Genomic DNA, 144179 nt, shown 5'->3' with positions numbered 1-144179 from the left:
CAGGGAGTATATAAATAAATGTTAGCACTCCAATATGTGGTGTTGGTTGTTCTTCGTTGTTCAGCGGGGTTGGTTGTAGTTGCTAGTAGTCATGTTCAAAGAAGAAACGAAAGGAAAGAAATTAGATTCAGGGACTTCTTTCTCCCCCTCACCTCCCCCTTTCTCTCCTCTATTCTTCTCTTTCTTCTATCTAGTAATAGGAGGTGAAACTGGATGGGGGATAAAGGATAGGAAAGAGAATAACCCACAAAGTAGCAAAGACCTACTTCAACCAAATATCTAGAAAACAACTCAAATCCCTTCCCTCAGAACTTTCCTCAGAAACAGAAGCTCATGGGCCTTTCTGAGTCATTCAACAAGGCAAGAGCCACCCGGGCACCCACAGAGCCCCTCAGGCACCGCAGAGCCCCCTGGGCACCCACAGAGACAGTGCGCAGGCAGGCTGCAAATAGGTTTTTATGATTATAGATGTCAAATGAAGATATGCTCAGAAATATAAGTAAAATTGATTCAGCAGGGCTTTGTACCACACCTGAGATTTATGCAAAATAAATCAAACACCCAAAAACTGAATCATGCAATACACAGTATCAACTGAATAAAATATGCATTTACTCTTGTGGATGCAGAATAAATTACATATACACATGTGCATGTGTGTGTACAGAAATAGTAAAGATTACTGCAAAACTGGATTAAATAAACAATTGAAGAAGATGGTAGATAAAAATCCAGCTTCTCTTCATAATTAAGCACTCAGTGGACTACGGACAAAAGGCTGACATCCTCAAGTTCATAGACAGAGCCCATGGAGACAACACAGTTGTAATTGTGAAGGCTAACAACTTTCTTTGATCATCAGTAAAATCAGTGCCAGCCGTTTGTTTTTATTGTACACTGTAGTAGTGGTTCTAGAAAGAGCCACCAGCCACAAATAAATATGTACATGAGTTAAATGCATAAACAAATAGCATTGTCTTAGTTTAGGTCTTATTGCCGTGAAGAGATGCCATGACCACGGCAACTCTTATGAAAGGAAGCATGTAATTGGGGCTGGCTTACAGTTCAGAGGTATAGTCCATTATTGTCATGGCGGGAAACATGGTGGCATGCAGGCAGACATGATGCTAGAGAAGAGAAGCTGGGGAGAATTCTATATCTTGATCCAAAGGCAGCAGAACACATTTGGCATAGCTTGAGTACCCCAACATGCCACACCCACTCCAGTGGAGTCTGTGTGACAAGTTCAAAAGCTTGGCCACAGTCCTGAGGCAAAAAGTTTCATGGAAACTGGTCTCCTGGAGGCCTTGGAATCCCGTAACAGATGTGTTTTAGATTTGTCCCTGTGATAGTCTGTGGAGGGTCTTGTGTGCTTTCCTTCAGTATTGTTTTATTATAGATGCCCCCAAGGAATGATTTGACTTATTCAGACAAAATGCCTACAGTGTTGAAAGAGAGATAGAAAAAGAAATCAGGCATTGCAGCTTACTGGATAAGAGTAGAAATCTCAGGGCAAGTTCTACAAAGTAAACTTAGAATTCTCATTACAGTCAGATATGGCAGACTACATTACATATTAGAAGAAAATTGGTGAGTTCCTCTGATAAATGGAGGTTCCCTATGGATACTTAAAATGATAGCCGAGTCACTCACATATGCAGGAATTTACAATGGTCTAGGAAGGAGGTGGATTGTGGTTTAAGGAGGAACTACAGTATTGCATTATTCATGAAAAGATTAGCAAGAGCGGAACCCCCTGGTACAAGTTTTCACAAGGCTCAGAGGAATAGCATAGTTAGGCGCTTACCAAGGGACCCCTGGTGGTGGGTTATACAATAAACTAGAATTGTGACTAGCATGAAAAATCCTCACCTGGCTCCTAGAATAGCTGACTTTAGATAGAACCACTTTTATCTCAGCTGTAACCACTGCCTGGTTCCTGCCAGTCTTTATACATGCACTTCTCTGTTTTGTGTCATTATGCATCAGACCTTGTACCTTGTACCTTGGCTGATGTATCACCTAATTTCCTTGTTTTCTTCTGTAAGTCTGATGCTTGCTTTGAGAAATTACATTCAGATCCAACACTCTCTTGTGTTTGTGTCTGTTTGTCACTCGCTGACTCCTTGCCCATCTGAGTACTGGGACCCTGATTTCTCCCCTGGGTTGAGGGACCAACTGAGTCCAGCTTGTGGCACCAACAGTGACACTCTTCCTCCAACAAGGCCATGTCTCCTAGTAGGTGCCACTCCCTGTGGGCCAAGCATTCAAACTCATAAGTGAATACCTATTCAAGCCATCACGGGCATCTAGTTGAGAAAAGAAGAATACCCAGTCTGTTTAAAGGTGCCAATCCCAATGATAGTACGGGAATCTATCCAAGGACAAGGCTAAAGACTTCCTGGCTGTTTGCTAACAGAATCTGGGAAGATGGTTGATTCATTGCAATTTCTGTTTCTAGTTGATTTTAATTCTGTAAACTTGTTTGCTGTGAGCTCTTAACAAACATGTACTTGGTAAATCTTGCTGACTTGCTGGCCAGATGTCCTCTTATTTGGTCCTTGACAATAGAGCCTTGCCTTTTCTCTTCCTGCCCTCTCTAGATGCATGCCTGTTAGCCTTTGGCTTGCACCAGCAGGATGTAATAAGGTTTTTAGCACCATCGAAATTCTGATTTAGAGGACACTTCACAAAAGGATGTGCAGAGTCCACTCTCTAGGTCCCAGTGAAGAGGATTTGACATGCTGTGTTCTTCTACCCTGGAGTCGTGCCTGGCTAGAGCTGTTGTTGTCACTGGTGTCTTCTGGGGGCTGGACAGGGAGCCTGGGCTGATGTAATACCAACCCTATTCTTTGATAGGAGTTAGCACACATTCTCTGTGGAGGAAAGCTCTGAATTGATTCCCTAGCTACTCAGGAAAGGAGGATGGGATTCATTAGTGATGTCAGCTGTGGCTGGTGTCTGAGGAAGGGGCAGGGTCCAGTCTCCCTGTTGGCTCCAGTAGTCCTTGCTCCCTACTTTACATGTGCCAACCTCCAGGATGCCCATGTCTGCCTGTGGGGCATATTCTCTGTCTTGCCTGGCTTCTCCATGGTTTTATGCAGATGCCTGTCTTCATTCATCCAAGCCTACAGAAGCACCCAGGATGCCTATCCATTCTTATAGCCGAGGGCTCTGGCAGCATAGCTATTGCTGTGGAATCTTCTCCCTCTGCATTTCCTCGAGTCCTAGTTTTTAGAAGGGGAGGGAGGTGGCACACATGCAGTTGTCTTGGGACCAATGAAGGCAAGTTCAGACTGGACCCTGCCCCTTCCTCAGACACCAGCCACAGCTGACATCACTAATGAATCCTATCCTCCTTTTCTGAGTAGCTAGGGAATCAATTCAGAGCTTTTCTCCTGTTAGCACACATTTTCTCAGAGAATGTGTGCTAACTCCTATCAAAGAATAGGGTTGGTATTGCAGTATAACCTGCCGCCATCTCTATGCCAGAGTGAAAGTTGTCACCAGACTTTTGTCCACAGATTTCTTGAGTTGTCACACTCTGAGTACTGGGTCAGGGTCTCAGTCTTCTGAAAGAATTTCCGGAGGTGAGTCGAGTTTGTTTGTGCCCTGTGAAAGTCCTCTTCTGTGCCCGTTTCTCTCCTGCTTTCTTCTTGCTCCACCCCAGTCCCCTTCCAGCACACTTCATGCCCGAGCCTTACTGTGTCACACAGATTCTCAAGCTAGATCTGTGGCAGCAGATAGAAATGAGTTGGCTCTGAGTGTCTCGCTGAAGCCTTCCATTACAGCCACCAGTCACCGTCTGTGGAGTGGGAGCCTCCTGTCAACTCTCTGCTTCCTCAGCGTCCAGCCCAGCTTCTTACAAATAGTATGCAATCAATAAACTCTCCCAAAGGGATAAGCTAAACTTTTCTAGAAACAAACTGGAATAAGAAGCTACAGTACAGAAGCCATTACAAAACTCAAAAGTCAGATTTCTAGAAATAAAACTTAAGTTTACTACATGGTCAGGAGAACTTTTTTCCCAGGCACTTGACACCAGTACACTTGAGAGCTCAGACCTGGGAATCCTGGTGTGACCACTTGAGTGGAGGAAAGTCCCTTACTCATCTCACCTCTAGAACTAACAGCTAACACGCCCTGGATGGCTGCCTTGAGGGCTTTGAGGTCACAAGTCCACATCCTTATTCACACAGGACTTAAGCCAAATCTTTTAAACCTCTGATAATGAGACGTAGGTCATATATCATATTAACTATTTTGGAAAGAACACAATTCTCCAGGAGTCATTTGCAGGTTTATCTCCTCTAAAGCAGAGAGAGGGGAACAGCCAAGCAGAAACCAAGCTTGGGTACCTCAGGTTGATCCCAGGCTGCCCAGCAGAGGGCGCTCTGCTACCACTGCCGACTTTAACTTAGTGTAGGACTGTTTCCTAGTCTCTAGGTTTTGTTTGTTTTGGTTGGGTTTGACTTGTTTTGGTTTTTGTTTTTTCTCAGCTCAGGATAGTCCATTCCTCGCAGTTACTTTTCAAATAGAAAATTGGAACACCGCTTTCGACAGACACGGACTTTTGTCTGTTTCAGGTTCCCTCTCTGTCCACCCCAATTCTGATGGCTCAAATGCAGTGCACACTGGGTGGAAGGCTAAGTGTGGGCACCAGGGAGCAAATGGAATTCCCAGGCAAGAGGGAAGGGGACGGAGCTTAGGAAACCTCACCTTGAGGGTGCCTCGGTCTCGGAGTTGGGGAGGCCACTTCCTAGTGATCAGAGGCCAGTTTCTGTCGCAAGGAGCTTACAGTTTAAGGCTGATGATCCCATCTGGGAGTAAATGGGGATACTGGGCTCTTTCCAGGCTGGCCATCTTTCACCCCAGCAAGACAGACAAGGTCTCCTCTCCACAAAAGGGAGGTGGCAAGCGCAGCAGTTCCTGGCTCACTGCCTCTCTGATTTGTAGTGGGGACAAAGTCAGGAGTGTCCAGAAGAATGAAGCCTGGGCATAGAGTTCTATTCATCCTGACTCTGACCTCTAAGATTCTGGTCCTTCTTGTATTCACAAAGGTAGAACTACCAGGACCCAAGTCACCCAAAGTGCCTTCAGGCTGTTTATTGCCAGCATGATCTTGTGAGTCTAAGGCTCTCAACATCTTGTGCTGTCTCTGCATCCGTTAGTCCAAGTCAGCAGTGTTGCTGTCGGTGGAACTGTCACATGAATGAGTTCCAGCAAGTAGGAGAACTCAGTGTCTCCAGCTGGGTGAGATAGAGGTGAGGCATAGTGAACTGCTCTGTGAAGCCTCTCTGAGTCTTACTATTTCATAATGGATGCTTGGAGAATTCGTTTTTCTTTCTTTTTTGTTTCTTTTATTTTTGTTTTGTTTGTGTTTTTGTTTTCATTTTTGTTGTGTTTTTTGTTTTTGTTTTGAGATTGAGGATGGGGGTTGGGGGCAGTCATTTTACATGGTAGCCCAGGCTGGCCTAGAACTTACTATATAGTCCAGGCTGGCCTTGAACACATAGCAACCCTTCTGCTTCCGGAGTGCTAGGACTGCAGGCATGGGCCATGATGCCTAGCTGCAAACATATATATTTACCTGACTAGAGAGATCACTGAACAGATTAAAGAGTCCAGAATGGACCCGGGTCCCTATGGAGAGTCAGAATGTAGTGGAAGTGACATTTCAAATGATGAAGCAGTGACCTCCAAGAAACAGCACTGGGCTGTTAAACGGCTCACAGCACACGCAGCAACACCCCAGCCAGTGGGAGAACTGGAGGTGTGCAGATACTAGGGGAAAACTGCACCCAGCACTTCTACAAGAGCCACATTCCATTGTGAGCCCAAATCCAGACATCAGGAAAGGAAAGGCTGATAAGGTTAGACTCACAAAGCCAGAACTGTGCACCATCTGAACTGTGGCCGGTTTCAAGATAAGTTGGTGAAACATGGTTGCGATGTGTGTCAGAGACAGAGCTGATTTCATTCGTGTTTCAATAATTCCTAAATGTGGAGTGGGTGACACTAACTGTCCTGTGTGTGTGTGCGTGCATGCCGTGTGTGTGTGAGTGTGAGCGCGCACGTGTGTGTTTGTAAGAAATGAGGGAGGACAAAAATAAAAACATAGGGATCTGAATCATCTACTGGGCTTCAGAAGGAGGCAGCCGAGCCAGCCAGGAGTCCTTCTCTAGAAGGTGGGAACTAGGGTAGAGCTCTGGTATAACCACACAGGCCTGGTCACACTGTGGACTCGGCAACTGGGCTCTGCATAAAATTTCCTTCACATGGGCTACCAACCCTTGTCCAGAAAGGGGTCCCAGGGAAACAGCTAGGGAAAGTCCAGAAAGGCCTAGTGCAGTAAAACTGTCAGGATGATTCCCAAGCCAAGCTCCCCCCACCCTGTGTTAACACTTCACAAAACTGTCCAGCAGAGAGCGCTCTGCAGAGCAAAGTGAGCAGGCAAGAGTCTAAGCACAAAAGACTCCACCCAGAAATGCACAGAGCTGATAAGTACTTCCCAGCAAAGTGGCAAGTTACAAAAATACACACACACACACACACACACACACACACACACACACACACACACACACACAAATCACTAGGTGTCCCATGGACCAGTGATAAACACACTGAAATAATCCCATTCACAAATTAAAATAGGATAAAGTGTCTGGGCACACAGCTAGCCAGGGGAATGAAAGGAGTCTACACTGAACTGGAGAGAGAAGTTGAGGGAGCCACATGGGAAGGCCTGGCATGCACTTGAATGGAAGGAACGGATCTTGCTGGCAGGGACCATCCTGCCAAATGCAGCCTACGGATCCAGTGCAATCCCAATCGAGTTTCCAGCTCCTTTCTTCACAGACATAGGGGGAAAAAACCTAAAATTGTATAAGGAAGCACAAAAGATCAAGGCAACCAAAGCAACCTGAACACAAAGAAGGCTGTGGAGGGTATTGCTATTCCTGAGCTTAGCTATGCTACAGAGCTATAGTGATAAAAGCGCCTTGGTGCTGGCTGACACAAAATAAAAACAGACATGTAGATCATGGGGATAGAGCTGAGGTCACGGATGTAAGCCCATGCTACTACAGCCCTGACTGTTGAAACGTATTTTATTTGTTATGTGTGTGAGTGTCTCGCCTGCATGTCTGTGTGTACACCACATGTATGCAGTGGCCATAGAGGACAGAAGAGGACATCAGATCCTCTGAACCGGGAGTCACAGATGTATCATTGTGAACTACCATGTGGCATTTGCAAATCGGACCTGGGACCCCTACAAGAGCAGTCAGTGCTCTTAACTACGAAGCTGCCTCCCCAGCCACTGCCACTTTGACAAAGAGAACCAGGGTCCTTCTTAACCAAAGAGAAGAAAAACAGGAAACAGATTAAAGAATGGGAACACACACAGTTTGATAGGAAAAATGGAGGTGAAAAGACCTAAAACCCACTAGGAACATAGACAAAGGCCTGGACAGACAGACCCTCAAAGCACACACTAGGCACAGAAGAGCAGAAACTCTGCTCCATTTGTGGAAGAAAAAAAAAAGGTAAAAAGGTAAAACTGAAATATGACATTTTCTCCACATTTCTTCAAAAGGGTGTCTGTTTAAGCTGGGTGTGTGTGACACAGGAAAAGGAAAGGCAGAAGGATCCTGGGCACTAGTTCGTCCTCAGCTCCTTAGTGAGTTCAAGGCCAGGCAGGACTATGTGAGCCCATACCTTGATCAAACCAGAAAGGAAAGTAGGAAGGTGCTTTTCCTGTGTGTAGGAGCCAGGGAAGGGGCTCCAAGATACACTCCAAGTTCCCCACAACCATGTGACGAATCAGATTCTCTCTGTCCTTAACTTCCACCCCGGTTTTCATTTGAAAACATTTTAAAAGTTGCCTTGACACTTTCCAGGTAAAATCCTGGAATGTGAGAATCAACAACACCCTCCTGTCATTGCTGCAACCACAAACACTCCCAGAATGGGCTCCCAGAGCGCTGGAGGTTGGAGGGATGGAAGGACTTATGGAAAACATGCAGTTCCATGGACCATGCGACCCAGTTTAATTCCTTAGCAAAGCTGTTACTGTGAGTTTATGGACAGAGGAATAAAGGATACTTAGAGAGATACAGACAGGGGAAGCCAACTAGTGCTCCAAGTGTCCTCTGTCCTGTGCTCCAGCACATGCTGCCCCTAGCCTGTGACTTAGAGCTTTTAGTAGGAAGATCACAATGGGTTGTTCTCAATAGGAGCTTGACAGGACAGGAGAGATAAGTAGGGGGTAGATGAAACTAGTGTCCACCTGCAAGCAGGAGGTTGGATGGTGCCTCTAGCTCAAACCTCAAACCTTCAACCTTCTTGTGAGCTCCCTTGGGCTTTCCCATTAAATACCCGGAGCATTCTATGAAATTGTCTGAAGCATCCTTTTCTGTGGGTTGCCCTGGAGGATAGGGATTCACTGTGTGACTTAGATGATGAGGAAGGGCAACCAGCCCTGCTTACCTTTTGCATAGTCTTGTGGGATTTCCTGGAGGCACTTTAATCAAGAGGCACGGGGCTTTCCTCTTCTGCTTTTGTTTGCTTTCTGATGCTAGAACAAAATACTGGAGGCGGGCACATTATCACAAAAAAGAGGTTTACTTCAGGGTACAGTTTGAGATGCTGTCTGTAAACTCATAACAGCTTTGCTTGGGAATTGGGTGGCTCTGGGATGGGTCTGGCCCCTAAGCTGGGAATGGCAGAGTACGGTGGGTTTATATCATGAGCATGCAGATGTGAGAGGCCAGGATAGGAGAGGCTGCAGAGCTGGAGTCTGGTAATGGGTTTTACTAGCAGCCTCAGACCATTACTTCCTGCTCCTGGGAAATACAAAAGGCACCACAAGGTGGCACTCATCACAAAGTCTCTGACCAGGCAGAGCTCGGCCATGGAAAAACTGATGACTAATTCTGGATTTGCAAAAACAAGGCAGACAAAGGCGGTTAGACTCACCCTAAAATTTGTAGTTTGATTGGTATAATTCTTAGTTCAGCTGAGACTGAAGAGTTGGCGTCTTTGAAAGTGACCTTCAGACAAGGAGTGTGTTCAGCCACAGAGATGCATATACATTCACATATATGTACTCGCACGCATGCTATCAACTAACACATGTGCACACACACATGCACACTTACATATACACCCACATGCACACACACACATGTGTATGCACACACATGCATGAGTACACACACACACACACACACACACACTGCCTTACATGACCCCAGCTCTTCCTCAGGGCGCTAGAAGAGGGTGAGAGTCAGGTTGTGGCACCTCAGGTCGTCCTGTGACAGTGTTATAGTCCTCAAACCACAGGGACATGGAGGAGTTTGGTTTCAGGCAAGAGTTACCCCCTTTCTAGACACCCACTGCGTATGTGTATGCTGCTGGCCACCATCCCATCCATGGTCCCTGACTGTCCCACCAAGACAGGTAACAAGGATTCAGACAATAAGAATCACAGTGACTTGCCAGGGCCCAGTGTGTGCCACCTTTGCCCCCTGTGTGTATTTCTAGAATTTCCCCACCCTGAGCGCCTCTGGCACAGCGAGAGTCTATGTCTGAGCTACTTGGCTCTACAATGCATGGAGAGGAGAGGATCTACTCTGAAGACCTGGGCCCATCTCACACTATCAACATCCTGGTCTCTCACCTCAGTGGGCAAAGCAGGACAGTACAGGGAGACCCCGCCTTACCCATGATTCCTCCTTTCACCACAGGACTTCAATGACACCAACGTAGGACCTGAGGGGCAGGTAGTCTTGGGTAGGACAGAGTACGAAGGGCCTGAGACACCATGCATCACCTTGCACAGGTCAGAGCCAGCAGGACCTACAGCACTGTGAAGAGGCCCAGCTCTGAGCATGGCCACTGCTCTTGTTCCATCACTGTCTGAACTGTCTGTCCTCTGTGTCCCCACTGCTGTGGGATTGGGACCACATTCTAGTGCATGACACAGAACTGGCCTCAAAATTGAGACTTCATTTCACTGTCTAATTGTCCCCGAGTTAGAAAGAAAGAGAACTAAATTGTTCGTGTTTCTACATGTTTTGTGTATTAGTGGTGAATGGCGATATCGGGACAAATGCCTGCAGGAGATTGCCACTGCCCTAACAGCATTGTAGTTAGGGATTTCCCCAGTCTTAGGTAGAAATTGAACTCTCTATGCAATAGTGGTTCAGGTAAAGAGCAGGTGACCTGAACGTGAGTAATTTGCTCTGTCTGACTCATTATCAGCTTGCCCCACAGCACACAGTGTGAAGCACCACACTAGCTCTTTTTCCATGAGAGTGTTGTTGTTGTTGGAGGTGGTGGTTGTTGTTACTGTTGTTTTAACTACCCCTGGTCCCTGGTCTGTGCCATAAGTGCCATAAGTGCAACTTAGTGGGCTGGGGACATCTGCATTCTGACCTCTTCACGTGTCCTGTGTCCCTCAGTTCCCTCTCTTCTCCTTGGCACCTTGGCCACGATGCTCGCTCTCCCAAACACAGAGTGTAGTCAGCAAACGGATCCCTGTGCATCAGCTGCAGGAGCAGCCATGCGGGTGAGGAAAGGCAGTGGTCTGTGGCTGTCACAGCATCTGAAGTGGAGTGGAGCCACTGGGCTGCAGAGAGAAACAGTGCAGGCTGTGGGAGATTGTTCTGGAACCACCCTGCATGGCCGGACCAGTGTAACAGCCTGCTTTGTCTGTAAGAAGACTGCCTTTCTTTTAGCAATGCACACTGGAGCTGCTGGGCCTGACCTTTAGACCAGCTTGGTATGATAACCGAGCTCTTGGCCCACCAGGGCTCACCAGCCCCTAGCCTTCACTCTGGACTTCTTTGTTTAATAAGACTCCAATGTCTCTTTGTTTCTGAACTTCTAAGAGACCTCCTTGGCCTCTGTCTGTCCTCCATGACAGTTCCAGCTTTGCAATTAGTCCCAGATAGAAATCTTTCGGTTGGTTAGTCATCTCTGTTTCTTGACCTTGACAATTCACATCCGGGCAGCCTAGGGATTGTGGTACATCAAACACAGTGATAACTCAAAGCACCCAGAAATCACGAGAGCCAGAAATTGGGTGAGACCCTACTCTGTGAAACAGATTGGCAAAAGGAAGTCCTCAGGGGAACAGGAAGCAGGGGTTTGTCCTGGGTCTTCCTAGGAAGTAGATGCCAAGATGCTCAAATATGTAATAATGACATTTTAAAATATGTCGCTGAGGGACAAGGCAGACCAAGTTGGTGAGCATGAAAGGGGCCTCCTGCTGAGGCAAATATGAGTCTGGAGAATTGAGGGAGATAAGTGTGGTGGAAGGCCCGGCCCAAGCTTGGAATAAGAGTAGGGTCTCACCCAATTTCTGGGGAGAATTTTCAAATTGGGGAAATTAAGGGGAATCTGCAGGTGACTGGGCTCCTCACTCACTGGGTAGAGCAGCGTGAGAGTGAGGAGTCCCCTGGATAGATGCAGATGTTAAACAGCTCACAAGCTACTGCTCAGGGAAAACACAGCTCTGCTGTCTTGGATAAAGGCAACCATGAGGGAAAGGGGAAACATGGGGAGAACTGAGAAGGAATTCTTGTAGTCAGGGATTCTGCTCACATCTAGAGGAAAATGTATTTAATATGAAGCCTGCTTCCAACCCAGGCGATGGAGAGGCAACTTTGAATGGGTCTGGAAATGAGTGTTATGTATTTATGAAACAAGGCCCAGAGACCCTGGATGGCAGGAAAGGCTGCTCTGAACAGCAAACGGCAAGCTTGTCTCTGCAGGCAGAGAAAAGAGTGAGTGCAGGCCCAGCTACCAGTGCATTGTGCCCTGTGTAGAGAGCGACCTTCAGTTTTGGTTCTTGTATTCAAGTCAGCTATTCTTGTTCTGGTAGTGGTGCTGCCGCTGCTGACTATCAAGCCTGGGGCCTCACGCTCAGTGTAGGCAAGCCCTTTACCTTTACTCACGCTGTCTTAGGTACAGTTTCTATTGCTGTGGAGAGACACCATGACCACGGCAACTCTTGTAAAGGGAAATATTGAATTAGGGCTGGCTTACAGTTCTGAGGTTTAGTCCATTGTCATCATGGCAGGGAGCATGGCAGCAGGCAGGCAGGCAGACATGGTGCTGGAGAAGGAGCTGAGAGTTCTACATCTGGATTGGCAGGCAGCAGGAAGAGAGAGTGGCACTGGGCCTGGCTTGAGCTTCTGAAGCCTCAAAGCCCACCCCCCCAGTGACACACTTCCACCATCAAGGCCACACGTCCTAATAGTGCTACTGCCTATGAGCCTATGGGGACCATTTTCATTGAAACCATCACACACTCCCTACTTTAAAATAGATAATTGTAGATTCCCACCTTTAAAACCCTCTCCACACATCTGGGGGTGGTTTGGTTGTCCTGCTGACCCCTGCTTGCCATCAACAGGGAACAGGCCGGTTCACTGATCCATGGTAAGGTGTGTTGAGGTGCAGCTCCTGCTGTGTCAGGGTACCGGAGGGAGCCCCGTCCCTAGGCAGAGTTCTAGTGCCTCTCTGCTCTTCTCATGGCTCATCTTGGGGGAGAGTAATTAACTTCTATTCTTTTATGTCAAAGTCAAGCAACCTCCCTCCAGCCAAAGCTTGGGGCAATCCTGTTCTGCTGGCCAGATCTCTCACAACACTTGCCCTCTGCCGGCTGCCAGGCTGGGAAGCAAGTTAGTGTGCTCACTCTGCTAAGTTCTACTCCAAAGCCCTAGGCAGGCACTTGGACACCTAGCCATCACCACTAACTAAGCAGTGTCCACGGACCCATAATCCTGAGCATTAAGTAGATCTGCAGGAATGTGACCAGAGTGAATAAATTCTTCGCCTACCCTTGGATTCCAGAAGGTTCTATAAACAAAGGCCTTCATCTGCTAACTGCTCATCGGGGATATAATACAATCTCCTGCCAGTTGTCTGGATTTTAAAAAAAAAATGGATTATTTCATCTCTAAGGTTTGTGGGTCCTTTCTCTTCTGACAGTAGGAGGGGGTCTTGGCAGAAGCAAGCATTGGTTGGCCACATTAGCTCCGTCCCCTTCCATTCCAGCCTTGCTCCTGGCTCCTGTAATAAGAACCAGTCCTTTCCCTGTGTGACTTTGCTGCTTAAATGGATAGCTTCACACGGCTTCATTAGTGTCCAGCCTCATACTGACAGTCACTTGTGAGCTTTGCATAGGCCAGCTGCTTCCATTATTTCTAGAAAGGTGAAAGTGGACATTGGCAGGGGACTGAGTTCCACACACAGCCGTGAGAATCACGTGGCATAAGCCATACGAGGAACACGCTGGGCCAGATTCGTTCCTATACATTACCTAATTACCTAATAATTACCTAATTACCTAATATTGTTGGGCAGATAGCTTTTGGGTCGGATGGGAGAAGGGACTTCAATTAAACTCCTGTTTGAGGATGCAAAGTTGCAGATTATTAACGAATGCTCTCGGCTGTGTCCCCTGGAATGCTCGGACTCACAGCATGTCCCTACACATATGTTCGCAGGCTGGAAGATCTCACACCACTGAGACGTGGTTTCCACCCAGCCCCAGCCAGACAGTCATGGGGACCTCTTCTGACCCTGGCTTCCTCCTCTTCTCTCTGGCTCCCACATACCATACAGAATGGCTCATCTATCAACCCCCTGCTCCTCAGGTTCTGTTCTGCCTGGATCAACCGACCCCACCCTGAGCAGGAATAAAATAAGGTCTGAGAAACCTCAAGGACAAAGGGTCTCTAAGCCAAGTGAGCAGTATAGGCCTCGGGAAATTCAACAGTGAAATGTCTATGGGTCTATCCTGTGTTTAAAGACTGTATCTTACTGTCATATCCCAAATTTTCATTACACCATGGAGGCAGTATTAATGAAGTCTGACTAATATAATCTGCACTTTGATCTAAGTATTTGAAACTTTTTATAATACACTTACAGTCTATTTTCAAACATATTAAAAAGTTCACAGAAAATACTCGCTCTGTAGTTGAATGTTATACTTGAAAGTTTACATTTCTGTTTTGTAGTAACTGAACTGAGTTGAGTGTCTGGTTTTTGGTTTTCCTGCTTCTAGGGTTGGAACCACCGCCTCAAGGATGCTAGACAAGAATGCTATCACTGAGTCCTGGGTACCCATTTTAATTCAGAATTAATGACAATGAAATGTGAAAATTGATTGGTCCCTTGCAGTAGCTATGGGCTCCAGCAGTCACAGAGGCCAGAGGTGTCGCAAGCCTGGCTGCAGAGTAGATGCACGCACATCTCGTTTCCAAAGACTGTCACAGCAACAGCTCAGCAGCTCCTGCCTGGTGTCCATGTGAGAAGGAAGCCTTGGGGCTTCCTTTGGCAGCATCGTTGGCTCTAGGGCTATGTGACCAAGAGCGGTTAGACTTAAAAGTGTAAAAATCTGAGCATTCTACTGCAAGTGGACCCCAAACTTTTACCTGAAAAAGCACCAATTTGCAACACTCCAGGTGCTAGCCCACCTGTGGTGCTTTCAAGAAGAAATGTCTCCGTTTGAGGAAGGGGTAGCTTTGCTGGAAGAAGTGCGTCACTGGGGGCGGGCTTTGGGGTTTTACAGCCTCAGGTCACTTCCTGTTCTTTCAGTTTCCGGTGTGTGGATGAAAACATGGTGATCCAGCTTCCGGTTCCTGCCTCTAGCCTGTGCCTTCCTCACCATGGTGTCCTTTCCCTCTGTCACGGTAAACTAGAATAAAGCTTTTTTTCCATTAATCTGCTTTTGGTCACAGGGTATTATCATATCAGAAAAGTAATTGATACACTGGCTATTGTTAATTCAACATTCAAATCATTTAACTGAGCCTTTGAAATAGCTATTTTTAACCGTTGATTCTATGGGAGAGTTGTGGAACCTCAGTGCTCATGTCTAAAAGTGATTGTGGTTTATCTTTAACTTCCATACAAAACTCATGCTCGCCAGAAAAACTTTCTCATAGCTTAGATGTCTGAGGCCCCTGGCACCCAAATCCTGGGTTTTGATGGTAAAGAGAGGGAACTCAAATACTTGAATGCTCCCTTACAAGGGAGACACAGATGTATTCAGGTTGAATTCATGGAGTGGGCCATTTCCAAGCTTTCAGATAGAGGAGAGCGGAAAGAGAAGGGGAGAGGAGAAAAAAGAAAGAAAGAGGAGAGATGAAGGAAAGAAGAGAGAGAGAGGAAAAATGAATGAGAGAGAAAAGAAAGAGCGAAGAACACTCACAAAAGCTCTGTTATGCCCAAGGTGAGCCCAGCCTGCAGCAATCCAGTATCCAGTTATACACAATCCAGTCTCTGCAATCTCCTACAAGAAAGGCATCCACCCCTCCACTGGGCCACTCTCCCGAAAGCCCTGGGATTCTGGATAGCAGCATTGTCCCTCAGTCCCTCCTATTTGATTTTCCTTTTCCTATTCCACAGCCGGGTTGGGAGAGACACCAATCAAAGCTCTCTCCTTCAAAAGCCATGCCTTGTATTTTTAGTTCTGATTAGATTTTGAGACCAAGCAAGTTACTGCCTTTAATTAATTCCAGACTTCAATTAGGCCCGTGACGCATTATCAGGAATTCTTGAGTGAAAACCCACAGGCTCAGCTCCTTCTCTGGCTCTCTTTGCTGACATCAGTGGGGTCTCTTTGCCCTTGATCTTTTCTAGAAGCATTCCAAGGTTCATACATTAACTCCTTAGCTACTTTGCCCCCTCACTTTCATTTTTTTTTCAGATTTTCCTTTCCTTCATATTCATGACACTTGGGGTCAAGGGAAGCGGTATTAGAATTTACAGTCATGTGTTGCCGTAGCTTTCCTCTTTGTGTTCAGCCCCAGCTGCTGAGTTCTTGCTACTGATTCGCATTCCTAAACCACCCCCGCCCCGTGATGGTTATATAAGTACATTTAAATGGTTAAATTTTACCTTTAATTATGTGTGTCTATGTGTAGGTATATGCACTTGTGTTGTAGATGCCCTCAGGGGCCAGAAAAGGATGTCAGATTCCCTGGAGCTGAAGTTACAGAAGGTTGTGAGGTGACTTATGTGGGTATTGGGAACAGAACAGAAAAGCAGTATACACTCTTAGCTGCTGAGCCATCTCTCTAGCCCTACAAATACATTTTTGTATAAGGATGTACTAAATAACATGAGGCATAGGTATACAAAACTGACTCCCTATGTGTCCAAGATTCGAATGTAACTGAATGTTTGTTCTCCAGACTGGCCTCTTCCAGAACAATAGAACTTGACACTCGAGTCATTCACAACTTCACACTTGCTCATGAGGTTGTGGTCTAGCCCTGCTTTGTCCCAACAAGACCATTGAGTAAGAGCCATGACATGTTAACTGAGCTGAATCTCTTTTTATAACTTCAAATCCTCCTGAGAGTCTGAGCTATTCATTCCCGTTATCCTCAAACATGAAAAGCATACGTGCACATACACACATGAGCACTTGTACACATGCATACATGCATACACACACGTACACACATGTAAGTATGTGTGTGTGCATACATAGGTTCATCTTCCCAGATGTACAACAATGGGCAGTAGCTTGCACATGCTAGTTAGTCTGAATCCACGGTTTCCAAAACATCATTTTAAAAATCACTTTGTGGGTATAATTTTTAAAATCTGCCTACATTTTAAGATGTGTCCCCAGTGGCCACCGAAATGATTTGCCTCCTCAGAATGATATTGTCTTGATAGTCCCTTCCTGCAGCATCTTCTTTTCCCCAAGAAAGCACTTTCGGTGAGCTGTTTAATTATGCAAATATGAGCAGAGGATGATGAGCCGGCCGTGAGCCCCAAGGCAAAGTCAGATCTGCCTTCTTTACCTAGGAAACTGCTAATAACCTAAATGACAGGGGGTTAAATTAGGAAATAATTGGGAAATGTGGAAAATTGGTATTATTGGGGGTTCTTTTAGCCAACCCTTGGCTCTAAGTATTGCTCATGGATAAGTCAGTACAAAGGAAGTTCAAGGGCCCTGGTTGAGACTCCCTGGTCTGTTCCCCTAAACTTCTCTTCCCAGACATATTCCCATCTCCCATCCATTGAGGTTTTTCTCTGTGTTGTTTTCATACCTTTGTCTATACTACTGATATACTGGATACCTTTGCATGTTTTCCAACTGTGCATGTGGTTTGAGACAGAATTTGATCTGCCTCAGATCTGATAATACTCCATTTGGTGTTAAGTTTCAAAATCCTCATCACTGTGTGCAAGCTTGGTTATCCATCTAGTTTATTAGCACAGTGATGCATGGCTATATCAAAAACACTTGCTCTTTCAGAAAACAACCCAAACAGATAGAATATCTTAGTGCTTTCCAAGATACCAAGCATTAACTCTCAAAGCAGTGATCCTTCTGAGACAGCCAAGAAACAACAAGGAGACCTCCTCTGGCTTACTCTTCTTTTCTTCAGAGAATTTCCGTGCTGCAAAATGCAGCGGGCACAGCAGAGCTTGGATTCAGAACAAGTAAAGCACTGTGGTTGGAGCCTGACATCTTAAGATAGACCCATTCTCAAATGGCAGACATCTGCATCTGAAGTCATCTGGCTGTGAACTGAGTGCTGATGAGGAAGATCTGCACAGGGTCGAATCTGGACCTGTGTACAGAGACAGCCTTGCGTGTTGATCTTGATACTTATTGCCACACACATTTAAGGAGCTCTTCAATCAGGGAAAGACGCCCTTAAGTACTACTGTGATGGGACTGGGAGCCCACCTAGGGCTGACAAGAGTAATGCTCTTCCCCCAGCTAGATTGTCACGCTGCACAGCCTGCAGGACATTGATCAGAGGTCACCGAACAACCTCAGCACAATCCTTAGAGTATAATAAACATCAGTCTGAGTAGTCAGGGTTCCAACAACAAGAAAAAACCCAACAAACTAAAAACAACAACAAACCAACCAACAAACAAGAATATTGAAAATATGTAGCCAGGCTTTGATCGATATGACAAATACCCAGGAGAACAATGTAAAAGGGGGGAATGTTCTTTTGGCTTATGATTCCAGTCCATAGTCAGCTGACTTCATTGAGAGGAGAGTCAGTCCACTGAGATGGCTCAGTGGTTAAGGGCACTTACTTTCACAGAGGACTCAGAGTTCAGTTCCTAGTGCCTGGTACAAGTGGCTCATGACCACCTGTAACTCCAGCACCAGGGTACCAGAAGCCCTCCCCCAGCCTTTGCAAGCACTGCATTCATGTGTGTACATTCTCTCTCTCTCTCTCTCTCTCTCTCTCTCTCTCTCTCTCTCTCTCTCTCACACACACACACACACAACTAAAAGCAAAATGCTTTGAAGCATTACAAAGCGCCTGGTGATGCTACGTGTTTGTATGTTACTGACCAAAGTGTATGTTTATCTGTAAAAAAAAAAATCTTTTTCTCTGTGCTGTCTATTCTGCAACTGTCCTTTGAGACAGCCATGTGCAGTATACTAACATCTTTTGTTATATACAAAGTGATGCACTTGTTTGTTTTTTTCCCTTTGAGACAGCCATGTGCAGTATACTAACATCTTTTGTTATATACAAAGTGATGCAGTTGTTTGTTTTTTTCTGAGTTTGGCAGTGGTTGGCAGACTTGAAGACAGAAAGGAGGATCAGGTATCTACAGGCAAGGCTATGAGGTCTTTTTGCAGGTGAATTCAAGTCCTTTGTATGAGGATAAGGCTCAACTCTTTGCTATTGCCCTCGTGTAATGTTTTCGTTGTTTTGTTTGTTTGCTTGCTTTAATGGAGCTAGACTCTTTGGCAGTCAATCTTTCCATGGTCCCAACTATGCAGGTGTTCCTTTCCTGGGCAAGCTGCAGAATTTTCAAGTCCCCTTCATTCTGCTTTTTGTTCATACTTCTTACTGTAAATTTGGCTAAAAACAACTAGTAACAACCACATAGTACTCTGAATGCGAGGTTATGTTGCAACTTTACCCTCAAGGTTAACACAGCCACTACTTTTAACTGCAGCCTCTGGTGTTGCCTTAGGGCCCAGAAAACTGACAGAAAAGTTATTCATTAGAGCATCTCTGGAGAAGCCTCCAGGAGTCCTCATCCCCACCAGAAATCTCACAGGTACAGTCTTTCTTTGTAAAGATTAACTTCAGTGGGTAGGGGACTTCAGAGGGCATAGGGAACTGAAGCACTGGGTGTGGATTTAGCAAGAGTTAAGGCAGCCAGGACATGAACAGGAAATCGGCTCCCACCCTGTAACAACAGCAGCAACAGCAGCAGCAGCGACAACAAAACAAACATGTTTTTAAGTTGTCAGGATGTCTGCATTTACTTTCCAGATGTTGATATCCACAGCATCTTTTCAATTGAGAGTCTGAAGGTCTCTTTCTTTCCCATCTCTCTCCCTCCCCTCCTGCTCTGACCCAAGTGTGATTGCACGCCTGTCAGTGAGCTGATCACAGAGGCTTTCTAAACTTCCCCAAGACATCTTGGTAAAGGTAACTTTGTAACTTTTCAAATAACATTTTAAGTCTTCAGCTTTTGTTGGCGTTTTATCTCCTAACAGATAGGTGAGCACTTCAGGCAGTGTCATGCGGAGCAGTCAACATGAACAAGGCAGGGGCAGGCCACATGAGCAGAGCTGTCCTAGCTTTGGTCATAGTCACAGGCCCCAGTCCTTTCCTGTACATGTAGCTGAATATCAGGAACATTTGCAAGACAATTTCGTATAAACCAAACACCACCTGTCTCCATGGCGGTCTTCCTACAGGACATGAAACCCTAGGGCTTGCTGTCATTCTTGCTGGGCACGGGGTGACTGAGCATCCTCCACCCACTGGCCCCGCCTTCTGGTAATGCCTGGAACTTCTTGCCTGGGAGATTGGTTGACTTGAGTGTGATTCTTAATGGAGAGTCTTCTACAAAGGGTGGAATATTCTAGAGAATTATCTTGTTATCAAAGTTATGATGAAGGTCTACACTTAGCTTACCTGCATGTCTTTTTGTAAAAGCCTCCCTGATTTCTTTCGAGGAGCTTTCTTTACCCATTCCATGATTCTTTTGTGGAATCCTAGAACCACACCTCCTCCTCCCCACAAACAGCCCCTCTCAGGCTCCACCTGCTTGTTTGCCTCAGAAGATTTTTTTTTAGAGATCTCATTATGGATTTCACAAACCAGTACAGAGATTTTTAGCATGGGCCAGTGTGCTCGCTTTTGTTCAGGTGACAAAATGCATGAGGAAAACAACTTCAAGGCAGAAAGGTTTGCTTTGCCCCCTGAACTCTGAGGTTTCAGTCTTTGGTTGGTCCCATTGCTGTGGGCTGGAGGGAAGTCAGAACATCATAGGGTGGGAGGTGGGGGTGGGGGAGCACATGAAGTGGAACAAAGCTGCTCACTGCAAGACAGGACTGAGAGAAGAAGGTGGGGAGGGAGGAAGAATGTTTATCTGTGGAGATGATATTCCCTTCAAAAGCACACCACAGCTTAGTTCATCCGTATAGGACCCATCTGTGAATAGCCCATTCACTCGTAAAATCAACAGTAGATTAATTCATTGGCGAACAGCACTACTTGCTAGTGACCAACAGAATGGCCTTTTGGGAGGACTTGTCATACCAAACCATAGCAGGCAATGCCCCTAGTCATTAACTTTAGAGGCAAACTTTAGCAACATAGGTATCATTTGACATCTTTGAACATGTATTGTTTTACACAGAACAAATGACCAGAGAAATGAAACAATGTTTTTTTTTGTTTTTTTTTTGTTTTTTTTTTTTTGTTTTTTTTTTTTGTTTTTTTTTTTTTTTGTCTTTTGTTTCTGTTTTTGTCTTTTTCTGATTGAACCTTTAAATACACTGACCTTTCAGGAAACTCTGAAGTGTGTCGGACTAAACAGAACAGAGAGAAAATGAAGCCCAGCTCACTTATGTTGTTATGACTTGGGTAGGTGGTGAGGACCACACCTGCTCAGTGTGGTAGTGTGGTAGTTAACCAAAGGGTTAAGATTTATGTATATGAGTACACAGTCACCCTCTTCAGACACACCAGAAGAGAGTATCAGATCCCCGTTACAGATGGTTGTGAGCCACCATGTGGCTGCTGGGAATTGAACTCAGAACCTCTGGTGAGCAGTCAGTGATCTTAACTGCTGAGCCATCTCTCCAGCCCCTGCTTGCCGTGTTTGAATGCTCCTCTTTGTGCTTTTAAGACTTTTACATGGAGCTGGCAGCCACAGGATTTCCTGGTCAGTATGAATATTTTCCTCAACTCATTGCCTCTTCACCCTATGCATCCCTTTAACTCTGTGCAGACCTGGTGAATGTGGGCAGGGCAGAGACGAAGCTGAGAATGAGGACTGGTCAGCCATGAGGTCCCATCCCTACCTGGACTCTCTTTTTTCCTTTAATGTGAGTTCAGTGATTGAAAGAATGAGTGAGACAGATCGCGGTGACAGCTTGCAGGAAGGAGATGCCCTTCCCAGAGTTCTCCAGGCTTGTGCTGTGAGCTTTCTGTATATGAACTGCACAGGCTATGTATGCTTTCTTGCTTGGGTTCTCACAATCAAGATTCCAATAATGAGTGTTGAAGGGCAGGGGGTGACGGAAAGGAAGAAAGAAAGACTGTCTAAACATCATACTGTCAAATTTCTTTGGAGAAGCATACTGAGTCAAAAATCTTTTTGATTGTTTCTCTTTAAAAAGCCAGTTGCTAGCATAGGGCTTAAAGCTTTTCCCGTCAAAGCTGATTGTCTTTCATGTCCTGTGAAGGCACACCAGGGAAAGGAAAGTGACTGTTGGGTATCTTGAGACTTTGTCATAGTGTAGACACCAAATCTCAGCACGCAGGGTGAGGCCAGGCTTCTGCCCACAGCCAGGTATATGTCACTCCCTTCCCTTTTGAGAAAGGACTCGCTCGCTGGTATTGTCTTCACTCCTGCATCACATCCTTAGCATCACAGATCCCTCTTTAGTGTAAGAAAGTGTCCTTTCTTAGTTCTGCTGCTAACAGGGAAGAATGGAGGATGCCCAGATTTGCAAACTGAAGCAGGTAAGTGTCACGAAGTCCCTTTGGGTGTGTTGCGGTGCTGTCTTGGCAAAGACTGTGTTTTCTGCATTTTGTACGAGAAAGGGAAGTTAAAAGGCAAGTGACAAATGTCAAAGCCATCAGGTCATCAGACTGTAACCCAGCTGTGTACATGTATGAGAATGGGAACATCCCCATGGCGTTCTGAGGTACAATGGTGAGAAGAAATATTTAAGTCACTGTTATCTGATTCACCACACAGAGCTGGGAGATAAAAGGAGAGGGTGGCATTGGTGTGCACTCACTGGGGCATCTCTAGCCACATCTGCGGTGCCACTGAGGGTTGCTGCTGGGAAGCACTGAGTCTCCATGGAAACAGGCTAGCTGCAGGTTCATGACTGAGACAGCCCAGGGGTCAGAGCTTGCTGAGCATTAGTGTACTCTCTTAAACCAGTGTAGGGTACACACTAGCTCCACACAGACAATGGCACAAGCTGGCTCCTTCATTAGTAAAGGCAATATTTAAAAGAAATGCAATTGTATTGCAGGTGACTATAGGGCACGATTAGATGAATGGTTAACTTGTAAAGAGAGACTATTGATCAGAGAATGAGCGCCTCTGTCTGGGATCCCCTGCCCGTGCCTCTAGACAGCCTTTAAGCATGAACATCAGCATGGGGTGTGTGTGTGTGTATTATTCAAAGGGTTTGACATCTGTCCCTTTGTCACCTCATTTTCTTGTCAACCAAGGCCACATCTCTGGGTTGTGTTCTCCCTGCCCTCCCCACCTAGGTTGTGACTACACATGTGCTTTGAGAATGAGTTTGTGTAGCCTGGGAGTCCTCAAACAGGCAGGACTCAATCAATAGGACATTCACTTCCAATCTGGAGTAGGGGCTACAGATGTTCCTGCATCCTGCGGCTCCTTGAAGATCAAGAAGAAGGACACTGAAAGTTATCACACCAGCTTGCTAGTGACTGCATGTGATGAAGGATCTCAGGGATGTGGTGGGACCCTCAGACTGCAGGGGTGGGTTCTTGCTTGGAACTGAGAGCTAAGCACTACCCTACTCCCGAAGGGAAGTGCTTGATCAGTTAGGGTCTGAAAATTTAAAAATGTCTGCATGCAGACATGGAGAACATGGATGGGGGGGTATTATTTCTAGTATATATATGAGAAAGCAGACGCTTAAAGAAAAGCAGGTTTGTGTTCAGTAGTGAAGTCGCCATCAAAGCCAGGTCCGTGGGCTGCAAAGTCCTGAGGGCTTGGCCACCACGTTATCTCATTTTGATAGCTTTCTTGTTGCTGTGAAAAATATTTGATCAGAAGCCACGTGTGGGATGAGCTGTCTATTTTGACTCGTGTTCTTGTTGGTGTTGTCTGGTGCTAGAGAGATGGCGCAATAGTTAGGGCCACATGCTGCTCTTTCAGAGAACCCAAGTTCCATTCCTAGCTCAACCACCTGTTGTAACTCCAGTGCCAGGGGACCTGATTCCCTTTTCTGGCCTCCAAGAGCACCCCATCCTTGGAGTGTACCAAGGAGATGCACACTCACACAGAAATAAAATTTTAAAAGGAGATGTAGTCTATTGCATGGCAGGGTTTGTGGCAACAGGACTCACATCTTGAGGGCTTAGGAAGCACCAAAGCCAGGGCTGTGGGCTGCAGGGTTTCTGTGCTTAGCTGTCATTCCACGGGGGGCTTTGGCCCCTCACCTTCTCCATACCTTCTGCTATGCCATCAGCTACAGAGTGGCAGTTTCGAGAGGTCCTTGTGTACACCGGTCCTGCCGGCTCCTTGGCTTTAGATTTTCTGGGGCCCAGACCTTTAGGAAATAAGTCTTTGAATTGTATGAACTATCCGGTCTCAGGGTGTTTTTGTTCTAATGGTACCAACACACTAAGATAGTGACCTTATTTAGAAATAGGATCTTTGCAGATGTCCTCAAGTTAAGATGAAGTCATAATAGAGAAAGATGTGTCCTTGCCCAGGGAAACAGGTGATGCTGTGGGAAGGGAAGACTGTGGACACAGAGGAGACCACTATGTGAAGACAGGCAGAGTGTCCCCTGAGGCCAATTCAGGATGAGGAAGGGTGTGTTAATTAGCTTAACAAGTTACTTTTTTGGTGATTCTATATCCATCCATGCAAATCCTCCATGAATATTTTGCATTTTTTCCTGTTTGGATGATCATTTTTCACAGTTAGCACACACACCCTTGGATTACCTGGGAAAGCACTTGGCTGTGTTTCCGGGCTTATATCTATGCCTCACACTTTGTCAGTGCCCTGTGACCTGGAAAAATAGTCTGATGTCACCTGTCACGATGGCAGGACCCTTGTCTGTCCTTGGCTCAAAGTGAACTGTTTAACCAGCCATGAGGAGATGTCTCTTTAGCTGTAGTTATTTATAAAATGCCATTGCAGGCTAGAAGTCCTTGCTGGGCCACTCAGTGATTAAAGATTAATTTCAAAGAGTCGAGAAGACTCAACATTTTTACTCACTTTCCTGAAAACAGAGGCCTATCTCATGTTAACTCAAGGTCAAATGAAATGATCATTTGTTCAGATGATACAACTTCTAAGGAACCCAGCATAAAGGAACTTCCAGTGCCTCAGGGCTGGGGGGCAAGAGGACCAAGTGGCTCAGCTGTCAGCCTAGGCCTCCCTCTCCAAAGAAAGCGTCTGCTGGCTCCCAACCTCACAGACATCACATATAACCAATTGCAGGAGTCGGTTAGCAGGAAATGTAGCAGGAGATAGGTCCAAGATACATTCTCGCTAAATGGCATACTTTTATTTTTCGTTATTGCATTTGGAACACATTTTAAATATGGTTCGCCTGTCATCATAATGGATTGGCAGTTAAAAATAACTTGGGGAATTCGTAAAAAACAGCAACAAAAAAAAGGGGGCAAATAATGACACTGGTAAAAACAGCAACGCAGACAACAGTCCATCAAGTTCATGAGGAAATGTATTTGGGTCAATGTCAAGTAACGAACAGCCGCCAACACGCTCTCTATGTCTAAAGTCAGAACTAGCAATTTCATTTTGGGAAAATAATGCCATCTGTCATATCCAACAGATACTGGCCTGGATTGCATTCATTTTAAGGTCAGAAAGAAAATTTGTATTACCATCATAAATGCACAGCCTTCATGAGGAAGTGGGGTTTAGAGCTAGTTTTGTGCAAGTTTGTATCTAAGTAACTTTGAGATGAAAGAATTAGCCAGATGTAGGAATTTAGAGGATTATCTTCTTTAAAGTAAAAAAAAAAAAAAAAAAAAAAGAGTCAAGTAAGTTGAAAGAGCAGAACCCTCATGGTGTTCCAAAGCTGAAAAATAACATTTTTCATGAGGTTCTATGATTCCAAAGGAAGTAGGTGTCCATCGCAACAACAACAACAAACTTGTAACTCTTAACCACAGAATTTAATGTTATTTTTTTTAAAGATGGTGTCTAAGAATTTCATTGCCGTGAATAGACATCATGACTCTTATAAAAGAAAGTATTTAATTGGTGCTGGCTCACAATTCAGAGGTTTAGTTCATTATCATCATGGTGGAAAGCATGGTGTGCAGGCAGACTGGTGCAGGAGAGGAGCTGAGAGTCCTACAACTGGATCAGCAGGCAGCAGGAAGAGGGAGTGACACTGGGCCTGGCTTGAGTTCCAAAGGCCACCTTCTGTAACACACCCATTCCCACAAGGCCACAACTCCTAACTGTGCCACTCCCCTATGGGCCTGTGGGGCTATTCTTATTCAAATGACCCCAGAGGGGCTTTCTATAAGTGTTTAATTTAATAAGTCCAAAATAATATGAAGCTTTAAACCTCTCTTAGGATGTAACAAGATGGTCAGGTCACCTTCAGAGAGCAGAACATGACAGGTAAGTCACTTAATCTAAGTGACTCCTATCGGGAAGTTAGGGTCTGGTGTTGAGTATAAAAGTGTTACGTGGCAAGACTTTATCCATACTCTGGCTGTTCTTCCTGCCTGAGAAATGCTGGAGTTTTCCGAGTGGCTCCACTGGGCCCCACTGAGACCCCATCCTCTAATCTGGGTGCTCCAGACCAGACCCACAGCAGCAGGGATGGGCCTGCAGGACCAGAGCCAAAGGGGGCCTCCCTCAGTACCTGGAAAGAGCTACGGTGACTTCAAAAGATTGACCTTTGTGGCTGTGTCTGGATAAGATACTACCCACGTCCATAAGAACAAGGGCTCTAAAGCAGAAGTGGGTGGGGAACGAAGAGAACTTTGTATGGATAAGGTTCTAGTTGGAGCACTTTCTCCTGAGGTCCCAGGTGGAAAGTCTGGCCAGGAAGGGCAGCCTCAGGGATCTGAGGTAGGAGTGCTGGGTTGAGCACAGCTATCTGCTCCACAAACATGAAGCGTCACCAGGCCTGCATGCTCTGTGCAAACTTGCCATTAGTTCTTGTCCCAGTTACTTTTCTATGGCTGTGGAGAGGCACCATAACCCAAGCAACTCGTAAAAGAAAGTGCTTAGTTGGAGTCTTGTGTACACTTTCCAAGAGTGAGTCCATGGCCATCATGGTAGTAGGCAAGCAGGCATATTACTGGAGTAGTAACTAAGAGTTTAGGTTTGAACCCCAAGCATAAGGTGAGGTGGGGAGGAACTAACTAGGAATAGGACCTTGAAACCTCAGACACACTGACACACCTCCTCCAACAAGGCCACACCTCCTAATCCTTCCCAAACAGTTCTATCAAGTAAATTAGCCTATGAGGGCTGTCCTCATTCAAACCACCACAGTTTAGTAAACTGGGTCAGAAGGCCTAGGCCGGAGAGGTCATGGGCTCAAAAAGGAACCTGATACCATGATTTCCCTAGATGGAAAATACCATCTAAATATATATGTCTTTACTCATAGATAAGTGCACCTCTCAGGCTGGTTCAGAGGCAGCTTTTCATAGAAGATGTTGGCAAATGCAGACTCATCTGGTTGAGAATAGTGATTCTAAGTGCCCAGTCCTAACTGGATTTCTATGTCACTCTCCCTCAAGGCCTAGGCAATGTCAGGAAGAGGAGCAGAAGGAATACAAGAGCAAGAGAGGAGGGAATGCCATGAAATTCTGCCATCTGGATATGACACGAACATTCCAACCATGAGCACAAAGCGGCAATGGATATCTGCCTAAGATTGGGTCCTCCAACTTCCTGTAGGTACCACGAGGCCTCACCCTTTCCGGTGAGCTATTGACTATTGCCTATTGATGGTTGCTCTTCGTTGGGGTATCTCTCTCTTCAATGATGGGGACTGGCTGGGAAGCAAAAGAGGGAGAGGAGGTGGGCAAGGAAGGGTGTGTGTGATCACACTGTATGAGACTGTTGATAACAAAGAAACAAAGCTCTAATACCGACACAGCAGCCTCAGAAAGTCTTTGTTCTTTCTCCATTCTGTTGAAACCTCTTAAGCTATGATGACCATGTATCAGTTTCTCATATTATTTTTAAATGTATCTTGAAATTAATTTGGCACACGGGTGCATAAAATTGGTACACAATGAGACATCACACCAAGTTCTGATTGTGTGTGTTTCGCATCATGTCTAAGCTAAGGTAAAGATTACCTATCTGAGGAAATTTCTTATCCATTAATGAAAAAAGGCTCATTGTTTTCATAAAGTTTCCTCAACATAACCCCCCCCCCAAGAGAGACATGCCTACAAAACTTCCACATAACACTGCTCCCTTTGACACACTATTGTTCTCCATCTGTGTGCTCCAAAACCTGTTTGATTCTTCCTCTCTCACCAAAATAGAGGGAGAAGCACGTAGAACCACAACCATACAGATGGCGGCAGTAGGTGTCCTAGCGCAGGGCTTCCCTTGGGTAGACTTAAAAGGAAGTGCTTTGGGAGCCTAGAGTGAGTAACTTTTCACCTGGCCAAACATGCTGGCTTCAAAGCTCAGCTAAGCTGTCAATCACCAATTGCCTAACCTGTGTCACAGCCCTGCTGAATCGGAATCACACCAGAGTCTGAGCCCTGGGTAGAGGGCATCTCTGCTGGGTTCTTTGATGCCAGGGAAGGTATGTACCTGGAGTCCCTTACATGGTGTTTGGTGATTGCTGTGGACTGAAAGAGAGACTCCCAAAGATATGATGAGAGTGGGAGTGGAAATATCACCTCAGCCCCACCCTGAGGCCACAGAACAAGCCATAGAGGAAGGATATCATTCCTGCAGGCCAGCCATTTTGTTTTGCTTTGTCTTTTTCCATGGTAAATTACCAAGGAGGCCCTAGAGCTCAGAACGCATTCAAAAATTAGAATTGTGAGGGTGTTGTGTAGCCACTTTCTGCCGAATCACTGGAGGGGAAAGGAGAGGTACATGGAATTCACAAGAAGGCTACAGACGCATGAAGACCCTTCCCAGCATTATATAGGCAGTAAGCAACTGCTGGGTGAGAAAAGACTCTTTGGTGGAGCTGCCTGCAACCTGCACACGGAACTCCAAAGACACAGTTTTGTGAGTCATCACTCACCCTGGGTGGGCGAGAACAAACTTTTCAGTGGGGCAGCTTCCAAAGTCACTCATGCGCCTGTAAGGAATCGCAGCCATCCGTTGCTTCACCAGATAGACTTGTTGGAATCCTTGTTCTGGTCTGTGTCCCGTGTTCTATGGGAGATGTATAGACATGTTTATGTCTCTCCAGGAAAGTCACGAGACAGGTGATCAGGCAGCCCTAGGTTCAATGTTAGGGGATGGGGGGTTCTCCAATTTCTTTCTCAGGTTTCTTAAGTACCTTCAAAGGAGGCCAATGCCCCGCTGAGAGGAGGGGTCGCTGTACTCCAGTGAGTACCCCAGTCAGTGTCTAGGGGACTGTGACAATCAGCTTTGCAGCCTTGAGAGCCCTCTGATGATCCAGTGAAAAGTGTGAGCTCAATACAGAGGCTCTGCTCCGTTCCTAATGGTTTGCTCGGCCGGTTCCCAGTAGCTGAAAGAGCAAAACTAGGTCCATGTGATCAGCCCTCCATAGCTGTGTTCCCTGTCTTTGTAAAGTCAACCAACTCCAGGCCAAGATAGCAAAATAGTCTAAAGAACTGCGCACAGCATTCACATTGCACTGGGCATTAGGGACAATCTTGGGAAGATTTCAAAATAGGAAGATATACCTAGGTTCCATACACATACCAGGCCACTCTCTGTGAGATATCTGAATAGCAGGGGTTGGGATCTGAAGGGAGTCTTGGAACTGTGTGGTATTCAGTGCTTGGCTTTATATTCAGACTAGGAGGAATCTTCATCCTGGCTTTTTTTTTTAAACCAGTCATGTAGTTCTGGATGCCTTATTTAAGCACTCTAACCCTTGATTTTCCCATCTGCAGAATGGAAATAGGGCTACTAAACTCTTAGGGATGTGGTGTCTACCAGACACAGTCAGTCAGTCAACACAGCCTCCCACTCTGGCAAGCAGCTGCTGGGATTTGGTGATGTGGGCCCCGTGAAGTAAAGACTCAGTAAACTGACTCAGTAGAGCTTCCACAGATCGGCAGACTGCCTCTTCCTCAGAGCATGGCTCAGTCAGGGTACAGCTTTGGGTGAGTGCCATCCTGAGCTTGCATGGGGGACAAAGCACACGTATGAAACCTTGTGTGCACATCTTAAAATCAGGGCATCAGAATCTGCCAAAGAGAGATGCACAGTGGTGTTCTAAAACATGGGTCCTCAACCTTCCTAGTGCTGCGACCCTTTAATACAGTTCCTCATGCTGTGGTGACCTCCAACCATACAATTGTTTTCATTGCTACTTCATCACTGCAATTTTGCTACTGTTATGCATTATAATGTAAATATCTGTTTTCTGATGGTCTTAGGCAACCCCCATGAAAGGGTCGTTCAACCCAAGGGGCTGCAACTCACCGGTTGAGAACCACTAGCCTAACGTGCTGTAATGCTGACTTTCTGTCAGGAGAAGATCTGTGATGAGACACTTCAGTTCTGCAATGGCAAGGCACATGGCAGCTCCACTATGGGCAAATAGACACTCGGAGGCTGAACCAAGGAGGCTCACGTAAGCCGTCCTGAGACCACAGTCCTTGGCTGCAAGCCTTAATAACAAGGTGATGTCAGCCTGAGGGGCCTCAGACAGTTCTTACGCAAATGCCCCAGTGGAGGGGCCTGTGTGTGAGGCTGTGCTGATCAATGAACAGGACTGGGCTTCTGGCAGAGTCTGTGCGGTTGTTACTCCCAGGCAGCCATGTGTAAGAGCCGCCATCCAGGATCTGCCTCTGTGTTTATTTTTCCTTAGTGCTGACACGAATGACTCTGTTTTGATCCCCCCATAAATCCAGTTCCTTAAGAATACATTACTTAAAAATTATTAACAGAAATACTTCAGCAAACCAGAACAGGCAGAGAGAAACAGCATCTTCATGCTCCGACTACGCCTAGCTGTGAATGAGTGATCGCTTAAAGCCGAGGGATCCCAAGTGCATTAGGGTTCAATGACCTTGGCGAATGCACAAAAATCGCCATCAACTTTGAATAATTATTAAAGGCCCAATTGCACAAAGCACTGGATTCCTCCTGGAAAAGACCCAAATTAGGGAACCCTGGAACAAGACCTGCTCCTGCAGGCTTGGCTCCTCTCCTGGGCAGAGTCCCCCGTGTTTTGTAGAAGGCACCAGAGCAGTGGAAGAGATGGGAACAATGACAGTGTGCTTAGAGGCCACCCCTGGAGCTGAGCTGTGCAGTGTCGCAGAATCTCAGCAATGCCAGAATTCCAGGCTCTCTCTCCTCTTTTTATTCACTTGGCTAGTAATTAAAAGGAGCAAAACCCAAAAGCAGCAACAACAACAACAAAGCCAGAGAGAATGCACCCAGTTCCCTGTTCCTTGTTCCTCTGGGTGGCCAGGTACCTTCCTCGGGTTTCTTTCCAAGCAATAGAGCCAGATGGCTCTTCTTAACCTCCTTAGGGAATCATCGTTAGTGAGTGGAATTCATGCTGCTTAGGACCAAGTTTTAAGTTCTTGTGATACTCTCCATGCTACCTGACCCATCTCTATTAAACCGTGAAACCTCTCATTGTGGGTTGAATGCCTTTGCCTTCCAAAATTCAGGCAGGAAGCTTTTTGTTTGTTTGTTTGTCTGTTTGAAACAAAGTCTCTGTGTAGTCTAGTCTGGACCTTGAATTCAGTTTCCCTGCCTCAGCCTGCCAATTGCTGAGATTAGAGACTTGCCCCACAATGTTTGCTTCAGCTCATGGTGGGGTTTAACTGGGAGATAAATGATGTTGGATATTCGCCCCACTCAAGTGGCAGGAAAGGCTTCCCCTGCCCTGGACTCCTTTTGTAAACTTTGTAAACTTTTGTATACTTTGTAAACTTTGTAAACTCTCAGGGCAGGAAAGTGGCCGCCCCCAGCCTGAGGAGTACCAGCCCCAGACCCCTCCTCCATACCTCTCTGTCATAACTGGTGGTTTCCAGCCTCTATAACTGTCACAAGGTCATCTCCAGCCCCTCATCAGGACCCTCCCAGATTATGCTAATTTTAAGTAAAAAATCTGAACAAAAGCCACCAAGCCCTGAATTTTCCACAGAAACTTACCATTCTCTGAGCATGAAAGCCCACCAATGTTGGAGCAGGAAATCCCACCAATCTCTGAGTTTCCCCAAGTTCATGATTTAAAATCCCACCAGTCCTCACCCTGGAAAGCTTCACCCTAGAAAGTTCCACCACCACCCCAACTCCCCCCAACCCCTGCAAGAACCCCTATATAAGCACTGCCCTTTGTCCCATTCCCTGCTGTCTGCTCCCTCCAGTGAGTATAGGCAGCAACTCCTGGATTCTCTCTCCACACCCTGAACCCTTCAATAAATCTATTTCATGAGATTAGCTGTGTGGTATGACTCACTGAGAGAAGACAGAAAGTGATGTAGAGAAGACGAGAAGCAAAAAGAAGGAGCTGAGCTGTGGCTCCTGAGTTCCTCAGCTCAGCAGGGGATACTCTTCCCAGGGAGCTGCAACACCTCTCTCTGCTGGGGAGGCTTCCTCTTAGAGCTATGTGGTCCCTGGGCTCCTTTGTCTCAGGATGCCCATCCCTTGGGACACTATCCCCCCTCAGAGCTGCGTGGTTCCTGGGCTTCAGAGTCCCAGGACACCTTCCTATCCAAGCAAAAGGCCAACAGATGGAGCTGTGTGGGAGGTGATCTCCACAGCAGGTATGTAGTATGTCTTTGTAAGCCACTGATGAGAAATGTCTCACCTGAAACATATGTGTTCCCCAAAGACTAAAGACTAAGGAACTGTTATTCTGCATTTAATTGATTAAACCAAAGACTCCTACGCAGAATCTCTTTACATAACACAGAAAAACACATCATATGTAGTTATCACTTGAGCCCAAGTACTCGGGAGGACTATGATGGTTAGTTTTAACTGTCAACTTGCCACAGCCTAGAATCACTTAGCATTTCAATGAAGGGTTGTCTCTATCAGGTTGGCCTGGGGCATATCTGTGGGAATTGTCTTGATAATTGATGTAGGAAGACCCACTCCACTGTGGGTGGCATTATTCCCTAAACAGGGATTCCCAAGCTACATAAGAGTAGTGAAAGCTACGTGACAGCAAACCAACAAGCAGCAGGCAAGCATGCACTTATTTTTTTCTCTGCTCCTGACTGAGCTGTGATGTGCTTAGCTACTTGAATCCTTGCCTTGCCTTCCACTCAATAATAAAGTCTAATCTGGAGCTGAAACGCAAATAAACCACTTCTTCTCTAAATTGCTTTTTTCCCAAGATATGTGTTCACCGTTATAGACATGAAGTCAGAACAGGGATGTACTTAAATGGAAGGCAAGCATGGGTCCTTAGAATGTAGATTGTACTTGGAGCTCACATTGCTTATGGGACATCTTAAAAGAACAGAGCTCTGAATGTCTCACAGGTCCTGCCACTCACAGATCAACAACCATTGCTCTTGGTAGGGAATATCACAGCCTATTTGGCTCCATCCAAAGTAGAATTCTGCTGCTGCTGTTGCATATCTCCCCTCCATCATAACAATATGTTAAAAGAAGCAAACACTGCCCTTGAGTTGTCTGTTGTCGCTATGCCTCAATATAGTTAAAGTTGCCATTTTAAAATGGTAATTACATAGTATGTGAGCCAGACAGGAAACTGGCCACAGCTATGTTTTCAGCCTGTAACAGGGTACTGAGAACTGGACTTACCTTTGCTTGCTTTGGGCTCTAATTGGAGCTGAAGTCAGGATGTTGAGTCATGGCTGAGTGGAGGTGTTTTGGAGAGAAGTTCACACATGGAATTTCGAGCTGATAATTTACCTTGGTTTAGGGGCTATAGTTATACAGAGGGAGGTGTGGCCAGCAAATGCTTCTATCTGACCTCCACAAGAGTAGTTATTTATTGCAGGCATCACTGGGAAGAAAAAGCCTGTCCCTTGGAGTCATCGGAGGAGAACTCCCTAGATGTGCGAAGAGGAAGGAATGTATGGCTGACTTATTCTTTCATTCATTTACCAAGTATTTGGGACACATTGCTACATATATCCATGCTACACATAAGCCCCTGCATCCCAGAGTCTGAGTTTTCTAGCAGATGTAGTATAGAGAAAACAGATAGTAAGCAAAAAAGATCCTATCTAGAATGTGCCATGAGGAATGGTGAAAATGTGGCCAAGGGAAGAGAGGGCCATTTCAGCACAGTCAGCTGCAGGGAGTGATTCTGAGAGGCTGCGCAGAGGATAGCTGCAGGGAGTGAAAGAGTCGGCCACAGTCTCTGCAAGGGAGGAGTGGGTCAGGAAGAGGAAGCATCTCGTGCAAAGGCACTGAGGTGGTAGCAAGGTTCCAGGGTTATCTAAAGCTGCTTCCTCCTTCCCACTCTATCCTACATCCCACTCTCCTATTCTCCAACCGGCCCAGCTCTGCCAATATGATAAATACATTGAAAACAGCTCTGTTGAGGTATAATAGATATATAACTCCTGTTGCTATTTATTATCTATAAATGCAAAGAACAGAAGGATGCTCCTGCAGCAAAGGGCCATCATCTGGAGTTCAGATGTTCAGGCTGAGTATTGGAGCCAGGCATGATGAGGCTGGGGGAGCTTTCCTTTAGGGAGGAAGAGGGGGTAGGTGGGGTGGGAGATGCTGAGGTTCAGGCTGCTGTCAAAATCTTCTTTGCAGGAGGCAGGGATGGGCTCCAAGAGAAGGCAGTTGATGCTGGGTCAGTTGCAAGGGGAGAGTTTAACCCTCTCTTACTGTTTCTGTCTCCCCCGTTTCTGTTTCTCACCATCTCTGTGTCTGTCTCTCTGTGTCTCTGTGTGTGTGCGTGTGTGCATGTGTAAGTTAGAGATCAACACCAGGTGTCTTACTCAATCACTCTACACTTTTTTTTTTTTTTTTTTTTTTTTTTTGGAGACGGGGTCTCTCACTGACCCCTGTAGCTCATCAATGCAATGAAACTGAGTTTGCAACTAAGCCTCAAGGAATCATCCTCTTGTCTCTACTTCAACAGTTCCAGGATTCCAGGCTACACTGTTGCTTTGGTTACCTTTCTGTTGCTGGGATAAACATTATAACCAAAATCAACTTGAAGAGGAAAGGGTTTATTTGGCTCACACATCCCAACCCTGTCCATCCCTGAGGGAACTCAATGCAGGGACTGGTCAATACCTTGAGGGAATGGTGCTTATTGGTTTGCTCTTCCTTGGCTAGCTCAGTAGGCTTTCATATGTACCTCAGGAACACCTGCCCAGGGCTGTCACCAAGCACAGTGGTCTGTGCCCTCCCACACCAATCATCAATACAGGAAGTGCCTATAGGCTTGCCCATGGGCCAGTCTGGAGGAGACATTTTCTATTTCTCTTCTCTTCAGATTTCATTTTCTTTAATTTGTTTTTGGTATAATATTTTAATTAACTCATTAGGAATTTTATACACGTATACATTGTACTCGGGTCATACTCACCCCCTACTCCTTCTAATCCTCCAAGATACACCCCTACTTACTCACCTTCTTCCAACTTTGACTTTTTAAAACATATTTTAGTTGAGATAGCATAACATCAATGACCTCTTCCCTTTCTTCCTCCAGCTCCTCCCTGCTATTCTCCCCTGATCCCCTCCCAGGCCCCCACTCTTAAGTTGATAGCCTCTTTTCTTTTATTATATGTTATATATGTGCACACATGTATATATGTGTGTGCAAATACACACACATGTCCTGCTGAGTTTGTTTTTGCTAGTGGCATGTACATGGTTTCAATCCTGAACACTGCATTGAACAACCAATAAGGGATCTCGTCTCTGGGAGAAGCTATTTGTCTTCTCTGTTGTCATTGGCTGCCAATAGTTCTTTGTCTAGAGATGGGAATTTGTGAAATTTTCCTGCTTCTGTATTAACATGTCCATTGATATTGTGTTCCCAACAATCCATGATCCCTGCACTGTCCAAGTGTGGTTTTCTGTGATGGTCTGCATTTGCTGTAAAGAGAGGGCTTTTTGATGAGACCTGGTAACTACACCTCACTGAGGGTATAAAGAATTTTATTAATTGAATTTCCCTTGACTCTAGCTTGTGTCCAGTTGACATGAATCTAGCTAGCACAGCTCTGATGCCCGGCTTTTTCTGTGGATTCTCAGGATCCAAGCATAGATCCTCTGGCTTTCACAGCCAAGCACTTACCAACTGAGTCAAACCCCAAAGCCCTACTTTCCTTCCACACTCTTGAATTTGTTTACAAGTAATAACCTTTAAGGGCTTGTGGTGGTTTGAATATGCTTGGCCCATGGGAAGTGGCACTATTAGAAGGTGTGGCCTTATTGGAGAAGCCTTGTTAGAGGAAGTATGTCACTGAGGAGGTGGGACTCTGAGGTCTTTTATACATGCTCAAGTCTGGCCATTGTGACAAAGTCTCCTGGCTGCCTTCCAACTAAGATGTAGAACTCTTGGCTCTTTCAACCCCATGCCTGCCTGGATGCTGCCATGCTTCCTGCCATGATGATAATGGTCTGGACCTCTGAAAATGTAAGCCAGCCCCAGTTAAATGTTGTCCTTATAAGAGTTGCCCTGGTCACAGTGTCTCTTCACAGCAATAGAACCCTAAGTTGGGGCTTGTTATGCAAAGTACAGGGAGTTCTTAGTATTCAGAAATTACATTTCAAAGTTCCCATATATGTGCGTTTTCCTGGGAGATTCCATATCGATGTTTTTAAGGGGGTCTGTGTCCCTGAAGGCTCTGGGCCTGTTTATCTGCATGGGGCTGCTTGCCACTGCCAGGGAGACAATTAGTGTCTGGCACGGGTTCAGCCCCAGCTGCTTCCCTGGGGACTTTTGTGTTCTTGTTTGAATACCAAAAAGTTAAATTACCCACGTGCCTCTTTGTCCCACAGTCCCAGCTTCGTGGCCCTGAGCTGACATGTAATAAGTCTCTGAAAGAATCTAAGTAGAAAAGATCCACAAAGCAGTGTGCTGGAGCCTAACCTTGTCAAAATGCCCTGTGCAGACAGTAATGAAGGTAGCAACCATCTCAGAAAAACAAAGAGCCCACGCTTCAGGGACCTCCATATCCCGGGCTGAGCACATTCCCAGGACAGCGAGGAAGCTCAAATCTGTTTGCAAAGCATCCTTTCTGGCAATCTTTGGAGGAAAACCTTCCTTTGATAATGGGGGAGTTGGAAGACATGTAGAGGTGAGAAAACTCCAAATGATGTGAGGAACATCAACAACCCTTTCTGGAAGGGCCATAAGGGAAAGAAACATTGAGAATGGTAAGGGAACCAACCTAGAGATTTCATGTGCCATAAAAAGCGACCCTAATGCTCTCCAGGCTGGGGCTCATCTAACTCCTGTTGGTCCAGGTGGAGACCTGTCTGTCTTTCCTGGATCTTCTGAAAGCAGTGATGTGGCTTTGGGCATGACTAGTGCACCTCTGTGGGTCTTCAACTTTCCCTCCATAAAGGGCCTTCTGTGATCACAGTAAGGTCAGACAGGGATATGTAAGGTAGAGAGTGTCTTAGTCAGGGTTTCTATCCCTGCACAAACATCATGACCAATAAACAAGTTGGGGAGGAAAGGGTTTATTCAGCTTGTATTTCCAAATTGCTGTTCATCACTTAAGGAATTCAGGACTGAAACTCAAGCAGGTCAGGAAGCAGGAGCTGATGCAGAAGCCATGGAGGGATGTTCCTTACTGGCTTGCTTCCCCTGGCTTGTTCAGCCTGCTCTCTTATAGAACCCAAGACTACCAGCCCAGGGATGGTCCCACCCACAAGGGGCCTTTCCCCTCTTGATCACTAATTGAGAAAATGCCTTACAGCTGGATCTCATGGAGGCCTCTCCTCAACTGAAGCTCCTTTCTCTGTGATAACTCCAGCTTGTGTCAAGTTGACACAAAACCAGCCAGTACAGAGAGGTCTGTAGCATGCTTTATGGTCTTCCTTTATGCCATCCCCTAGCCATGAGGTGGACTCAGATGCTTTCTCCAATGCTGGCCTCTGCCTTTTAAGTAGCCTTCCTCTCCAAGGTGCATACCTGCCCAGCGAGGCACCATTTTTCCTTGTAAGTGAAGACAAGTCTTGAAGTCACATGGTTGGGTGCAGTCAACTCCTCCAGTAGTCTCTCTTTTCTGACACCTCATGGGCCAGCCTGGGGTCAGGACTGAATGTGGGCTCAGAGCAGAGCATGTTCCCACTCTAGGGCTACAGTACTGTCAGCCCTTTGATTAGAAACTGCATCTTAAATGTTGTGCCCTCAAGCTCTTGTTGCTTGACTCATGATCAGGGAGTGTACCCTTTCCTCACTCTCCACTGTTAATGAGGCTCGAGATTCCTACACATGGCTCGCTGATTTTTCCCCACCTTGCTCCTGGATGCCCTCTCCTACAGTACATCCTAATAAATAGCAGGGTTCTCTACTATCTCTCTACTATCTACTCTCCCATCTTCCTGTGGGCATAGAAAGTGATGCTTTCCTTCAGCCAAATATTTGAGCTCTTCTGCCCAGTGTCTGGGTTTCATCTAATGGTGATAGGATACTGGATTTCTCATCCCAGCTACCTTCCCATCAGCCTATTACTATCCCCTAAACTCCCTGCCTTTCCCTTCCCCCCACATACACCTTTCTGGCTTTGTTTGGTGTTGGACACTGCCTATCTCCTTTATGGTCCTCCCCCCTCATTTGAAATACGTAATGTGTTTGAGCAGATGACAGCTATGAGTTCCCTGTCATCACCACTGATCTTTATGCCGAATATCCCTAAGGTCTCTAAGTCCACTGCTCCATCCCTTTCTATGGTCTCTTCTACCTTTGACTCTGGCACACTCTGATACCATTGGAAGATAACAGATTTTCTAACTACTAAGTTCAAGGTCATGGGGCTTCCTCCCCACTACACTCAAAGGAGAACATCTGTCCTAACCCCACTTGACCATTTAGTCAATGTTTGGCCCAGCTTGGTACCCTCCCTCTTCTCTGATGTGCCTTCTACCCTCCTTCTGCAGAGGCTCCTAGCTTACAATGGAGTCTTGTCCTGATAAACTCTTCCACAGACCGGAAGGACCATGGGTCAAAAGTGCATTTATATTCCTGACCTACCGAGTAGTCTAGATAGACATGGTGATCCAAGGTCCTCTGGGTGCTGTTCTGGCCACAATGAGCAGGATCTCTAAAGGGACTCAGACTTCATGGTGTGTACCTGGGAAGAGGCAAACTCAGAGCCTAAGGTCTAGTTCTTGTTGGAAAAATGTGGCTTTTGCATCATTGTACACGTTTGGGGGAAACAAACTTTTTTTCCTGTAGAGACAATTTTTGGGTCCATCAGTACTGGGTGGACTCTACCATGTGGCTACTCTCTTTATACATTGGCGGTTCCTCTTCATCTTTAAATCTTGGAGGTCCTGAAACTTGTCTCTTCTCTATCCTCACCCACTGCCAGGGCCCACAGTGGTCTCCTAGCTTTAAATGGATTCCACATCCTGACCCTGGGGAGTGTCTGTCTGACCAGGCCTTCTCCTGGACATCAGCACCATGCATCTGTTTATCCTGGTGCCTCTTCAGAGATGTCACCATGTCTAGCCCAGTTCCTGTGGTTCCACCAAGCCTGTTCTTCCTCCGGTTACAGGGAACCTTCTCCTCAAGCCAAGTGCGGTGGGGAGTTGGGGAGTTGTGGAGGTGGGGTGTTGTTGGGGTGTTGTTCATCCCTCTCCATTTCTCATGCCTCATATGAAACTGATTAGTAAATCACATTGGTTCTGGAATCAGGTCGTGTCCTTGCCGCCCACATTGCCAGTCCCCCATGACAAGCCTCCTCCAGTGTGCCTGGCTCCTTAGAGCAGCTTCTTCGTGAGGCCTGGCCTTGTTCCATGGCCCCTTCCCCCAGGACTGCCACAGTCTCCTGAGGGAGCCAACTGATTGTGTTTCCTCAGACCCTGCCAGTCTTCTGACCCTTCAATGTCACACGGAGTTGAGACATCCTGGCCTCATTATGACAGACAAGGTTGTAATGTTGGCTCTTCTTACAGTTGCCCCCAACTTCTTCACTCTGATGGGGCCAATGTCTCCTGTTCACTGCATTTCAAACATACCAATGCACCCTCGAGTCACTCTGTGCATGGTTTTCCCTCTGCCTGGAGCACTGTTCCCTCAGGCATTTGCTTGTCTTTCTCCCTGACTTCCGGTGTGTGTGTGTGTGTGTGTGTGTGTGTGTGTGTGTGTGTGTGTCTTAATTCACACAGGCTTTCTGGAGCCCCTGACCCTGAAATGGCAACCCAGCTCCTGTCCCTGCATGCCCACGCCTCTTCTCTCCTTTTTCTTCTTACAGAACTGCTTGTTAATTAAAATTCTCAGTATTCCACTATTTGTCTCTATTTTTTTTCTCACCATTCTAGAAGTTTCAAAGAGCAGGTTTGTTATATTTTTTTCTTCAACTCTCCTGCTTGCCCTAGTGGGAGTCCTGGCCTGTAACTGGTGCTCAGTAAGTGCTTTAAATAAGGACATGTAATCTTACAAAAAAAATAAAAAGACTTATTTACTTCATTTTATGTGCATGAATGTTTGCCTGCATAAATGTCTATGTACCATGTGCATGCAGTACCCAAGGAGTCCAGTAGAGGGCACCACATTTCCTGGAACTGAAATTTCAGGGGATTGTTAGTTACCTTTTGGAAGCTAAGACCAGAGTCTGGGTCTCTCTGCAAGCAGGGGATGCTCTTAACCGAGGAACCTCTTGAGTTCTTTTTCTATCCCCTCACAAGTCCACCTGCTTTAGAACCACTGACATCCTCTGTCTCACTACTCATATTTTGGGGCTACGCTAAGAGCTCCCAGAGGGTAAATCAGAATGACATCCTATGGAAGATTCATTTTCCATGCCACCCCCCCCCCCACACACACCCTTTGCAAAATAACTTTGAATGAGAGGCAGAGTCCCAGCTGCTGCAGTTGTACTTGCATGAGGACTTAGAGTCTAGCATCAGAACATCACACAACATTATACACATCAAGCTGTAATGTGTGACAGGGGTGGGGTTGCCTTCTGCCACCTCTGCTGTCACAAGAATGGGAAAATGCCTGATGTGTCTTCCTTATTTGAACAAACTTGTGGTCCATATCCTGAGGGCAGTCAAACAAAGCGGAGATGATCGGAACCACCTCCAATGACTTGCAACTCGGGGGCCATCCTGTACGTTTTTTTTTGAGTTTGTGAGATAGTGTGTTACATCTTGACAGTGCCAAGGTCCATCTTCCAAGCACACACCCCATCCTCAGTTCAAGCTGATCTTGGTAACTATGACTGGGCTTGGCCAGTCACATCTCACAGGAATCATCACCCCCACAGCCTGCTTCTTGTCTCCAACCTTTCCTTTCTCAGCTCTGAGCTGACTCAGACACGTTAGTCTGCTCCTTAGGTGGTAGGTGGCTTAGTCAACTAATGGCTTCAGGTTACAAACTATCTCCAATTTGTTTCTGTCTGTCTCTTTGGCCATGTTTTACCAAAGCTGGCTGCTTCCCAATGCAGGATGGTTGTCATTGCAATTTGGCTATGTAAGTCCTTAAATGCATGCTGTAGGGGGGTGATCTTCCTGCAAACACCAAGAAAAAAATGTTCTAGAATTTTATTCTAGTGGGATCTTCTTTTGTGACCATGGTGACTGGAGGAATGACACCTGCTGTGTGGCTCAGAACTGAGCAGGTAGATGGAGTCGGGGTGACTGGGGACGCTCATGGTGGGTGGGTGGATCAAGAAATGATATGGGATCCAGGCCTCCAAAGAAGACACGACTGTGCAGGGGGTGGGTGTTGAGGATTCCACAGATGTGAGCCTGGCACATCTGTGTTTCCAGTGTTTGTATTGCGTCTCTCACCAGATACCTTGGTAAGCCTTCATCACTCTGACCGGTACCAAATCTACTCTCTGATTATGCTCAGAGCTTTTCCTTCTCCGTTTTTTATGGCCAAGCTCTTTCAATGCCACTTCATCTCATGCATAATAACTGACATCTCGGAGGAGGTTAGTGTGGTGCTGGGAAGATAAGAGAGCTTTGAAACGTAAAAACCAAAACCAATACCACTCACACTGGGGTTATGCTCTCTAGTTCCCAATGTGTGGTGTGTGTGTGTGTGTGTACATGTGTATGTAGTGTGTGAACATGTATGTGGTATGTGTGAATGTGTGAGCATGTGTGTGTAGTATGTGTATACATGTGTGTGTGCTGTGTGTGTGTGTGTGTACATGTGTATGTAGTGTGTGAACATGTATGTGGCGTGTGTGAGTGTGTGAGCATGTGTGTGTAGTGTGTGTGAGCGTGTGTGTATACATGTGTGTGTGCTGTGTGTGTGTACATGTGTATGTAGTGTGTGAACATGTATGTGGTGTGTGTGAGTGTGTGAGCATGTGTGTGTAGTGTGTGTGAGCGTGTGTGTATACATGTGTGTGTGCTGTGTGTGTGTGTGTGTGTGTGGTGTGTGTGTGAGCATGTGAATATGTGTGCCTGACTAGAGTCCTTCCACGTTTGAGGCAGACAGGTACTTGTGCTATATCTGGGGGCACCAGAGCCATGCACAACCATATTCTTTATTAGATTGGGCTCAGGAGCACATGGCAGAACCCAGAGTTGTACACGTGAGCCTGAACTAGGAACAGAGTAGGCTGAGGGGAGTGAAATCCAGGCCTAGAGGAGGGACAGAGTGACCTGTGAGAGAAGAATCACTGTGACTGAGTGAATGTGAGGCAGGGCTTGCCTGGAGATGGCCTCGAATCTTCTCTGACCCAGTTTCCCTTTGATCCGAGGAACAACTGTGTGCCCTGCAAAGGTTGAACTAGAGAATCGCTTTTCTGGGACCCCTCCCCCACCCCTCTCCCCAGCTCCCAATCTCTTCTTCTGGACAGAAACTGAGCACAGAAGCAGACAATGTATAAGCCCTGGATTCCTGATGGAGGGGAAGGGAGGAGAGGGAAGAGGTGGAGAGAGGAAGAGGGAGGCAAGAAGCAGGGGTAGGCAGCAGCCAGCAGAGCTCCTGGTGTGGCAGCAGATGAGGCTTGGGGCAGAAGCACCATGAGCAGCAGAGGGAAGGCAGAGAAAGGACAGGAAGACTGGACCCAGGGCTGTCATGAATTCAGGGCCACCTAGGGGCAGCTCTCCCCTCAACCTCAAAATGGATGCTCACGGGTGGCCAGTGCCCAGAGGACTTGGATAAGCCACAGACAAGACCATTTCTAACAAAAACACCACACAGCTAAATATAAGAAAACTTCACGCTTGGGCCAGATAGATGGTTTGGTGGCTCGGAGTTCTCACTGCTCGTATAGAGACCTGTGTTCAGTTGCCAGCATCCACATGGGAGCTCACAATGGCTGGTGATTCCAGCTGCACATGTAATGCCCTTTATGGTCTCCAGGGACACCTTTCACCCACAAACTCCATCCCCCCAACACACGTACACATAAGCAATTTTTAAAAAAAGGTCTTTAAAAAAAGTTTATACTTGACATTTTTTTTTTACAAAAGGAATCCTTTCTACTAAAAATGGGTTAAGAATACTTTACATTCAATAAACAAATATAACTTTATTTGAAAGGATACCGGTCTGTATTCAGTCAAGACTTCGACTCATTGGATCCTTTCTGGTTTCAAAATGTCACAGCCCTTTATCTGGATCCCTTGCTGAAGATATATGGTACTTCAGGAAACCGGCACTTTATTGAGCCATCAAATATGTCAAGGGGAAATATAGAGTGGGTGGCAGGAAGGGCTTCAGAGCAGAAAAATCTTATGGCGACACAGAAATATTTCCCAAGGAAGTTGTTAAAAATCCATTATGTGAGCCATTTTAATGTGTTATTTATCAACATCTAGCCATTAAAAAAAGTTAGACAGCATTATCAACAAAATTCCCCCACTGGTACGGTGGACCAGATGCCCATATGATTTTCAGCATCTGCTGATGATTAAGCTCCAGGATTCTTTCTACCTTTGAATGTAATAGAGAGCAATTGGTCTTTGCATTATAAAATGTCACAGCAAAATCAAACATTTGCTTTCTTAGAAGGAGCAAGGACAGGCCTTAGTAGTTCGTGAGAGATGGCTCAGGGGTCAGGAGCACTCGCCGCTCTTGCAGAGGACTTGGTTTGCTTCCCAGCACCTACATGGCAGCCCAGAAACATCTATAATTCCAGTTACAGGGGCGTCAGTTTATGCCCTCTTTCTGCCCTCTGTGGGCACCAGGCATGCAGCATGTGGTGTACATATATATATGCAGGCAAAGTAATCATACAGATAAAATAAATGCATCTAATTTTAAAAGAATCTAGTTATTTTTGTATAGCTCCCAAGTCATAAAATGTAGGACTGTGTGACTTCAAATGAATGATTTTTTTTTTTAAATGTCAGAGCCACTCTATGGATTTGTTCTGAGATGACACAAAATTGATTTATTGCTGATTAACATGACATATCAACAGTAAGAAGAGTATTAGTACACATTAATTTAAAATGACCCAAAGGGAGGCAGAGCTGAGTGAGAAGAGGGATGTCCAAGGGAGGCCTGGCCGCAGAGGCCACAGGAAGGGCAGGGCAGAAGCAGTTCCAGAACCGGGAGAGTCTACCGTAGTCTATGGTGTTTCATGTGTGCAAGAATTGTGTGCCAAATACTCTCAGTGTTGGTGCGGTGCCCCTGAAGACAGTGGGCATAGAGCTTTTAAAGATGGATATGCACACACCACGCATGCACACACATGCACATCCACACACCAAACACACTGATTAAAAATGGCAACTGGCTATCTCCAAATGGAGGAACAGTTATTGATAGCAGAGAAAAATTTACACCCAAGAGGCACCTCTATCTGGGCTAAGGACACTCTGTATATATGCACGGCATGGATAATTCTGTGTTCCTTTAGAGTTCAAAGTCTCGGGGGTGGGGGGGAACAGGCACTTGGAGCCAGCAAGATATCAGCTACCAGGCTCTTAATTCGCAGAGCAACCCTAAGGAACAGAGACAATTCTGCACCAGTGTTTGAAGTGACCACATAAAGTTCTGTAAGTATGGAGAAGATTGAAGTCAAATATTTACAGTACTGAAGGGCTCACAGGCAATGGAAAAATCACCAAAATTAAGAACATCTGGAGAAAGTCCCAACTGGGCCAGGCAATGAAAAAACATCAGGAAAGAGATAGCGCGGTACTGGGGAGGAAGGTGGCAAGGAGGGGGCTTGCGCTCTATCTCTGTCTCTCTCTCTTTTGCTCTCTCGCTCCTCCCTCCCTCCCTCCCTCCCTCCCTCCCTCCCTCCCTCCCTCCCTCCCTCCCTCCCTCCCTCCTTCCCTCCCTCCCTCGAGGTTGCCTTCCTGGGCCAGGCTTGAGGGAGATGATGTGATCCTGTCTGACTGACTTTACACCCTGCCAAATGGAAAGATCGTTACCCCTCATTTCACAGAAAGGAGCAGTTGCTGATGTATAAGGCAACCTCTGAGTTTAAAAACATGCGCAGGCATAATTATTTCAGACCAATCCATTGTTGTGCACGTCATCAACATAAGGAAGGAGGGTCACTTAGAAAAAAAAATGGCATCAGCCATGGTCACACCCACTTTCCACTTTAATAACTATGGCTCCAGGCCAGTGAGGTGAACCTCTCCTGGCCCCAGTCTTTGCATCTTACAATGTGCTCTTATGGGGACTGGAGAGATGGCTCTGTGATTAAGAACACAGGCTGTTCTTTCAGGGGACTCAGGTTCGAATCTCAGCCTCCGAATGATGGTTCACAAACATCTCTAACTCCAGTTCCAGGGGATCTAACGCCCTCTCCCAGCCGCCACAGGCACACCAGCAGCACACGGAGTACACACAGTCAAATATCCATACATATCAAATAAGAAAATCAATATGCAAACTAAATTAAAATATGTGCAAATGGGTTTCTACGATGCTTAACTGAGGTGATGCAGGCAAAGCACACAGTGCAGATTACCTGGTGCTTGTCATTTTCTTACAAGAGCCTTTAGTTAGAAAATCCAGATGTCAGAGGGAACCTGAAGCTCTATCCTGCACACTGCTGGCCCAGTGGAAAAGATTGCTAAGTTTTGCAGCTTTGAAACTCTCAGAAGTATTTGGGCACAAAGGCACAGGCACAAGCCGAGGAGGCCACTGCAGGGCATTGTAGGGGAGCAAACCCACCATGAACGAGCAGACCTCCCTTCCCCACACCTCCTCCGCCCTGAAGCTTATAACAGGACATCACACAAAGGGACAGCAATCTCAAGACTGCTGCCTACAGCGACTCAGATGCCTGTGAAGTTCAGGCCGTCCTTAGAAGTGTGTTATTTATTCCATGTGTGGTACACTCTCTTGTGTCACCCCTTTGAGAACCTCCTGTCGCTTGGGTAATAGAAAAACTTTGACAAATAAGAATATGTTAGGCTTCAAAAGAGGACTTTTGGCAAAATGCAAGTGTACGGCTGCGAACCAGGACAGAACAGGAGAGTCTAACAGCATTGAAATCACAGTTAGGTCTGCTTGAGTCCCAAGAGCAAGCAAGCTACAGAGAATTCCTAGTCTTAGGCCTGTGTCCACTGCCTCGCAGAGTACCTGGAGCAGTTAATAATAGTGAGTGATGCAGGATGCTAGGTGATCAACTGGTGATGTCTGTCACTGGCTTGGGCAGAGGACAGCAGCACACCACAGCTTTTTAGACTCCCTGTCCATATTTAAGACCTGGCTCAAATGCTGTCTTAAAGCCATCCTTCCAGACTCAGCATCTAGCTCCATCAGAGCTCAGTAGTGATGAGGTTGTCCCTGCTGTTGTATATTTTAGGCAACTAATTTATTACCCAATTGTATATTATAATTGACCCCTTTCTTTTCCTTACTTATAAGCCCCCCGCTGGATGCACACCCTTCTCTTAAACCATCTTCATGTAGCCACAATATCCCTTTCTCTTACACGCGTTCTCGCGACCGGCCAGGAAAGACGCAACAAACCGGAATCTTCTGCGGCAAAAGCTTTATTGCTTACATCTTCAGGAGCCAGAGAGCAAGAGCGCAAGAGCTCTATTGCTTACATCTTTAGGAGCCAGAGCGCAAGAGAGCAAGAGTGCAAGAGCTTTATTGCTTACATCTTCAGGAGCAAGAAGCAAGAGCCAGAGCAAGAGCTCTATTGCTTACATCTTTAGGAGCCAGAAGCAAGAGCCAGAGCAAGAGAGAGAATGGCGAAACCCCGTCCCTTTTAAGGAGAATTATTCTCCGCCTAGGACGTATTACTCCCTGATTGGCTGCAGCCCATTGGCCGAGTTGTCGTCACGGGGAAGGCAGAGCACATGGGGTGGAAAACTACCCTTGGCACATGCGCAGATTATTTGTTTACCACTTAGAACACAGGATGTCAGCGCCATCTTGCAACGGCGAATGTGAGGGCGGCTCCCCACACCTTTCCCCTCTCATGTCTGAGTCTCCCATTCTGGCTTTCTTCTGGTTACTCGAGCTCTTGCTCAGCAGGCACTGGGGGCTGGAGCTGAGACACAGCTGAGGACCGGCTTAGCTGCATTGGGCACCTGGCTCCACATGGCGAAAGCTCAACTCTGCTGATGGGCCTTCCTTTGGATTTGTTACATGATGCTCCTTAGGCTTGGCCGGTTCTGAACTGGGGGGAAGGATGTGGCCCAAATGGAGTCTGACGGACCGATACGAATCAGCCTTGGGCAACTGAACAAGGTCTGTCTGCAGTGGTCAGCAGATTAGTAAGGGGATACCAGAAACCAATGAGCTAAATTCAGAACAAAAGATGAACACATAAAGACCTGGGGTTCTCAGTGGCTGGGCTGCTGGTAAATGATATGGCAGCACTTTCTCAGCTCGCTGGTGGTTTGTGGATGGAGATTGAGAGGCTGGGTAGCTCTTAGTTAAGCAAGTGCTACCAATGCCAGTGTGGGGTCTTAGCTGTCTGATGGTCAGCCACAGAGTAAGAGGTCCACTTGCCCTGGGGAAATGACTGATGGTTCCTCCACTGAATCCTTTCCTGGCCTCCAGCATCCTGGTGGAATCAGTTAAAAGTTGTGCCTGAGAGAATGAATGGGGCTTTATTTTCTTCTCTCATTCTTGTAAATTCTTTGAGGATTTCATACATGATCATATCTATCCCTGTCCCACAAACCTTCCCAGACTCTCTCCCTTCCCGACATAATCAACTTTGTGTCTTTTTTCTTTTTTGGAACCCGTCAGGTCCAACTGTTGCTGACTATATACACTTAGTACATGATCTTCCACTGGGGGCGGGGCATACCCTTAAAGTAAACTGACTGTTCTTGTAACTGTTGGTTGCCAGTAGCTTCATCTAGGGGTGGGGCTTCGTGCCCACCTCCTCTCTCCTTGCTGAGAGTCAGTGTGACGTGGGCTCACACAGGTCTTCTGTGTGCTGTCAAACTGTGAACAGCTGCCCCCATGTGTCCAGAAAGCACAGTTTGACATTGTCACCCACAGCCTCTGCCTCTTGTATTCTCCCCCGTCTCTTCCACGAGGATTCTGGAGCCTTGAGAGAAGGAACAATATGATATAGACACCCTCCTATTCAGGGATGAGCCTTCTGTAGATGCTCATTCTCTACACCTGACCAGTTATAGGTCTCTGTGCGAATTGTGATCTACTGTGAAGAGAAACTTCTCTGATGAGGGGTGGAGCAATGAGTATACTTACAAAGTCCCTTCCCATCCATCAGTGAAGGGCAGAGACCTAGATGTCAGTGTAGTGTTATCTGGCCCTTCAACCAACTGAGCATTGCTTTCTTTCTAACATCTGTGGAGTAATGCTACTCATGAAGGAATATAAATCTCCATGGCGACGGAGACAAGATTTCCAGCCTTATTCCCCTGGGTCAGGGAAGGCCTTCTTATGCCCCTGGGTTCTCAGGCAGAGCCTCCCCCTGGGCAAGCTCCGGGTTAAATATTTTCTCCTTTGCCCTTCAGCCTGCACCTTTTCTTCTGGGAATGGCATCAATTTCTACAGTAAACCAAGACCTGTGTGAAAAATCTTCTTGTTCCCCACGTTGGTAAAGGGGGAGCAGGGTGGGGAGGGGCTTCGTGTGGAACTGGGAGCTTGACTTTCTGTGGAGACTCCTCAAGCAGGCCAGCGATTTCCCAGCTGCCCCAGCCAGATCCACGCATTTAAGACGTCGAGAACAGCTCGAAAGCTACAGGCTGCTGAACATGGCAGAGTCCCACTCAGTAGCTGTGGCTCCCTCAAAGCACCTGTCATCTCTTGACTTAAACTTCCCCTGTATTTATGGGTTCTGTTGAATAGGGGACAAACCCGGGAGGGCCACCCCACGTGCTTTCAAAATCACTATCACATGGGTGATTACATTGCAAGTTCTGCAGCAAGCTCAAGGCGTAGCCTGACCTCTTTGAGAATAATTATGTCTTGTAATTTTCTTGGTAGCTGTCAGAAGAGTCAAGGAAAAGCCCCCATCGACACTAGCTGAAAGGACACCTGGAAGTTGCCCACCTGCTTCAGAAATCGGTGTTCTTGGGAGATGTTTCGGCTACTTCTTTCTCTGCTGTGAGTCCTGGCCTCCATACTCTGAGCTTTAGCCATATCACGTATTGAGGGTTGGTCTGTTGCTATGAATTGCAATGCTAAATGCTGCCCCAGGTTACCTCAGGGATGAGGAGATCCTATGTATCCTTGCCCTCCAAGTTGTCCCTAGTTGGTCAATAAAGATGCCCACAGCCTACAGCTGGACAGAAGAAAGATAGGCATAGTTTCAGTTCCCTGGCTTGGGATTGGAGGGAGGACCACAAGAGAGGGAAAAAGAAGGTGGAGAGAGGAGAAGATGCCATGGGGTAGGAATCTTGAAAACGAGGCCATGAGGGCTAGCCAATTGGAGTGAGAGGGACCCAGATGGAACAAGGCAAGTTATAACTCAGGTTTATAGTTAGGGAAGTAGAGCCTAATAGCTTAGAAGGTAGAAATCTGCCCAGCTCTAGTGCATAAGGCTTATCATAAATATAAAAGTTGTGTGTCTTCTATCTGGGAACTGAATGATCAAAGGTCAGGTAGAAACCCCTGATTGAGTTTAAATATTTACTCCAACACCACAAAGGCTGATCCCTCTGAAATGGTGGACAAAACACATCTTTCCTCCTTCCAAGTTACTCTTTCAGACATTTGCTGAACAACATTGAGGAAAGTGACAAGTGCCGCAGCTCAGTATGGCAAATGACGCAGCTGCATCTGGCATTCCCTGCATCGGTGTGTCCCAGCTTTCTGGACAAAGGCTGCACAGAAAGAACAAAGCTTAAAGGAGGTGAGATAGAGGAATCCACTGGATTAGCAATGACAAAGGCCTCCAAGGTGGCAACAATGGATGCTCTGACGTACTCGTACTCCTCAGACTCCTGCTCTCTCTTCTCCTCGCCCACAACTTAGTATAGTCTCTAGTTAATATGCACTCCCCTCTCTATGTATCACAATCTTGCAGATTCTCCTGGGCCCCAGAGTTCCTTTTCAATGATGGAAAATGTTTGGTGAGCTTAGGAAGTTTCTGAACCAAGATTAGTTCAAAATCAAGTGTGGAAGGAACCCGAGGTGTTTTCCAGTGCGCATGCGTGGGTTGCATCGCACAGCTTCCCAGGAAGCTTGGTTCTGAACCCACATCCCCCTCAACTGCTTGCTGAGTGTGCTTTCCTGTTGCTCCAGAGACTACTGTATACCATGAGCCACAGCACCGTCACTGTGCGAAGTTTTCTGCTTTTGTAGAAACATAATGGTTTCATTATGGAAAAGAGAGATTCATTATCTCCCCCTGCCTTTCCTCAGTGTGGATCAGAGCAGTGTAACTCTGTGTTGTGTTGTGTTCGATTTACAGTGGTTTTCAACCTGGGAATGGCAATCCCTTTGGGGCCCCATATCAAATATGCTGCATGTCAGATATTTACATTATGATTCAAAACAGTAGCAAAATTACACTTAGGAAGTAGCGAGAAGAATGGGTTTATGGTCAGGGGTCACCACAACATGAGGAACTGTGTTAAAGGGTCGCAGTATAAGACCCCTGAAGCTGGGCCTCTGCTCAAGTCCCGAGATGAGCTGGCCAGCACCCCAGTGTCCCGAGAGAAAACCACACCTGATGCAAACTGCAAGAGGTTTTATTAGCAGCTAGCTGAGGACGAAGTCCCTCCACTGTGCAGGGCAGGGGAGTTCGACCGGAGTGGTGACAGTAGGGGACTTTTAACAGCTAGCTGAGGAATTGGGAGGAGTTGGGAGGAGAGTTGGGAGGAGTTGGGAAGAGTTGGGAGGAGAGTTGGCTACAGCTCTTTTCTGGGGGTGGGTGGGGTGGGGGGGGTGGGGGTGGGGGGGTGGGGGAGTGGGGGGTGGTGGGGGTGGGGGGGTGAGCTGCAGCCTCCTCTCCAGCGTCTATCTCCATGTCCTTGTAGGTCTTCCTACAATTATCGCATCTCTGGCTGTAAGGCACAGAAACAAAAAGGTGTTTTGCTGGCTATAGAAAACAAAGAGCTTCTTTCTGGCTGCATTTTTAGAGATCAGGGAAAACACCTTGGGGAACGTCCAGGGGCCTTACCTTCCAGGTAGAAACACTCTTAAGTCAGGGTCTCACAGCAGCATTAGGAAGGTTGTGAACCATTGGTTAGAATATTTGATTTTGAGCACTACTGTTTGCGTTGCTGCTTTAGGGTTCATGAGGAATTGATCAATGAGTTTTGACATGAGGTTAAGCCAGAATTTCTAGCAACTTCTGACAAGGCTCAGACATACTTCTGTCATACTGTACTATGTAGTTATGCTTTTAGTATTCACAATTATAAAATCAAACCTATGGCCAACTCTGAAAAATGTTGATGATTCTCTGTGTTACGCAGTCCCTCAGATTCAGTTGGCATTTAGTTCTGTATGTAATGGCAAGTAAGCACACCCATTTCAACAGTATGCACATTTGTATGTGTACCAAATAATTACTTTAAATTTAAATTTATGTATAACGAATTACCAGCAAATGTTTGCTTTGTATAGTCATCTGCTTGGGTCACATAAAAATTTCTTAGGTGAGGGCTCTGTTGGGAAGATGTTTGTTTAGCACATAGGATATCCTGAGCTTCATTCCCAGGTCTGTATTAACCAAGACACAGTAGCATAAGCCTGTAATTGCAACAGGAAATTCAGAAGTTCAAAGATATCCCCTGCTACATTGTGAGTTCAAGGGCAGCCTGGGTTACATGAGATCCTATCTCAAAATGAAATAAAATAAAATAAAATAAAATAAAATAAAATAAAATCCCACCTTTCTCAAATGAATAGAGGTCAGAAGGGAACAAACAGGCCCCCAAAGCCTTGACTTGCAGACAATTTCAGAGGTAAGCCTCTTACCGTGACGTGTGCTCTCAATTCCTCTCAAGAAGCTATTAGTATATCAGATAGTGACATCATTATCTTCTGACATGGGAACAATTTGGGAACTCAGTACCGGGAAGTCTCTGGTTTGATTCTGAAATTCCTCCATAGAAGCTTCTGAGATTTCAGAGCTCAAGCATCCAACTCGAGGCACCGGGAAGAGGCTCACCATGGAAAGTAGAGACCCCTCGTGAGGCCAGTTGCCATGTGTCACAGGACGTCTGCTGATAATTTCAAGTAAGAGTCCCATGTAATTGGTGGCAGAACACTTGAGGATGTGGGGAAGGGGGGGGGGGGAACTCAGTGGACATTTGCCACAGGTCAGGATGCCTTTCTAGACTACAAATGCTGCCACGTGGGAAAGCCTCAGAGGAGCCTCAGAGAGTCCTCACTCTGAGCTTGTCACCATGCCTGTCTGCTGCAGCCTCTAACTCAGCGTCTGCCTTACAAATGCTGCTTAGAATTTTTCTGAAGTTGTACAAGATTTCGCTCAACTCTGGGTACCACAATGAGACATTGTCCCTGAACTCACTCTCCTCCTACCCTCTGACCCTTCCTCCTGGGGTGACTGTGCATTTTCCCAAACTCTTAACAGACAGCACCTCAATAACAATGGCCCTGCATGTAGCTTACACTTGCGGGGTGGAATAGGGGCTCCTTTGTTGCTGGAGGTAGGGGAAAGGGCATAAATTAACCCAATCTTTACATTCCTGTGAAAAACATGTGGACATTTTAAAGAGATCGAAATTCAATTTTGTATTTCATTAAAAAAAAAAAAAAAAGAATTCCTTGCACACAAACTGCCCTGACAATATTTAAGGAAACACAACTAAAAAGCCATGCCCACGGTCTCCCCATCCCGACAAATGTAATCATTTTTATTTGCCACGTTTCCTTCCAACCCTTAACCCCCCCCCCCCCCACACACACCCAAAGCATCCCCTCCATTGTCAGCAAAGCGCCACCGGCTTTTAGAAGAGTCACATTGTGATGGAGATGTCTCTTTTAGATAGTTATGTACCATTATTAAAGATTCAAAATACCATTAATTTCCTTCAAGCTCCATTATGTTTACCATCTATCAGGGTGGCAGCCCATTAATCACATCCTCGGTGCCTCGGGAGCAAGGGTGGACTCTGCTTCTAACAGGAGTCTGAGTACGGGACCCACAAAGGCAGGCCTTTCGCCAGCTGCTGACCCTGGGAGCAACGGGGTCTTTAATGGTCTCCTCTGAGGTAGAAACTCTCCTTTAGAAGATGAAATGAAAGGCTAGAGGGGTTTGAGGAGACAAAGAAAATGAGCTCATTCTCCCACCGTCTCTGTCAGAAGAGCAGTTGTGGACACAGCTGCCTTTACATAGTAGCCAGTAGAATGCAGAATGAGAGGGTCTTGACTGCCCCACGGTGTCCCCTGCCTGGGCTGACAGCTGTGTTGGAGCTGGGTGAACCTCAGGTTGCAGGAAGGGTGGAGGTCTGGGTGCTGCCATCATCCTATCTGCAGGGTTATGCCATGGGAGGAGCTTGGGATCAGTAAGTATCAAGTTCTCGCTGACAGAGTTTGCAACACAATATCAAGGGAGCGGTGGATCAAGGGGGCGGATCAAGGGAGCGGCGGGACCTTTCTGACACTTTTTCCTCTCACCTGAAACAGAAATCACACTAAATTATTTATATAATAGGCGATCTTGAGCCAAATTCTAGATGATAGTGTCTTTTTTAATCCCCCCCCCCACTCGAGACTGTAATAAAAGCCTCAGACAAACCCAATTAAGGAAGAAAGAATTTATTTTAGCTCACGGTTCGAAGTACAGTCTGTCACGGTGGGTGGTTGAGGCAGCAGGAGCTTGGAGCAGCTGGTCACCTGACCTCTGCCATCTCAAGAGAGCTAACGTATGCATGCTAGTGCTTTCTCTGTATAGTTCAGAATCCCAGCCAGGGAATAGTGTACTCCACAGAGGGCAGATCTTCACAAATCAATTAATCCTCCACAATTTTATCCAGAAGTCCACCTCCAGGGTGACTATAAATTCTATCAAGTTGACAACTCTAAGCATCACAATAGGCGTATATGCAAACTGGGAAAGAGAGCAGACAAAGATTGCAGTTTGGTCCTCATCCTGAAAAATTAAATTATATTCAGTGAGGCGAAGTAGCAGGGCTTCATATTCAAACAGCAGTGAGTGGGGTCTTGACTACCATGGTCAGTTCCAAACCTAGATGGCTATGTTGAGGGAGCTGGCAAAGAATTCTGGGAGTGTTTGTGAGCAATTGGCATTTTAATCAGCAAATGAATATGGGAAACTCTACCCTTGACCTCTAAGGAGAGTTCTGTCCCATGGGGTCTGGATAGAATGGAGAAACACAGGAATGGGCACACATTAGAATCTTGAACATTAGAAGTCCAGCTTCTCCTGACCTCAGATTCCAGCACATGCAGCTCTTCCTATAATGCCTTTCATGGGACTAACTGGTTCCCAGGTCCCAGTTTCATAATGAGTGCTACTTGTCTAATTATCTCTCTGTTCCTGGGGCCTTCAGCCATGAGCTGAGCCTGATTCCCATCTTTCCAGATAGCAGGTACCTGTTGAGGGACTTTTCAGAATCCACAGTAATGGCATTAAATTCTTTCAATACTCTGCCATAATATACTCATATCATCTGTACATATGCATATACTGCTATGCCCATGTCCCTGACCTTCTGTGCATGCATACATATTGTATGTACCTGTCCATGCAGCAGGGGAAACCCTAAGTAATCTACCCTCTAAGATTAAGAAGAAGTTGGGGCTGGATAGATGGCTCACAGGTTGAGAGCACTGACTGCTGTTCCAGAGGTCCTGAGTTCAATTCCCAGTAACCATATGGTGGCTCATCTATAATGGGGTCATCACCATGAAAACAGATTCTAGAACTATTAGAAGGCAAGGTTGATGTTTGCCTCTGCTTGATCTAGAACATCATCCTGTAGACAGCCCTTTGGATGTTGCCTGGAGCCCATATACAAGTTCTTCAGCCAGGATGACTGGGCCCACTGACTCTAGTCATGACTTTCCATAGAATGTGAACATGGCTATCCTAGTGAGCACATAGAGGTCACATTCGAGCAGAGCCTAGTCTTGTAAACATACTCTAAGCCCTGCTTTCTGGGTGGCATACCCCAACCAAGCTGAGTGAGTGCACAGCCAGAGTGGGGTTACTACAAAGTTACATGTGGCCATCAAGGCTTGAGATGGAAGCCATTTGCCCATTGTGTCCCACTGCAGACTAAATCCCTCTCCCTTATCCTCACCTCCTCTGTAAGAGATTTATCTTATTTTTAATGATGTGTCTATGTGGTAATTTGAAGGAGAATAGCCTCCATATAAGTCATATATTTGAGTGTTTGGTCTTCATTTGGTGGAACTCTTTGGGAAGGATTAGGAGGTGTGGCCCTGTTGAATTAAGTGTTTCAATGGGGATGGGTTTTGAGGGTTCAAAAGCCCACACCATTCTCAGTTATATCATTTTGCTTCCTATTCATGGCTTGTGATATGAACTCTCAGCTACTGTTCCAGCTCCATGCATACCTGCATGCATGTTCCCCACCATCATGGTCCTTATACTCTACTCCATCTGCAACTGTGCGATGGTTTGAATAGGTTTGGCCCCCATAAACTCATGTGTGTGAGTGCTTGGCCCATAGGGAGTGGCACTATTAGGAGATGTTGTCTTGTTAGAGGAAGTGTGTTACTGGGGGTGACTTTGTGGTTATATATGCTCAAGCTAAGCCCAGTGTGAAACACAGTCTCTATCTGCTGCTTGCAGATAAAGATCTAGAACTCTTGACTCCTCCAGCACCATGTCTGCCTTTGCACTGCCATGCTTCCTGCTATGATGATAATGGACTGAACCTCTGAAACTCTAAGTCTGCTCCAATTAAATGTTTTTCTTTGTAAGCGTTGTCTTAGTAATGGTGTCCCTTCACAGCAGTAAAACCCTTACTAAGACAGAAGTTAGTACCAGGAGTGGGGTATTGCTGTGATAGACTTGACAAAGCTTTTGTTTGGAGGAATGTGGATTCTGAAACTTTGGGTTATAAAAGCAGTTGAATGCTTTAAGTGGGGCTTAGTAGGCCATCCTAGCAAGAACATGGAAGACAGTGGTGCTGAGGGTCATTTGGACTGGGGGTATGTGAGGAGCACTGGCTCAAGAGGTTTCAGAGGAGACAGGTTTGATATTTTACCCATGTGGCTGCTTTTTGCCCTTTGTCCAAATAGCCTAACTGAATCAAAAGTGAAGAGATTTGGATTAATTGCATTGGCAAAGGAAATCTCAAAACAACTTAGATTCTGTCCTGTGGTTTACTCTTAGAAGAACATTTGGATGGAACGGAGCAGCTGTATAAGGAAAAGTATGAAATTCAAGGATTCAAATATAAAGTTCAAGGATTCAAAGGGATACCAGGAAGTAGAATGGAGCCAAACCCTGTGTTCAAAGAGATAAACAAATTGGAGATATTAAATAGAATTAAGGGAGTGGTAGCCTTGGGGCAAGATCCCACCCAACTAAGTTTCTGTCTTGTGAGAAGGAATTAAAGGTCCAGGCATGGTGGCACATACCTTTAATACATGCCTTTAGGAGACAGAGGCATGCAGATCTGAGTTCAAGGGCAGTCTACAAAGTAAGTTCCAGGGCAACCAAGCTTAGGTGGTGAAAGAAGCCACGGAAAATAGAAAGCTGGTAAAGATGCAATTGAATGAGGGGACCATGTTCCAGCCCCTGCAAGCAACAGTACTTGACCATTTCGGCTACATGGTTCTGACTTTAGAATCAAGGACAGAAGAAAGGGGCTGCGGAATTTCCCTCCATGACTTGGGAAAGAAAGCTTTTGAGGCCAGGGCTGTGTCAGGGGTGTCCCTGCATGAAAGTCTAGAGAAGCCATTGCATGAAGCTGCGAAGATGAAGCCTGGATTGCCTTGGGGACTCGAAGCCTTAGAGATGCCAGAGCTGTGGGACACACGCCAAGGAAAGCTGCTAACAGGGAGTGGAACCAGCACAGGAGAAGGAAACTAAAGGAGTTGGAGATCTGGAGAGCATTTTGACTTCAGAAATGGAGATGCAGAGCTTGAGTTTGCCCAGCTGGTTTTTGGTCCCGCTTTGATTCAGTATCTCCTCACTATGCTTCCTTCCCTACACTTTGAAATGGTAACGCACATCCTATGCCATTATATAGTGGAAGTATGTGACCTGATGATTTCATAGGGAATTACAGTAAAGACATTTCCCCGAATCTCAGAAAAGTCTTGGAACTTTGGGACTTTTAAACATTGTTGAGCCTGTGATAGACTATGGGGAATTTTAAAGTTGGAGTAAATGCACTTTGAATTATGTTATGGCTACAAGCCTATGTGGGCCAGGGAGTAAAATGTGGTGGTTTGAGTAGATATAGTCCCTATAGACTTATGTGTGAATGCTTGGCCCATAGAGAGTGGCACTATTAGGAGGTGTGGCCTTTTTTGAGTAAGTGTGGCCTTAATTGGAGGAAGTATGTGACTAAGGGTCGGCTTTGAGGTTATATATGTTCAAATTACACCCAATGTGAACTTCTGCTGCCTGCAGATCAAGATGTAGAACTCTTGGCTACACCATGTCTGCCTACACACCGGCATGTTTTCCACCATGATGACAATGCGATAAACTTCTGAAACTGTACGCCAGCCCCAATTAAAGGTTTTTTTTAAAAAAAGACTTGCCATGGTCATAGTGTCTCCTCACAGTAATAAAACCCTAACTAAGGCAAACAGTGAGCCCCAAATTAAATGATTTATTTTATAATTACCTTGGTCATTAGAAAATTAGCTAAGACTGTATATATGTGTCTTTGTATATGGATATGTGCATACTTGTGTGGGTTCCCACAGAGTCCAGAAGAGGCGGTTAGATCCCCTGGAGCTGGAGTTACAAACAGTTGTGAGCCACCCTAGGTGAATGCTAGAAACTTAGTTCATACTGTAAGAGTCACAAATGCTCTTAACCACTGAGCCCCTTCCAGTGCCTTACACTAGCTTTTCAAATCAAGGGTTAAATGTTAATTTTTATCTCCTCTTTTCCTTGGAATCTTTCATCTTTCACTCTGCCCTGAATCTTCACTAATTGTAGCCCAGACAATGTAATTTTAACACTTAGTTCTAAAATAAAATAAATCTCTTGAAGAGGCCATAGTGGAGGTAAGGAGAATTTAGCTCGCTGTATGACACAATGCACAAGCACCTCCCACCTTTTTAGATAAAGCAAGCTGCAGCAAAAACAGAAATGGCCTGTTGTTTATTGTCCTCATCCCTCCTTAAAATGCACTTAACCTTCAGCTTGCGTCATTCATCCTCTAGGGCCCTGGACCGAGTCTCTTCTGCAGTAATTCATCATGAGTTTCCCATGCACGGAGAAGCATCCGGTAGGTGATCACTGTCAAATAACAGTATATTCTACCCTGTGGTTTCCTCCTTGGTCACGGTCTTTAGAACTGTTGTGGAAGCGTCTTCATTGCCAGGGTGTTCAGATTGAACCTTTGACATCCCCCCTCCCGCTGCAAAGCATTCTTTCTTATTGGTCAGTTTCCAAAATCCACATATGCTCCACATAACAACACCAAAAGAACAAAACAGATAGATGCAAAACTCCATGGTGTTTAGTACACCATATGTGGGCACATTCTAAGGGCATAGTTTAGGGAATCTTAGACTTTCGTATGACCCTGCATGAGATTATTCAGTTATGTGATGGAATCCTCTTAAGTGGGCATTGAAAGAGGAAGTCATATCATCATATCATGTCAAAAACTGTACTTGGGAAGAATGAGGAGGAAGAGGAGGAGGAGGGGAAGGGGAAGGGAAAGAAGGGGAAGGGGAAGAAAGGGGAAGGAAGGGGAAGGTGAAGGAAGGGGAAGGGGAAGGAAGGGGAAGGAGAAGGAAGGGGAAGGGGAAGGAAGGGGAGGGAGAAGGAAGGGGAAGGAGAAGAAAAAGAAACTTAAATAGAAAACGAGCTCAAATATATTTCCTTAAACATGTACTCATGGCCCTGGCTTAGGAGAAAGAGGAGGGAGAGGAGGAGGAGGAGGGAGAGGAGGGGGAGGAGGGGGAGGAGGGGAGGAGGAAACTTAATTAGAAAACAAGACCAAATACTATTTCCTTACACATGTACTCATGGCCCTGGCTGTTGATATTAACGAATGGTGCCTTCATATATTTAAAATGCCCCTGTGCTGAAAGCCCTTATTTGGGGCGTCGAGGAATGTGACCCTGAAGACTCATCTGTAAAGGAGGCAGCCTCATCAAGGCAGGGGATCACTAAGGACTGTGCGGTCTGCCCACATCTTACTCTTAGCCATGTTATACAAATACATTTCTCCAGTGGATCTTGGCTCCAAGGGCTTATGTTTGGAAGACTAAAGTCACAGGAACTTTTTCCCTGCAGGTGGAAAAGGAGTCTGCTTGGTGTAGGTCTTGACTAAAGTGAGCGCAAAGGAAACTTTTAAGCCAGTGTAAGATCCCGGTTTTCATGTGAAGTCCCGGGAGCTCCTTGAAGTTTACATTTTTGGACTGGCTGCTGAGACTCGGGGTCTCTGGGTAGGGATGGGTGTCTGCACTCGGCTTTCAACATTTAAGAGGCAGGCTCCAGCAGAACCTCACTGGCAGTAGAGATCTTCAAAGTAAAATGTGGACTATAGACTTTGAACTTTTGAAACCCACTTTATTTAGGGTTCTTGAGTTTCAACCTTCCTTCTAGTTCACTGAGGTAGGGGACTGGGCCAGTTGAGAAGTAGCTCCTTGGAGCAATTCTGCTTTTCACTGTAAAGATACCATTAATCCAGTCCAATAGCAAACCCCAGACATGAATCAGTAGAGGTGGCAATATCCAGCAGAAACTGTAAGGCTTGGCCCGATCAGTACGATTCAGCAGAAGTAAACAGAATTAGCCGGAATACCATGAGAAGTTCTTTGGCATATTTATCTCTACAAAGTGAGGACCAGCAAAGTTAGAGAAGCCTGGTGCAGTCTAGACAAGCCCAGTGGAGTCCAGTGGGGCCCAGTGGAACTCAGTGGAGCCCAGCCAGTCCGCCCCATGCAAAAGCATCCTCTCACTATCTGTAGGGTTCAATTTGTCTTCTTTCTAACATCATCTACCCTCTCAAGTGTCTGTTTTCCTGCAATACATTACATGTTCTCTCTCATGATAACTTCCTGAAAAACATCATGTGCTCTCTCACAAGACAGCCTCAAGAAAAACATCACAGGACACAACTGAGGTTTTAGAGAAACCAGAAACTTCCACTTCAGTGGACACTTTACTGTTCGATTACTTAAATGAGATCTGGCAATCTTATCAGTCGTGATCACTGCTCCCTCATGTGATCATGCATGCACACGTGCAAATACACACACACACACACACACACACACACACACACACACACCACATGGCCAAGGGATGAGGATTTAACATGTCTCTGTATGATGACAGTGGTGTTACCTGGCATCAGGTTCATCTCATCCACACACACGCCTGCTGAGCAGTTGTGCATGGTGTTCAGCTGTTATATTTAAGGATCGTGTGTCTCCATCCCACTGGAGCAAGGCTTACTCACCCACTTCTGCTCTCATTTTTCCTTTGTGATGTGGCTTATGTCTTTGATTCTTTATCATACTTTTCAAGTGCAGGAGATAGAGGCAGGGCCTCATGTCTGTCTCAGGCTGACACCATCACTGAGCTACATCCCCCATGCCATTTAATTATTCTTGAACCATTTTCTTTGTAGATCAACTTCTAGGAGTAGGGAAACGAGAGTTAGACATGTCGTTGTTATAGCACAGCAATATTTGGAAGGTCTGTATGAGGAGACAGTCCTTTTTATTTTTGTTTGTTTGTTTGTTTGGTTTTTCGAGACAGGGTTTCTCTGTGTAGCCCTGGCTGTCCTGGAACTCACTTTGTAGACCAGGCTGGCCTCGAACTCAGAAATCTGCCTGCCTCTGCCTCCCACTGGGATTAAAGGAGTGCCTGCACCTGAACACTGCTCACAGCTTTGTCACCTGAGAACTGCACACACATCTGTGTTACTTGCACATAGCACACACAGCAGTGTCACCTGGGCACTTCATACATCTCTCACCCACACACCACACACATAGCTCTGTCCCCTGCACTGTGCACACATAGCCCTGTCCCCCACACACTGCACACACAGCTCTGTCCCCTGCACCCTGACACACAGCTCTGTCCCCCACACACTGCACACACAGCTCTGCCCCCCTGCACAGTGCACACACAGTTCTGTCCCCCACACACTGCACACACAGCCTTATCCCCTTCATACACTCATTCCTGCCTGTTAGTCATTTCCCCCTAACTCCAGTAATAACAGATGTTGCTATTTAAATGATTTGTCTCATTTAAGCTGAGAATATTCACATTTGCTTTGGGGTTAGTTCTTTGGGTCTGATCTTATTCCACATTCTGTTTGTGTTACTTTTATCATATTTCATGTTCCTTTGAGTCCGGTCTCATTTGTATGTTTTTGTTCTCAGCCTTGACTCCTGGAGTCTTTTCAGATATACATGAGCACTGTCAAAGGGCATCATCGGGGACACTCACTGCTGTGGCCACATTCATGTAAATATTTTGCCTTGCCTGTTATCTCTACATTAGAGTCTAAGTCATCTCACTTTAATTGAGAGGTAAAAGAAAACATTGACACAGACTATCCATTTGTTTTGTCTCCTTACATTTTGGAAAAACAATTATATTATTTATCATTTCTTCAAAGGCAGGCTGTCTTGTTCCAATTTTCTCTACAATTCATTTATAGATTAGGCAGCTTCTTTGTTTAGGGGTTATTTTAGAGAGTGTGGCTGTGAGTTATGGTTTCCTCAAATTTCAACCAGCCTATACCGGCCTTATTTATGGCCAACCTTTTTTTCTCCTTTTGTAGAGATGTGTTAATAACACATTTTGCTGGGTCCACTCTGCCATATGTAGTCTATGCACTTGTCTTTCTTTCTCTGCAATCTTCTAGACTTTTTATTGCTGTGTAGAGAACATTGTTCCTTTCTGGAAAAGCTAAGGTTTTATTTATTTTCTTCTCTTTGTAGAATTTAAAAAGACACCCACAAAGGGAAGAGTGGGGGTTTTATGGACTGTAGAAAAAAAGACAAAAATCATGAATATAAAATATGCCTGCTGTCCCTGAGGAGGAGTAGAGTAAGGAGCCTGGCGCCATCAGTCTTTAAGGCGCCCTTGGTACCAAGCTTCCAGCACAGGAGACACCAAAGGGCAGAAAGGTGACTTCCCTAGAATGTCAGTGTGCGGACCTGCACATTCAACCCCACTTTCTTCCTCTCAATAGCAGGTTCCTGTGTATTCTTTTGTAGCTAGAACTTGCTTGTGTGTGTGTGTGTGTGTGTGTGTGTGTGTTTATGTCTGTATGTCTGTGTGTCTCTGTACTTTTTTTGGTGTCTCTGTATCTGTGTGTGTGTCTGTGTGTTTTTGAGTGTGTGTATCTGTATATGTGTGTCTCTGTATCTTGTGATTATCTGTATGTCTGTGTCTCTGTGTATGTTTGTATATGTCTCTGTGTATATTTGTGTGTGTGTCTATGTATTTGTATGTGTGTATATAAGTCTCTGCATGTTTGTCTGTCTGTCTGTCTGTGCAAACTGTGGAAAACATGCAGGAATTGGTTCTCTCCTTCTATGATGTGGGTCCTGGTGTGGAACTCAGGTCTTCGGGCCTTGTAGCAGGCACTTTTACCTGGTGAGACACTTCACCATCCCTGAGTTTATTCTGTGTTTTTTACATATCATTTTAACACCCTTCCTTAACTTTCTGTGTCCCCCAAAGGAAAGCTGATGTTTGACATGCTGAACTCCTACTCTGCTGTGTTGCTGAATCCACTGTGTCCTTTCAAATGCTGTCACAGGTCATGTCTATTATTTGCTTTATAATTTAGTTTAATATCTAGTTGTAGGGTTGGTCTGATGCAGCTATGTATTCAAATGCTAAATACTGGCCCCCAATATCAGGTGGAAAGAATAGGAAACCAAGTGATGCTGTGCAACCTCACTTCCCCATGTTAACTGGTCAATAAAAGGCTAAAGCCTGTGATTGGGCAGTGGATAGAAGTAGGCGGGTTTTTGGTTACATGGCTAGGGGTCACGGATAGAGACAAAAAGAAGAAGAAGGAGGAGAAGGAGAAGGAGAAGGAAGAAGAAGGAGAAAGAAGAAGGAAGAAGAAGAAGAAGAAGAAGAAGAAGAAGAAGAAGAAGAAGAAGAAGAAGAAGAAGAAGAAGAAGAAGAAGAAGAAGAAAAGAAAAGAAAAGAAGAGAGATCAAGGGAGGAGGCACCATGAGAGGAGATGGACCATGAGCACGTGGCCAGGAGAGGCATCAAGTAACAAGGGACAGATGACTGGGATGGAAGTTAGAATAGCTCAAAACCTGCCCAATCTAGGCTGACAGATTGTAAATAAAAGTGCCTGGACTGTGTGTATTTTATACAGTCTAGCTAGAATTTTTAATTCATTTTACATCCAGTGGTACTAACAGAGCTAATTTTCCCAGCAAACTGTAGCTCACCATCCCCCTTCCTCCTCCTCCATATGTTTTGCTGTCATGTGTCTCCAGTGGCCAACAACCAAAGCCTCCTCTGCTGTGACAACAGCCCCCTGGCCCTGACTGGAAGTTTAGTAATGTGCTCACACTCCATGTTCCCTTAGTCTTGCTTTCCTTTTCATTAAAAACAACCATTTCTTTAAAACCAGGTCCCTGCGTGTTTGCTAGTGTGAGGTATTTCTTCCTAGAGGCACACGTCACCGCTTTCCTTTCCAAATAGGAGAGAGTATAACATTGTGAAGCACACAGCAAGCACTTGCTGTTATTTTATGAGTGGAAATTCTTACAGTAGCCAAGGCCTTGCCCTGGATTCCAATTCTATCCCAAGCCCTCGCTGAGCAAGGCTGCCTTACGAGCCGAGATACATGTTCCAGTTGCTCATGCAAATGTCTTATTTTTAATGAGAATAATTCAGACTTAATATCTGCAAGGAAGAATAAGGTTCTGGTATCTGACATCAGTATGAGTCCCCTGGGATGTTTGAAATTCTCCACACCTGGGTATGATAAGCAATAATAAGGTCTAAAGGCGCTCTCACTGCTCAGTGCCTGTTTAGTAACCTCTCTGAAGATGTTTTAAAAAGAATCCAAATGGCAACAGTAAGGCTTCAGAACCACGTGTGTTCTTGGCTCCTGTGTCCTGAGGGTTGTCCTGAGTGGTGAGATGGGGACACACCCGTGCGAGATGGAATTCCTGGCTGAGAGAGACTTTGATCACAACTTAGTGGGGACAGCCAATGCACTGTGTGGATGAGACCCATCCTGCCTCCAGAAGTTGTGACTTGGTGCCACCTCTCAAAGCAGGCACCATAGACTGGGATCTCAGGAGGATCAAGGTCCAAGTGGACTCATCGGAACAGCACAAACAAGTCCTGGTTTGACTAACATTTTTCCTTGTCATTTTAATTCTCAACGTTTGGGTTTTCATACAGCTTTCAAATGTACTCAATAATGAGCAGGCATTCCACCAACACAGGCCTAAGACATGATCATAATTTACTTGGGAAATTGACCGAAAACAAAAACACATTTCTGCATAAGGTGCCGAGTGGTTCCCTTGCTCTTCCTTAGCTTGTGGGGTGGTTTTGCACGCGTGTGCAGTGGAAAAGGCAAGGATTTGCAGATGGGGTGTTATGGACACCCCAACTTCCTCTGCTGAGACTGTGCCATGCTCGCCCCTCTGCCAAATCCTTCCTTCCTCAGAGACACCAGAAAGCTGTCTAGAGAAGTCATTCCATGGATGTGAGTCAAGACCTTTTCAAAGCTCTCTAAATGAAACATAAAATATTATGTTCAAATATCTGTCTTGAAAACACAACATATACTCTGTATTTCAGATAGTTCCCCTGGACAAACCGGTGACATGCTTCAGTTTCCGTGACTGAGGAAGATTCACGGGGAATAAGAAGTACAGATGTTTGTTTCCATCCTTAAGGATGTTCAAGGCACAAAATCCTCCTAATTTAAAAATTAGCTGATGTTATGGGACACTGTCTGTGATTAAAACTACAAAGAGCATGAATTGCTGTGTCCAAGGAAACATCCAAGGATTACCCTTCTCGATCAGAGGTCCTTGCTCTGCTTTGGGCTAATGTGAGTGTTTCCTGGCAGACTAGTATAGGGCACATTCCCAACACAGGTTAGGGAACAGACACAGTGAAAACAGGGGTCATGAACCTTAGGGTATTGATTGTGCCCTTAGGAGGTCTCTGTGGCATTTGGTGGAGGTGGAGGAGGGGGGCGGATCACAGCAAGATTCCCAATACCCAAAGCAGCATTTGGGCACTGTTGAAGTTTGGTCTTTTACTGTCTATTATACTTCTAAGTACAGGTCCCCCAGACCTGGAGTCTGCACATAGTCTCTGTGACTCTGCGCACAAGTTAATTCTGATTGGTGAATAAAAAATGCCAATGGCTAATAGCTGAGCAGAAAAGACATAGGTGGGGTAGAGGTTTCCTGGGTTTGGGGGTGGGGGTGGGATTGGGGGCAGAGGAGGACCACAAGGGAGAAAAAGTTCAAGAGAGGAGGAAGGAGAAGCAGCCATGGGTTAAGAGTCAGGAGAGTGTGGCCCTGAGTGCTGCCCAATTGGAGCTAAGAGCAGCTGGGATGTAACATAATAAGTATTAACTCGGGTTATCAGCAGGAAAGCAGATTCTAATAGCATGGAGAGTAGATATCTGCCCAGTTTTTGTGCTGCTTAAAGCTTATTGCAAATATAAAAACTGTGAGTGTATCTTTCATCTGGAAAATCAATAACCAAAGATGGGGTAGAAACCCTGGGCTGGGATTTAAATATTTTCTTTTTTTTAAAATTTTTTTTATTGGGTATTTTCCTCATTTACATTTCCAATGCTATCCCAAAAGTCCCCCATACCCTCCCCCCCCCACTCCCCTACCCACCCACTCCCACTTCTTGGCCCTGGCATTCCCCTGTACTGAGGCATATAAAGTTTGCACGACCAATGGGCCTCTCTTTCCACTGATGGCCAACTAAGCCATCTTCTGATACATATGCAGCTAGAGACACGAGCTCCAGGGGGTACTGGTTAGCTCATATTGTTGTTCCACCTATAGGGTTGCAGATCCCTTTAGCTCCTTGGATACTTTCTCTAGCTCCTCCAATGGGAGCCCTGTGATCCATCCAATAGCTGACTGTGAGCATTCACTTCTGTGTTTGCTAGGCCCCAGCGTAGTCTCACAAGAGACAGCTATATCAGGGTCCTTTCAGCAAAATCTTGCTAGTGTATGCAATGGTGTCTGCGTTTGGTGGCTGATTATGGGATGGGTCCCCGGATTTGGTAGTCTCTAGATGGTCCATCCTTTTGTCTCAGCTCCAAACTTTGTCTCTGTAACTCCTTCCATGGTAAATATTTTCTACAACAGTGTACACTGGTAAATTTGAAGCCCACACTTTCCCAGACAGAACCATCTGTACCTGCTCTGAGAAGCATAGACAGAAAGGTTCCAGCACGAGGAAGAAAGGTGCTAGGAATTGTGAACCCCTTAGGACATGCTCCTATCTGGGGACACAATTAGCAAGTAGTCAAGGGCCCTTATTAGGGCCTATTCCTTCTGAGGTGGGGTATAAAGCTGGTCATGCTGCCAGCAAGGGTCCAGCAGCTTGTTCCTGCGGCTCCTGAACACTTGCACCTGAGCACCTGCTGGATGCTGAGAAGGTATTTATTTCACAACCCCCGTGTCTCTATGGTTCCCGACTAAAGAGTTTGTAAAGAGTGTGGGGACTGACAGTCTTCCCTTAGACAGTCAGAAAACAGGACTTCATGAAACATCAGCCTGGCCTCTGGGTTCAAGATGGATTCTGTGTGAATGTACACCCTCCCAGCTGTACTGTAGTCTGAAATCACACTTCACAGTCTCAGTGAGATCTGAGGGCAAGGGATCTCATTGAAGAAAGAAACTATGTAAGCCAAAACCCATGCTTTCTAGCTTTTATTTATTTGCATGTGTCTGTGTATGTGCTAATGTATGTGTGTGTGTGTATGGGTGTGTGTGTGTGTGTGTGTGTGTGTGTGAGAGAGAGAGAGAGAGAGAGAGAGAGAGAGAGAGAGAATGTGTATGTGTCAATGTATGTATGTGTGTCCACTTTGTCTTTTGAGATTATGCCCTTACTGTCCTGGAGCTTACCAAGTAGGTGAGACTGGGTTGTCATTGAGCTCCAGGGATCTGCCTGTCTCACCTTCCCAGCATTGAAACTACGGGCATAGACTACCACTGTCTATGTTAGGGTTTTATTGCTGTGAACAGGCACCATGACCAAGGCAACCCTTACAAGGCCCTTTAATTGGGGCTGGCTTACAGGTTCAGAGGTTCAGTCCATTATCATCAAGCCAGGAGCATGGCAGCGTCCAGGCAAGCATTGTGCAGGAGGAGCTGAGAGTTCAATATCTTTTTCAGAAGGAAAACAGAACTGGCTTCTAGGCAGGTAGGACAAGGGTCTTAAAGCCCACACCCACAGTGACATGCTTCCTCCAAAAAGGCTACTCTTATTCCAAGGCCACACCTCCAAATAATGCCACTCCCCGGGCCAAGTGTATTCAAATCACCACAACCACACCTGGACTTTTTACTTGGATTCTGGAGATTGAACTCTGGTCCATGTGCATGTGAACCTTGCTCTCGGCCTATCTCAATGCTCCCTCATTTTTGAAAGGGGAGCAGTTAACATGAGATTCTCTTCTGAGTGCTAATTCAGTCTTATAATCAAAAGGCCAGACGGGAATGACTCCATGTTGGACATCACATGGAGAAACACAGAGAAAGACACACCATTGTGAAAGTGTCAGAAGTCCAGTGACACAAGAAGCCAGCAAGCACAAACCAACAAAACAGGCCTTTGCTGCAAGAAGCACCAGTCTTGGCTGTCCAGTGACAGGAAACAGGCCATCCTGGTCTTCAACATCTTCCAAGTCACATCCTTCCTAGGGACACGGGATGGTCTCAGGACTAGAAGGCCCCTTTTCCCTACAAGCAGTGATGATATTCGCTGAACTGAGCAAAGATTAAGACGTGTGCCTGGCAAACACAGAAGTGGATGCTCACAGTCATCTATAAGATGGAACACAGGGTCCCCAATGGAGGAGCTAGAGAAAGCACCCAAAGAGCTGAAGCGGTCTGCAACCCTATAGGTGGAACAACAATATGAACTAACCAGTACCCCCCTGGAGCTCGTGTCTCTAGCTGCATTTGTATCAGAAGATGGCCTAGTCGGCCATCATTGGTAAGAGAGGCCCATTGGTATTGCAAACTTTATATGCCCCAGTACAGGGGAATGCCAGGGCCAAGAAGTGGGAGTGGGTGGATAATGGATCAGGGCAGGGGGAGGGTATGGGGAACTTTCGGCATAGCATTTGAAATGTATATAAAGAAAATATCTAATAAAAAAAAAAGACGTGGGAGGCAGCAAACTGAAAATTCAATGCATGAATAAGATGCTGAAGAGAAAATGTCAAGCACCTGCGCTGCAAATCCCTCCCATCCCCCACCCCTCTCCACCCCCACCCCACCCCCTAGCCCACCCCACCTCCCACTTCAAGGAGATTTTGGAAAGGGGGTAGAGCTAAAGAAAATGCACTAACCAGCTCTGGTGGTTGTTTTCCATTCTGTGTGCTCCAGTGCACATTTTGTCTGCGGGGTGGGGAGTGGGGGGATGGAGGAGTGGTAGTGGGGGGGGGTTGGGGGAGAGTAAGGGGCAGCTCTTAGGAATGTTGGCGATGGGCGTGTGGGCTCTTAAGCCATACCACTGAAAAGACAGCAAGTGAGGCTCCTGTACTCCAGCCAAGGAAGGGGACTAAGCCAGAAACACAAGGAAAATGTAAACAGAAATCACAACTGAGCCGAAATGAAGACCCCCTAATATCAGCTAATACAATAACATAAATGTTAAGTACTTCTGTTAAACGACGAAACCTCGGGCTATATAAAAGCAAGCGTGAACTTGTATCTCCTTCCAAAGTATTTAAAATGTGGGCATGGTCTTGGCAAAGGAGTTTGCTGGAGGAAGCATGTCCCTGCAGGACAGAGAAGCCAGCCAGAAAGAAGGAATCCAACCATCTTGTTCAGCTACAATCCTCTGAAAGTCTGCTGGATAAGGGTTTCCTGGAGGAAAGGAGACCTCGCTGGGAAGGTCACACTGCCTTGACTCTTGGGTAGGTGACATTCTCTGGAGGTGGTTCAAGAATTTACCTATGAATGGAAAGAACCAAGGACTTACACCAGTCCTTTCAAACAAAGACATCAGCGTTTTATGATCTGAGCACCCATTTGTCCTTATAACTTTCACACAGGAAACATCAGATAAAATCCCCATCACGTGACCCCATATCCTTTCAATGCAACCCATTTTGTTTGCGGATTGTTTTGATTTGTTTTAATGCAGCCCAGACTGGCTTTGAACTCATTATACAACTGAGCATGACCCTTGAACTTCAGAACCTTCTGCATGCATACAAGACCCAGAGCCCGTAAATGTCACTGGGTGAGGGACATGGAGCTCAAGGCCTCCTGTGCGCCATCCAAGCACACTGACATTGGAGTCTCACCCTAGCTCACATTTCATTTTCCCATGGCTTTTTCCAGGGTGGGCATCTTCCTAGTGTGCTACACCACTGAAGAAAAATTATTCTGTGTCCTTCAGTGGTCACCTGTCACCAATAGTTCCTCAGGCAGGGATCAGGACTTGTGGTAAGCCATTCTGGCATCTTGGGTGCTGTTGGGCTTGCACAACAGTAACCACAGCTGTGAGTTCATAAGTGCAGTGGCCATGTTGTATCCTGAGAAAATAGCTCACACAGCTCTTCCCCTCTTCCCCTCCCCACCTCCCCTTTCCTCCTCCCTCTCCCCCTCCTCCCCCTCTGGCTCTTAGCTGCTCTCTGCCCCTCTTCCTCTGTATTCCCCAGCCTTGGAGGGGGTGATATGTGTCCCGCTTAGAGATGAAACACTCAAGACAACTCATCCTTACCACTTGGACCAAATATGAGTCTCTGCAAAAAAAAGTCTTGCCCACTGGAAAAAGATGCATCCCTGACTAAGGTTGAGAACAGCGCTAATCTATGGGTAAAAATATAAATACTGCGAAAGTGTTCTGACAACTTTTTAATTCAATAAAACAACAGTAGTATTTTCCTACTTGGCCTGTGACCTCTCAGACATACAAGTCCAGGACTTTGTATTCAACTCTATCTATCTTGGTTGTGTTGATTTAAGGAGTTTCCTCTCTTTTTCTTCTCTATACCACCCCCAGCCCTCAGTCTTTTTTGCATGCAGACCCTGCATGAATCCCCATTCATTATAGGACCCAGTGTTGAAAACAGCTAGATATTTGTGTGTACAAAGCTGTGTGGCGGTGCTAGGGGACAGTTACACACCACAGGCTGTGAAGGAGAGCCAGCATCATTTAAAGAAACAGGCAGCTGACTCCTGAAGGGGTGCTGCAAAATCATGTAAGACCCCGAAAGCAACCAGGTAAAGGTCAAGTGTGATGCCTGATAATTCTAACCTGTGACGGACAGGAAGTTTGATCGCCTGGGCAGAGTCTGGGCTGCTCTAGCCTCTCATCTGTCCCCAACCAGGAGGCAAGAAAGCCAGCGAGCTCCACTGTGGACGGAGGAGGAGGGAAGGTGCATGCTCTGCTAATCTCTTCTACAGGGAGGATTCAGACCATGGTAGCGACACTGGGAAGAAGCCCAAAGGACCTTCTGGTGTGTTTCTGGCGGCCATCTTTCTCAATCCTTGTTCCTAGAGAATGCTCTCCTGAGTGTTTACTTTGCATGAGGTGGAGCGTTCTTCCAGCTGCTCGGGCTGATAGAAAGGCTTTTACAGACCTTTCTGACGTCCCTTGACTCAATCTTCCCTGTACAAAATAAACCCCGGGGAGCTTATTACACTGAGATTCCTGGGCTCCAATCCAAACCGACCGAATCACAGTCTCCTTTGGTGGTCCCAATGCTCTTGAGTTAGGCACTCCTGAAGCCAACCATGCTTTCTATATGTAGGAGGAGGGGACTGATCTACCTATCACTCACCCACCCTTCCATCCCTTAGTCTATTAAATCTACCCAACCATTATCTTTCAAAAAATTGATTATTATAGTTATATGAGTACACTGTAGGTGCTTTTAGACACACCAGAAGAGCATCAGATCCTATTACAGATGGTTGTGAGCCACCATGTGGCTGCTGGGAATTGAACACAGGACCTTTGGAAGAGCAGTCAGTGCTCTTAACTGCTGAGCCATCTCTCCAGCCCCCTACCCAACCATTATTTATTAATTTACCCATCCACCCATCTATCTACTCTCTCACACATTCATATACCCATTCACTCATTAATCTAGGCTTTCATCATCCAATCATCCATCCATCCATCCATCCATCCATCCATCCATCCACCCACCCATCCATCCACACATCCATTCATCCACACATCTACCCAGTGATCTATCTATCCATTTATCCATCCAGTCATCCATCTATTCATGTATTCCCCTACCAACCTATCCACCCATTCATCCATTCTTCCATTCACCACCTACCCAAATACCTTCTCAATCATCTGTCTACCAATCTATATCTATTTTACCTCCCTATCTTTGCTTTTAGACACTCAAGCAAACAACCATTCATTTAGTCATTCAAATGCACTTTGAATATTACTATGTGTCAGGCTCAGACTAAAAATCAGGGCTTATATAGAGGGTTAAACAGAAGTACCTCCACTGTGAGAAATGTGGCTTGCTGTAAGGGAAGCTATGTGGTGTATTGGGAGTAATGAGTGTTATGGAAGCCGGAAGCAGAGACAGGTGCAGGAAGTGTGAAGAAGCTGCTAGAACTCCAACATCAGCATTTTGGAAAGTTCTGCAGGAAAAGTAACATTTGCCTTGAAGACTCATAAAAGTACAGAAGTGTAGGAAATATTAAAAAATGAACATGCCAACTCTCTACGGGGCTGGACCATACTCCTGTGCTCCTCCTAGCCCTCCAACTCTCCAGCCACGCCAGACCACAGGGCTCCTACCGGGCTCATACCACAGTCAGCCTTCTCAACACCAAATTACCTAGTAGAATTAAGATTTAAAGCTTAATTAACCAACCAGTATATCAATAATATCACAATTTACAAGATGCCCATATAATAATTTCAGAGCCAATTGATAATGATAAAATCTTTATCCCAATTATTCAAACCCCACACAACCAGCATGTCAGCCTCCATTCTTCTCTCCCTCTCCTCTGATACTCTCTCTGTCCCTGCAACTCTTAGCTCCACCTCCCTTTTCCCTGTCCAATCACGGGCCTCCTCTGCCCTAATGTAATTGGACAGGGAAAATCCTGCAACACAGAGGAGCCTGTATGAAGCTACCCTCACGGGAGAAAGTCCCCATTTGAGAACCCAGCAAGGATATGATGGTCCAGTGGTTGTTCTAAAAACAGAAAGCCAGTACAGTCCGGCTGGGGCAGCCAGAGAGAGAAAAGGAGTTCCTGACTAGGGTGGGGCTAAGCACTCTGTTTTCAACTATGGTTGAGATGGGAGGCTTTTGCAAGGATTGAGCCACACAGCCTGTGATCTAACTGGTTTTTACAGGATCACTCTGGCTGTCTGATTAGAGTGACCTTCTAGAAAGGAAGGGAGATGGATTGAGAAATCCCAGCTAGGAGGTAACTATAGCACTCCAGATGAAAGTCACTCCCAGGGCTGCCCCTGGAAAGGTTTTCTTACTCAGTCCTAGAGGGGGCCAGTGCACAGTCATGGCTGGAGCAAGGTGGCATCCTGGGCCTGCTGGGTGAGGGTATAAGAAGTGGGTTAGTTGGACGGTAGTGGGATTCTGGACCTTCCTTGAAGGTAGCACAGACTCACTGAAAAAGTCCCTTTCACACTGCAAGTTGGGGTCTCTTTCCTTGTTTTCCCCACACAATGACCTTCATTAGAGTTAGTACAGGCAGAACTTTTGCTTAGATTCCCAGGAACCAGAGAAGAGAACAAAACATTTCCCTAGTCTCAAAGCAAGTCCCCACTTCCCCAGAAAATGAACCCAGTATAAGGAGACAAGATGCCTATTAATAGCACATCATATTTATGCAATGACATGGTAGAGAATTTTTTTTTAGTGTTTTCTGAAAGGAAAACCACTTTGTCTTTGATGGATTTTCTGTTTTGCAGACATAATTAATCATCTTCTAGGAAATCAATTTCTCTAAGAGCAAAAATAATCTATGTTTTACCAACTGCAAATACCACTTCTATTTAAGATACGCTCTTCCTCCCTCGATTGTGCTTCTTGGCGCCAGCAGCAAGCACGCTGTCCGCATACTTGGCTAGCAGTGATCCACTGGGAAGTGTAGGGCTCTCAAAGAGTGGTGTAGACTTGAGATGCTTCTGCTTCGTGTAGAGGACTCTCCTGTCACAGAGGGGGCAAGTAAGTGGCAATATACACAGGGACAAGTGTCCTCTTAGCCTCTGACCAATAAACATTTCCTGAACGGCAATGTGGACACATCTGCAAGCAGTCTTCATTCACAGGCAGATGTGAATGTGGTAGCTCTGCCTGTGACCATTGAGTCTCCCTGTGTAATCATTCCAGGAGAGGGGCTGGGAGTCCAGGGAGTAGGGTAGAGAGGCCATCTCCATCTCCTGTTCTACAGCCTTGTTCTTGGAAGGTTTTGTAGTTGAAAAATGCACCTTCCTGTAATTTCTCCTGTGAGTTGCAGGTCTGTTTTCTGAGATTTAAACTAATGTTTTCCAAAGATGAAGATGCACCTCAAACTACTCCTGAGAATCTGCTTTTCTCTGCGTACAAGTGCATGTGTGCATGTGTGTATGTATGTCTCTGTGTGTGTGCATATGTGTGTGTGAGTATATGCCTGTGCATGTGTGTGCATAGATTCTTGTGTGTGTTATCCATAGGAGTACCTCTGGTGTCATTCCTTGGATATCATTCACCTTTCTTTCTTTCTTTCTTTCTTTTTTTTTTTTTTTTTGAGACAGGGTCTCTCGTTGAGCTAGGAGTCGGCTAAGCTGGTTGGTGGGTCTAAGGGATCCATCTGCCTCTGCATCCAAGTATCGATATAAGCACAGGCTAGGGCTTTTTTTTTTTCTTTGTATGTGAGTTTGTGAGTTCTGAGGTTTACACTCATGTCCTTGTGCTTGCAAGGCAGGCACTTTACAGAGTGATCCATTTTCCCAGGACATTCATGATTTGGAGTTCAGGTTTTTGTTTCGGGACCTCCATCCTTGTGAAGCCATTCATGTGTGTTTGCGGTGTCTGCCCTGGGTTTGTGGCTGGCACGTAGGTGAGGCATGTTTGAGTTTTGCCTCATTCCTGCCATGGCCTTTCATATCTCGGGTCATGCTTGGAGAAGCCCTGCCCTTTGCAGACGCCCCAGGAGCTAGCACTTTGTCACTTAGCTTACCTCCCCCTCACTGCCTGCCCCCCATTCCTCCCCAGATCTGCAGACTCTCCTAGAAGACAAAACCCAGAGTCCTGAATTCAGCCTGGCTCTGGAAGAAATCTCAGGAGAGAGTGACTTGATTTTAAAAGTTTAGCTATCGTTGTCATTTTTTTTTTTTTTTTTTTTTTTGGCCAGGCCTGATCTTTTTACAAATGTGCTTTTAATTAAGCATCACTTCGCTTATCATTTCTGTTTCCAGTCTCTGAGCCAAGTCTCCCCCTCAATCTCCTTCAGCTTCTTGCATTATTAGCACATGGCTGCTGGAGCTTTGGGGGCACCATGGCGATCGCCTTCCTCTGTGCACCATGGCTGCTTCTCCAAAGATCAGGTTCTGAGGAGGAGAGAGTACGTGGTCACCCTGGGTCATGAGTACAGTCTTGCTGCCCTGCACATAGTTTTGAGATGATGAAGGTCTGGAAGGCTCCATCCTGAATGGAGTTCAGAATGATGCCTCCTGGGTGCGGAGTGTTCCACACAGAGAGAGGGTCATGCTCTCCGTTCCAAAGGACACAGCTGGGGATAGTTTGGGTCATGGAGAAGAGCTACTGTCCCAGAGCGAGAGTGGAGAACAGATGTCTCATCTCTAGAATTAAAAAGAAACAAACACCCATGGAAACCCAGAGGGAGGTGACGGGCAGTTCGGTTGTGTAACATACCACCTGATTGTACGAAAAGTCCTTTCAAAACTGAAAAGAATGGTGTCGGGTGTGTCTTCACTGCTTTAAGCTGGGTGACATTTCTCTATTGAAAGAAAAGCCCAAGCATATTTTTAAGGAGAGCCAGTTTAAACACACCTGCTTAATAAAATGCCCAAGTGCCCTTTCTAAGCCTTCCTTGGGTGAGGCCTGAGCCTGGCTTTTCTGCAGATGGAAGTATTGAACCTTATGGTGGATTATAAAGACCCTTACCCCTTTGGATGGCTATTGACACCCTGACCACAATCCCATGAGTAAGAGACACAGGCAGGGTTTGGCAATCCAGCTTGAACAAGCCTGTCACTCACCACTGTTACCTCTAGCATGGGGGTTTACAAAAGTTCAGTTATAAGGCATCTCAGAGAGTAAAATGGAGGTTGTCGTGTTATGGGACAACTGAGTCATACCCTTGAGCCTGTAGGCAGCTCAGTGGTTTAGAACACACTTTGGCAGGTGGACACCAAAGACACATTTCCTTGCAGAAGGGTTGGCTCCTATATTTCTTCATTCATTTATTTATATGTATGTTTGTGTATATATGTTTGGATGGGAAGGATATGTGCACACATATGTACGTGGAAGTCAGAATTCATCCTTGAGTGTTGTTTCTTGGGAGCTGGATATATTGGTTTTGTTGGTTTGTTGGGGTGTGTGTGTGCCTGTGTGAGTGTGTGTGTATGTATGTGTACGTGTGTGTGTGTGTGTGTGTGTGTGTGTGTGTGTGTGTCTATAGGCCAGAGGTCAACAAACCCCAGAAATTCCCCTGTCTTTATCTCCAAGAGCACATGTAACCACAATCAACATTTTTTTTCAAGCTCAGGTCCTCAAGCTTGCCCAACCAGCACTTTTAACCATGGCACCATCTGTCAGCCACACCCTACCTTGGATTTTGAACCGGAGCTTCTCACTGGGACTCCTGCTCGCTTCAACAACGAAGCTAAGCTGGCTGGCCACAGAGTCCTAGGGAGCCTCCTACCTGTGCCTCCCTCCTGCTGGGATTACAAGTAACTGCCTCCTCGCCCAGCTTTTCCCATGGATGGTTCAGAGGAAAGCAGGTCCTCACAATTATCCTGGAAGCACTATCCCAACTGAGGCATCACCCCAGCTCCTCCTGTGAGTTACATGTGATGAAGCTTTAAGCATCCAGCTACTGCCCAGGGTCATAGAACACCAGTTTCTGGCTGGGGAACTCAGGCTTCTTATGTGGAAGAGCCTTGGGGCCACTCAAGGCCCAGAGCAATTGAGCACCGAAGCAGGTTTGGCCTCCTTACAGCCCAGAGTCTGCTTCTGTATTCCCAGGATCCTTGGGACCCTTTAGGATGAGATGCTTTTGACACAGGCGTTTGGAAAAGTGTATCATTTCTGTGTCTGGGGCGGAGACAGCAGGGGAATGCCAGGCTGCTGGCCACTCGGTGTCCATTGAGTGACCTAGCCTCTCAGCTCTGCAGCCTCAGCAGTATGGAGATGAGAGCACTTCTTACTTGTCAGTCTTCTTGGGACCCATCACTGTGGATGGCCCCTGCTCTGTCCTGACCCGGCACTGCCACTTGTGCATGGGGTCTCCCGCCCAGCCTACTGAGGTATTCTTAAACTTCATTCCAGAGAGAGAGAGTTGCAGCAGGACACTGCTTCCCCCACTAGGACAGGATCAGAGACCCAGCAAAACTTTTCCACGGGAGTGGCAAGCTTACCGGGGTGGAGGTGGGGAATTCTCACTTCTCACCTTCCTCGAACTACAGAAAGTCATCTTTTCTCTCATCAGCCTCCACTCCTGCTTTCCGTAGGGACCATGATGGAAATAAACAGCGAGGGTGTGTTGTCTAGCTTTGGTTGTCTTGTCTCTAAGATGGAGGAGTGTTCTTTGCAGCTGCTCCTGTGGCTTCTTTCATCCTAGTGGTCAGGTAGCCTGTGCACAGAGAAAGCCAGTTAAGCCTCTCACTCCCCTCCCCAGGAGATGAAGTTTACACCATACCAGGCCAGGCCTACAGCATTCGGAACCCAGGACCCCTACTCTCATCCCTCAGTATTGACAGACTTTGTATTCAAGAGCCTGGACGGATACATTACCAGTGGATAGATGTGGTAAGTGAATGGAGGGCTAACTGGGATGTTGTTAAGTGCTGGTGGAAGGAGGTAGAACGGGGATTCGTGAAAGTGCTAAATTAATGCCATATGGGTGAGGATTAACAGAGAGCAAGGGGTGTGTGGGCCTGCCCTGCTCCTGACAAGTCAATGCTGTAACATTTAGGAGAAAGGCCCACTGTGTCGTAAAATGCCTTAAATTCAGACTGAAGAAGCATTTCTTCACAAGAAAGACTTGGAAGAAGTCTTGGAAAGAGATAGAGAGAGAAGAGGGAGGGAGGGAGGGAAGGAGGGAGGGAGGGAGGTGAGGAGGGGGAAAGGAGAGAGAGAGAACATAAAGGTGTGTGCAGAGCAAGCAGTGGCCTGCCTGGAACTCCCACCCCCAGCCCCCACCCCCAGTGTGAGATGGGCTTTCTGCCTGAGGGCTGGGGTGGGGGTGGGGGGGTGGAGATTACACAAAGGCCAAGCCTGAACCACTCTAAACACAAAGCCCAGAGCAGTGCTAAACCAGCAGATGCTGACAGAGGAGGCCTAAGGGGTGTGGCCCAGGTGTCCATAGAAAGCGGCAAAGAAATCTCCCACCAGACACTTTTCTCCAGAATAAAGAGACATACTTACCAGGCTTCTTCAAAAGCAAAGATAGATACAAAGGGTAAAATAGAAGAGGGTGTGGGTATGTTTGTTTGGGTGTGTTTGCATTCCTCCTGGGATGCCATAGAACCTTCTAGAAAAACAGAGTGGGTGTGTCACCCTCAGCCAGTGTCGCACCGGCGGTTTTGTTCTTCAAAGAATCAATTCCTCCCCAAAACAAGAAGTCTTTTACAGCACACACTTGCCTTTTCCTGTGGCAAGAAAAACGCAGTGGAAGCGAAGACGAGGTTGCCTCCCATGTTTGCGGCCCCTCCCCTTCATCCCCATTCCCATAATTCCTCCTTTATCTCCCTTCTGTCCCACTCCCTTTCCTCTCTCTGACCACACTCTTCGGCTCACCATTAGTCACCTTCCAGGCAGGTCCCGCAGATTCCCAATGTCAAAACCAGGGAATTCCCCCCGCGGGACCATTTTGTTAGCAAAGAAAGGCAGAGGACAGGAATGAAAAATAAATTAAACGGGGTTCACATCTCCTCCACCCTCTGTGGGCGCAAGGCCTCAGCCAAGTCCCCCTAGCATGTGTTCAGCTTGTTGAATAATTAACCAAAAGGGTTTCTAGCCAGGCTTTTGTTACTCTTGGCTGACAAAGCATCATTTCAAGGGGGGTCCATTTTTCTCAGCTAGGCCGAAGTCACTTTGGCAAATTTAATCTGGTCTAACAGTTTTGCTATTTACTGCTGGAATTTGTGCGTCTGAAGAGCACCCTGGGAGCTGAGTTTAGAGGCTAGCTGATTGGCTTACAGCAGGGAGCCAGGTGGAAGCAGAGCAAACTGCAAGCCAGAGGAAGCCCTCTTACCTCTGTGGCCAGAGCCTTTCCCCACAGGCCCAGGGCTGCTGGGATGGTTTCCACAACGTGCAAAGTGGCAGTTTGAATGTGAAGATTTAAAGCATGCCCAAGTGGCAGAGAGATGAGTCTACTTGGGGCTAGGATTCACAACCCTGGGCTCTGTTTTCTTCATCCGCACATGAGGTTAATGGCAGAGTTGTGTGTCCTGGGGACAGTGAAGCGATGGGGGCTTAGGAGGGGTGTTGTCCTGGGGATGAGCACTTTTCCATATCTCTATCTTCACATCTCTATCCAAATCATTCTTGCTTGTTTTCCCGAAAGGAGTCTGGGATGTGAGAGATGAGAGTGACCCTGCACTTCCTTGATGGGGTCCTAATTGATGAACATTGCTCACAAACTTCCCTTACCCTATTCTTCAAAAGTCTTCGGAGGAGATCACAAACCCCATCATCTGGATGAAGAAAATCCAAACAGCAACAGAGTGGAAGCCATAACGATGATGTGACGTCCTTGTCAATGGTGATGATATCAGCGGCAGCCATGGCAACCACAGCTAATAGCCAGTGGGAGTTCTGGAGCACGCATCTCCTCTTCTGAATGAGAAATACCCAAAATAATGGACGTTACAATCTTTTTCACTATGATAAATGGGCTTGGGCAGGCATGTCTATGTGCTACAAGAAATCAGATCTTTGTTTTAAGATTTCAGTTATACCTAAGATGAGAGATGACACGGTGGTGTTTTTGATAGAAAACCCAATCCTGCCAGGATGGCAGTGCTGCTCAGGGAGATCTACAGACTCAAAGGAACCCTCATCGAAACCTGACAGTGTGTTTGCAGTGTTTGACAAGCTGCTTCTGAAAGTTGAAATCCCAAAGGTCAAGGAAAACATGGCTACCTCAGTGCAGAGGAAGCGGGCTGAACCTCGTGCACGACTATCTATCATGGCCCATTAAGAATCCACACTAAGGAAAAGGGCTTGCGTGCTGTGGGCAGGCCAGTTCAGAACCCACCTGAGCACATGCTTTCCCACTTGTGAAGACTGGCACACTGCCCAACAGTGTGGGAAGGGCAGTCCTTTCAAACATGTCACTGAGTCAAACAGATGTAACAGCATTCCACAGAATTCCTGATTTGATTTCAGGGGTGTGTGTGTGTGTGGGGGGTGCAGTCCAGGCCTTGTATTATCTAGGCAAGTATACTACCATTGAGTGAAACTTTTCCATATTTCCATATTTTATTGACTTTGTATTCTCTCTCACTCTCCTTCTTTCTCTGCACCATGGCATACATGAAGAGGCCAGAGGGCAACATTCAAGGATTGGTTCTCTCCTTCTATCATGTGGGTAGGTCCTGGGGATTGAACTCAGATTGTCACATTTGGCAGCAAGCACCTTTACCTGCTGAGCCATCTCACTGACCCCGGATCTTAACATGGAGAAAGCAAACATAACAGTTGGTTATAGTACCTAGCAGTACATAAGCTACACCACAAATGTGGTATTGAACAAAAGAAGTAGTGAAAGCCATTCACTCAATTTAAAAATAAATAACTTTTTTAAAAAAAAGTTTTCTCTAAAAAAATTCTGAAATTCTTGTCAGTGTTATAAGATGTTCTGGACTGTGGGGGAAGTGCTGGGACAGACTAAAGCAGGGCTCTGTGAATCTTGTTTCTTGGGTTTCAATACTGATATTTGAGCATGCTCAGTCTATTGGTGTTCATCAAACACTCTATGACTATTATTATATATTTCTATGCATATACATATATGCATAGAAATATATAATATATATTTATAAATATATATTTCTGTGTGCTTAGCACCCATCAATAAAAAGCAACATGATCCATCCAATTTTTGTTGCCTTGTGCCTCTGATCACTCTCGTGCCCTGTGATGGATGCTCCTGCCTATCTTGTTCTCGGTGGTTCTCTGCTCTCCCATCTCTGGACTCTGCCTGTAGCAAGCTCCAGTTCTCAGGTCCTAGCAAGTGTGGTACAAATGGTCTGAGCTCCCACACATTGCTGGTGTCTCCTTACTCCTGCTAAGGGCCTGGCCTTCAGCTGGGAGGAAGCCCAGGTAGCACAAAGACATTCCTGTAGCATTTTCTTCTCCATTTTGGCTAGGTTAGTGAGCCACACCGTGAACAACAGAGTCATGTGTGTGACCCTGTGTAGAGAGGAACAGAACATGACACCCTGACATCTTTCTCTGCCTTCCACATATGCCTAGCCACACACTTTCTCACACACATGTGTGCATGCACCCCTGGGATGCTCCAGTCGAAGGTCAGCACTTCTGCAAGGCACTCCCCTGTTCCTGCTTTCCCCACATGCAACAAGATATCCCAAATGCCCTCCGCAACACTGGCCTCAGGACCTGGACTAACAGATTTCATTAATTACAGCATCTTGTCTTCTGTGGATGCTGGAAATTGATACATAGACCATTTACCTCATGGGTGATTTCATTCACTGTGCCTTGCCTCATGCAGTATCTCCTTCCTGAGAGACACCAGCCCCTGTTGCTGCAGTATTCAGAACACTGGCTCCACAGACATTGGGAGTCAGAGACGAAAGCATCCTTTGTCCATGGATGACAACTGGGATTAAGACAGACAGAGAATCCAGGAGCAGTGAGGCCAGAGCTTTGATGGACAGGCTCAGGTGCTCTGTACACCCTAAGATGGATCACTGAAGCAGATCAATTTCACAGTCTCACTGGCATTCCGTTTGCTCTGTGGGTCCTTCAGAGGACGAAGCAAAGACATAGCCTGTCAGGCGCAGAGGTCTGCTCTAAAACATGTCACCTGGTCAGAGGTCAGAGGAAATGCAAATAAACCTGAAGTCCACAGGAGAACAGAGCTTTGTTATTATATCAAGGGAGCTATCTTCTCAGTGACCATGAGAAGTCTAGGCTGGCTTCTCACCCAGGACATCTCCTCCCAACTACTCCTGCTTAGCATCCACCTCCACTGACCTTTCCATGAGATTTGAGTAAGGTTGCTGTAGGCCTTAAAGTGAGCAGCTCCTCTGAGCCAGACATCATGTACACACTGGGCAATGTCACTCTCTATCCAGACCCTGCCCCTTCTGTCTTAGTTTGGGTTTTATTGCTGCAAAGTTGCCATGAGCATAGCAACTCTTTATTATTGTTGTTGTTGTTGTTGTTATCATTATTATTGTTAATTTATTTTACACTCTGATCACAGCCCTCCTCTCTTCCCAGCCCTACCCTCCTTACAAGTCCCTCCCCCATGACCCTCTCCCCTTCTCCTCAAAGAAGGGGAGTCCCCCTTGGCTACCACCCCACCAGCACATCCTTTTCCATTGAGGCCCAACCAGGCAGTCCAAGTAGGAGGGAAGGGAATCCAATGTCAGGGAATAGAGACCGAGACAGTTCCTGCTTCACTTGTTAGGGGACCCACATGAAGATCAAGCTGTACTTTTGCTACACAATCCTATAGGGGCGTCTAGCTCCTGGAGCTTGGCAACTCTTATAAAAGAAAACACTTAATTGGGGCTGGCTTAGAGTTTCAGAAGTTTAGTCCATTATCATCGTGGCGGGGAGCATGGTAGTGTGCAGGCAGACATGGTGCTGAAGAAAGAGTTGAGTAATCTATATCTATATCTATATCTATATCTATATCTATATCTATATCTATATCTATAATCTATATCTATATCTATATCTATATCTATATCTATATCTATATCTATATCTATATCTATATCTATATCTAATCTGCAGGCAGCAGGCAGAGAACTGGCTTGAACTTCTGAGACCTCAAAGCCCACCCCCCCAGTGACACATCTCCTTCAACAAAGTCATGCCTATTCCAACAAGGTCACACCTCTTTATAGTGCCACTCCCTATGGACCAAGGATTCAAACATATGGGTTTATGGGGGGGGGTGGGGCTCATACCTATTCAAACCACCACACCTACCTCACAGAAGAGAAGTCAAATCTTGGAGATCTCACTTTCTAGCTCAAGATCAAGCATACAGCAACCAGGAGAGGCTGTGATGGATGGAGGTGACCGGTTAAACCAGGTGACAGTAAGCAGAGCCATTGTGTCAGGTCTCCAGAAAAGGAGATTCTTGCTTCACTACAACAGATGACAGACCCTCTGGGGGAACTGAAGGGAAGGACTGTAGGTGAACCCCCAGACACATCTCTGCCACCATTGTTGTCACCATTGATGTCACCGGGAAGCGGTCAGACTCTCTGCTGCCTGCAGAGCCTCCTCCTGCCGTCTCTCCACTGAACTCGGCACTGAATGAGAGTCTTGAATGGAGCTTCTGATTGGCACATATTAAATCATAGCCAGGATCTGAGCTGTAAGAAGATCTGGGAAAGTAGCATGACTTTTGGCTCTCTGCCCTCAATAGAGAAGAAGTCACATTTAACTGAGTTGGAGACTGAGCGAACTAAGTCAGAGAGCCAGCAGCAAATACCCATGGCCAGCATTAAATAGCAACTTTATGTATATGCGAGTTTGGGGGGCAGACACAAATGGTATGTCTATGTATGTAGTGCCGTGTATGTGTGGAGGTCTAAGGTGAGTGTGCATGTGGTGAGGCTGTGTGCAACTATGGATGTGCATTCTCTCTCTCTGCCCTCTTTACTTGTGTAAGAGGAAGAAGGTACTCCTACTCCCTCTGACACCACATATATATTTTATTTACAGGTATTTTTAGCCAACTAACAATGACTACAGTGAACGAAGTTAAATGGACTCAAAACACACGCCCCTCTTTCTTGCTCAAACACCTTTGTAAGACTCTCTCTTACCCACAGAAACCTCATTGGAATGTGTGTGGGATCCTTTGTAGCCCACAGTAAGATCACAGTATAAAGCTGGCTAAGAAGATTTATAAGGCACTCTATTAGAGTACTACAGCTAGTATTTCCTTTGTGCTCTCTCTCTCTCTCTCTCTCTCTCTCTCTCTCTCTCTCTCTCTCTCTCTCTCTCTGTATGTGTGTGTGCCTGCTAATCTGTGAACTGAACTGTGTAATTCTGTCTGCACACTGTTTGTGTGGCTGGCACCAACAGAGACCAAGAGAAAGTATCAGATCCCCTAGTCCTGAAGTTTCAAACAGCTGTGACCCGCCATGTGATGCTGAGAATTGAAACCTGGTCCTCTGGAGGAACAGCTAGTGCTCTTAACCTCTGAGCCATTTCTCCAGCCCCTCCTTTTGTTTCTTGCCCCTTGCTTTCCTTTCTTCTATTCTGGAAAGGTTACGATTTTAGTATGGGTTTTATTGCTATGAACAGACACCAGGAGCATGGCAACTATTATAAAAGAAAACATTTAACTGGGGCTGGCATACAGTTGCAGAGGTTTAGTCTGTTATCATCGAAGTGGAAACCTTAGGGTTCTTTGAAGAGTCAGTTGTGTTGGATGGTGTTTTGCTGGGGCAAACACATGAAGGAGTGTTTTCCTTAAGTGGACACTTTCCTTAAGGTGAAAGACTAAGGCAGACTGGTGAAGGAACATTTCACTGAAGCAGACACAGGAGAGAGGATGCTCTGCTAGAGCAAACACATGAAAGGACACATGATGAAGGACTCTTTGCTAACAACACACATGTATTCGTCCACCTTACATTGCATAGTTGAGCTCCATTTGTCGGGACTCCTCGGACTCGGGCTGATTGGATTTGCATGTGTTGAGACAAGACCCATGGAGGATACATGATGCTTGGAGATTATAAATAGGACTCCACAGAATGACAAAGACAGAGCTTGCTTACTAGGGCAGCATTTGCGGGTCTCAGGTCTTCACTGAGAGAGGCACAGCCAAGAACTTCTGGTGTTCCTGCTGGTCCCTCCTGCATAGGCTGAGGCATGGCTGTCTTTGCTAGGTCATGTCACTGCTGTTATTAACCTGAATCTACTGAACTGGACTGCTGGTGTATTTGTGAAATGTTTTTGAGTGGATGGAGCTGCAGCTGCCTGTTAACCTGTGAACTGAACTGCCTATTTCTGGACAACACAAACAGGAGTTGCTCCAAAGAACCTTTCTAAACTGGTCCACTTCTCCCTCCCCCATCCTTTCTTTTCTACTACCTCTGGTGGGTGGTGGGCTACAAGGGAGGTTAAAATGTTTAAGAACCACCATTAAAAATAATATTTGAAAAAAATTAAAGTTACCATCATTATGGTGGGAAACATGGCAGCATCTAGGCAGACATGTGCTGGAATAGGAACTGAGAGCTCTACAACTTGATCCACAGGCAGCAGAAGGAGACTGTGTACCACACTGGGCATAGCTTGAACATTGGAGACCTCAAAGCCTACCTCACAGTGACACCTGCCTCCAACAAGGTCACACCTCCTCATAGTGCCACTCCTTATGGCCCAGCATTCAAACACATGAGTCTATGGTGGCCATTCCTATTCAGACTACCACAGTTACCATGTTTGTAATAGATGGAACACCTATTTGATAACCTTAGAACAAAGGAGTCAGAAGGGATGCTGTGGTCTCCAACAGCACATAGCAGGTGGCCAGGGTGTCCTCAACCACACAAGGAAGAACTTACGGCAGAAAGGGGCTGGAAAGATGACAGGGCAATTGAGAGTGTGCCCTTCTCTTGCAGAAGGTGTGAGTTCAGTTCCCACCACCCAGTTTGGGTGGCTGTCAACTACCTGTAACTCCAGCTCCAGGGGCTCGAATACCTTCTCTTGGAACTCAAATGCATACCCCTATACACAAACATGTACACATATTAAAATCTTAAAATTTTAACTTGTATTAGAAAAATTACGTCAAATTTTTTGTTCTTTGAAACTAGTGAACTCTACAAGGCTTTTCCTTGGTCTCTGCCCATATTTACTAAACCTCTGGCCCAGAATTTCAGAATCAAAGAGAAATTGGACCTACGAGGCTAGCCTCTACTCTATCATGTAGTTTGTAAATATTCAGTGGTGTGTTTCTGTGTGTGTGTGTGTGTGTGTGTGTGTGTGTGTGTGTGTTTCTGTGTGTACACAGCTAGAGTTTCATCTCCATGAGAGTGGGAACTAAACATACATTTATATAGTTTAAATGTAGAATAGAATAAATTCATGCATCCTTTGATGTTTCCAGAATATTTGGTTTAGGAATTTCATGATAGTATTAACATCTGGAAGAATGTAGGTAGTAAAAGACACTCATCTTGTGGGATTAAAAGTCTTTAATTCTAAAATGTATTCTGCAAACCTTGGTTTATCTTTGGCTGAGTGGCAGCCAGCATGAAATGAGTGAATTTGCACAGTCACTGCGTTGTGGATCTTGACCCTGAGGGGCTGTGCTTCTCTTCTGTTGGTGGATGATGCTCATCACTGGCTCTGGGCAGCACGGGCCTGGGCTGAGCTAGAGGCCTGGGTTCTACACAGAGGTCTGCTTGCTCACTGCTTTCTCAGGCTTCTGTGTAGTGTAGTTGCATCAGGAATGATGGTTTCCTAAATGGCAGCTCAAAGTGGCAAAGACCAGCTGGTGAGTTTCAGGTGCAGCCTTGGACATCACAGGGAATCAACTTTTCTGTGTCCTCTGGGTTCTGTCAGCATGGTTCCTGTACAGATTTGAGCGGAGACTTTCTGTGCAGGTGAAATTAACAGAGGACACTGTAGAAGGACATGTGACCCCACAGTTGGTAGTGCTGTTGTCTTGGATGCTGTTGTCTTGGATGCTCTGTTCTACATCTCTACCAGGGAAGTTTCCCTGTAAGTGATGTTATTTAGTAATTTCATATACAAGAAGAACAAACAGTCCAGTGATATTACCTACCTTCCCATCCCCCCCTCCCCTGTCCTCAGTGCTGCGCTAACTCCCTTCTCCCAAGGCTTCTCTGGCATTGTGATGAAATCTGCAGAGTGGTTTTCTCTAGATCTGATCTCTGGGCTCCAGAACCATCTACTGTTGAAAGTGTTATGGTTTGTATATTCACAGCCTAGGGAGTGGCATTATTAGAAGGTATGGTCCTGTTGGAGTGGGTGTGGCACTGTGGGTGTGGGCTTTAAGACCCTCATCCTAGCTACCTGGAAGTCAGTATTCTGCTAGCAGCCTTCAGATAAAGATGTAGAACTCTCAGATCTTCCTGTACCATGCCTACCTGGATGCTGCCATGTTTGTGTCTTGATGACACAATCTCTGAACCTGTAAGCCAGCCCTAATTAAATGTTGTCTTTTATAAGAATTGTCTTGGTCATGGTGTCTGTTCACAGCAGTAAAACTCTAAGAGAGGAAAGAGGTAACCAGCCTCTCCCCAGAGCAGGAGCTGGGACAGTTTGCCAATGGAGAAATCTCTCCAACATGCTTCCACATAAAAAACAAAACAAAACAAACAAAAACAACAACAAACAAACAAACAAGCAAACCCCAACCAAACAAACAAAAAAAACTGGACCTAAACTTTCCCCTTTCTTCCTGGGGCTCCGGATGTCAAGTTCCTGCTTCCAAGAGCTCACTTCACACCTCCTGTTCTGCTGACTCCCAGGGGGTGGGAAGCTTATCTCTTTCAAAGTTCTTGTGTTATTGAAAAGAGACTATGCCAACACCTCTGAGTGCTTTTTTTTCCCTCCCCGAGACAGGGTTTCTCTGTGTAGCCCTGGCTGTCCTGGAACTCACTCTGTAGACCAGGCTGGCCTCAAACTCAGAAATCTGCCTGCCTCTGCCTCCCAAGTGCTGGGATTAAAGGTGTGCACCACCACTGCCCGGCTCTGGGTGCTTCTTTAAGACTTGTATAGAGCAAAGATCCTGGAGCTGGTGCCCTGGAAACCACTTCCACTCAGATGTAAGATACACAACCTCCTGAAGTTGTGCAGAAGAGGCATTGGTGTGGTCCATAGTTATCTGTGCAGATGTGAAGGTAGACACACCTGGACACATATGGCTGTGTTGAACAGCAATCCTTCTCATCTAGTCCTTTCTAAAACTCTTGACTAACTCCAAAGCCAAGACTAAAACAATAAGCTTGTTTGTGCACACGAGCCCAGAGCAACAACAATGCAGTAAAACCCAGATGCTGCAGCATTTTGTCCAATGGCCAAAAGGCAGAGGGATGGCCTGACCACAGTGGAATCTGCCTCCAGGGTCAGAAGGGGAAGTTTCTGGAATCCCAGTAAGACTCCAAATGGTCACGAAAAACTCCCCAGTTCCGAATAGGAACAGCTTGCTGAGAAACGGTTGTTATGCAATGCAGATACTCTGGAAGCGATTGAATCATTCAACATCTTTGTTGGCCAAATGATTACAGAAGTCTAGAGAGACGAGGGGACCTGACCAAGATCAGCAAGCTGGAGGGGGACAAAGCAGCTCATGAAACTCAGAAGACCTCCTTTCCAACCCAGACACGCTCTAAACACATCCTCCCCCAGTGTCTGTTGCCTGGCTAATCAGGATTAGCAGCCTGGAAGTGCTGATATTCTTCACATTTCTGTTTTCTCAGAGAAGAGGAGGCAGAGGGAAAAGAAGAGATGGGCCCAGGATCGTCTCAGGATTCCTCAGATAACCTCAAGGCTTAGAGGGTGTGGGGAGAGGAACTCTCCAATACCTCATGCCTCTCCCCAAAGCACCAAGCCAGGGAGGATGCCCTTAGGAAGCAACATAGGCCAAGACACAGATGTGGGACTCTAAGAAACACACTGACCTTTCCCCCTCCCCGACCCTACCCCCCCATTCTGAGAACCTGACTTCCCAGTGCTTTTTGGATTGCAAAAGTTTGTTGTGATTGGTGGGTGGAGAAACCCAGAGAGATGAAGTGAATAAGAAATGGTGGTCCCAAGGAAGACAAGAGTCTTCCTATGTTGAGTCCTTGATTAAGGTTAAGATAGATCACTGTGAATCTGAAGTCACCTTCACCTCACACATAGGGAGGGGTGCAGAGTGGGCAGCTCTGAGGGACTTCGTCTCTGTGTGAATACTGAGAGGGCGGAGGCCAGAGAGCAGCGTTCCCTTAGTGAGTCAGTAGAGGACAAAATACAGAAAGGTTGTTGTCTTTATCAGGATTTCTATTCCTGCACAAAAGATCATGACCAAGAAGCAAGTTGGGGAGGAAAGGGTTTGTTCAGCTTACAACTTCCACATTGCTGCTCATCACCAAAGGAAATCAGAACTGGAACTCACACAGGGAAGGAACCTGGAGGCAGGAGCTGACACAGAGGCCACGGAGGGGTGCTGCTCACTGGCTTGCTTCCCCTGGCTTGCTCAGCTTGCTTTCCTATAGAACCCAGGACTACCAGCCCAGGGATGGCACCGCCCACAATGGGCCCTCCCTCATCCATCACTAATTGAGAAAATGCCTTACAGCTGGATCTCATGGAGGCATTTCCTCAACTGAGGGTCCCTTCTCTGCGATAACCCCAGCTTGTGTCAAGTTGACACACAAAACCAGCCAGTACAGTTACTTTCTGAATGAAATGCAAGGAGGTATTCTGGGATCAAGAGACTGGGGAGGATGGGAGAGTGGAACAGAGGGAAATGGCAGGGAGAAACACAGATGTGGAATGTGAGCTTGGGTGTTATGCAGATGGTTCATTACCCAAAGCAGTTTTGAGATTTGACATTTGGAGATGCTAGGTCTCTGGGAACCTGAGCTTCTTCAGGCCCCTGCATATTTAGTAGAATCTGGACTATAGCCCCCAGCTTTGGCTTTTCGAGGAGTAGGGAGTGATATTTGATTGGACGGAAACAGCTGGGGATCTCTCTGAGTTGTACTTGAAGAGAAGGAGGGGTTTGCCACACCAGCCTCCTTTGCCTGGAGAGCCCAGTGGAGGCAGGAGCCAGGGGTAGGTAGTAGTGTGAGGCCCTAGGCTTGCCTGTGAAAACTGAGCAACCCAGAGAAGAAAGGTAAACTCCACATTGTCTCCATCTCAGGGTCCACAGCTCTCTAATGGCACATTCTCATTGTCTAGTTAACTAATACTATGGCTTAGTTGTAATGAGGCCTCTGGAGCTTTCTAGGGGTTTGACTAGTTCTGAGGTCGGGGCTGTTTTTTCTCCTTTTGGAGAAGCGCCAACCAAGGCAAGACTTAGCTGCAGAGGTATTCATGATACCAAGAGGGATAGATTCTGCATCAGTTTTATTCTGAGCAGAGCTGTGGAGTTGGGTTAATTCTTTATTTTCAGGGATCTCTCATTATTCCCAGACAATGTCATTATAAGATGTCAAAAGCTCTACCAGTCTGTAGCCCTGAGCAACTGTGAAACAGAGACCATACAGGTCCACATAGGGACACAATGTGAATGAGAAATGAGCCCTGCTGTGGTAAGCTCTTGGTTAACTTGATGCCACAGCATAGTTTAGTCTGTGCTGCCTTGCATAGCCTCATCATCTAGAACACACACACACACACACACACACACACACACACACAAACTACAACAACACATACACTAACACATATTCCTACACAGATATGAACTTCTACCACAGGAGCACATAAAAATGTACATGTGGATGTGGATATTTGTGTTCACACAACAGTAAATCTCTCAATCACATACGTTTAAAAGAAAAAGGACAGTTTCTCTTTACCATCCTCAAACTGCTGACTAGGGGGAAGGCTGCAGCCTCAGAACTTTCAGGTTCTTCCATTCACATCCATACCATAAAGAATAGTCCTGTTAAAATAACATAAAGCAGGCTGCTGAAGTAGGCCCAGAGGGTCGTAATCACCGATCACCTTGGAAACCTTCAGAGTGTACAGGGACAAGCGGGTGTCAGTGAACAACGGTCATGCTGTCAGATCGTGGACTTGGGTGCTCACACGTACCTGAGCTCGCAAAGGAGAGAAATGGAAGGTCCATGACATCTGTGAAGCTGGTGACTAAGACGGAATGATGGGGAGGACATTGGCGATTTCAGCCGAACGCTTTATTTGCCAGAGGAGGCAGTGATTAATGTGGGGTGGAGTGGCACGAGGCAGACAGTGGGGAAACATGGAGAACAGATGTGGTTGGAGGAGCTGCCCAGAGGTCAGCACTAGGGAGGGGCCTGGCTTTTGTGGGCAGAGTCCAGGGATGCTCTGCTTGGAGTCATGATGGGTATGCGATGAATGTTCTAGCAGGCGGAGCTGAGCAGAGGCCCTGGGTAGAGGCAGCTGCCTCCCCAGTGGCCCTGGAATGTAAAGAAAAGCTTAGTTTTCCATGATAGATGGTGGTGAAATCAAACCAGAAGGGGTTTTGGGAGCTTGAAAAGCCACCTTGGCCTGAAAGACAGCAATATAATATCCAGAGAGTTTGTGCTAAAAGGCCTAAAGTTCTGCAGTGAAATGGCTTGTACCTACCTCCACTGCTGCAGAGGGGGTTCAGAAGGTAGGGATAAGGAAAAGCCTTGTGAAGGGAAATGTTGAGAAGAGATGGAGTCTATATTAGCTATTTCTCCTGTTGCTATAACCAAATACCTGGCAGGCACCCCCTGAGGGGGAGCAGGCTTTATTGGGCTCACAGTTCTAAGGGATACATATTGTCTTAGTTAAGGTTTCTCTTGCTGCAACAAAAACGCCGTGACCAAAAAGCAAGTTGAGAAAGAAGTGTTTATTTGACTTACACTGCCACATTGTTGTTCATTATTGAAGGACAGGATGGGAACTCAAACAGGGCAAGATCCTGGATGCCAGAGCCAATGCAGAAGTCATGGTAGGGTGCTGTTTACTGGCTTGCTCTGCCTGCTTTCTTATAGAACCCAGGACCACCAGCCAAGGGATGGCACCACCCACAGTGGACTGGGCTCTCCCCTACTGATCACTAATTGAGAAAATACCTTACAGCTGGATCTCTTGGAGACATTTCCTCAACTGAGGCTCCTTCCTCTCTGATGACTCTAGCTTATGTCAAGTTGACACACAAAACCAGTCAGTATACATACCATCATGGAAGGGAAAGTATGACATCAGGAGGTCGGGGTAGATGGTCACGCTGTGTTAGAAGTCAGGACAGAACAGACAGGAAGTGGTTTGCCCACATCCTCTGCAAGGCTCCACTTCCTAAAGATTCTAGAACCTTCCAAAATAGCACCACTAGCTGGGGACCAGGTGTTCAAACACATAAGCCTGTGAAAGATATTTTCCTTTCAAACCACAACAGGGCCGCCCAGCCTGAAGCATCCCTTCTTTGCCAAATGCCTTGTCCTTTGTGGGCAATGGTGAACATGACCATGGCAGTGCCAAGACCAGCTCAGTAGGAACCTCCACACTGAGAAAGGAGACAAGGGTGTGATCAGGTTTCTGGCTCTGCTTGTGACTCTGGGTCTTCATAGTCCCCTGTCCTCATGGAGAATCACCACATGGATCTGGGGAAGAGAAAGGGCAGGAGGCAGATGTTTGCTGCTCAGGCCTGGCTTTTGTCAACCTTCAATGAGCTCTTCCCAGGCTGGCTAGTGTGCTGGCAAGGATGGAAAGGAGTTTTGCATCAAAAGCACAATCAAAGGCTTTCATATTGAAATGCACACAAATTCTTTCCTATCTGGTAATCCTCTTCTGGCTTCTCCTCTCCCCACACTGTGTCCTAAAAACAACAACAACAAAAAAAACACATTTCAAGAAAGTAACAATGAGACAACACTCTCAAGGGAAGGGAGAATCAGCCAGCACACAGGCATAGCTGTAATCATGATTTTAAGGTTAACAGTCTCATGGGGCAGAGACCAGACAGGGAAGGTGCATTCTCCCACAGGGCAGCTCTGCCTTGCAGCCAGGCCTCCTGCCCGGGCTCTCTGGCCACTCCAGACTCTTTCAATAGTCTCACACTTGATAATAGGCCTGTTTAAATGGGCTTATCCACATGTTTATTTTACAAGACACTTTCAGGGCACATCGTAGCTGCATGACTTTGTATCAAGTTGACCCTTCTCACTCCTTGCTCAGATCGCCCAGCAAAGCAGCAGCAGCAGCATCCTGACAGATGTGGGAAGCCGCTGCAAATGCAGAGCGTCTGCCAACTGAAACCTCCGTTATCACTTGGGTCTGAGTCTCGTCTGCCAGATATGGGGATCTGTCTCACATGGTATCTGTCCACTAGCTGTCAATGGCAGCCATACTCACCCCAGAGAGTAGGACTCTGTCTTCCTAATCATCAGGAACAGACTCTGAGGTGAGCCAGCAGGGCATCAGGCTTAATCAGCAGGACTCCAGTCTCCTTCCTGCCGATCAGCTCCAGGACCTGGCGCACTTTACAACTTTTAACACTGTCAACTAGATGATGGAGCAGTTGTCTGTGGAAAACTGAGCTCTGAGTCTGATGCAGACAGCCAAGCACCAAGGGATGCTTAATTGGCTCCTCAGACAGATGCCTCTATCGTGCTTTTGGAATGGGCTCCCCAGACCTGTCTTTCCATGCAGGAAGTGTGGAAAAAGTGTGACTCTTTCTTTCCACTAACTTGGGTGGAATTTTACCAGTATCTTACAAAAGTTGCTTTTTCCCAGTTCTTTCCTCCCTCCTTCCCACCTTCTTCTTTCTCTCTTCTTCCCCATTTCCTCCTTCCCCTTCCCCCCTTTTTTTCTGTACTGGGGATTGAATCCAAGACCTTGTTCAATGTAGGAAATTATTCTACCCTTTGAGCCACATTCCCAACCCTTATATCTTGAGACCAACATCTCACTTGGAAGCTTGGGATGCTGTTGGATTCACTACGGAGCTCAGGCTGACCTTGAGCTCATACACAGCCCTGTCCTACCCTCCTCCTCCCCCCAGCTAGGGTGATAATGTACTTTCAGAAGGCTCCTGTACTTATTATGTAATTTGAGATGGCTCATGATTTTTCTCCACATGCTGCCAGCCCACTGAGAGTGTGTCCCCTAAGTCTGACTTGCACTGTGTGTCAGGCAGATATGTCCTGGGTAGTGTGCTCTGAACCAGAGTCCCTGCATCTGCCCCACCCCAGCCATAGGCTCACCATCTTGTTCACTTAAGGGAACAAAGAGGTAACACCCAGAACTCTGAGCCTGCACACCCCTGGTGATCCAGCTGTGGCAGCTCACCATCTGATTATGGAGGCAATTTAAATGGCTGGAATCCCATGGTTTGCTGGGGCACGTCAAGACCCAGGCTTCCAGGTGTGTTCCCCGAATCTGGACACCCTTCTTTGAGGAGCCCAGCCTGACTTCAGGAGCCTGCCTAAATAGGTGAGATTCTCATTTTTTTTTTTTACAGACCTATGCCCACTGTCCATGGTGAGCAAGCAGAGTGCTGGCATTTGTTGACTTGGGGCTGTGGCTGGAATGTCCTTTTAGTTGGTATGACTAGCAAGTTCTATCCCCAGAGTTTCCTCACAACCCCAGTGTGGCCCAGGCCAGATAAATGGCAGGCACAGTAGGAGACCCAGGGAGGTGACTCATCCCTGAGGGCTGGGCCTTGGCCTCAGAAGGGCGATCTGTTCCTCTGTTCCTTGTACTTGAACAAGGTAGACCCTTAGCCAGTTGGCTGACTCCCCGTCCTCAGGACTTTGCCCTTGGACTAACTTTGAATCCAATTCAGGACAGGCCCCATCTGCAGAGCCAGGGAGCAGGAGAGTGGGGATGCAGAATCAGGAGTCAAGGCTCTCGATGGTGAGAGTCTTTAGGAAAAGTGTTTAGCAGGAGCAGAGAGGAGGAGCAGGCCTGTCATCATCCTCACTCACAGGATGGCTGATAATGAAATGATCTCAAGCACCCAGTGACCACATCTCCATCTTCCTAAGGCCCGGTGTCACATGTACATACCGCAGAGGGAAAGTGCCTCACCCTGTCCTCTGATGATGATAGGGCCACACGACTTTCCAGGGTGTGGAATCTCTTCTCCCAGCTGTAGATGTTGCATAACATCTGTTGACCCCATTGGAGAGTAAACACCCGCCACTTCTGGCTGGGTCTCCTCCTAGGGAGGCAGCCACCCAGCTAAGTCATCCACTTAGCCCTAGGCCACGTAACCCCCAGAACATGAGCTGCCTGAACCACATTAGGCTCTCAAGGCAGACACATGAATATGCCCCAAGTGGAGTGTGCCTCCCGCCCACCCTGGCATCCTTTCACACGGCTGTCCAGATTCACACGTTATTCTGTTGGTTCCAGAGAGGACCCACAGATTTCTTCCCCTGATATCCTGCTTTCCAATCCAACTGTGATGTAGTTGAGAGATGATAAAGGCTAAAAGTGGAAAGAATGGTGTCACTGAAGCCTAGGGCACAAGTGGGAGGAGGCAAGGAGCTAAGGAAGCAATAGGGAGTGGGCTGCAGTCCAGGGTACAGAGGACATGAGAAGGCAAAGACTGTGTAAGTGGCAAGGGCCATCAGAGTGAGGGGTGTGCTAGAAGGGGCCCCACCCAAGCTACAGATGCTGGTGGGAATGGAGGAGGTGCATGTGATAATACAGGAAGACAGAACATGGCTGTCTTAGTCAAGGCTATTGCTGCACAATATGACCAAGAAGCAAGTTGTGGAAGAAAGGGTTTATTCAGCTTCCACTTCCTCATTGCTGTTCACCACCAAAGGAAGTCAGGACTGGAACTCAAGCAGGTCAGAAAGCAGGAACTGATGCAGAGGCCATGGAGGGATGTTCCTTACTGGCTTGCTTGCTTCCCCTGGCTTGCTCATCTTGCTTTCTTATAGAACCCAAGACTACTAGCCTCAGGGATGGCATCACCCACAATAGGCCCTCCAACCCTTGATCACTAATTGAGAAAATGCCTTAGAGCTGGATCTCATAGAGGCATTTCCTCAAGGAAGGCTCTTTTCTCTGTGATAACTCCAGCTTGTATCAAATTGACACACAAAACCAGGCAGTACAATGGTCCTAGACCAGTGGTTCTCAACCTTCCTAATGCTGTGACCCTTTAATACAATTCCTTATGTGGTGGTGATCCACAACCATAAAATTATTTCCATCGTTATCTCCATAACTAGTTTTGCTACTGTCATGGGTTGTTTTGACAGTACCAATGGTCTTAGGCGACTTCTTTGAAAGGGTGGTTTGACTCCTGATGAGATTGCACCCACAGGGTGAGAATGACTGTGATGGTTCTTACAGTGCAGCCCCTTCTGCAGGTGGGAAAAGGTGTCAAGGTTGCAGGCCTGACTGAAGCAAAAGTCTCCAAAGAAAATCCTATCCCAGCATCCCCAGGGGCACCCAGAAAAAGAAATGACATCTTCAAGGCTTCAAGATGGAGACATCTCAGCTGGGCCCACACATGGGTGTTCTGTGCTGAGGTTTCCTTCCCCAGAGGAAGGTCCAGCTTGGACTATAAATGGTACCACTGAGACAAGATCTCTTGGAGTATTTCTTGGCAGTTTTCTCAAGACTTCTCAACTGTCCTACATTCAAGATAAGCTCAGAACTATTTACAACACATGGAATTTTTAAAACATTAGTTTACTTAAAAAAAAATTTTTTTGAGACAAAATTTCACTATTTAGTCCTGTCCAGCCTGGAGCATATTATGTAAACCAGACTGACCTCAAACTGGAAGAGATCTGCCTCCTCTGCCTCCTGAGTGCTGGGATTAAAGGTGTGTCCCACCAAGCCCATCCATCCCATGTGGGATTTCTGTGTAGCATTAGAGCCAGTGACAAAGAAGGTCACCTCTGACCCCATAACCGGCCATGGGCTGAGCTGTATCTCCCACCCAACCCTCAGCATATGTTTCGATCTTAACCCCACCTCCTCAGAATGACAATTGGACTTCTTTGCAGAAGCAATTAAGACAAAACGAAGTCTTAGGGTGAGCCCAAATCCAATATGGCCTATGCTCTTACACTAGGAAGGAATTGGAACACAGAACCCAGAAGGACACTCTGTTAGGACACAGGAAAAAGACTGTCTTCAAGATTAGCCTACCTGACACCTCGTTACAGAATTCTCCAGAACTATTAGAAAATAAACTTCTGTTGTCTAGATTACTTTATTCACCGCTCTTTCTGAGGGCACTAGTAAGTGGGTGGTCTTCACTCAGGCACTTGGAAAAGCAGAAAAGGCTTCCTGAATGAGGGACACCACTTGCCCTTGGAGACCATCATTAACCCCTTTGAGGGTGAGGTCTCCAAGGGCTCAGGTTCTCCTCTCAAAGATACCTTAACTCTGTCACATTGAAACCCATCTAGACCACAGGTTTTCAACCTGTGGGTTATGATCCCCAAATTGGCAGGTCAAATGATCCTTTCACAGGGGCCACATATCAGATATCTTGGCTATCAGATATTCACATTACAATTCATAACAGTAACAAAATGACAGTTGTGAAGTAGTAACGAAAATAATTTTATAGCTGGGGGTTGCCGTAACGTGAGGAATGATATTAAAGGATCAAGGCATGAGGAAAGTTGAGAACCGCTGCTCTAGATCATGATACTTTGGAGAGCCACACCAGGAGGATGTCAAAGCCTATTTAACTGAGCAGGAGTATTTCCCCCAGATGTACACTGAACCTTTGAGGGGAGAGAAGCATTTGGAGCTTGGCTGTACCTGGGCATCCAGGAATGAATGCTACAGACCTGTGAACTCAGGCCACGTGAGGAAAAGGAGTTTCCTGGATGTATCCCACGGGCAGGTCTGAAGTCCCTAGATTCCAGTCCTCCCCTGCCCTCCATGTAATAAGCCAGGCAGAATTCCTCCAGGGCATTGTGTAGTCTGCAAGCTTTGTCTCGTGGACACAGATGGAACAGCTTGTCACTTGGTCACGGTAAAAGGAATAATTAGCTAACAGCACAGGTAGATTAAACAAACAAAATTGTATGGATCAAACCTTTGTATCTTTCACAATCCTCTCTCACTGTCCGGATCCAATCATTCTCGTGTATTGCCATGACCGAATAGTGAGCTGTTTATTGCTATCCTCTACCTCTACCACCTTTATGTGTTAAATCATCGCTCTGTATGAGAATAACCGGCAGTTATTTTACTGGGTCAACATCTAAGAACACCTTAGTGACCTGATGGCCCACCAGGAAGAGCTATGCATTAGTCATTTCCTGTTGCTAAGCTGAAACCCCACGGCCAAAGAAACTTACAGGAAAGGAGTTTATTTGGGCTTACACTTCCATGGGGCTGAGTCCAACATGGTGGGGAGCATAGCAGCAAGAGGCAAACACAGCAGCAAGAGCAGGAAGCTGGGAGCTCACATCATGAGCCTTAAGCAAGAAGCAGTGAATTGGAAGTGTCCAGAGTTGTTTAGCTCTCAAATCCACCTCTGGTGACATACTTTCTTCAACAAAGACCTACTTCCTAAACCTCCCCAGACAGCACTGCCAGCTAAGGATCGGGTGTTCAAATACAGGACCATATGGGGTACATCCTCATTCAAAGCACCACAAGCAGTACGGGTTGAACCATACTCTCTTCCTCTTTTAGGTATTTTGAAAGTTTTCTTTAATCCCTGTTATAATTGACTTTGTTCTGTTGTGGTTATTGTTATTATTGCTGTTGTTATTATTGTGTGTGTGTGTGTGTGTGTGTGTGTGTATGTGTGTGCGTGCAAGCACACACATGCTCAAGGGCAGGTATACATGAGCCACAGTGTACATCTAGGGGGCAAAGGACATTCCATAGGAGACAGTTCCATCTTTCTATCATGTGGCTTCCAGGGACTAAATTCAGGTGATCAAACTCATGCTACCTATGTGTCTTGCTGACCCGGAAGCCCTCCTACCAAGGAGAAAAGTTCATCTATAACTTTTAGTTAAAGCTGATAATGCAGATGATTTTCTTACAATCGGAATGTCTGCTTATTTTAACACAGGCCCCTTCATAATTCTTCAAAAGAAGTATGTTTGCTGCAATATTTGGGAACTGTACTTAAAAATGATTGCTTATTTAAAATTTGAATTCAGCTGAGCACCCTAGCTTTGATCTGCCATACTCCACATTGTCCCTGTATGGTACTGGCTGCAGGCTTTCGAGGCAGGGATTAGCACTGATTCTTGATCTTCAAATGAGGATACTCTTGCCCAAGAAGTTCACAGGGCTTTGTGCCATGGTGCTATGCTCCTGCTGAGTCTTTTCCTGCATTCTTGGGGGTGATCCCCAAGGTGTGGTAATCTGTTTCTGCTCCAGTGTTAGGGTGTGTTAGGGAAGCCACAACAGAGCACCACAGATGAAGCAGTTTAAACACTAATCATGCATATTCTCAAGGGTTCAGAGGTTGGATGACAGAGATCAGGTGCTGATTCTCCTGTCTCCTGGGCATGTCGGTGGCTGCCATGCTTGTGTCTTCATAACATATTATGATGTGAATTTGTGTCCCAATTTCTGCTTCTGAAAAGGTCGTCAGCTCAGGAACTTTGGGAAGGTCATGAAACACTCGCCCCTCCAGAAGGGGAAGGCTAATTAGCATTTCTCAGACCAAAGGGCTGGGACCGACCTGACCTGTGGGTGGGGACACATTCCACAGGACTGACCATTGCTCACCTTCAGACAAGGAAAGTCCTTGTCACCTCATTCCCTAAAGACCAATCAGTTTAAAGGGTGCACTGTTCCACCAATCATATTGTGCCTAGTTGTTCTCTGTTCTGCCCTTAGAAACCATATAAAAACTGAGCTGGTGCTTGGGGTCGCCGCCTCTCCTTCGGGTCTGGGACGACCCCAGTGCACTGGAACAATAAATTCCTCTTGTTTTTTGCATCGATCCTGTCTTCATGTGGTTCACTCAGGGAGTCTCCAGTAAGCTAAGGCTCCCCAGAGTCTTACAATTCCAGTTGAGCTTACCACATGGCCTAATTTAACCTCCATTACTCCTCTAAACCGTGTCCCCAGTCTAACTAGAGGCAGAGTGAGTTAGGACTTCCCTGAGGCAATCTGGTGGCACATGGGGTGGCCTGTGGCAATTCCCTGTTTCAGTTTCTGTTTCCTCAGGCATCCACCTCACCTTGTTCTCTGTCTGGACTGAGTGTCTGAGGTCCTGAGAACATCCCTTCTTCCAGGATTGGCACCTCCCCCAAGACCTTGGTAGGTCTTAGGACAGCCTGACTCCCTGTGGCCTCCTTCCCAGGGCACAGCTCCAGTTCTGGGTGGAGTTTCCTTGGCAGGGCTCTGGTCACTCTGGACAAATTCTCCAACATTGGTCAACACCCTTCTGGACTTCCAAAATGGATCATTGCCTGGAAACTTCTGTATGCTGCCTCACCCCACCAGGGCTGCCTGATGCAGGCAGCTGTCTGAATCACTCTTGAGACAGTCTATGTTTTTTGAGCCCTGGGCCATGGATGTCAAACCACCTTCCTAGGACTTGCCCAGTATACAGGCAGCCCAGCTCATAACATCTGACGTCTCAGGCCTCCGGATGCTCAGGGCCACCCAGTCTTCTTGACAATTGGCTTTTCTGACTTGGGTTTTACTTATAATCTATTTTGTCTAGACCTTAGTGCATCTAATGACTTGCAATGTGATTTTGATTCATTGTGATTGGCTTCTAGAATCTTCAAATGATTATGGGGACATCATACCATTCACCTAATCTCCTTGCACACTTTTCTTCTTAATGATGTAAAAACACATAAAATTCACCAGCCTGTGATGTATAATATAAGGTTCTCTTAGGATTTTAGTTGCTATAAAGAGACACTGTAATCACTGCATTTAAATGGGGGCTGGCTTACAGTTCAGAGGTTTACTCCATTAGTCCACTGTCGTTGTGGCAGGAAGCACAGTGGCACACAGGCAGACATGGTACTGGAGAGGTAGCTGAGAGTTCTATATTTGGATCTGCAGAGAGCAGGAAGAGAGAGTGACACTGGGGTCTGGCTTGAGCTTCTGAGGCCTCAAAGCTCACCCACAGTGACATACTTCCTCCAACAAGGCCACACCTTCTAGAAGTGCCACTCCCTATGAACCTATGGGGTCCTTTTTCATTCAGACTACCACAGAAGTTATAATTTCCCCTAGTCACCGTTATCACTGAACACCTGAAAGAAGATAGTTCAGAGGTCAAAGCCTTCCATACACCAAAAACAAAAATCAGAATGCAAAACCCAAAACTCTCATCAGTGATTTTTTTTTTTTTTTGGTCAATCATACACTGAAATGATGACAGTTTGGCTTGTTATATGGCATTAAATCAACCATGTGATTAAACCCACTTTGTCTAATTATATTTCCTGTTATTAAATGTGGCTCTGGGCATGTCACGTTGCACATGGGGCTGTCTGTGCTGTGTGCAATCTCCTTCTCTTCCACACTGTGCCCTATATTCGACGTGTCCCTCAGACGCCTATCCAACAATCTAACAAACCCATGAACGTCACTCTTAAAACACATTTTAATAACTGCGAGACAAGACCACAACGGTCGTCTGTGGTACACTTGTGTCTCAGATTGTCTTTTAGAAGTTCAAGCCAATTGTTCTGGATACTTTTCAAAATTATTTATTTTTTTGCCAAGTTCATAAAAACCCTTTTGGCGAATCCTTCTGCACAGCTATACATATTTTCTCCCCTCAACATGACTGCCTCGAGAATGCGGACCTTTTAATTTACTTTCCGCAGTTTTTGAAAATCATTCTTCATAGATAATGCACTGATGCACTGCTATAGGCCCCTGAACTTAGATGCTGTTGGTTTTGACGTCTTCATCTTTTGAGGTTAAACGGTCTGCCGCTAAGCACTGGTGACTGTTGCTGTCTGGGAGGGGTGCTTTGCTGCCCAGCCTACCATGTGCTGATCATTTCACTCTGTTTTCTCTGTCATTGTGAATTGAAGATGGTGACTTCCCAGTCTTAATAAATAATTATGGTGGTAGTGGGCATTACTCCCAAAAATAATTTGCTGTTATTGCTCTTAGGAATTTTTACCCCATTAAACTTGGCAATGCTCCTTCTCCTTGGCTCAGGTCGCCTTCAAGGACACCATTAGCGAGGCATTTTCCCTTCCCAAGTAAAATAAGCAGTCTGGAAGGCAGAATTTCCTCCTGGCTTTCTACAACCCATTCACTATAAAAATAAAACAAAACCATTAGTTTTTCGTTTAGAGACATATTTTCATAGGGTGACATGCCAGACTACAGACAGTCCATGATGCTTTGTAAAATTGTCAGTGGACTGTGCATAGATAGGTTCTGCGTTCCCTGCCCAGAGTCCAAGTTCAAGGGAAAGTGTGGGCTTGGCTTGCTGTCAGGGATAGATCTACAGTTAGGGTTAGGGTTGGAGAAACCTTATTTTAATGTTCTAATGCATTGAACATCCATTTTAAAACTAAAATCTCCGTAAACGTTTTTAAGTTACGGAAATCCTCAGTTAAGAGCTATCTTATGTTTTACATCAGTAGACAAACAAAGAGGCGATTGGCATTCATCTCGGAGGAAATGGCAAGCTCGGAATTTTTATGGAGCATCCAACTGAGGGACTGAGCCAGCAGATAACTGTAGCTCTCACGCAGAGATGGGAATGGAGCTGAGTTGCCATCAGCCAAGACTTCACCGCTCTGAGTCTTCCGAACAGAGGACAGAGCAAGGGCAGAGCACACTGGGAGTTCTGATTCCTGGTCCTGGAGAGACACTCTTAGGTTGTTTTAAGAACCGGGTCAGACAAAAGCGGGAACCAACTGTAGGGTTTCTGGCTTAGTATTGGTTTTCTGGAGTGTGAGATCCATTTCCATGCCAAAATGTGTGCTTAGCACATCTTGTTACAGACACCAAACCCTCCGAACAGGAGAGAGAATTTTTAGACAAACTTTTTCTTAAGGAGATGTCCCTGGAACATCTCATCCAATAAAGTGGTGGGTATTCCTCTACCTGCAATAATTGTCCCCAGGAATTCCTATGGTAGAAAGGATATCTCAGTTGGTCCAGATTCCAAGAAAGCCTTTTGTTTTCTAGCCCTCTGAATTTGCTTTCCCTGCTTTAAGAGCAGTGCCCATCAGACTGGTAGAAAAGGATGGGGAGGGCAGAAAGCTTTCAAGGTCAAGGGCTTTCTGTTTGTGGTATTTGTTGTGATCATTGTGTGGCTCCAGAAAGACCACACCAGGCCAAACAGTTCCACGTGAGGTTTATTGAGAGAGAAGAGGGCAAAGTGGCAGCAGAAAGAGAAGGGGGAGGAGGGAGAAGAGTAAGAGGAGGAGGAGGAGGAGGAGGAGGAGGGGAGAGAGAGAGAGGAGAGAGAGAGAGAGAGAGAGAGATCAGAGGGGCCTTCCTTTATATATGGATGGTGACATAGCCACAGGTAAAGGTGGGAGGTGAGTCAAGTGGTTTCTGGGACTATGGTGACTATTGCCTTGGCAACAGGTATGCGGGTCAAGCTGTCGCCTATGTGATGTCATAGGTTTCGGAGATCCTGATACCAACAGCGTTCCCACTACATCTTTAGGGAAGCAAACACTGAAGATGCCCCCAAATCAGTGGCTCAGTGGGGTTACAAAAAAGCAGGGCTAGGATCCTGGCCAGAGATACCATTCACCCATAGTAGCCTCAAGGCTCAGTCCACAGCTACCTCGACAGCTGAATGTGTTCTTTGAGTAGTCTTGTTTGGAGTGAGACTATCCAAGGAGTCTTGGCTACTTCCAGGCACTTGTGATTCTTCCTCAAGATAAGTAGTCTCAGGCACACTTGAAAACTATGGATTAGACACACATTTCTTGGTTTAAAGGGGGAAACTTCAAACTCTGCTTGTCACAGTGCAAGAGATGGGCTTTCTGTGGTGTGTGTTCAGATGGCGGTGGTACCTGATCAAGCTTAGCTTTGTCCACGGTTCCAGCATAAAGATTACCAGTCCCACAACACATTCTCTGCACCGGGTCCATCTTGGGTGGAGCAGATGGTCTGTTTCCCTTGCTCCATTTTTTTCTCTCCCATTTTGGGTGGTAGAGGGAGTGTGGGAAGACCCTTCTTCTCAACCTCCTCCAGGCCACCAGCTGCAGACCAGGAGCCATTCCCAGAAGTCTGTATTTCCTCACCCATTAAGAGTCGAGCAGCAGTGATCTTTAGAGCAAACGGCCTTCCAAGGCCCAGGGTGGGAACAGTGCTAATTCGCTGTGTCTTCCGCTAAACCCTCTTTAAACAAGTGCAGCCTTCAGCTGATCCAAAAGCAGATAAGAGAGGGATCCCGGTTCCCCTTTGAAACTGGTAACGAATCCAAACAAGCATTCTTGGATGGATGCTTCTGCTCTGGTTTGTATTAGAGAGGCAATTAAAGCGTTTACACAATGGGGCCCCCAAGCTGGATCCTTTACCACATGAAAGGGAGGAAAAGCCTCCCAAAAGGAGGTGGCCCTGTGCGCACTCCTTGCCTATTTTTCCCAGACCTTGGAAAGGGCCAGGGCTTTTCAAAGAGGTCACTAGGAGGGAAGAGGATCAGAGGCAGGCCAAGCTGGGAAGGTCCTGTCCCAATGCAAACAGCATCTTTCCTTTGCCAGCCTCTTGTGGCTCCAATCTGCCCTTGACAGAGCAGGAGCAGGAGCAGGAAGAATGGGGAAGAGTCTGAAGTGGACAGGGACAGCCCAGCTCCCTCCCAAGGTCTCTGCCTCTCTTGAGACCAGGTGTCACTGCCCATTCTGAGCTTCTGGGCTGGGCCTGCACATTCTAGCCATGTTTAAATGCAGCTTTCTCTGTGGAATGGGAACAGTACACAGCCACTGGCTGGAGTCATGCAGACAGTGAGCTCCTGCTTGCTACCCCTGCTCTAAGATTATGAACTCTGTGTTGGCATTCTTTCTATGCTCTACCCAATAGTCACCTGGCAACAGCCAGGTAGGCTTGGCTTGCTATAAAAGGGACTGTTGGGTCTCTCTCTCTCATTCTCTCTCTCTCTCTCTCTCTCTCTCTCTCTCTCTCTCTTTCTCTCTCAGTCTTTGTCCCTTTTCTCTCTCTGAACCCCATCTCCTTCTCTGAACCCCTTCCCCCTTCCCTTCTCTCTCTCTCTCTCTCTTCTAGCCACCCTCCTCTCTTCTCTTCTCTTTCTCTGCCTCTCCTCCTTTCTCAAGTCCCCTTCCCATGCCCCCTAATAAATTCTACTCTATACTAGAACTTCAACCTCATATGGCTGGTACCTCGGTGGGGCGGGGGATGCCTCAGCATGGGCTTGCTGAGGTACCCCCTCCCACTGTATGTACCATGCTCTACAAAACATATACTTGGCTTTATAAAATACATCACCTTGAAGCCTGTCTCATGTCATTGAGACACTAAGTGTCTGGAGAGGGAATTACAGAGGGCCAGGAAGTCCTCACGTTCCATGTCTCCACCCTGAGACCCCATGAGGGCGCTAAGACAATAGAGGGGACCCAGTTTGGTTTTTTATAAAAGCAGTCTTAGAGGGTTCTGGAAGAAAGAAAAGGGCCTACTGTGGGTGACCTCATCAAGCTTCAAGTTCAGACCGTAAAAAGGCTCAAGTCAGGTGGCCCAGCTTTCTTGTCCCTTAACACTCTTGGAATCATGTCAGACAGCAGGACCACCGCCTCCCTGTGGTCTTTATTCTTCTTGTGATAGCTAAATATTAATCTTAGTTTTTGCTTTATCACTGAGTGCTCTCAGTGTCCATCTTAAGAACTTGCTGCTTTCTTCCTTGTTTCCCCATTAGCATTTAAACTAGAGTGAACCCAATAGGCTTCTGTAAGTCACATGATTTTCTTCTCCAGGATAGCCGACTCACTTAGCAGCCTGTTGCTGTGGTATGGTACTGATACTATATTTTATAAATACTTATGAATGTTTGCTTTAAACAGATTTTCAAGGCACGTGGCACAGCTTAACATGTGTTTTAAATTAATGGTATCACTTAAATCCATCAGAATATAGTTTTAGATGTCCTCCCTTATATTCTAGTATATGGTCGTATCAATTTATTAAACTAAATGTTATTTGACATTTAGAGTGCTCTGGGTTCAATATACAGAACTGTGATAAAACGTTGGGTAGTGTGTGTGTTGTGTGAGTGCAAGCAAGTGTGCATATTGTGCCCGTTGCACAGACAGAGGCCACAGGAGGCTGTCTATCCTAATCTATCCTGATCTATCCTGATCTATCACCCACTTCCTCATTCTCTCACTGTCGTAGCTGTGCTGGCTGGCCAGAGAAACCCAGGACTCCATCTGGCTCTTACACAGATGATGTTGGGGCTCCAGACTCAGTTCCCCAAAAAATGCTCTTACCCACGGAGCTGTCTCCTAGCCTGATGATAGAATAGCTGAAAGCCTCATGAAAACTGGAATTTTGCTTTGTCACTGTCCCTACAACTGGTCAGCACTGAGTGTCATGAATGAAGCCGTTGACAGGCAGGCGGGTGCACCACCTACATACTGATGAACTACATTATGTTAATGTAAAATCAACCACTATACTGTACCCATTTTAATTAAATACAGAGAGAATAATCTGTTTCATCATTGTTTTCTTTAAAGACACTTTCTTATCCTAAACTATTTACATAAAAGGTAGAAATGAGATCAATTCAATAGACTGTTCCAAACAAATGGGCTATCTTTAGGAGGTGTTCATCTTTTTGGAAATTCCATATTTTGACATGACTAAGCCTATCTACCTTTGTCTTGTTAATTTTCTACCTCTTTTGATCTTAGAGTGTGCACTGGTTTGAATGAGAATGTCCCCCAAAGGCTCTGGCATGAAGATTCCAGTGGTTGATACTAGAGCTGACCCACAGCCCCCTGGGCTGGGTGTTTCCATTCTCTGGGAAGATGGACGTAGAAGGGATCCTACCACAAGCTTTACCATCACAACACCCCATGAGATAGTAGGGTTTGGTCTCTGAGTTAACTCTGTACATCAAAAAAAAAAAAAAAATGATATGTAGTGAGTGCTCATTACCACTCAGTCACTGGGCTGAGTACATGGGATAGAGGCATGGTAAGAAAGAATTTCTGACAGGGAAGAAGACCACAGCACCATAATCATCATCATCATCGTCATCATCACCATCACCACACACACACACACACACACACAGTTATGTCCTGTTTACTGTCTAGCCCTGAACTTTTGGGTATAGCTTTAGAGAAGGGAGGATTGTTACTCTAACAACTAGCCTCATGCCAAAGATGGATGAACAAGACCTAAAGAGATCAGCTGATCTCTTCAGGGAGACAAATCCTGGTAGAATTGTCCCAAGGCTGACATGTAGGTCCTCACTAGTTCTTGCCTGGTTTGAGGGTCCAGCTCAAGGCTGGCCCTGAGTGTCAGAGCGCTGTGCTTGGTAGGGAGTTGCTGGAGTTGGAGTTGGTAACCTCACGCTTCCTGTATCTAGTTCCTTGCTGGAACACCGTGCTGGTTCCGACACACCTTTCCTGATGCGTGTGAGTCTTATCTCACATCCTGTGAGACAATAGCTGGCGTGTGGCTGCCAGATTACCAAAGGGTCGGTTTCTATAAACAAAATCCATCAGCCTTGCTCCGTCCTGCCACGAGAGCTGACTTCAGGGAAATTTTGTGGTCAATCAAAGTTTGTGACACTCAACAGACAGGACTGTGATTGCATTTATAGACGTCCTTGATCTCTGGGTGTGTACTTGGTTTCCTGGCTATATCTGGCCTGGCACGATTGTGCTTGCATGTTCCTGGTATCTGGTCTCTCTCATCCGGTCAATAGGATCCTAATTTTAATTAGGGTATCCATCATCTTCTATCTCTAAATGTATGTTATAATATGAATGGGACACACTCAACCCAGACCAATTATATAGACATTTGAACATCAACACAAATGCTAAAAGGCCAGACATTGGCTGGGCTCCTTCAATGGGAAATGTCCATGATACAATCCCAGACACCCATTCTCTATCATAAATTCTTATACATAAAGAATAACTATTGCTTCAAAAATAGAGGAGTTTTAATGTTACTGAAACAAAAAATTTTGTGAAACAAGTTATTTTTTATGTATATGTATACATTTTCTGTCATCTATACATGTACATATGTATATAGGCATCTACCTATCTACCTTCTTATACAACACACACACACACACACACACACACACACACACACACACACACTTCCTCTTCCCATTGTACTTTATCTACCCATATTCCATTAATACCACTCAAGGGCAGGCCACAGGCTTCCAATTCCCTGAGATGGTGTACTAACACCAGCTTTGGGTAATCAGAGTGCATCATGGGAGCAGAATGATGGACACCCGTGATGCCTAGTTTAACTGTCAATTTGACAAAACCTACAGTCACCTATGAGGGATCGTTTAGATCAGGTTGGCCTGTGCGCATGTCTGTGGCAGACTGTCTTGATTACTCAGCTGCTCTGGGTAGACCCAGCCTGATAGTAAGCATGCTACTTCACGGCTTTATGCTGAAGAGTGTGGAGAAAAAGAAAAGAGCAGAGGAAGCTAGCTAAGGACCAGTCTGCTGGATTCACTTCTCTCTGCTCTCAACTGTGGACATGATTAGCCGTAGAAGTTCCCGCTGCCTTGACTTCCCCACAATGGAGGACTTCAACCCGGAATTGTAGGCTGAAATCAATGCCATTTCTCTGCTAAGTTGCTTTGTGTTGCAGTATCTTACCATAGCAACAGAAATGAAACTAGAACAAACAACTGTCCTCCCTGTGCAGCCAACTCTGCTCTCCTAGAGCTCTCTTTAAATCTCACCAGACATGAGATTTAAAGGATGTTGAGGTGGGCAGCCCTAGGCATTGAGGGGGTGGGGCATGGTTGGGTGGAGGTGTGGGTGTGGGTGTGGTGGAAGCCCAATAGAAGTGCTAATCTAGCTAAACATGAGTTGAATATAGTAATCCCCGCCTCTTCAGGTCTCTGTAACCCTGGAAACACTCCTCTCCCTTTCTAAAGGAAGGGAGAAATTGAGCTAACCCTCACCCAAGCTAGGGATCTACATGGAGAGCAGGGTTTTGTGTGTGACTCAGCCAACTGGGTCACCCTCATGCCTGGGAGAACTTTGATAGTCATCACAAGCTATGATCCCCATGAACCAAGTCAACCAAGTCAAAAGAAAACATTTTACTGGGGGCTTGCTTATAGTTTTGGAAGTTTAGTACAATATCTTTATGACAGGGAGCATGGTGGCACACAGGCAGACACAGGTGCTGAGAGTTTTACATCTGGATCTAGGGGCAGCAGGAGGAAAGAAAGCCACTGGGCCTGCCCTAGGCTTCTGAAACCTCAAAGCCCACCCCAAGTGACATATTTCATCCAACAAGGCCACACCTCATAATGCCTCTCCAGTAGTGCCATTTTCTAAGGGGCACACACTCAAATATATAACCATGTTCGATCAATCACACAAGCTTTCAGACTTAGTCACTGTTTGATTGCTGTGAAGAGACACCATGACCAAGGCAACTCTTCAAAAAAGAAAGCATGCAGTTGGGGGGCTGCTTACAGTTTTAGAGAGTCAGCCCATGCATCATGGTATGAAGCAGACAGGTAGGGCACCAGAACAGGAGCTGGGAGTTTTACATCCCGATCCACAGGCACAGTGAGGAAATACTGGATGAAAGCAAGAGTGAAAAATAGCAGGGCAAGCTTCAAGTTCTGCACCCCTGTATCTGATGCCAAAGCGTTCTTTAAATCTCCCATTCCCTCCAGCTTTGTTGACACACTTTTCTCTCTTGGGGCCAGTTCCACATGCTGTTTGCAGCTCTCTCTGGCAGGTATCCCATGCCAAGGACATCTTTAGCATCATGGGTCTCAATGCAATTCCGACTTCCCCTTCACAGCTGCAAGCAGTGGCTTTTCTGGGCCTCCGTGCAGGGATGCCCCTAACATAAGCCTGGCCTCATCAGCTTTTCTTAACAGTGAAGAAAGATTCCAAAACCTCTTTCCTGTATCCTTTGTAACTAAATTCAGAACCACATAGCTGAAGCTGCCAAATTCTTCTGCTTGTTAGGACTGGAACCTGGGCCCCTCCTTGAATTACATTTGCATAAGCTTCTCCTGTTGATAGTTTTCTTTGCTGCTTAAAATGATTTTCTTTAATTCCTTCTTACAGGTTGGAAGCTTAGCTGGGTGGGGTCTTTCCCTGAGGGCACCACCATTCTGTATTTCATTTTAAATTAGATTTTTCTCTAAACTCTAATCTCCTTGAGCGTATGACTTAGTCCCAGTATTACATTTCCTGGTGCTCTCTTTCTCCTCAAGATGTACATTTTGTATTTCCCTATTGACACCGTCAATATTAGTGTCTTAAAAATCCCCTGTCAATGATGCCAGTCCAAAACTCTTTAATTTAGCCTCGGGGAGTCTTTAGACAAGCAGCTACATTCTTTGCCAAAATATCATGAGAATGTTCTCTATGCCAGCTGCTAATATTTTTTCCCCTTTGAATCTCTTAAGAGCCACAGGACTCTACAGTATAAATCATACTCAGCACTACCATCTTTCATGCTTCTGTTAGTGTGGCCCACTAAGCCCTGCTTAAAACATTCAAGTAGTTTCTAATACAAAGTCCTAAAGCCTTCCATATTCTTCTGAGAAACAGAAAGGCCAACTCTTTCACAGCAATATCCCACTCCTGGCACCAATTTCTGTCTCAGTTACTATTCTATTGCTATGAAAAGGCACCATGACCAAGGCAATTCTTATAAGAGAAAGCATTTAGTTGGAGGATTTTGAGGCTTAGTCCATGATCATCATGGTGTGAAGTAGACAGGAATGGCACTGGAGCAGTAGCTGAGAGTCTTACATTCTGATCCATAGTCAAAGAAAAAGACTGGCCCTGGCATGGGCTTTTGAAACCTCAAAGCCCACTCTCAGTGACACAACTCCTCCAACAAAGTTACATCTCCTCCAGCAAGGCCACACCTCCTCTAACAAGGCCACACCTCCTCCAAGAAGGCCACACCTCTTCTAACAAGGCCATGCCTCTTAATCCCTCCCAAATAGTTCCCCTAACTGGAGACTAAACATTCTAACATTTGGACCTATGGGAGCTATTCTATTCAAACCAGTATACCTTCCCTCACAAGTGGGAGGAAGAGGGCATGTGTGCTATAAGCACCATCTGAAAGAGCAGCGTGGGGAGGGAATCCTGCCCATACTTGGGTGGGCTCACCATATCCTGGGCATGTTCCTTTAACAGCACAGCAAGGCGTTCTTCAGAGCTGTCCACCTGGCCTTGCCCCAGCCCCTCCTGTCTGCATTACTGGTGGCCTTCTGGGATGGGTGGAGGGAGATTTGCCAAGCCTCCCATAGACCATATGCTAACTGTTCCGCATGTGGTAAATTCATGAGGAAGTGGCTAATTAATCACTAGAAAGTTCTTCCCAAACAAATCTACAAAAGAGCAAGAATCATACAATGCCCCCGTGGCTGTACTCAGTTCAGCTGTTCCTGGTGCTGAGCAGATGGCTTCGGCCAGGGACAATGTGACTGTTTGAAATAGCCCAGCCGACTGTTTATTATCGGCGCCTATGATGATTAGACACCATGATTCACCCACATGGACGGATGTCATCCGCTTGAATAATGAGGCACATTTGTCTATAAGCACGGCTGGTTGGTACGTGGTGATGTTATGCTAAAAGATTCCTATGCAGTAGAATGGGGGCTGGGTAGCGGGTAAAGGGTGCTAACTCTACAAGGCAAATGCAACTTTGAGATATTTTCGTTTTCACGGTTACCTTAAAAGCCTGACACAGATCCCTGCTCCTTGTCTGAAGTTGTCATGTTCTCATATTCCTGTATCCAGCCTTCGAAGAAGAAGGAGGAGGAGGAGGAGGAGGAAAAGGAAAGGGAGGAGGATGGAGATGGAGAAGGGGATGGGGGTAGGTAGGGGAAGGGGGAGGGGGAGAGGGAGGAGGAGGAGGAGAAGGAGAAAGCACACACAAACAAAAAACTCCCCAAAACAAAAATCCCTGAAATCATCCTTCAACAAGACTGACCAGGGCACCCTAGTACACAATGCAGACTTCAACCAACACACATAGCCACACAGAAACTATGAACACCATGTCCGAAGGACAGAAGTCAGAAGTGATGTGCACTGTGATCTGGCTGGTGACATTGCCTCAGGTGACCTGGATTTCCATCTGATGTCCCAGTGAAGGCCACTGATGTAATGATTTTAAAGAGCAGCGGTTTGTTTAGCTCATGATGCTGGAAGCTGTGAAGTTCCAAGAGCTCATGAGAGTTCAGTGCTCACCCTCTGCAGGGGCTGCACACTGTGCCTTACCACAGCTTAGAGGAAACATCACAGGTGAGACATAGCCAGGGGACCAGCAGGTCTCCCTTCTTACAAAGCCACTAGTACCATCACCGTGCCCATTGTCAAGACCTCTTCTGTTCCTGATTCTGTCCAAATACCACTACATGCGACCATGTTTGCAACACTGAGGGGAACTTTCAAGCTACAACACACAGATACGAATATTCAGCAATCAAGCTGGTGAATGGTAAATGATGGGGGCCTCCAACCCACTGTTGGAGGGGAAACATGGAAATGAGCAAGATGTGTGGATGACCCACCGATACAGGGTCAGAGCTGGAAATGGCACTATGAACTCAGATGTAAGCTGTGGAGACAGACACATACAACTAGGAATGAGAACTGACTCATTGTGGTGGTTACAAGTTCTTCCAGGAGGAGGAGCCTGGTTCTAATGTCATTTTATGATAAAAGGAAATCAAAACTTCACCTGAGAATTGTCTGACATGTAACAAGAAAGATTGGACTCATCAAGTATTTATCTGCCACACATACCAGTACACCAAGAACACAGTTGAACATACCACATGCACCTCAGTAAGTGTTTGCATGGTCTTTGACTGGGGCCCCTACCTGGCAGATCTGAGGGGAATAGACAGAATATCCTGTGGTTCATGAGTACTCTCTTCTCAGCCTCATTTTGGATGGCCATCTTTCCTCCTCAGTCGGAGCCATACATGTGACTGGCGGGACAGATGGGTCTATGGTGTGTGATGTTGTGTGGAAGTAGCTTACAGTCTTGGTGGAAGAGATGGGGAGGAGGCATCTGAGACTGTAATGAGTGATGAAAAGACTTTCACTAGTCTTCCAATCATTCACTGGCGGCACAAACACCTGCTGTGTTGCCCTGTGTAATTGGCATGATAGGAAACACATATGGAATGATGGATGAAACTGAAGTGCACAACTTAAAAGGGAATTGGTTGGGGCATGATCTGAGATGATGATCCTCAAACAAAATGGAGCGAGACTAAATGACAGATTTGACAATGAAAGTGCAATTACGGGAGACCACTTGTCCTTTGAAAGGAAGCACCCCTTGCTGTGTTTTGCTGTCTATAAAGCTGCCTTAGAAACAGCAATAGTAACCCTGGTACAAAGCCACCTAGCCAGGTAGGTATCCCAGATCCTTAAATGGTCAATCTCAGCTTGAAAATACATTGCATTAAATGTTGAAAACTGATACTTTTGATTGGGATTTGTTTAAGGATGACAATTCAGATTATAGGTGCACCAACCATCAGAAGGATGCAAGGAGGGTCCTGCTAGGAACAGTTCCAACCAGCAATAAAAGAACCTATCCCACAAAGAGGGCAAGCCACCAGTGCTGGGTGATAATGCCATCCTTGGGTGGGTACAACCACAACCTGTTTTGATAGCTGTTGGTGGGGCTGTTCCAATGACTTCCGGTGAAGCCTTGCTTCTGTCTCATACAGCTTTAGAGGGGCAGCCAAGGCAAACTATGCCTTGGCTCAACCTTCGAAGGATCATTTCGACAAAAGCCATGGAGAGGAGGAGCTATGTCCAGCCTGGATACCTCCCCTACTCCCCTGAGTTCAATCACTGGATAGTCAGGACTTACAGAAGCCAGGAAGCAGACAAGCAGAGTACTAGGGAGTGACAAAGCCCCCATCCTTGGGGCTGTCTACTTAAGGGCAGAGGTGGGCTGGTATTTCCTCACTGATTGCCAATCTCCATGCTTCACAATACAGGAGCAGACACACTAGAATTTGAGGGTTATGTGGGGTAGTAATGACTGAGTATATCCTTGATTTTATGACTTTAGTGAACTCTCAACAGTCATGGAGTCTGTAGGTCCTGGTTGCCCTGTTGGGCATTGTACATACCGGCTACTGCTTCCAAACATGTATCTATAGAAACAGCCTTCCTCATCCCCAACAAGAGCTCAAGTCAAGGAGGCTTTCTCTTCAGTCCTAGCCAGCCTCCAGAACATTTCTCAGATGATTTATTAGGTCTTCTCTCAGGCATTGCCACAGCCCTCATGGCCTGCTCGGTATTCCTCAGGTGGAGGTGGCTCTGTGATTACTGGCTAGATCAAGTCACCCTCAGCTACAAAGCTGTGTGTATGCAGATGGCTCTACTCATCATGATGAACCCTTAGCAGTCAGGGACTATCTGTGGTACTCGGAAAGCATAGCACAGGCTGGTTCAGAGAGTCACCACTTACAGCATGTCTAACTTACACAATCCTGCCATCTTGTCCTCATCTTCCTTCTCTCTGGTCCTCCTGACTCAGAAAAGCAACCACTGTTCATGGGGTGACCCATGCAGGGGGGGAGGGAGAGAAAGACTGCAGGTTCACTGCCCATGCTCATGCCTGTCCTTCTGCATGTTTAGACTGTGGGACTCCCCAGACCCCAGGCTAGAATGCCAACCTCGGTGTCTTTTTGTTCAGCATGAAGCTTGCACGTGGCAGATACCAAGCTAAGGTTTGTGCCACCAGGGAATGACTGGAAGATGAATGAAAGTCTTTCCATCACTCATTGCAATCTCAGATGCCTCCTCTCCATCTCTTCCACCAAGACTGTAAGCTACTTCCACACAGCATCACACACCATAGACCCATCTGTCCCGCCAGTCACATGTATGGCTCCGACTGAGGAGGAAAGATGGCCATCCAAAATGAGGCTGAGAAGAGAGTACTCATGAACCACAGGGTAATCTGTCCATTCTTCTCAGATCTGCTAGGTAGGGGCCCCAGTCAAAGACCATGCAAGCACTTACTTAGTAACTTCCATACATGTGTGTGTGTTTGCTTGGGTTTTGACAAGCTTGACCTGGTCTTGAACTTGCTGTGTAGCTGAGGATGGCCTTGAACTTCTGATCCTCTTGCCTCTACTTTGGACATGTGCCTTCAAACCTGGCTGATTTTGTGTGTCTCCCCTAAAGCCAGAACCTGAAAAAAACTGAAGAGGACCACACAGGGGACTCACCAGGGCATTCTCTCTATGTGTGATCGACCCAGTTCAGCAGCTGTTCAGAGAGCCATTGATCTCCACCAGAAAGAGTCTTAGTAAGTGCAGGCAAGGAAAGGATCCCAATGGAAAGACCAAAGAATGAGGAGATGAGAGGGCCACCCAGATCTGTCTACATGCGTGTGGCAGGGTTGCAGAGCCCCTAACCTCATCCCAAGAGTCTACTTATGCCTAGACTAGGAATCCATTCTCCCATCCCAGATGTCTTCAGGTATCTGATAGATGTTAAACACAGTGGCTGCCAGTGGACAGTTGGTCCAGAGAGGGGCTAGGAGCGGGACTGGTTTGGTAGCCTATTTCTAACCAGATCATTAATTCACCCAACAAATATTTATTGACCAGAAAATGGCTACTTGGAGAGCTACTTGGACTTGAAATCTCTCCGTATATCAATTCTCAGACTCTCTCTCTCTCTCTCTCTCCTTCGCCCCCCCCCCCAAGAAAAGATTCTTGGGGTTTACAGTTGACCTGGGAGGGAAGATTGCAAGTTGGCAGCTATAAAGGAATGCTCCAACTCTGCACATAGTAGGAGGGACCCAAGAGCATGGAGAAAGCTGATTGCCTGAGGGGGGGGGGATGACAGCTCAGGGGACCACACCTCAGAGGCCCTCAATTCCGAGGAAATGGACTGTTTTACTGTAGCGGAGCTCTAGTGTTCTACAAGGCTGTAATGGAATAATGGCTGCAGATTCCTGGCTGCCTCATTTCCCAGCGATCCTGTGTCTTTCTCAGCTGTTTCTGGTGAGCCTGTAACATGGCAGCCTCTCGAGTTTCTTTCCTTGGCCCTTTGTGACTTGATCCTCCTGATTAATGGTTCCCTGTCTGCCCTACAGAGTTTAGCAGCAGACATGACTGTGCTGTTCTGGATTAGCAAACCAAACAACAGAACTTCATTAAAGCTCTGCCTAACTGAAATGTAGATTCTGAGCAAGACTCCGGGGGTAAAGACCAGGGGCTTTGGGATATCTGTATTGTTCAATGTCTCACCTTCCCTCTCTTTCCCTACCAGGGTCCTACCAGGTAGGAAGACTGTCTGAATAACAGAGGGATGACAGACTTCATATTTCCCTACAGTAAGAAAAATAGAGCCAGTGACTCGTCTAGGAAATATAGGCACACAAGGCAATGTACGGCTGAAACATCTGGCCATATAAAACTAAAAATAACACCCCATAAAATACATTTTATTCATTTATTTTGACAGCTGAGACACACTTTCCATTACTCATGGCTCCATGAGTCTCACAGGGGTGAAAGCCCCACTTCACATGCCGCAGGACTACTGGCGTCATGGCTGCACGCTCCACCCCTTACCCTTCTCTTCACATGTTAGTGGTCCAGGAACTCAGACCTCTGCACTCACAGGGCAGCTGCTGCTCCAAAGTCCCCTCTGCCTTTGCTCACTGCTGACCCATTTCTCCCCTGCATTTCAGAGGTGACCCCATGAACACGGAGGGATGAGGATTTTGGCCTGTTGCTTCCTGGGTTCTGCGTATCCTGCTTCCAGTCACTGTGGTAGTTAATATTCATTGTCCACTTATTAGGACCTGGAATTACCCAGGAGTCAAATTTCCAGACACTTCTGTAGTGAGAGAATTTCTAGATGGAGTTAAGAGGTAGGAAGACCTACCTCAAGTGTGGCAGGCACCATCCCATGGCTGGAATCCCAAGCTGAAGATGAAAGAGAAATAAATTTGGCTAGAAATGAATCAGCACTCACCTTTCCTCACTCCCCGACTGTATATACAAAGTGGCCAGCCACTCCTGCGGCTAAACCGCCATGCCTGGCTGTATCCTTTGAACCTTAAGCCACAGTTAGTCCCTCCTCACACCCTCGCTCCCTCACTTCTGGTTGAGTATTTGGCCACAGTAATTAGACAAGTAGCTGGTGCAGGTGTTGAGCGAGGGAACCAACACCCACGATTACAGAAACTGTCCTTTCAGGGTGGTTGTCTCTTCCCCCACTCCAACACTCATTTTTGTTCGGGACAGCCTCGTTGTCTGCTGGGTTTGGTCTGATGACTGCAGGTATCACGATTCTCAACCCAGCAACATATCTGTCTACCTTCTTTCTTTGAGCATTCTATGTCAGGGCTGTATCTTGGTCTTGTCCTTAGGATGTGACCACAGCCACTTTCCCTCCAGCTCTCTCTGCCTCTCACTCTCTTTCCATGTTTCTGAGACATGGCAGAAGCTATAAGAAATCGGGTCGTCTGTCTTTTCCCAACTTTCATGTTCCCTCGCTCTGGCCATCGTTCTTCTGCCTGGATCTTAGGTAATCATAAGACTCATATTCTGGCTATGATCCTTAAGCACTCCTGTCTTTCTCTTCCTGCTGCTTCTTCCCAGCTAACACAATGGTTGCTTCTCCTTCTAAATAGCACTGGAAGGTTTCCAGGCCTGGCTGGTGCTCCAGAGTCACCTACACATTCTTTGTGGCCTTTGCCTGTTCCTTCCCATATCCTGAAAGGGCCAGGGCAACTCTATCAAACTTTTACTATTGTCTCAAGCTCCGACCCACTGCCTGTTACTCCTCCGCTGTGCTGGCTTACCTAAGCAGGCAGGCACTGAGGCCCTAGAAACCTTTAACCTTTTCCTGCTCCTCTGTGGTCTCCTGCAACACAGTCTAATGAGTAGACTCCTGGGAAGAACCAACCCTCCCACCTATCCCACCTCTCATGGTTATCTTCTTGTCTTAGTTAAGGTCACTATTGCTGTGGCAAAATGCCATGGCCAAAAGCACCCTGGGAAGGAAAGGCTTCCCAATCACACTGAGGGAAGCCAAGGCAGGAATTCAAAGTGGGTGGGAACCTGTAGGCATGAGCTGAAGCAGAGACCACAGAAGTGGGCTTAGTAGCTTGCTCCTTATTGTTCGCTCAACTTGCTTTCCTGCAGCACCCAGAACCTCCAGCCCATGGGTAATTCCACCCACAATGGTTTCGGCCCTCCCATATTGATCACTAATTAAAAGAAGGCCCTACAAGATTGCCTACAGCTCATCTTATACAGGCAGTTTCTTCGTTGTGGTTTTCTCTGCTCACATGATTCAATCCTAGTCAAGTTGGCATCAAAACTGGCCAGGACATCCATTTCCCAGAACTGAAAGTCTCTTCAACCTTCCTTCCCAGCTTCCTGGCAAAGAGGACAATGCCAGTTGCTTTGAAGGTGGCTAACAGTCCATCCTGCCCCCATGGCCACTGGCAGGACCAAGGAGAGAGCAACACTCCTGCTCATATTCTGGAAAATTTACCTGCTGTCAAGGAAAGTGTGCACAAATGAATAGCCATGGAGACCTGGCCAGGGGCGTAATCCAGGGGTGTGGGATTCTCTGGAAAAGGAGATAGGAAAACACGGGAAGGAGCAGAGCCAGGCTCCTCAGCTGCTAGCCTGGAGCCAGGAAGGAGTCCATTTCCAGTGCGTCTGAGAAAAATATTTGATCAGCATTTTTCTTCTTGTTCCCCAAACTCAAATCAGATACACCTGAGGAAAGACACTCCAGAAGTTTCTATGAGGTTTCTATGCTGCTTTTCTTTACTGCTTTAAAAAAAAAAGATTTTAAAAGATTTCCTTTCTAATTGTAATAAATGATGTGTGTCTGTGCACCTGACTGCAGTGCCCAATGAGGCCACTAGGTGCCTCAGCGCCAGGTCCCCCTGAAGCTGGAGTCGGAGACACTGGTCAGCCTCATGAGTGCAGGAAACTGAACTCAGGTCTTCTGCAAGATCAATATGTGCTCTTAACCAGCAAGCCATCTCTCCAACCTCTTCATAAAGTTCTTAAAGGCCAAATTTGTAGAAGGTCTGACTAGGTACACTTAACAAGATTCATGGTCTTATAAAATGCTCTTTATGTAGTTATAAATAAGGTTGATGCCATCTGGGTGGTGTTTTGTTTAACATCCCTGAGATCCTTAAAGGGAGAAAGATAAAGATGCTCTCATGCTGAGAGAGGAAATTCTATTTGACTTGGCTTTAGAGACACCTTTTCCATCCTTTGCTGCATCTGACTTAATGGATTCCATGTTTCTAGGTCTACCCAAGAAAGTGTTCCTTGATTCACTGCTCTAAGCTATGACCAGTCTCCTGGATGGAGACTTAGGCTTTGGGATTCAACTTGTGGATTTATCTTCATTTCAGTACCTGCAGTGGGCTGAATGTCCAAGACAGGAGTGATGGTTAAAGTACATGATATCTTTGAAGGATGGGGTGGTCTGAAGAGCATTGACTTCAGTGCCTCTTTCATAAGGACAATTGCAAAACTATGCAGGCTCTATGTGCATTTGTGTGGGTCTATGTGTGTGTGTGTGTGTGTGGAGAGAGAGAGAGAGAGAGAGAGAGAGAGAGAGAGAGAGAGAAGCCATCAAATATTGTAGAAGCAGCTTGGATGTATGTATAGATATGTGCATTCATGTATGTGAATATGAGTGTAATAGATAGAGATGTAAGCATACAAAACTAGAAATAGCAAAACTTCATGTGAAACTAAATGTACATGTTTGTTAAAACAACAATAATTCTTTGTATAAATGATAATTCTTTGTATCTTTCCTTTCTGCCTTCATCGTCCCACCTAAGGCTGCCTTTCCTCTACCCCACTCCTGACAAAGCAAGCACACTGTGTCCTTGTGCAGCCTTACACCCCAGAGTGGTCTCTGATTCTCTGCTCTCACCCTGACTCTTCTCCCTACCTTAGCTTCCATATCTAATAATAAATCCATAAAGTAGCACTGATCAGTCATCAAGTCTCTGAAAGCATGCTCTATTTAAGCTAGAATTTCCAAATTCATAATTCCTTCATTGGAAGATGTTTCTTGATAGTTAGGTACTTCCTGGCATGGGGCACGTGGATTTGACGTGTTTGGGAAAGACTGGCCAGTCAAAGAGGCAATTCACTATGCAATGGCTCTCTAGACACCTAGGTAGGCTGGAGTCACCATCCATCTCCAGGGAGGTGGTGGGTCCTGCCCCCTCCCTTTCTTCTAAAGTAGTGAAGAGGGAAAGATAGCCTTTATTAGCACAAGACCCATGAGCTGGGAAGTAGCTAATACTTTGTACACAGAACATTCCAGATATCTCCAGGGGAACTTTAGGAAGTTTGCATTTAGGAGGCTCAGCTTGACCCATGAACCCCTTGACTTTCCCTGGCCCTGTAAGTAACACTGTGTGACAGACAAACTTAGGAGCCTGGAAGGTTCTCGAGGACCTCAGTGCCTAGAGAGAGTCTGATTTTTTAGAGCAAGTATTTCCCAGAAGTCTCTGCTCAGGATTGCCACTACAAACCAGTTGCATTTTCCAGGAAGAAGAAAAGCCAATTTTCCTTTTTTCTTTCTTTCTTTTTTTTTTTTCTGAGCCGATTGTTATATACAGTGTCTGCAGTGAGACGCTAAGGGAGCTGTCTCTCTTCTCATTGTTTGGTCTTGCTTCTAGAAGAACACAACTCAGGGGTCTGGATGCGTGACCCCATGAAGGATGAGAGGATGAGAGGACCTCAGAGCTGTTGAAGGAATGGAAATGCTGTCTGTAAAGTGCTTTGGGGTATAGTACATAGAATTCATGCTGTGAAGGCTCCACCAGGAGGGGATAGCTGGCCAATCACCACTAATGCTGCAAAATCCTGGGGTCTGGTGTTATACCATGGCCCCCCACCCCCATTTTCCACATCACAGGACACTTGGCATATATACGAGGGACCTTTCTCTGTAGCTGTAAATCTTGCCCACAGACAATCACTATTTTCTAAAACTGTTACCAGACGGCTTTCAGAGTAGAATTTTCTAGGCTTTATAAAGCAGAACTCATAAATATACAGCGTGTGTGTTTGGAAGATGTGCTCAGCCTGTTCGCAGGGAGCTAGAATGGAGGTCAGTTCAAACAAGAGGGGAGTGTGTGATCAGTGGGGGAAAGAATGCCGGGCTCAGACAGCTAGAAACAAAGTTAGCAATGGCCTGGGACCAAAAGCTAATCAGTTAATTAGTAACATGTGTGCTTGATTAGCGTTTCTACCGGACAGAAATGCTTTGCGACTTATCACTCATCTACATGGTCTGACCCCACACTGCTTCTATTAAATCAAGTTTAAAAAATTCTCTTAGCACTTCACATGGGCCTTAGATGACCTTGTCAGATTGTTTGACAGTTTCAGGGTGGTACTGAAAGGACATGCAGTCTCTTCCTGCCTCTTTTCTAAGCTCTAGCTATTGCTTCTGTGTGTGGGGTTGCTGGTGTGTGTATGTGTGTGTGCCTACATGTATGTGTGCATGTCTGTGTCTGAGTCCATGTGTGTGTGTTCAAATATGTTGATGCATGTGTTACATAATGTGTCTATCCATGTATATGTATGTATATGTGTGTTTCTAAGTTTGTACATGTCTATATATGTATGTGTGTATACACAAGTATATGAGTATGTATGTTCATGTGTGTCAATATGTATGTGTCTATTGTGCATATATTTATATATTATATATGTGTCTATGTGTCTATGTGCAAATGCATCTATGTGTCTATGTATGTATACTTGTGTGTATATTGTGTGCATATTATATGTGTGTGTGCATGTGCCTATGCATGTGTGTGCATGCATGTGGATACATGTGAATATGTGTATATGTGATTATATGTGTATGTGTGTATGCTCAGGTTGAGTGTGTGCAGGGTATCAAGGCCAGAGGTCAACCTTCAGTGTCTTTCCTTAGGTGCCATCCACTTTGGGTTTGGAGACAGGGTCTCTCATTGGGCTGGAGCTTGCTGACTCGGTCAGGCTGGTCAGTGAGCCCCCGGAATCCTTCTGTTCCTGGCTGTTCCCCCAGCACTAGGACTGAAGGCTGCCCTCCACTGTGGCCCACACTCATCATGTCTCCTCATATGTGTGGATCGTTTCTTAGCATGCCTTCTGTCGGTGAGGTGGGATCCCTCTGTGGTGAGAGCCTGCATGCTGCTGAGCCTTCTTCCTCCAGGTCTGTGCAAATGGAACGGTGTGGGCCGGCCCCTGATTCAGCATCACGGAGACTGTTGTGGAGAATCCCTCCTTGGATCAGGGATGCCTCACTAGGTGGTGTTTGCAGGGCCTGACCTATAGGGTTGGTCAAAGCTTTCTTGTGCCTTAGTTTGCTCTCTATGGGAGATGCCTGCAAAATGGATATGCCTGATTTCACTTCCACATAAATCTTCAGTTAGGTCAGGGAATGGTGGGGCGTTCTGCTTCCTATTTCATGATCTAACTAACGTGCAGTTCTTTCAAAGGAGAGGAGGATGTGGACACACCAAGAACAACTGAAACGAGAGCCCTGAGAGGACCGATGTCCCCCCAGGAGCACCTGCCCACAATGGGACTGGGAGGCCAGCTGCATGGGCACTGTGTACAAGGGCAGAGGCTTTCCTGTCCACAATGGCCTTGCCAAAAGAAAAAAGAAAAAAGCCAGTTAAAATGCAAATGGAGGGGCAGCCTGAGAGTGTAGGAGCCCCTCAAATCACAGAGTCTAAAAGACATCCTTTCAGAGTTTCTGTTCAAATTGCAAATGGCCTTCCTTTGTCCCTTAGGCCTGAGAGACAGTGGGAATTATTCCTTCCCTGAAAGCTGCCTTTCCTCTCTCCAGACACACAAACCAATTCGGTTTTAAAGTGCAAAGCACACATTCTGTTCGAGGGTCTTCGCCAGGATGAAGATCAACAGAAAAATTCCAGAGGCTTCTTTGCTATCATGAACGTCATCTGCCCTCCCCACAACCACAAACGTTCCCAATCCATTTTTCTGCAGAGGCCTGAGATTGCTACTCATTCATTTATATCAGCTTTGCAAACACAATAAACTCGCCCGCCAGAGTTCCCAAGAACTGGATGTTTCCAGGAAACCCCCCAGTGGCTTACAGGAGGGATGCCATATCTAATGGGCCATGTAAGTCTAAGCACTGGTGGTTTCTTCAGACTCTAACACTTTTTCCCTCTGAGGGGGTTTTAGAATTCCACTCATGAGATACAACAGTCATTGGCCACAGCCTGAGGATCACACCCTAAGCCCCATCTCTTTCTCCAAGGTGGAGAGACTCAGGGCTGGGCAATGCCGCCAGGGCAGCTGGGGCTAGGTTTGCTCACAGTGACAAACATATCAGGGAACTGACAGCAATCACAATCACGGGACTGGCGTCCTCGGGGTCTAGAATCACTTTGGAAGCCCTTGGGGACTCTGTACTGATCCTGGGACCACCTCGTGGCTGACCTCTCTCGGACACAGAAAGATATAGTGAAAAATAGTCCTTGGTCTGGAAGGACATACAGACAAATGATAAATTTCAAATTCTCAGAGGATCCTTCTTTTTTCTGATGTCTTTTTCTTCAGAAACAGTAGAGGTTAGAGTTTGAATCCAAGGAACATATGCATCCTTGACCCGAGGAAATCTATCACAGCTGAGTACAAGAATCTCCAGACCTGCCTTCCACCTAAAAATGCCTATGAAGAAAAATGAGTAGAAGAAAAGAGAGTCTCTTTTGGGATATTTTGCTATGTATTTCACTCTTAATTATGTGTATGTGTGCCCGGGTATGTATACATGAGTGCAGTGCTCCTGAAAGACAGAAGAGGGCGTTGGATCTCCCAAAACTGGACTCAAAGGTGGTTGTGAGCCTCCCCAAGTGGGTGCTGAAAAACAAATGGGCCATGTAAGTAGCAATCTCAGGCCTCTGCAGAAAAAAACGGATTGGGAACGTTTGTGGGGAGGGCAGACAACGTTCATGATAGTAAAGTAGCCTCTGGAATTTTTCTGTTGATCTTCATCCTGGCGAAGACCCTCGAGCAGAATGTGTGCTTTGGGCCCTCTGCAAGAGCCATCTTTCCAGCCCTCCTCTCCACATTGGCTTTTTAGCTTGAGTCTCTGATGTGTATTCTCTCTCCTAGACAGGGAAGGCAGCGGACCTGCCTCCTTGCTCCCTGTGCTCAGGGAATAAGGAGGGTTTAACCTGGCTCCCACTTCTAGGGAAATGCTTGGACCAGACTGGCCTTTTGCTCTGTCATGCCTGTTCTAACAGCCTCAGCTGCTGCTCCTAACCACAGGGTCACAGAGGATGGGCTCCTTCCCAGACAGCCCAGGTTTCAGGTCTCAGAGAATTCCATGAACATTCATTCACCCTTCAAACTGTTGCCATGAGACTCACCCAAGGCCCCGGGTTGGCCAGGATGGGGAACCCATCTTACAACTGCCTGGTATCCTTTATCACCTGATGGCTCCGGACCTCAGGGCCCAACAGAAACAGCCTGTTTTCATTTCCTTCAAATACATCTGAACCTCCCTACACTGGTTTACCCACCGCGCTGCAGAGAATTGAGCTCTGTTCTTATCACCCGCCCCATGCTCCTGGGCTTACACATCACCCACCCCCATCGAGAAAACAGCCTGTGATATCCAATCCATCTGTGTGTGGTCCCGTGGCTCTCTGCCTTGTGCTCCCATGGAGCTGGAAGCCTTAGCCAAGAAGGAGGGTCCAATTCTGAGACCCCAGTCTCTTAAATGTACCCACCACCCAGTAGGAGTCCTGGCCCTTTCCTAGGAATGCAAATAGGAATGGAGCATAGAGCCTTGTTCCCAGGCCGCAGACTTATGACCTGTTCTCAATCCATAAAAAAGAGAAACATGCTACCCCTTCATCTTCCCACCCTGGAGCATTTTGCCTCAAATTCCAATGACAATCTAAGGCAGCAAGATCACCTTTGGTACATCCAGGTAGCTGGGAAGCAGAAAGAGGCAGCCATTCTTGGAATGGACCAAAAATGCCCCAATTCCATTTTTCTGTAAAATAAAGAAATATCAACCACAGTTATGCCGCGTGGCAAGAAGACCCCAGAGTCGGGCCACCAAGAGGGGATGTGCCTGGTGGCCTGGGGCATCCCTCTTCCTTCTCTCCCACGTTTCTCTACATCTTAGGACTCTGGACCCTGCAGGCTCTGAGCCCACAGACATGATGGTTCTGGCCTCTGCTGCTGAGATAGATGTGAAGCCTGGCCTGTGGGGTAGGTGAGCCACAGCAATAGCATCTCCTTTCTTCCACCGGGCAGCTCCTCCCACTGCAACCCTCCCTGCTTCCGGTTTCTTAGCAGACAATCTCAATTCCAGGATTCCGGGTTTCAGCCCCCCCCCCCCCCCCCAAGGGTGGCAGCTGTCTCCTCATGCTGTGGTCACTAAGGCTGCGGTGATGCCCTGTGTTAAGCTTTTTGGTTCTTCTAACCTGAGACAGTCTCAGAATTAGTCTCTCTGTTCTTCAGAACTTTGAAGACTTGTTTTTCTCCTCACTGGGTCCCACCGCTTGCTTCCAGGCCACTTTATCCTGCAGCAGCTTTGTATGCTTGGCTGGAAAGGATGTAAAACAGTTTCTTTTCTCATCTTTGTGACCAAAATGCCTGACAGAAGCAACTTAAGGGAGGAAGGATTTATTTTCACTCCTTTTTCCTGAGAGAGTAGTCTACTATGGTGCGAAGGGCACATGTGAGTGTATACACATGATGCGTGCGTGCGTGCGTGCGTGCATGTGCGTAGCAAGGAATGATCCGAGCTTGCTGGAGGCAATGGGCTGAGGCTTCTTATAATCAGAGGGAGCGAAGAAAGAAGAGTCAGAGGTAGAGGTAGGTGCAGCATTTAGATCCCACGCACTTCAGCCCCACCGCCAAAGCAGCGCCACCAGCTGGGGACCAAGTGTGCAAGCACCTGAGCCTTTGGGACACATCCCACTTTCAAACCACTGCACGGAGTAACAATAAGGTCTGCCCTGGGGAATTTTGTACAACTCCCATGAGACAACACTTTGAACTTGTTGCTTGAAAATCATTCATTTAAATGAAATGGAACGGTCAGTGGGTATAAAGGCCTGTAGAGGGTCCTGATGTCAGGCTAAAGGCTGGTTTTAGGTCATCTCCAGACTTTTGATTAACAGATTTGAATCCAGCGCAGAGGGGTGGGCTCTTTTTAAAATTCTTTTCCAACCCTTCTGGAAAGAGCCAGAGTTCTCTATTACTCATAGTCAATCTTGAATATATCCGTAACACTTGGGTCGTCCAAGTCCAGGCGGCTCAGATACAGGGCACAGATGTATAGAGGTGGGATTCAACAGCGTTGCTCTGTTTACATGGAATTTATTTTTATAGCCTGATTCTACTGAGGGCAAACAGCACCAGTGTTCCATTTCAGGAGGTGATAAAAATTTCCTTAAACAATGAATTCATTTAAGTGAAGAAGAAGAAGAAGAAAAAAGATTGACTTGGGAAAACATAGGAGTTACCCTCATGCACAAGCTGGGCGGCACTCAGATGACCTAAGTCCGAGGGCTCACGGTGGTTCTCGGCCTAGCTGTCCAACTCTGGGCAAAGCACAACAAAGATGTGTCTGCTTTGGAGGAAAGCGTGCTTCTCAGCCAAGTTCAACAGGAATAATGTGACAGAATATAATTAAAGAGCAAGTAATTTGTCACAGATGCAAATTCCATAAAAGTTCAAAGCTGTGTGGGCTGGAGGGCGTTAGGGGAGGAGGAGGCGGAGGCCACCGTAGAATTCTTGGCGGCAGACACAGGTGGGGCAGAGAAAGGAACGCATCCAGGGACTGTGGGCCAGGAGGGGGCTGGTGTGGTGCAAATGGATTTGGGTTTTTGGGGCAGAATCCCAGGTTGGGTAACACTTGGGGCTAAGGAATTTGCAGACAAATTGAAGGTAGGAAATGAGGATTCTGCACCACTGAACATTAGATTCCCCAGGATGCAGGAGCCCTCCCAGGGTCACTTTTGGCAGCACCACCCAGAGTCTGTGGTTGAGCCCATGCCAGAGGAAGACAGAGCATCCTTGGTAGATGCTGCGTCAGTGTGAGGCTGGGGTCCTCGGTCAAGGCACGAGTCGGGGAGAAGCTTTTCCAGGACCAAGAAGAGATAGCCCTACGAAGGCAGAGATGAGCTTACTCATGGCAGACAATGAGGGAGTCAGAGGGCCAGCTTCTCCTGCAGCCCTCATACCCAGAGAGGCAGTGAGAATGCTGAAAGCTCGCAGGAGTGGCTTCCTTGAAGAGCCCCCTTGTGGAGATGGCTCTTTTGGGTGGGTACCTGGCAGAGCTGAACTTTGCTTCCCCTCCTTCTGCAGGAGTCCATTGTGTTGCCGGCTGGGAGTCGTGTGATGGACACGTTTGCATCTGGAGGGAAGCTGAACATCCAGAGAGACTAAGAGAAAACACACCTGCTGATGTCAGCGTGGGGAAGGGGCAGGGAAGGGCTGAGGAAGGGCTTCCAGGATTAAGGATCCATGCACATAGGCCAGGATGCCAGAGCTCTCTCAACTGGGGCGAAGAGCATGCTCCCTGCAAACCTCTGTCTTTATGGGAACGGCTTCTTTTTTCTTTTTTTTAGTTTTATGTATGTAGTTTTTAATTGACACTTAGTTGTACAGGCTTGCAGGACATGGCATGCCATTTTAATAGACACAGCAGCGTGACATGAACAGTTCTGGCCATTATACACACCCTTCACATTAAACTTCTTTTGTTACTTTCTAGTCGGAACATTCAAATGCTTTTTCTCCTAGAGAAATTCCTTTGAGATGCACAATCAATGATTACAAAGTACGGCCGCCCTACAGTCTCAGGGCATTGGTGGTTGTGTTTGCTCTTTTACGCACTGGGCTACTTTGCCCATTCCCACTCAGCCTCTGACATCCATTACTCCTGTCTGCTCTTCTGTAAGACCAGCAGTGTTAGATTGCACACGTATGTGAGACTCTGTAGTGTGGAGTGCGCATGTGCACCCTTGTCTTTATTTTGCTTAAGGTAGCTATCTCCAGGTGAGGGTGCATTCTGTTTTAGGGCTGAGTAGTATTCATCTGTGAGTCCATGCCACCCTTTCTTTACCCACTCATACCTTGGCTATTGCTACACTCACTAGCATACTGTAAGTGACAGAGGAGAACTGTAAGAGACAGCACGCATGCAATTCATGCTCATCATTCATCATTAATGTGTAGACACGACTGCAGAACCAATCCCCTTCTGCCCCAGGAGTTGAGCAGGAGACAGATTCCAGGGCTTATAAAACCCACACTGGTGTCTCCTATAAACTACAACCCAGTCTCCTCTGGGGGAGACGCCCTGAGCCATGTCCCATTCATAAGGATTGAACAGGGACAGTGGGCTGAGGACATCACCTCAGTGGTCTGTGAACCCCATTCAGGAACTGCTTCCCCCTGGTTCTGGCTGGGTGCCATCAGGACTCAGTTGCAGTGTCCCCAGGTGCAGGCTTTAAAATCGATGCTTTTCCTTGAGAATCTGGTGGCTCCTCCACCTGGTGAAAAAATCCCTTTCATTAGGGAGGAAAAGCATGGGCCATCTCAGCTGTGAAACCAACAAGCTGTCTGTAGCAGGGAGCTTCATCAGCCTTTGGCACAAGGCTCAGACACAGGATCAGACCTGTAACTGGCTTCAAACATGCTTAGTTTTCCCAGAACAGCCCATGATCTGGATATAGGATACAGGTTTGTTGCTCACTGTGTGGTCAACCTCACCAACCCCAGATAAAGAAAGTAAGAAGAGCCTCTAAACTTCTCTCTTATTTTCTAGGGTCTCATCTTTTGGGGCTTCTGCCTACTGCTGGGAATCCCAGCCCTCACCCAGGTTCACCCACAGACTGAGGCAGGGTGGTCCCTCGCACTGTGGGTGAGGCCACTGGAGTATGGATGGGAAGAGTTGCAGGAGGGGACTTAGACTCATTGGACATAGGAGAGTACCAGAATGCCTTTGCCAGACCAGTATGAGAGATGCTATGTCATGACCTCAATTCTTGTTGCTTTTCATCAAATCTGTCTGGAGAGGATTTTTCCAAGGCAAAGACTCATTCAGAGGGATGTGGTTAACAAGAGGAGTCCTGGGGAAGCTGTGTTTTCATTACACAACAATAGCAGATAACATAGCCTGGATCCTGGGCTGTACTCCAGGCTAGACCTCAGCCTTGTGACCCAACTTATGTGTCACAAAACACAGGCTGCACACTACAGATGTCCTTCAGTAGCGTAAGACACTCGCTCTGTTCTGAAACTGGGTGGAACATGCCAGGATTTGCCAAGTGGTTGATTCAACTGACAGTTGTTAGATGTGGCTTGTATTCTAGGTGTTCTTCTTGTAACTTTAGAATCTAGGCGATAGAGGAGGACACCATGAGGGTAAATAAAGGAGGAGGCACCAACATTCATGGCTGTTTTAGGTGCTGGCAGAAGGGACTGGAGGGATGGCTCAGTGGTTACGAGCATGCCCTGGTCTTCTAGGTGATCCAAGTTTAGTACTAATGGGGGTCTGACACACCAGGCCTCTGTGGACATCTGAGGTTACCCTTCCCAATGCCCATAAAAGCAGTTTAGAAGGCATCCCCCACTTGTTGGCAGTGCCCTGAATACTTCCTTCTGGGAGCATGCACATGAAATTTTGGGGGTTGCTTTCTGTCTACAAAGTCAGGTAACCCATACACCTGCTAAATTGGCCTCCCAGTCAGTGGCACACATGCAGAACTGCCCTGCTCAGTGACAGGAGCAAGATGCAGAACTAAGACTTCTGGCAGATTTGTGGTGTAGAAAGGGGAAGAAATGAAAATGTGTGGACTTTCAATGTCCTCTGCATCTCTAGCGAGCCTGCACTCTGCTCTTCCCCATGACCCCGTGGGGTCAGGACAGACGCTGTCTCCAGTTTGCTCCTAGGGTGTGTGCCTTGCCCAGATCACAACCCTGGAAAATCTCCCAGCTGGTCCCAGTCCATGGCTGCTTGAGGCCCACACTCATACTCTGGCCTTCACACCCGCCCATTTCCAATGGTGTGAAGAATGCGGAGAAAAGGGGGTATTGTGGAGAGGGCAAGAGCGGCGAAATGGCCATGTGGTCCATTGCACAAACTGAATCCAATTTTCAAGACCGTCTATGTAACCCCAAACCACCAGTCAATTTATGTGTTCTGAGCAGCTGGCTGTGGCCTGGGAAAAGAGTCACTAAACTTCCTGTCCAGGGCTGAGAGCTCCAAGCTGCCCAGCGCTCAGGTTTTCTTCATCGATTCATCTAGCTGAGCAGATTCTGAGGGTGATGGGGCTGTAGGTTAGAGCATCTGTGTGGACTGTATCTTCTTCTGCATGGAGCGAAGACACGAGTTCTGTTTATTCTAAGTTTCCCTGTGGTTATAGAGACAGGAACTTTACAAGGCAAGACAAACTCACATTGCCAAAACGAGGTTTACAGAGAACAAATTGAAGCCAGTGTGTTGCAAACAATACATCATTTTGAAATAATGAGCAGAAAGTTCTCACTCTCTCAGGCCGCTCAGACTGATGCCGAGTGGATTTTCATGTGCACGTGCACCTGTTATGTCTTCACCCCTACCCCACTGAGTGTTTTGAGGCTTTTGTGCTTGCCTTAGTAAGGTTACTGCAGAGACCACACAGTCTTCCTTGTGGCTCTAGAGTGGCTTCCAGGTCTGTCCAAAGTCACTGATGACAGGCAGACACTAACCATCCATCTCTCAAAATCAGTCTTCATAAGAGGGTGGGAACAGATGGAGAAGCCAGGGAGAAAGGCAAAGAACAATCCAGAAAGAGACTGGAGTGGAAGGGGGAGTAGGAATAGACACAGAGCCCAAGAGTGGAGCTTAAAAATCAGGAGGTGATCCAAGTACGGATCCCATCTTCAGTACGGATAACAGCACCAGATTCTAGCAAGAAGACCTTGACATGTTTGTGTTCCAGAGCTGTGTGGGCCGTGCCTGACTTGTACCACTTAAAGGATTAGTTTGGGTATAGGGAAATAAGACCCATTTACTGTTTGTTGCCTTGTTCAACTAAATAACTCCTGTGGCTTCTCTTTTGAGCATGATCAGTTGATCCACAGACACCATGTCCACGGGCCCCGGAGAAGGACCCCGGAGGCTAAGGATGGATATTGGTCCTCAGTCAACCCAGCAGAAGGACAGCCAGGGATGCCCTGAGCAAGGGATGCTCAGGCCAATCCGGGAAGCTTTTGACCTGTTTCACTCCCTGCCCCCTTGAGAGCAGCATTTCCTATGGTTTACAGGAGCTAGAACTCTGAACCTTCCACCCAGGCCTGTGAAGAAATGAGGTGACCCAGGATGCAGCGTGTGCAACTTATTTTTTAAAAGACACTTTAACATATCTGATGAATATGCTAACCAAGGCTGTGTTTAACAGATTAGATATGCATATGGAAAAAGGAGGAGAAGGAAATAGCACATATCCAAATAACTTTGTACCCATAACAATTATGTTGAGTGCTTGCCAGAACTGAGCAAAACATTGAGGGGGGATCTAATCTGGGGGCTTATGACCCATGAACAGAGAAAAGTGAGGTGGATGACTCAACTCCACAGAGAGCTGGGCTCATCTGTTGTCCTGCATACAGGAAAGGGGAGGCCAGGCTTCTGAGAGGCATCATGTCCTGTCTGTGAGGAGTTAGTCCCTGCTTTTCAAATACAAACACGATGATGATTATGACTATGACAATGATGATGATGATGACAACTACAATGACTGGGGTGAGCCTGGGAGACCTGCTGAGAGTACAGAGGCCCAGCAGTGAATCACAGTGGGAACAGAGCTCGTGACACCATCGGGCATTGAGAACTGGTTTCCTGCCCAAGCAAAGCTGAGGGCTTCTTCTTGCTTGCTACATTTTTTTTAAAGCAATGTGTGTTCGAGGCAATCACAGATTTGACTAGAATCCCACAGAGGATCAGGGAGCCATGTGAGAACAGTGTAGAGAAAAGACCTAACTGGGATCAAACATGTGTGGGGTCGCATATCAGAGCCAATGCCCTTGATTCGGGTTTGAGGGCACAACTAGATGCTGGTGGAGGTAGAACTGGCCCCTGGGAATTCAAGCTCTGCAGAATCTCCAAGGTGGTCAGGATTGCCTGAGTGGGACTTTCTTCTGGGAACAGGGAGGTGACTAACAAGGGATGCTTCTGCATTCTGGAGACTGTTAAAACAGAAGAGAAAAGCACTGTGGATATGAGGCACCAGGGAAGTAAAGAAGAGCAGGCGACATATACCACCACCTCCCCAGGACACCACAGGTCACAAAACCACAGCTGGTGAAGCTGCCCCTCCCCTGATGCCCATAAAGGCAGTTTAGAAGTCATTCTCCCACTTCCCCCCATGTGTATGTTCTGGGGAAGTACACATGGCTGAAGACCACACAACTGGGAACAGCTGGAGGTTCCACTGTTAAGTATTAAGATTTCCATTTAATTTCAATTCTCATCTGTGATTTCCTCCATGTCTGAGCCACCCAGGACCTCAGAATCTCCATCTTCCTGGAGGTCGGAGGTCTGTGCTTAATGGGTGAAGGGAGTTGGAACTCTGACTACAGCCTTGCCAGGTCTTCCCACAATCCCCTTCTACCTTTCCATCACCACTCACAGCTTAGAGCTTTTGGGGGCATCTGCAGAATGATGAGTGCTACCCTAGCCTCCCTGAGGCTAAGTCTCTTCTGCTGTCATCTTGATTCTGTTGACACCTCTTGTCTTCTGAAATTACCTGATCACCCAATGTTTTTGTTTTGTTTGTTTGTTTGTTTGTTTTACATTGTACATGGTTTTGTTCCTTCACTGAGGTTTTGGTACAGTTTGGATAGGCGAAGGGTGGATGGCTGAGGTGGTGCACCACGCTTGCTGGGTGGTCTAGGGAGAGTTGAGATGGTCTCTGAGTGGTATGGGGGATGTGCAAATCAACCTTGTGAAGGAAAAAAGTGGGATGAAGAACAAGGTGATACCGGCCCCTGCAACTCCTTGAACAGTCATGATCTGCTGTACATAGCATTAGGTCTAAGATGGCTTGTGGAACACCAGCGAGACAGCAAAAAGGAACCTAGGCCAAGGTGGTGGCTGCTTCCCACATCTTCAGTGATGTCCTAGCAGGGGACGATGATGTTCCCCACTTTCTTCTGAGTTACCTCATTAGGCAGGGTTTTCTTTGGGGCATGGTGACAGTATGAGATATGACTGACCAAGGATGTAGGGGCTTGGGATTGGCTCAAACACTGTATATAAGCATGTGCACTGTGCAATATACTTAGGTCTGCACCCTGATGCTGGTCTTCAGAGTCTGATTTCCTGGGATTCATCATGTGGTTCCCCTTTCCTTCCCTCCCCCTCCCCCATCACCATCCTCGGTCAACTCAGGAACTTGTCAACTGGAGGCTGATAGGAATGTACTTGAGAACTGAGGAAGGTTCTGTCCCCCCTTGGGGGCTGGGATTTTTGTACCGTGATGACTCTTTCCATAAACACTTCATGTTTTAGCCTTGGACATTTGTACAGGCACCTGTGCACAGTGAACTTTGTATTCGAATAAACTTTTGCTCTTTGCTAACTATAAATTCAAACTCTCCCCACTCCTTGCAAGCCATAAGAACGCCCTGGAAGGCTAAGACCTCAACCATTCCTCATCTGCTTCGTTGTTTTCATAGGCAGTGGCAGCGGCAGGGAATGGGACGGGGATTCTATTAACAATGGTCGGTTTCTAGCCAGGAAACCCCCCATTTCCTTCATCTCACATAATCTCCTTATCAAATTAGAGCCTTTATCTTCAAAACAGAAATGGTGTTGCTCTCTAGTAGCTCATGGGGGATTTATGCCCTGTTGGGATTGCAGCTCACACATACATACACAAGCATGCCTGGGCATGCAAGCACACACACACACACACACACACACACACAAAAACACATGTACACACACAAACTTCTATATACTCTATAGTCACATTTTCTTTCCCTCTGTCCTATACTTCTGTGTAGCATGAAGAACGGACTCTAGAAATGAATGCTATTAAATGCTAAATGCTATTTAGCATTTGAGTCTATAGGGATAACATGTGCCACAGGGTATCATTCTATCAGGCCCAGGAATGTGGTATCAGGTAGGTGAGAAGAGCAGGGCGCCCCAGATCTAGCAGACCATCTGCAGAGCCATCTCTTTTCTCCCTGGCATGATTTGTTGGTTAAAGGCGCCTTCTGCCAAGCCTGATGACCTGAGTTCAGTCCCCATGTCCCACACAGTCGAAGGAGAGAGCCTCCTCCTGCAAGTTGTTCTACACAGAGAAAGAAACGTGCACAACTTCCTCCTCCTGTGTAAACTCTACCGAGAACTTCACTGGGGCGAAGTGACTTTAGATTTATGGACTCTGTCTGTTTGGCCTCTGTCAGGAGGAGGATGGAGCATGCTGGTGAGGCATGTTTTTATATTAATCACACATTCCACTCATTGGCTCGCCTAAGTTGCTCAGCTCTGTGATTTGCATTTATTGGTTCTTAGTAAAAGGTGAGGCTTCTTGGTAATTACTGGTTTTAATTATCAAGGTAATATATCTTAAGTATGACATATACAGATGTTGAGATCTTGGAATTAGGGGGTGTTGACCCCGTCAGCGATTTAGTGGCTTTTTGTTGCTGTGATAAAACATTCACAAAAAGCAAACAGGGCAGGTGGAGCTTATTTGAGTTACAGAATATAATATACCAGGAAGGAAAGCCAAGGCAGGAACAAGAACAGAGGTCCTGGAAGAATGCCTGTGACCGTCTGTCTAGTGATAAAACTGTTCCTAGTGGGTAGAACTCTCTCGTATCAATTATTAGTTGCTTAACACACATGGCTACAGGCCACTCTGATCTGGATGACACTTCCATTGAGGCTTCTTCCCCGGTCACTCCAGATATTTGCCAGTTGACAGCTAAACACAATTATAACACTCAGTAAAGTCTTTATCATGCAACAACAAGGACCTACATTAGATCCCCCAGAGCTCACACAGAAGGCTTGGAATGGTGCTGTGTGCTTGTAATTGCAGTCCTGTGGAGGCACCAGAGACAAGTGGATTCTCTACAACTTGCTGGCCGGCCAGCCTACCCAGTAAGGGAGCCCCAGGTCTCAGTAAGAGATGCTGCCTCAAAAAATAATGTGGAAGAATCTTGAAGAATGATATCCAAAGTTGACCTTGACTACCCCCCCAAACACACACACACACACACACAGAGAGAGAGAGAGAGAGAGAGAGAGAGAGCACAGAATATACAACATTTGACTTCACAACCTAAACTCATCATAGCTTAATACCAAAGGATGCTTTTTTTTTCCCTCCAAAGTCCATTGTTGGATGTGGGTTGGATTTAGAGGGCAGCTACTTTTCTGTTGCTATGATGAAATATCCAACAGAAGCAACTCATGGAAGGGAGTTTATTTTCCCTCACAGTTTGAGGGGATACAGTCTATCATGGTGTGAGGGTGTGGCAACAGACAGGGAAGGCCTGAGCAGGAGGCTGGTCACACTGCATCTACAGTCAGGAAGAAGAGAGTGAACAGGAAGTGAGAACAGAAGACCCGCCCCTCTATGGTTCACTTCCTCCTAAAGATTCTCCAACCTTCCCAAACAGCTGGGAGAAATTTTACATCCAAAGCAGAAGAAATGAGATTATTCAATCCATTTCTGAGACAGATTTCTCCCTAGGAGGAACCTGGTTCCAGTCACCAGCCACATAGTCTAGATCATTGTCATTCAATGACATTTCCTATTTTTCCTTTGGAATCAGTTCTTTCTGGAGAGCTGTCTCTTGGTACTTGAAAGTTTCTGTCTCCACCTCTACTCCCTCCCTGCAGGCAGTTAGCTCTAACACCCTCAGATGGTTGTGTGTGGTACTGTATGTATAGCAGGAATGTGCTATAGTCTCTCTGCCTGCTCATGTGTGGGTGTCTCACTGTGTTCTAATCTCCCTTTTAAAAAAATGCTGCTGTGATTCACAGCTACTCTGTGAGGCTTCCTGTGGAACACACCCTGTGGGCGTGATGCAGAAATACAGTGAAATGCAGAAAACTTTGGGTAAATGTGGGGAAAATGCAGTGGTGCAGGAAATGCCAGCACTGGTGTCACAGAAGAGGCTCTGGAGTCCTGCAGATTGGATGGATCATCTATCTGCACAACTTTAAGAACTCAGCCGGGGTTCTATTCTTCCTATCTATCTTGAACTTGTATATCTCACATAGTTTGGTATACTACCTGCAATGCATTCTGGGAAGGGTGCCAGGAGTGTCTTTGACCTCATTTCCCTGAGAAGATAGTTAATGCCTCCATGCCAACACAGAGTCATTTCCCCTTCCCTTGGTGTTGACACCCGGTGAGCTTCAGAGACTCTGGTGGGATGAATGCAGATGAGACAGCTATGGAGGCCTGACTGGGATGTCTGTGATGCCCGTGTCCATCTCTGCATAGATACCACCCTGTTCAAATTAGTATAATGTTATAAAACTGGGATACATAACCAGTCTCCCTCCTTCTTCCTTCCTCAGACCATGTCCCCATTCTTCTTATCCCTTTATGCTTCCATATGGATTTTATGATAAAAGCAAGTCAGACTCATTAAGTGCTCTGTGGGGCTTTGACTAGAATTTCATGGACTTCATAAGTCAACCTCGGGCGGTTTGATATCTCTATGAGGCCATCCCACTTGTAAACCCACAGTGCACTTCCATTTATTTAGCTTTTAGAAAAAAATCCAGTTAGAATTTCTCAATAAAAGCCCTTGTCATATTTTGTAAGATTTATTTCCAGATTATTGTAAGCCTTGATGTGTTATTGGCTGCAATTTTACAAGTGATTTTTTTAAAAATTGATTGTTGCTGGGAAGTAGTCATAAAGATGTTTTAAAACACTTTCTTCTTAGGATTTATTTAGTTTGAGTTTGAGGGAGGGGGTAGAAAGAGACATCTTTCCCTCCTTGCTTGAGAGTCTCTGGGTTCTAGTGCAGGAACACGGAATCCAGAGTACTTTCTGCCCTTTGTTCAAGTAAGCTCTTCTTGTATTTGCTATGCAAATGCAGCGTTTCCGGCTGACCCATCTTTGAACAAGTTAAGGATGTTGTTGGGGGTGGGTGCAGGGGGGACACGAGGTGGAGTGGCATGATTTAAACATGTTGTATGAAACTCTCAAAAAACTAGTAAAAAAAGAACGTTGCTTTTCCTCACCATTTTCTCAGTGTTGTTTTCTATCACGCATGAGTACTGAACGCGCCCGGGAGTCCCCACATCTACTGACATGATCTTGTGACTTACTTACTACTCAGGGACACTGAGGACACAGAGCTGCTCCTGCTGTGTTCTTCCTGCTTGGGACAACTGTTTGCTTCCAGTGTTTCATTTTATGTCTTCTTTTCTTTCTTTCTTTCTTCATGTTATGATTATTTAAGAACATTATCATTTGTCGTTATTTTCCTGTTGATTAATTTTCCAGCTTTTTATTTTCTCAATCCTTGGAAGAAAAATTTGAGAATGAATTCCTCTGCCAAAGCAGGGATGGAAAGACAGGTGATCCCGGGCCACTGTTCCTTGTGAAGCTCGGGAGCGTTAGCCTCCCTGTATTATAGATTTAAAACTTTCATAGCAGTTTTTTCCTTGCAAAAAGTTGACGTTTACAGTGCCTGACAGACAAAGCCAGGCCATCTCTTACCTTTACCGCTAGCTTTTGATATTTGAGGATAAGAACTGAAGGAACGTAGCACATGCCAGCTGGTCTCAGGTCTTGCTTTCAGAGCCCGCCCAGCATTGAAGGCTCGATCAGAGGAAGGAGCAGAAACCAAGTGCTGGCTGACCTGAGCGCAGAGCTTTTGGTCCCTCCAGCTGCGAAGCACACAGGTAGGCAGTAGATCTGGAAGCCAGGCGGTCCACAAGCTGTGAACTCAGAGCTGTCAGCCTTCCCTGATAGTCTCAGCTCCTCAACTAGAGGCTAGGTCACCCACCGATTCATCCTGCACACCCCTAGCACCTACCCCAACTCCTTCAGTGTCTCTTACCGCACCTCCAACCCAGGCAATGGGCAATGAGACAGGGTGTCCCCCAGGCTCCCTGACTTATAATTGTGTCTTGTTTTTAGTCCCCAAAGTAGCTCAGTCTCAAACAACAGGGGCCCTTTCAAGATGGGTCCAAGCTAAATACCACCAAGATATGGGGAACTGTAAAATGGATATATTTTTTTTTCTCTGCAGTGCTGACTTCCATGCAGGAAGAGTCGTGGTCACAGCAAGCCCTGGCTGGATTTAGGGCTTATTAGAATGTGGTTTGTCTTGAGGAGCTGGGAGCCAGGGCTGTTGCTGCTTTGCACTTCCCAGCTGCCCCAGCAATGCCCATCCTTTCTTTATAAATGAGCATCTGTGGCTGGAAATGCAGCTCTGTTGGGTGAGTACCTGCCCAGCGTTGCATGAAGTCCCAGGTTCTGCTCCCAGGAACACCTAAACCAGGCCAGCGGTGCAAGCTTGAGCTCTCAACTGAGCCTGCTTGATGCCTGGACTGTTTTCATTCATAGGGCACCTGGCGCTAGTTTCTAATCTGTCACTTTACTCCAGACTTAAAAGTGAAGAAAAACTTTACTGGGCTCAAAGATTAGGCCTCTCGTATTCTGCTAAGGTGCCACAGGTTTGTGACAGGCAAGACTGCGTTGAAAGACACTCACTCTGCCCGGTGCACCATCTGTTCCCTGATACATAGGCATTTGTTGTGCACACACTAACTTCAGATTACAGAAGTTGCCCCAACTCATTCTCCACAAGGCAGGCTAGAAGCCACAGAGGAGAAAAGCCACCGAAATACACGGTCAAGGTCATGCTAGGCAGGCTTGGAGATTTGTTCAGAATGAAACACAAGAGAGAGAGTGGGACAGACACCCAAGTGTTCTAGAGAGCTAAGAATATATTTCAAATAATATAAGTACTGTGGAAAGCCTGTGAGACCAGCACTGCATTCAGGAGAACATACTAAAGGTCACGATCAGGAGACTGTACCAAGAGGTCACAGGGCATGTCCTAATGAGGCCATTAAATTTCAAGAGTGAAGAAAATATGGATAATAGGAGTTGCATTGTGTGGCCTTTAGTCAGTGGCGCGTGGGCGCGCGCGTGTGTGTGCCTGAGGTACTATGAATCTCATATAGAGATAAGGAACTACATGGAAAATACATATGTACCTCAAGCCAAGAGCTGCTGTCAAGTGAGGCACGCTCATGAAGGTTTCCTTCTCTGCTGCAACCTTCCCATGGTTTGGGCCACCAGAATTCTCAAGGTAAAAGAGAAGTGCCTCGAAATTCAGTTGTGTGCAGGCACATTGCTGTCTGGAGGGGACCCACCCACAGCCTTAAACATAGAGGAAGAGGGAGCCTCAGCACCCCTCAGCGACTGCTGCAAAAAGCAGCTACCCAGTCAATGAATCTAAATAAGCAATCCAAGCCATGCGCTATTGCCTATTGGCAAACAGAATGAATGAACGCAGAGCCAGGACAGCGAGGTTCTGGCAACAATAGCTCCTAGTCTGCGGTGTCCAGTCATAGATACCACAGGACTTCAAATGAACAGATAAAGACTGTCACTAAAGCCTGACACACAGGTGAGACGAGGGGTTCTGAGTTCAGGCAGTTAGAAAAAGTTACCAGGGACTGCGAGAATTTGAAACACAAATGAGTGTGTATTATTGACATTTCTTCCTTAATTTTCTACGAGTCATCTGAAATCAAATGTTTTCTTTGTGAAGAAGGGAAAAAGGAACTTGCCTAAGACTGTCTGTTTCTTACAACTTAACGCATCTTTGATTAGTACCATTTATCATATAATACAAGTTTTAAATGTCTTTATTGGCACGTATTAATTATACATTGTAATGACTTTCATCACAACATTTTAGTGCATGTACATAATGCATTTTGCTGATCCAGTTTATAAAGCCATTTCCCTCGTCTAAAAATACCTTGATGTACATTACATTTCGAAATTTTACAGTATCTTTTTTTTTTTTTTTTGCAATTATTTAGGTCATGTATATAAAGATATTTGTCTTTTTTGTTTTCAAAACACTGAAACCATTTTCCTCCAAAGCTCAGGAAAATCCCACTTACTGCCCCCTCCCCCTTGCAAACATTTAATCCTTGTCATCAAATGCTTATCCAATAGTCCCCCAAATCCCCAGCTGCTCTCTCTGCACAATGGCATCCCACCGTAGGAGGCCCTCTCGCTAGCAGCAACTCGCTTTCCCAGCCTTGGCATGTCTGCTTTGCTGTCCAGAGCCTACTGGGGCCCCTGCAGGCACCGCAGCCAGTTTCTGGCTTGCGTGTGCAGCTCGCTGATCTGTCGACCGACACATGTTCCAGCATGAAGAGCTCTTTCTGGGATAACTCCGTGGTGTGGTATCTGGGAACCATCCTACAGCCTTTGACTTACTTTTCAAAATCATCCTGACCCTCCTCAGACACTCACTTTCCCACGTGTGGTTTAATATCATGCTGAGAAATTCCAAAGTATCACATTGCTCTCTTACTTAATTCTTCGTGGAATAGATAGCCCTATCTGGGGTAATTTATTTCTCTTCACCGCCAAGTCTCCCCTTCGGAGAGTGAGATACTACATTATCTCAGTTACTCACAGAGAATGTTGCTCAGTAGCAGTTCCTTCTGTCCGCAGAAGAAAAGGCTCTCCTCACATAGACCTGGGAGTGACTCTATCAGATCTCTCCCTTGCTATTCATGTGTTATTGTTATTGCTATCTGGATGCTCCTTCTGGGCTATTTTGTCAGTTGTCCATTTTTCAAATAAACAGTTGAGTTTTTGCATATCACCACCACACAGTTCTTAGGAATCTATCAATTGTAATTTTTTTCCTGCTGATTATTTTGTACTTTTAAATAGAAGTTGTACCCTCTTCTTAGTTAACCACATTGGCACACTTGAAAACACACACAGGCAAACACACATACACTCACATATACTCACATATATGCATACACACACATACACACTCACTTACCCACACATCCACACATAATCACACATTCACATATATACCCCCCACACTCACTATAAAACTGGCATCATCTTTGAATTCATTATGCATCTTTAAACCAAAGTCCGAAACGTGGGTGAGTTAACACAGTTACTTAGGAGTCAAAGATCATCCCCAGGAAGCAGGGAAAGCATTCGAGTTTTGGGGTACACTTTGTGAAGAAAGGCTGATTATGGAGGTAATGCTCTGGTTATCTCACCCTAGGGAGGTCACTTGCTCTGGGGACCCCACAAGCTCACTCACCACAGCCAACCACCTACACTGCAGTGTGCCCTGCTCAGTCAGAGTCCACACTCACCTGGCACTCAGTCCTCTCAAGTCTAGACTGAGTCTCTCACACTAACAGTTAGAGAGCCCCCCTTCCCTATCTTTCCAGGGCGTGCTGTTGATAACTGCACGATCCATTTGGGTCATGCTTTTTCGTCTTTGGATTTGTATTGTCTCAAAAACCTTTCACATGCATTATTGTAGTCTTACCCTCATAAAGAAACAAAACAGGCTTCCAGAATGTTGTTCCAGTTTTCAGGGGAAGCTCTAGAGTTTCCCAGAGGTTAGGTGTTGTTCTCTCTCTCTCTGCCTACAGATAGCAGAGCTGGGCTAACCTGGGGCTGCTGCCGAGATTTCTCAGTTACATTGATCTGAAAGCAGGCGTACCCACGGGTGGCCTGCGTATGCCTCGAAATCTTGGCTTCTGAAATGTACTCTTTCAGACAGACCTTTACTACAACCAGATTAAATGACTAATAGCCCCATCTCCAGTGACCTTCCCTTCTTCTGTGGAGTCGCTTCGGGAAATAAGAGGGAGAGAGGGGAAGTCAGATGTAAAGGAATACCGAACTTCCATAAAGAACAGTTATAACCGTGAGCCCGGGAAGAGGAAACAGACTTGGACATTTGATAAATAGGATTTTTATTCACTTGTTAATCTCACCTGTCTGTCTAGGAAACTCGGCCTTGCTATGGCAGTGACACGCAGGGCCCTCACACTCCGGGGAGAATAAAAGCACTGAGGTACCAGCATGCAGTCTACTTGTCACTATTCCTGGGGGATATTTGCTGGAAGCAGGATTTTTTCAAAAGATGAAGCTGGTAATATTCCATCTCTGGAGAAGGAAAACCCAGTACATCAAAAGCTACAACACAATACAAAGTGGGGTGCACAGGTCTTTCTCTAGTGGGGAGATTAACCCATGTTTTGGCAAATATTATTTTGAACCTAAAAACTGGTCACATCTGGATACTTTGACTGAAGGTGGCTGTCAAGGCTTAGAAGAGAGACAGGGTGAGGGGATGGGACACATGACATGGTCAGGACAGTGAGCCTATGCTGTCTCTATATTGTGACCAAGTCGTTTCTGCAGCTGCCCTCAGAGCCTCAGGGACCAGCACCTTGACATCTTTTCAACGTTTGAGTGAGGTTACAATCGCCTCAAACCACCAAGCCATTGCATTCTCACCTACCCAAGAGGTGAGTCTGGACTCCAGAAGCTGCCAGCTCCGATGTTCCCACAGTCAGGCTCACAGGTGTCCTGGAGCCCACTGCTGAATACCTGCCTCTCTGGAGTCTGGAGACGGCCATGTGGGCCATTGTGCCTTAAACCTCCCAAGAGCTGTTCTGGTCTGAGGTAAATGTCAAGTGTTTCCAGCAATTTCACAGCCATCCCCAGATTCTAAGTCTTTCTATATCTAGAATCTCCTATTGGTTCTCCCTGAATCTACACAGACAGGATGTTGGACAGTGTAGGGCCTCGTGCAAAATGCTTGTCCCAGATGACCCCATGAGAGAGCGTCTTTGTTCATCACTCCCCAAGCCAGCCGTGTCTGGCTGACTGTCTTCCTTCTGCTATATGTCATTCCAGGTAGCTCATCCCATCCCATGGTTTATGAAAACAGCCCCACAAGTCATTTGTTTAGTGTTTGCTGCTCTGTAGAATGTAAGCACCAGAGGCCAGGGGCTTGGCAGGCTTTCTCATATTCGCATTCAAAGCACAGCTTAGCACTTACTTATTGTGACAAACATGGTTGACCTCTTTCTCTTGTGGGACTGTAACCCTGGGAACCGGGACAGGTGGGAGATAAATAGTCTGGCTTTATTTGCTCCTCAACCCCAGACAGGATTCCAGGTCTCAGCAGGAACACTTGCACATCTCTCTGCCAATGCCTGCTGCGATATGAAGGAGATGGGGGAGGGTGCTCTAAAGAGTAGGTGATCTTTGGTGATTGACAGTGGGTGGCCCCAGCATCATAGGGAGTCGGGGAGGAGACTAAGGAAGGCCTCAAAGTAGCTACCCTACTGCCTTAACTCCAAAATCTGGCTCCAGTTGAGTCACAGCAACAGGTGGCTGTTCCTCTGAACAAGGGTTGCTAGCACATAAATGCTAGAGGTATTCAAACAGACTGCAACGCGGCAGCATGTCTGCCGGAAAGGCAGCCCAGGCCTTCCTGACTATAATCAAGAGCCGATGCCAAGGGTACGAATGTCATTTTCTCTTTTTCTCCTCTCTTTCTTCATATGGATTTATTTATTTTTTTGTCTTCATTAGCAGGGAAGTTACACACAGCCAGAGGAATTTCAAGGTCGGGAGAACAAACCTATCCTGGGGAAGCCAGCAAATTCCTTGCTGATGGAGCCCTCTGATTTATCTGGAAGGAGAGGAAATCACAGGCCTGCATAGCATAGAGTGATAACCTTGGGTTAGTGCAATATAAACCTCAGGCGTTATTTTCTGCATCCCCGCCTGAAGGGACCTTGGTGTGTTAGTCCTGCAAATAAAAGCCAAAGTTGTGTGACTGGTACCCAGATGTCCTGGAGGCCCCTGGGCTTGGAGAAGACTTGTTCGAGGACCTGGGCCTCTGCAGCTCTACTCTGCTATGCTCACACAGAGCTGATACATCTTAGCAAGCAACAGACAACCTGAGAGAGCATGAATCCCTTCTCTATCTGGGGCAAAGCTTTTCCCTTCAAGATGACTTCAAGGCAAAATTTGATTGATTTTAAGCAGACACGTCAGATGATCAGACTCTGAAGAGTCACACTAGAAAGCTGAAGTTTTTCTTGGTACGCTGTCATGAAGATTTAGGTGGAGAGGTGGCTCAGAGGTTAAGAGCACTAGCTGCTCTTGTAGAGGACCCAGGTTCAGTTCCCAGCAGCCACATCAGGTGGCTCACAACCATCTGTAACCGCAGCTCCAGGGAGCCTAAGTCTCTGACCTCTGAGGCTGTCATACAGAGACACTCATATACCTATAAATAAATAAACATAAGTTTTTAGAAAGCAATGTTGTTTGGGCAGTGTGTTTCCACATTTTTAGTATTTTTTTTCAAGATCCTGAAAGAGTTAGTAGTATTAGTTCTGCATCCTTCAAAATATGTCTTTCTAAAAACCTGTGAAAATACAGCCTGAGGTTTTTGTGCAAAAATGTCCAACGTCTGTGTCTTTAACAATGAGAAAAGTAAAACAAAACAAAACAACAACAAAACCAAAACCATAAATACCTGATAGCAGGAAAATGGCCAAGTAAGTCACAATACATCATAATGTGGAGTACTATGGATCCAT

General features: G+C 46.3%; 5 long non-coding RNA genes across 9 annotated transcripts; 3 read left to right on the top strand and 2 right to left on the bottom strand.

Annotated features, from left to right (window-relative positions):
- Window positions 1-14135: 14135 nt before the first annotated feature.
- On the bottom strand, window positions 14136-14565 carry Gm35192. Its single transcript, XR_387259.3, has 2 exons — window positions 14457-14565; window positions 14136-14379 (listed from the first exon to the last, which is right to left on the bottom strand). It is a non-coding gene; the product is annotated as a predicted gene, 35192 (long non-coding RNA).
- Window positions 14566-14640: 75 nt separating this feature from the next.
- On the top strand, window positions 14641-49375 carry Gm41917. 2 transcript variants are annotated; one of them, XR_878396.2, is made up of 3 exons: window positions 14641-14714; window positions 27021-27176; window positions 48908-49375. It is a non-coding gene; the product is annotated as a predicted gene, 41917 (long non-coding RNA). The 2 variants fall into 2 exon arrangements; XR_878397.3 differs by lacking the exon at window positions 14641-14714 and adding an exon at window positions 21969-22016.
- Window positions 49376-49646: 271 nt separating this feature from the next.
- Gm35141 lies at window positions 49647-58433 on the top strand. Its single transcript, XR_001779152.1, has 3 exons — window positions 49647-49775; window positions 51986-52111; window positions 58241-58433. It is a non-coding gene; the product is annotated as a predicted gene, 35141 (long non-coding RNA).
- A 14092-nt stretch (window positions 58434-72525) lies between these two features.
- Gm35048 lies at window positions 72526-90702 on the bottom strand. 4 transcript variants are annotated; one of them, XR_878395.1, is made up of 5 exons: window positions 82645-83044; window positions 81151-81505; window positions 78704-79287; window positions 76898-77080; window positions 72526-73428 (listed from the first exon to the last, which is right to left on the bottom strand). It is a non-coding gene; the product is annotated as a predicted gene, 35048 (long non-coding RNA). The 4 variants fall into 4 exon arrangements; XR_387256.3 differs by lacking the exon at window positions 72526-73428 and adding an exon at window positions 74768-75062; XR_878393.1 differs by lacking the exon at window positions 72526-73428 and having other exon boundaries at window positions 77014-77080; window positions 78704-78899; window positions 79102-79287.
- Window positions 90703-93471: 2769 nt separating this feature from the next.
- Window positions 93472-143888, top strand: Gm28722. The gene is made up of 2 exons (XR_878390.2): window positions 93472-93807; window positions 143164-143888. It is a non-coding gene; the product is annotated as a predicted gene 28722 (long non-coding RNA).
- The last annotated feature ends 291 nt before the right edge of the window (window positions 143889-144179 follow it).

The sequence above is a fragment of the Mus musculus genome, chromosome 1, assembly GCF_000001635.26.
Source record: "Mus musculus strain C57BL/6J chromosome 1, GRCm38.p6 C57BL/6J".
Taxonomy (NCBI): Eukaryota; Metazoa; Chordata; class Mammalia; order Rodentia; family Muridae; genus Mus; species Mus musculus.
This window is presented reverse-complemented; position numbering and strand designations above follow the sequence as displayed.